The sequence below is a fragment of the Rattus norvegicus genome, chromosome 3, assembly GCF_036323735.1.
Source record: "Rattus norvegicus strain BN/NHsdMcwi chromosome 3, GRCr8, whole genome shotgun sequence".
Classification (NCBI taxonomy): Eukaryota; Metazoa; Chordata; class Mammalia; order Rodentia; family Muridae; genus Rattus; species Rattus norvegicus.
The window spans coordinates 156,677,093-156,818,900 of NC_086021.1; the positions used below are offsets into that span (position 1 = coordinate 156,677,093).

Below are 141,808 nucleotides of genomic sequence, written 5' to 3' on the forward strand. Positions count from 1 at the left end.
TCTCAATGGATTTCAAAGATAGGGATGATGCAATAGATATTCTATGACTATGGTCTACTTGAGTTAGAAGTTGGTAAGTGAAAGATGCTATGAAATCAGCTGTGATTCTAACAAGGAATTCAGTAATTAGAGCCAAAAGGTCAGAAGAGATGTCAGAGAAGACGAGAGCATGTCAGAATGGAGGGCAACTGAGAATTAACATAGGAAGCCAGGAGAACGGAGCCAGACATAACGCTGGCCAAAGAGGGTCAGGACAATGAGGAAGGTGGCATCGCATGCACACCCCTCCCCCAACTGTTGGCCTTGAACTTGGCAGGTGGTGTGTGCTGCAGGCAACCGCTGATTCCATTTCCCAGGAATGAGTTCACCCGATTTCTCAGGAGTTCCCCTGACTCTGGGGACTCTTTCTAGCATCGTGTAAGGACAAAAGGAACAAACACAGTGTCTCTAGGCTGCAACGTAAGTGGCACTTGCCTTGGCAAAGCTGGGGGGACAGCCCCAGAGATGTGCATGCAGAGGATATTTTTATGGATGTTTGTTACGCCAGGGTTTGTGTCACCACAGGTTGGGGGACGTCTCCTGTCTCCTTCTATTTGGGGGTAGTGAAAAAGGATAAGGCAGGGGAGTGGAGATAAAGGCTCAAAAGAACAAAGGACGCAGTCAGGAGCACAGGGCTGTGGTGGGCAGGGCCATGTACAGCCTTGAGTCCAAACTTTTTTTTTTTTTTTTTTTTTTTTTTTTTTTTTACTGTGACAGTACCATCCCTTTACCCTTGTGACCCCAGTCCCTAGGCTGATGCTAAAGACAGTCATGTTGTGGAAGATGCCCATGCTTGTAGGACTGATTGTGTTAGGCACCCATATGTGGACCATTGACAAAGAAGTTTTAGATGTTACTAAGGATCTAGATTATTTTGTGGCATCAGTGGAGTTTGCTGTGGCTCAGTTCAATGACAACAACTCAGAAGAGAATACATACAGGTTGCTAGAAGTTGGGAGAGCCCAGAAAAAGGTGAGTCCAGATGCAGAGCATTATCTCTTCATGAAGAGCTGTAGGCTGGGGGATGGGGGGTGGATGGGCATCAGCAGGGACTCATGAGGAGAGTACAGGGCCTGCAGAATACTTTGTAGTCGCAGACCTGGAGACACTCCCTGACCAAAGACACATTTGCCTCTTCCCTGTGTGATTCTGTCTTGGGCTCTTGTTAGACTTGGGCCCTGGGCCCTAAGAACCCTTAGTATCAAACACTTTACCACCTCTAGCTACCTCACAGCTATGGAGATGCAGGTCTTGCTCATAATGTAGGACTGGACATGGAGGTGTGAAACAGATGTGATGGAGTGAGTATATTCTTAGTATGTGCCAAGCATAAATGTGCCGGGATCCAGCCTCGACACAGGATCGGAATTGTGAACTGGAAGCAGGGATATCTGGAAGGCACATAATAAATATACACAGACTACTCTTTGGGTACAAACTGACAGGCAATTTCAAGGCTTAAAGTCTCTCTCTCTCTCGCAGTTTGAGGCTGCATACACTCTGCATTCTCTTGTTCACTCTGCTTTTTTATTGGGGTTTTCTTTTCTCCAACTCCCACACTCATTCACACCTCTGTTCATTACCTTTTCACTCTCACACCCTCTTCATACACACCTCACACATATCGCACACACACCACATGCACTCTCCTTTCACTCATACACACAGTCTTCACACACACCTCACATTCTCTCTTCACTCACTCTTCACATGCTCTTCTCATGCTCTCTCACTCGCTCTCACATTTGTTCTCAGACTTGCTCTCTCATTCGCTTCCCCATACGCTCTCTCTTCACTCTTCACATGTTCCCTCTCATTCACTCTTCACATACTCTTCTCATGCTCTCTAGCCTTTCTCTTGCCCCAGTCTTTTATTGATAACTCAAAAGTAGGTAGAAAAAAGACATTGTATAATCATTGCCAAATCAAATTCGAAGGAATAACCACATCCTACAAAGAACTAAGAATTATAATTGTTCCCAAAATTTAAAGCTTCCCCTATTCCCAGGCCTATGGCCAAAATAATAATAATAATTGTAAACTTATCATTATTTAAACTTTAACTTCTAACTTATTATATTTCAGAGCTCAAAGCTCCGAGGTCAACTACTTGCATTTTCCTGTGAAGCTCTAATGATAAGTGACACAGGCAAAACTGCCAGGTAGTGACCAGAAAGAATCAAGTTAACCCTTAACTCAGTGGTTCCGCTAGCTTTCTGTTCCTTGCACACAATGACTCTCGTAAGAGTCCCAGTATTTTGACTTAGTTTTACTAGTTTATAATTTTATATATTCTATATTTCTAACTTATTTCCTAACTTCAATAACTTTTTCCTTTCTTAGGGTCCCAATGTTGGCTCTAATTCATTTTCTAATAATTTCTTTAAAGTTTCTTCACAAGTCAAGCATTGATCTGGAACTACTATTGTGCAGTTATTACATTGTTTCCAAGATAAGAACACGCAGCATGCACCTGGGCCATTAGGGCTGTGCCATGCTGTGCCCCTATGCTTCAATTTCCAATTGTTTAAGAATCATAACATCAAGGAACATCTAGTTTCACAGAATTCACCAGAGCAAAAGGAGAAAGAAGTAGGAAAGTCAGATATAATAGAATAATTATGCACACCAAGGCCAACTGAAAGGCAGTCACGCACAAATGAAATCTATACAGCCGTTGTCCAGGGCTAAGGTTAGGAGAAATGGGAACAACCAATTTTTACAAAGAGCTGCTGTGGGCTACTGAGATGTCTTCATCCCAGCCTACTGCAGGCAGCCTCTTATTTCAGATGGACCCCTGGAGGGATGTGTCTCCTGCTTCCCAGGGTCCCAGGTGCCATCCTACTTTACAAGGAGCAGGCTTCTGCGATGTCTCCATCCCCGCCTACTGCTGTCAGTCCCTGTCATCATATGTTGTTCCCAGTATAAATATAGACAAAGACTTCTAGTGTGTTTTGTTAAGGTATGTTATATATTTGACGTGTGTTGTGCAAAGATAGGTGTACTATTACCTGTATAGATTCCTACATGCCCAGTTTAGTCAGCTTTTTTGGCAATCTCCCCATCAGTCCACCATGATGAGTATTCTTCTATGGTAGGATTTCCTGCTTAGATACCCTCTGAGTTTTCATGTGTATTTGTTTAAGGATATGACAATCATTCTCAATAACTCAATAAGGCATCTTGAGCAGATTTTAAACCTGGATGGTGAGACCATGCATTCACCACAGTGTGTCTGTAGGAGGGGCACTTGCATGCAGTCATTGCTCATGTGAAAGACAAGAGATTCCTCATACTCCAGCAAAGGTGGAGTCCTGCCTGCTTCTTGTTCTATATCAAAGGAGTGGCTTAGTGAGAGTTGTCACATCATCCTGTGTGGCTACAGTGTGTGCAGGTTCCTTTTTGTGTATTGGATTTGATTGTGATCCTGTGAATACGCCATATCCTACATGTCCATGCCCCTATAGAGGGCCAGAGTTCAGCAGGAAGTGTGAAGGAAGACTGCTGAAGGTCCGTGTCTTGTGGCTCTCAAAGGCACATTTCTGTTAGCAAACATTGATAGCCCAGTCATATAGAAGACTATTTATAAGCAAATGCATTTTCCAAGCATTTGCCCATTTTCTACTTGATCTTCTTCCTGTGTTTTTGTTTTTATAAAAAAACAATTATTTATCAACTTTTTGCATAATTGCTTTTTTACAGACATGGACGATGATTTTTTTAATGGATTTGGAGATGGGCCGCACGATTTGTAAGAAACATGATGAAAATATCCATAATTGCCCATTGCTACAAGGCTCGGGAGAAAAGAAGGTTAGAGAATCAAACTACTTCCATTTATGACTAATCTTTTGGGAATAAAAAGATAATCAGGCAAAGCCTGGGACAGGGGTTAGGGAGGGTATGAGAAAATCCAGGTAGAGTGAGGAGACATCTCAGGGCTCCCTCACTGGAAACAGAAAGGACCGTCGTTCCCCCACATTCATTAATTTACGGCTAAGATCAAAAACTCAGATGACAGCAAATGCTGGCGAGGATGTGGAGAAAGAGGAGCACTCCTCCATTGTTGGTGGGATTGCAGACTGATACAACCATTCTGGAAATCGGTCTGGAGGTTCCTCAGAAAATTGGACATTGAACTACCTGAGGACCCAACTATACTTCTCTTGGGCATATACCCAAAAGATGCCCCAACATATAACAAAGACAGATGCTCCACTACGTTCATAGCAGCCTTATTTATAATAGCCAGAAGCTGGAAAGAACCCAGATGCCCTTCAACAGAGGAATGGATACAGAAAATGTGGTACATCTACACAATGAAATATTACTCAGCTATCAAAAACAATGACTTTAAGAAATTCATAAGCAAATGGAGGGAACTGGAAAATATCATCCTGAGTGAGGTAACCCAATCACAGAAAAACACACATGGTATTCACTCATTGATAAGTGGCTATTAGCCCAAATGCTTGAATTACCCTAGATGCACAGAACACATGAAACTCAGGAAGGATGACCGAAATGCGAATGCTTCACTCCTTTAAAAGGGGAACAAGAATACCCTTGGGAGGGAATAGGGAGGGAAAGTTTAGAACAGAGGCAGAAGGAACACCCATTCAGAGCCTGCCCTACATGTGGCCCATACATATACAGCCACCAAACTAGATAAGATGGATGAAGCAAAGTAGTGCAGGCTGACAGGAACCGGATGTAGATCTCTCCTGAGAGACACAGCCAGAATACAGCAAATACGTAGGCGAATGCCAGCAGCAAACCACTGAACTGAGAACAGGAACCCCATAGAAGGAATCTTAGAAAGGACTGAAAGAGCTTGAAGGGGCTTGAGACCCCATATGAACAACAATGCCAACCAACCAGAGCTTCCAGGATTAAGCCACTACCCAAAGACTATACATGGACTGACCCTGGGCTCCAACCTCATGGGTAGCAATGAATAGCCTAGTAAGAGCACCAGTGGAAGGGGAAGCCCTTGGTTCTGCCAAGACTGAGCCCCCAGTGAATGTGATTGTTGGGGGAAGGGTGGTAATGGGGGGAGGATGGGGAGGGGAAAACCCCTACAGAAGGGGATGGGGAGGGGTTAGGGGGATGTTGACCCGGAAACCGGGAAGGGGAATAACAATTGAAATGTAAATAAGAAATACTAAAGTTAATAAAGATGGAAAAAATATTTGTATTAATTCTTTGAGAATTTTATACAATTCTTTTTCTCCTGTAACTCCATATCTATGTTCACTGCCCAACTTCATGTCCTAATTTTTTATTAATCTATTGAGTCTAGTTTGTGCTACCTATCTATTCCTGGGTATGGGTGATTAATTGGATGCACTTGACCTACCAGGAACTACATAGAAGGCAGCACTTTTCTTTCTTTTTTAAAAATTTTAATTGTTTTATTAAGTAATTTATTTATTTACATCCCAAACACTGTTCCCCCTCCAGGCCCCTCCCTCACAGAGTACCTCCCTCCACCTCCCTCCTCTTCTCCTCTGTGAGGATAGACCTCTCTTGGGTATCTACCCCCTCAGGCACATCAAGCCTCAGCCTGATTAGGCACATCCTCTCCCGCTGAGGACAGAGAAGATAGCCATGAAGGCCGAACTGCCTGACTGCTATATATATGCAGGGGCCTCATTTCCGCCTGTGTTTATCCTTCCGTTGGTGGTTCAGACTATTCAGAGTTTCTAGTGGTTGAGGTTTGTTGATTCTTTTGGTCTTTCTGTGGGGTTTCCATCTACTTCTTACCTCTTTGTTTTGAGTTGGGCTGGTTATTAGTTGGCCTTTCATTCGGTCTCTGCTCCATCCCTGCATTTATTTTTAGACAGGATAAGTTTGGGGTCAAAAGTTTTATGAGTGTGTTCGTGTCCCTATCTGTCTTCTGGGGGTCCTTCCTGGTTACAAAAGGTAGCCTCTTCAGGTTTCATGTCCTCACTGATAAGGTTAAGGTCACCTGCATTGACTCCTGGGAGTCTGTACTATCTCAGGTCTCTGAGACTTCCTAGAGACTCCCCTCCAGCACCCCAGGGAGCTACAGATTTCTGTTCATTCTCCTGGCCCTTTGTGCCTCTCTCCTATCTCTCTGCTCCTTATCCTGTTTCCCCATTGCCCTCCCCCTCTGCTCTCGCTCACCCATTTCTTTCCCTCTGCTTCCTATGATTATTTTGTTTCTCTTCCAAGTGAAATTCAAACATCCTTGTTTGGTTCTTCCTTCTTGTTTAATGTCTTAGGTCTGTGGGGGTGTACCATGGGTATTGTCTTTACGGCTACTATGCGTTTATCACTGAGTACACACCATGCATGGCCTTTCAGGTCTGGGTTACCTCACTCAAGATGATATTTTCTAGTTTCTCCCATTTATCTGCAAAATTCATGATGTCCTTGTTTTTACTAGATGAATAGTATTCCATTGTGTAAATGTACCATGTTTTCTGTATCCATTCTTCGGTAGAGGGGCATTTGTGTTGTTTCCAGTTTCTGGCTATTGGGAATAGAGCTGCTATGAACATAGTGGTATATGTGTCAGAAGGGGTCATCTTAAGCAAGCCTAAGGTACCCCTCTACTGCAGATGCCCATATGGCTTCCGTCTATGATAAACCGTGCCTGTAGCCCTCATTTGGCTACAGGCCAATTAGAGACCATCAGGATTTGGGAAGATGAAATTCTTTATGTGGTCATCAGTCCTCTTTTGCTCATGTTTTGGGATTAGGAATTATGTAATTTATTCACTTACTCTGACTTTACTGATAGATTCTGGGTTGTTTTCAGTGACATTTTTGTCCTGTCTGATACGTAATCCATGGCATCTGGGACCTTGAGGATGGCTTTCCATCGAGGGACTCTGTCAGGGTTTGTTAAACTAATGGCCTTGGAACAGATTCATTTGGGCTAGTTTGTACTACTGTTCTGTTGGGGAGTGCCTGATGCCTTCTTTCAAGTGCTCCCTTCATTCCTCAGGATCCTTTGGATGGGAAGTCCATCCATCATCATAGGTTGTAGGGTGGGGAGCTGTAAGGACAGGATGCCTCAGGGTGCTTTTTCAGTAGCCCTTTCTCTCAGGTGGAGGGATTTTGTGACTTATGTCCATTGTCCTAGTGGGGGTTTGAGCTTTATGCTCCTTGCTTCTATAAAATAGATGTTTCACCTTTATTTTTGAACAAAAAGCTTTTCTTCGTCTTGCATGCTACACTATTTCAATCATTAAAATGTTCTAACCTACGTATTATGGTTTTTTTTCAGGTGCACTGTGTTTTCCAAGTAGATGCACGACCTTGGTTTTCCCACTTCACAGTCCTGACTAGCACCTGTGTGCCGACATAAGCAGAGGGGAGGGGCTTTGGCTACGTATTGTTTTCTCCCTTCCTCTGGTGTATGACCATCTGTAGCCCAAGGTCTGTGTAGTGCTAATGCAATTAAAAGCATCTCACAGCATCTTCTGGATTCCTGAACAGTGCTTGGGGTCTTCTATGTTGTTTATTTGCTAAGGATACCATGTTCACTGATAAGCATCTTTTTTATTGCCCTGACTGCAAGTATAGATTTAGGAGTAAATCAGACTCCTTAGTTCATGTGAAGCAGCTCATGTATGGGCTGGACTGGTTGATTTGTGTTCTTTTTCATTCATTTATGTATTCACTTATTCTTTAATTTCTCTATGCCCCCTCGCCTATGCATTCATAAGGAATGCAGAAGCCAGGCATGGTGGTGCCCACCTATTGTCTAGCACTATACAGGAGGTTGAAGAAGCCCACAAACTGGAGACCAGCTTAGGCAGCATGGTGATGTGAAAACTCACAAAGAAAATGAAAGAGAAGCACATGAAAGAATACAGAACACTTTCCCCCAAGAATAGTCATTTGTCTCTTCATGCTTCTATGCCAGGACCTAGGCTCATAGTAGTGTTCATTCAGCAGTGGGACCAGGCTCAGACTCAGGGGTGGAGGGAAGGAGTAAATGATAGGCTAGAAGACCTTGCCCTCCTAAATAGCACAGGCTGCCTGATAGGGCTAGAAGTAAATGCATGGCTCTAATGGGAGAGTTTCAGGTATCTTTCTCAGTAACTGACAGATCCACAGAGTTAAAATCACCAAAGACACACAAAATGTGAGAACTTATTAAACAAATTTGATTTCATGCATATATATATATATATATATATATATATTCACCTAAGTTCAGTATATACCCTGTTTTGAACCTGTGGATAACCACATTTTGCTCCGTAATCTACATCTTAATGAACTTCAGGGAATGAGTGTCATGTAGGTTGTGTTCTCTGACCACAGTGAAATGCATCTAGAAATTAAGGAGGGAAATACTGGAACATTTAGCTTTTTATCTCTAAGTGCTAGTAGAGTGAACCCAATGTAGAATAGGATGTTTTAAAAACACATACTTAAAACATTCTTAGTTCTTTTTTAAAAGGTTTTTTTTTGTTTTTAATTATTAAAGCTACGTATGTGTTTCTGTCTGTATGCTTACGTCCATGTGTTCATGCATGTGTAAGCTGTGTGTGCGTGTTGGGGGCTGTGGGTTGGTTTGAATGTGAGTATGTACATATGAGTACATGTGCCTGCAGAGCTAACTGGCATAGGTGCTGGGAACCAAACTCAGTCCTCTGGAAGAGCAGTACACACTCTCAATCACCAAGCCATCCATCTTTCTGGGCCCCATTCTTATTTATTTAATGAAAAGAAAACATTGAATATATGGTGTGTATGTGTGTGTGTGTTCATGTGTGTAAACACTGGTTTGTGTGTGCCATGGCACATGTATGGAGGTCCAAGGACAACCTTGCGTGTTGGGGTTCACTTTGCACCTTTTTTGAGACAGGCTGTCTTTTGTTGCTTACTGGTTGGTGTGCCAGGTTAAATGGCTAGTGAGCTGCCCAGGATTGTCCTGTTTTTGCTTTCCATCCTGTCATAGGAACACTGGTATTGCTGATATAAAGTTCCACACCTTAGATTCATGTGGGCTCTGAGGATTTGAATTCAGATCCTTACGCTGGTGGGGCTAGTGCTGTACCATCTTCCCAACCCTCAATACATTCTGAAGTAACAAATCAGTGGATTCTGCTGCTATAGACCTTCAAGAGACATATTGTACATGTGGGAGTGTGCACTCCAGAGAGCAGACAAGACAGCAGATGATTATATTGGATTCTATATCAAGACTTCCCTCTTCCTAAATTCTTGTTTGAATTCAGAAAAAAAAAAACCCAGTATAGGGGTAGTGGATTGTAACAAAAATACATAAAAGAAAACAAACACTTCCTTAGGGATAAAACAGTTGCTAACCTTTGGTAAACTAATTATAAATTTGGAGAAGACAGATAACTCACAAGCTTCAGTGAGAAGGGACCACAATACAGATCTGGAGACTTCAGAGAGATGATGGTAAGATATGATGAGTCTGCTACTAGGAAGGATGGATGTAAACAGACGTAGAAGCCTACTTTGGTAGGGATGCAAAGGGCTTAGGTATGTTTTGAAGTCTGCTGGGGAAAAGGATATCGTTGTTTTTAGGACCCCTGGCCATCATCATTTTTGCTTTTGCTTGTTTGTTTTTGTCCACTGGACACAAGCTGGAGTTAGCTGAAAAGGGGAGCCTAGGTGGAGAAAACGCTTCCATTACGTTTCCTGTAGGAAGTCTGAAGGACATTTTCTTGATTAATGATTGATGTGGGAGGGCCCAGCCCTCTGTAGGTGGCACCATCCCTTTTAGGTGCTCTCTAGTTGTATAAGAAAACAGACTGAGGAAGCCATGAGGAGCAACTCAGTAAGCAGTGTTCACCAATGGCCCCTTTGTCAGTTCCTGCCTTTGAGTTCCTGCTCTGACTTGTCTGGATATTGGATTACAAACTGTAAGATAAAGGCCTTTCCTCCTCAAAATGCTCTCTGTCGTGCTGCTTTATCAAGGCAATAGAAACCTAACTAAGACAGCATTCACCCTCACGCTGTCTTGAGAGATCATTTCCTCCCACATGGAAGCTCTAGGACGGGGTTTTCAATCGTGTCCACAGTCCTGTCCCTTTCCATGGTGCCAGATCGATAGTTCTGCCTCTACACTGTCCCCAAGGCAACGGTTAGGTTCTGGGTCTTTTTTTTTCCTTTTTCTTTTTTTTTTTGAACCTTCAAAGTTTAAATGTCTTGGTCTCCCAAGGCATGGCGGACCATTTGAGCATGAGTTCTTTTTTCCATGCTGGCAATTTTCAGAGCGTTTCTAGCTTATTCATCCCCTTGCCTTATTTACTTCTCATCAGTAGTCCCAGAAGTGAGACAGAGTGTAGAGCATTTCTCCTGAGAAATCTGGCATGGGGCAAATGATAGAGGTGGGTGTGGATGCATATCTGCAGATGCCCCTTTATGAGTCCAATCAGCTTCTAGGCCCATGACTGCCATTTGTGTTCATTTCTACAGACCCATTTCATGCCATTCTGATTCTCCTAGGCACTGGGCTGCAAAGCACAGACGGGGCAGGGCCTCAGGTAGGAAGTAGAGGAGTGATGGGTTGACCACCAGATTGGTCGATATGGTAGAGAAGATGATCTCCCAGTAGTGACTCTGACCCCTCTCATTGGGGTCCTCTGAGGCTCCAAGACCATGGGCATCTGCTTTTTAATTCCAAATATGCAAGACCCTACCTTACCTCATGAGAGTTTCTGTGACCCCACCGGTTCTGAAATTCAGAGTAGTAAGGGTAAATTGGTTAGATTTATAATCCCGAACTCCACATCCGTTCATATCAGGGATGGGCAGGGTGGGGGGTGGGTGAGGGTAGGGGGAAGCAGACTGGGAGATGTACAAGCAGAGGATATGTTGCATAATACCCATGAGCCTGTGGCTTATGTCCCCAAGGTCTTGAAAATGTGGGCTCCTCTTCTGCCTTCGGCTTTTAGACAAAGAATGGGTCAAGGTGGAGGAGTAGAGATGCCATTGGCAAGACGCCCTAGTCAAAGTGAGGCTCTTAGCACTCCAGGGCCTCCGGTGGGCAGGGCCGTGTGGGATGCACTACCATTTGCGGCTGCGCCACCCCTCCACTCGAGCATCCTCAGCTCTCGGTGCGGATTCTAAGGACAGCTATGTTGTGGAAGTCGGTCCTGCCCGTGGCACTCATTGTGCTGGGGATTCATGATTGCAACTTCAAGTTTATAGAGATCGACAAGAATGATAATGATTTTGTCATGTCTATGGAGCATGTCCTGTTCCACTTCAATGAAAACCAGAATGATGATTTTGCCTACAAGTTCCTGAGAGTCCGGAGAAGTCTTCGTAAGGTGAATAGCCTGCTTCCTGCCTGGTGCAATAGCCTGCTTCCTGCCTGGTGCCTGCATTCATTCCAACACCTGGCAGGACTAGAGGACCTCTGGGTTTGTAGTAAGTTAAAACCAAGGCTTTTATTTGATAGAATTAAAAAAAACCCCTTAATTTAGTGCTAGAAAAAGCTCCAGACTTTGGACTTATTTTAAAGTGAGTGTAGCCTCTAAAAAGTAGGGGAGAAGGGAGGCACCAATGTCTCAATCTGAGTTCCGGGTGAAGGAAATCGAATCAGTACTGAGGGATGTTAGAACGGTAGAGAGCCAGGTGATGAGAGAAGGTGGCACCGGAACTAGCAGTACAAGGTTTCCCACAGCAGACAGTTGGCAGCAAATGTGACGTGATGACAGGTACCTTTGGGGAGCCAGGTGAACTGGGCATTGTTCAGTAGGGTGGGAACGTGTACTGGGTTCCTGGTGTTATGAGTATCACTGCTGGGATGACGTTTGTGTAGGCAATTGGCTGTGGAGTTAGACAGGGGCTCACTCTTTCACACTACTATGCTAGCTCCAATTCCATGAGTAAAATACGAGGCCAGGCAGAGTGAATGTGGTGAAACAGGATCATGGGAGCTGGAGAAGGTAAGAAAGTGATGACTCTTTGGGTGGGTAGAAAGTGTAGTTGTCACAGATACACTCACAGAAGAGGATGAAGCAAGCATACTCAGGAGATCCAAGTCTCCTGGAAGGAGGTACTGTGACTCTATGATTTGAGGTGAGGGGGAATACTGAGGAGTAGGTGTGCAGAAGAGGCGTGGCAGCAAGGAGGCAGGATACCAAGCTGGGAGTACTGGGATTCCACTAGGTAGTGCTCCTCTGGTGAACTCCCAAACCTTTCACTCGAGTCTTACTAAGCGTAGTGGCCCACACAGCCTCTGGACGAGAACCTTTATTTAGACCAAGACGAAGAGAGTGGTGATTTGGTCACCAGTAAGTGGGAGTTGGAGCAGATGTGTGTGCTGGCCTGGTTGAAAAGTGAGTAGGTTCAAGGAGGGACCCTATAAAGTGTTTTTCTGGGCCAAAGGGGTAGGAATACTATCAAATCAACAAGCGAACAACAACAGAAATAGAATAAGAGGATTTGAGGAAAGACTGAAGCAATCTGAATTGACATGTAACATTGTTGTAGTTCTGAAGTAGCCTCATGGGACTGACCTCAAGGAAGTGTTCATAAAGCTGTTAAAGCCTGCATAAATTCAGATGATATCATCATGTATTGATGGGAAGTGTTACCACTGAGACCAGTCTTTCTATTGGCTTCCTTCGGATAGAATGATGTTTCTTTCTCACATCATGGCCCCCACACGAAGATCCATGAGGCAGGTAGAATTGCAGAAGGTCACAGATTTGTGGCATAATTTTATAGTTGAAGGTCTGGGAATACCCCCTATTGCCCAGGGATACGATACTCTCTGGTCTTTCTTTCCTGACCTTTGATGATTCCACTTCTTAAAGCTGATTCCAATCTTGGGCTCTGAACCATAGTGTTCCTCCTTACTAGAATTCTTCCTGCTGCTTCCAGGCAGGGGTCCCAAGCCTGACTCACTGTGTGTACTATGTAGGAAAGATATATGAGACAATACCTGTATGCTGTTAGTGTGTGTCAGATATAAGTGTATGACAGTGTCGTTGGCATGAGTTGAGGCATGTGTATGAGACTGTTAATGGGTAATTGGTGTTGTTGTGTGTCTGGCTCAAGTGTGTTGTTGGTTAGTAGTGAGTATGAGAATATTGCCTTGTGCTTGACATGAGTTCATATTGCTGTCATCTGTGTAGATTCCTGAACCCCTGGACCCCAGAATTTCCAGGTCTGCTGAGTGAGACATATGTTCTACCTGCTCATGACAGATTGGCTCACCTATTCTAGGTCAAGGAGTCACTCAGCAGTTACCTCTGATACTGCTTGGGTGAACATTTGATAATTGTCATAGTGTCCTGTGTGTGGCTGCTGTGGATTTAATTGTGTGAATATGTTGTACCCCGGATAGTTGCTACTCTGTTACTAAGAACTATGGGGCATTTACCAGGGGAAAATTGACTGAAAGAAGACTCAATGTTTCCCCTATTGTACTTAATAGACATTGGGAGCTCTGGGGATCAAACTTTGTGCTTTGAGCATGCCAAGCACATACTCCCCAACTAAGCTATATCCCCAGATAAATGGACATTATCTTTTGTGTAGAATTAAAAGGAAATTTTGAAAAAAGTAGATTAAAAGACGGCTGGCTGTGGAAGAGTATGCCTGTAACCCCAGTACTTGGGAGGCTGAGGAGCAGTAAGATCGAAAGTTAGACGTCATCTTGCACTATACTGACTGTCTTAAAAAGGCAAAATGACAGCAACAAAGAAAAAAACCCTACCCCCCCCACAAATCAGAGAAACAAGATAGTAAGTGCTCTGTGCTATTTATTTTCTGTCTGTTTAACTTTTACATTTTCTGCTTGTTTTTCTATTGAGTTCTCTCACTTATTTCCAATTAAATATTTTCTAACAGTTTTGCAATTTCTTCTTGACAGAAATATACGCAGAAGTATTTAGTAGACCTGGAGATGGGCCGTACACTTTGTGGGAAATATGATGAAGACATTGACAATTGTCCATTGCAGGAAGGCCCAGGAGAGAAAAAGGTTTGGGATTAAATCAACCCCATCTATCGACAATCTTTTGGGAAAGAATGCAGAAAGGACTCTTTTAGGCAGACAGAGCCTGCCTCTCAAGGCTGGGGCAGTCTTCTGCTCCTATCCCAGCTGCCTGGCCACAGGCAACCTCCAGGCACCCACGTGGTCTCCATCGGTGATGGAATCTTCCCTGTGGTTCCAGCCCTATGCCATCAGAGACCTCTGAGGTTCAGGAAAACAAGGGGTTCATGTTCTCCTTTTAGTTACCAGTCTTCCACTGTTTGCTTTTTGGGGAGTGAGAACGCTTTAGTCTGTCTGCTTGCTCAGCCTTTCCCTTTAGCTCCTGGCTGGTAAGGGTGGTTCCTGGTGACAACCTTGTCCTATATCTGACATGTGAGTTTGTACTGCTGTTCTCTTGGGAAATTCCTAAACAATTTCTCAAGCATTTCCCTGTCTTTAAGGACCCTTGGGAAGGGATAGAAGTTCACCTATCACCCTAGGTGTCAGGGAAGCTGTGAGGACAGAATGCTTAACATGAGCGACTACCCCAGCAAGGTGCTTTTTCAGGAGATCCTGGGCTCAGGTGGGGGAGTTGTTACAAATTCTGTTATTTGTTCTTGTAGAGCTTTGAGCTTCATGAGTCTTGCTATAGGTTACTGTGTTTTAACTTTTCTTGTTTTTTTTAAACATAGTTTTTATAATCTAAATAGCTTTAATGCATTGCATTTTTCCAATTTATGCTTTGTGCCTTTTTTTTTTCAGGTACGCTGCACTTACATTGTGGAGACTAGAGTATGGGTCACTGAGTTCACCATCTTGAACAGCACCTGTGTGCAGACTTAAGTGGGGCAAGGGTCTTTCTGTGCCTGTAGCTGAAGGCTCCTTTCCTCTAGAGGGTCACTGTCTGTGTCCTTGGGTCTTTTTAGTACCAGCACAATTAAAGTCTTACAAACCATTTTGAGTCCTTAAATAGTATGTAGAGTTTTCTGTATTGACTGTTTGCCACAGAAGCCACACTCACTGACAAGCAATAGAGATTCTATAATCTATATTATCACCCTATGTGAAGGTGCAGAGTATGGAGTAGATTTTATGAAGTAGTTCACTGTTTATTTCAAATTTTCATTCATTCATTTTTCTATCATCTCATATTTGTATGTAGTTCTCTCTTTCTTTCTTTCTTTCTTTCTTTCTTTCTTTCTTTCTTTGTTTCTCTCTCCCTTTGCTTGTTTCTTTGTTTCCTCCTTTCTTTCTTTCTTTGTTTCTTTGTTTCTCTCTCCCTTTGTTTCTTTGTTTGTTTCCTCCTTTCTTTCTTTCTTTCTTTGTTTTTCTCTCTCCCTTTGCTTCTTTGTTTCTTTGTTTCCTCCTTTCTTTCTTTCTTTGTTTCTCTCTCCCTTTGTTTCTTTGTTTATTTGTTTCCTTCTTTCTTTCTTTCTTTCTTTCTTTCTCTCTCCCTTTGTTTCTTTCTTTGTTTCTTTGTTTGTTTCTTTCTTCCTTCCTTCCTTTCTTTCTTCCTTCCTTCCTCCCTCTCTCCCTCCCTCCCTTCCTTCTTTCCTTCCTTCCTTCCTTCCTTCCTTCCTTCCTTCCTTCCTTCCTTCACATCCCTCATTCACATGTTCAAAAGAAAGGCAGAGCTGACTAGGAGCAGCCAGCTGAATCACAGTGGATGATCTTTCTGCAGAGGATTGGAGACAGACTCGTGTGTGTGTGTGTGTGTGTGTGTGTGTGTGTGTGTGTGTCTGTCTGTCTGTCTGTCTCTCTCTCTCTCCCTCTGTGTGTGTGTGTGTGTGTGTGTGTTAGATTAGAATTAACAATGATAAAATTCTACCCCTGTGTACACTGGTGGCTGCTGACAAGAACATTTTCCTGATAGATTAGTCTCAGTGTTTTTACCTATTCGCTGAACTCCATGTTTCTCACCCAGGTCCCAGTATGGGCTTTTATGGTTGTCAGCACCATTCACTGCCCCAAGAGAGGCACAGTTTTGCTTTTAGGCCAAGAAATACTGCAGTCTACTTCCTCAGATTCTGGGAATGGCTTTGGAAGGACAAAAGATAGGCAAGTGGGAGGTGGAACACTACAGAGAAGGGAAGGCGATGGTAATATTATCTGGAAGAATACTCAGAACGGGAGGCCTAGTGGTCTTTTCTATCTTGGGCCTCTGGAATTTCAATTTCATTGATCTATGGAGAAGAATCAATTCTTTCTCGGCCTTCCCATTCCTGTGAGTTTGTCACAGTGCTCATGGGTCAAAGTTTTTAGAACTATCGCTGCAGCTCCTTGAATGTAGCACAGTGGCTGGCTTTGGCCCTTTGACATGTGTATAGGATTTAGAACATCTCAACATCTGGCTTCTATTACTATGTTACAGCTATGTGGTCAGCACAGCTGGAATCTTATTATAAGAGCCCTAAGACTTGAAGGGTAGAGCTCTTGTCCATGGACCCAATGGCTCTTGTTCATGGACCCAATGTCCTTCTGATCAGCATTGTTCTTAGGCAGGAACATTTCCCCAACTCCTATTTCACTTCAGGAACGTTCCTGACCTGCTTCGTTTTCATGATATGCATATTGCATTCTGCTTCAATACACAAAATCCTCCGTGGTTCATTTTACATTTCTCTGAAAGATTAACCAAAACATCTGTCTCTACTACAGTAAAAAAGCAAAACAAACAAACATCAAGTAGATTCTGTGTCCCCAGGACACAATACATTTGTTGTTTGGTTTTCACAGGTAAAGTTGCAAGATGGTTCTCCAAAGAATTCAAGAAACCAAATTAATTACAAGGAGTGTTTTGTCTGTGGTCTCCATTTGACTGATCCTAGCCTTCATAGTATGTAAAACAAGATCATCTTGTCAACTTCGTTGAGTCAGCGCTCAGGGCTCATTGCTAGGGCTTCTAATGTTATATCTGTCACCCTTGTCTTCTGATCAACTCAACTTAGCTTTGTAATGAAATCAGTTTGTTCAAAGGCTATCTGCATTCCCACAATCATGGCAGCACTGCTCCTAGTAGCCAACATGTGGGAACAACCTAAATGCTCATGACAGATGAATGCTTAAGGGATTATGTGCCATGAATACCAAAATGTTTTTTAGTCATGAAAAAAGAAAATACTGCCATTTTTGACAGGGTGGATGGATCCTGAAGAGATAGAACAGACATATAATAACAAATACAGCAAGACCTAACTCATAGATGGAATTTAATGAAAACTCAAATCCACACCGAGAGGGAGTGGTAGAGATTACAAGGCAGGATATGTTGTTCAAAAAGTACAAATTTTCAGGATGGTCATATTGTAATAATTTATTCGCTTGTGGAAATCCACTAACAGTAAATTTGAAGGTGTTTTTATTACAAGAAAAAGTAACTATTTGAGGTGATGAATACTCTATTTCACTGTTGTATATATCACCTCACATAGTTATTTCATGATGTAAGATTACAACAAAATATCTTCCCTCTAAAAGTATATTATTGCTATCAACAATATCTCAAGAGAGCTAGGAATGAAAATAAAGAACATAAACACTGCAACTATCCTCCATCACATAAAAATACAGTAATCCTCAAAGGAGTGGTAAAAATGATAGAAATTAAATATTGGAGATATGTTTTCTAAGATTAAAAGAACAAAGTCAGCCACAGCTGCATAAGAAACAGCTTCAGTTGTACAGTAGCTTTATTTTAAACATTATTAGGAACTTTGAAACTGTTTTCCACTGAAATCACTTCTCTGGATATGTGCACAAAGGAGATAAAATAACTACCTATTGAAGTTCTTGCACTTCCTTGCTCATTGAAGCATTATTCATAATAGCTGAGATGGAAATAATTGAAATGTCTGTGAATGAGTCAATAGATCAAGAAAATGTTGTACCATGTACACAAAGGAATAGTATTCAGCCTTAGAAAGAGATTGTACCATTTGCCACAACATAGATAGATGGAAGGACAGCCATGCTAAGGAAAGGTGATAAGATGGTAGTTACCCAATTGGCATTGTTGAGACAGATATTGAAAACGTGGATGATTTGAATGAGATGGCCCCCACAGGTTTCTATGAAAGCTCATCTCTCTCTCCCTTTCTCCTTCCCCTCAATCTCTCTCATTCCCTCTTATTTCCTCTCTCTGCCTCCTGTTTGTGGATCAGATGTTCTAAGCTCTCAGTTACTGCCCCAGTGTCATGTCCCCATCTTACTGCCAAATTTCTGGCTATGATGATTCCTGCACTCTATCCCTCTGGATCCCCGAGCCCCCAAATTAAATGATTTCTATAATAAATTTCCTTGGTATATGGTCTTCGTCATAGCAATAGAAAAGTAACCAAGACACATGTGCAGTAGGGGAGGAGGCAGAAAATGGAGAGTTTTGAGTCAAATATACAAAATGGATCTGTAGGATGAATATAAGTCAAAGATACAAAATGGACCTGAAAGATAAGTATATCCAGAGACCAGTGATTCTGTGCTAAACATGAACACTGGAGTAAACAACTGTATTGTGTTACAGAGTTTTGCTGAATGTACAGAATTTAAACTATAATCTAGACTCTAGATTATAACTGCTCTTGCCACAAAGGGAAATAGGTAATTTGTGTGTAGAAGTGATGGTTGCCAGGCTTCCATTGTTGGATACAAGGCTGTATTGAATGCCTTTCAAGGTAAAAAACTTTTTTTTTGCTTCATGACTTGAATTGGTATTGTTCAGACAAATATTGAAAACATGGATGATTTTAAGAGCTCTAAGTATTTTGTCAAGTTGCTTTCCAAAAACGATTGTACCACTTTACAATCTCAAAGTATATTGAGCATATAATTGATAATCTTGTTATTTAAACGTGAAAGAAATCAGTTATTGTTTTAAGTTACAAATAGTTTTAAAAATGTCACAAATGACAGAGGCTACAAAAATTGAGGTAGATAAAGTTGTCCACATAAAAATGCTGCTGCTGCTGCTGCTGCTGCTGCTGCTGCTGCTGCTGCTGCTGCTGCTGCTGCTGCTGCTGCTACTGCTGCTGCTGCTGCTGCTAATGATGATGATAAGTGGCACGAAGTTGAGAAAGAGATGAATTGGTGGGTTCCGGGGGAGTTGAAGGAGACAGTGGAGGTGGATAATATCAAAATACACCATATGCATGATAAAATATTTAAAAAGTAAGTTAAGTGTTATTTTTGAAAAATTAAAGTTCTAATGGGAAATACTGATAAAAATTGGAAAGATGGATAAATTAATAAGACAGACAGATGATGGATGACAGACCTACTCAGTATATTTAAAATGTAACATTAATTATATTATTAATTCCTCCATGGGTTCTTAATATTAAGTTATTAAAAAATAACAAAGGCTACACTTGGAAAGTGGCTAAAATGATTAAGACATTAACAGCAGAAGGCATACTGTGAAAATCATGCCTATCCTTGGAAATAATACAAATAACATCGAAGATATCAAGTCAATAACTGTTATAGACAACTGTGAAAGTTTAAGTAGGCTGAATGTAAGAGGTTGAGGATTGACACGACTCACTATCTCCCTTCTCAAAATGTGATCTGGTCTGGCTTGGGTCTGCAGGACTTTGGTCTCATATCAACACCCCTAAAATTAGATGCATATTAAATGCACTTTACCAGTTCTCAAAGTTGGCAACACATTGGCACCACTGGTGAAACATAAAAACCACTCATTTTCTGACTCTACTTCAAGGTTCTCTGATTTTACTGGTAAAATGAAACCTGGCACACCAAGGTTCCCCCAAGTTCTTCAGTGGCTTAAAGATTTATTAATTTTTTATTTTACATGTTTGAGTCTTTTACATGCATGGATGTTTCTGTACCACCTATGTGCTTGGTGCCTGAGAAAATCAGAAGATAGCATTGGATCCCCTAGGATTAGTGTTACAGTAGTGAGTTACCATGTGCATGCTGGGAATTCAACCTGGGTCTTCAAGAAGAGCAACAACTACTCAACTTTTGAGAGCTCTCCAGCCCCACATTTGCTTTTTATATGGAGTAAAATTAGAAAAACCGTGAATATATTTCCAGTGACTCAGAGATTTGGTAATGAATAGTAAATGCCCATCTCTATGCAGCTATTATAAACAATTCCCCATCTAGTTCTTTGCATGAGTTCTCACAGATACTGAGGAAGCACTTACTACTTTACTGTTGGCCACAGCAGAGAATGGAAAATCACCAAGTAACACAGTGGTAGAGTGTTTAGAGTCTGGTGTATATACTCCAGTGTTTTATAACCTACCTATATTCTATGGCCAAAATGCTATCAATCTTTGCAATTGGTGGTAAGTAATCACACCCAGGAATTTACTAGACATGAATTTTGGACATCTACAATGTCACACATGTGCAGCCTGCTTCCACCCTCTCAGGCTCAGCTCTGGTAGAACAGTGGAGGAAGAGGCTGATGGCTTAAGCACAGGAGCCCAGGGACCAGCTGTTTGTTAGAGTGAGGTAGACACAGGTAGGCACATGATTTCCCCAAGTGGAAGGTGCTTGCCTGTTGTCTCCAGCCCACTGAACAGCCTGGACCCAATGGCTATAGGCCAGAAGATGAAAAGAGCTGCTATGAGGCGGGGTCACATGTGCTATATTGCATCACAAAGCATTACCTCCCTGTAGAGCTGGGGCTTCAGGTCAGGACTTACATATCTGCCTGACTAGGGCATAAATGTGAACTGAGAGTGCTGGAGACCCAGAAGAACCACAAGCTGGGGTGGCCAGAGTGAGGAACGAGCCCAGCAGGAAGAGCAAGTTGGACAGTCACAGAAAGGTAGGGCCAGAGAACACTGGGATACACCACCTTTTATAGTTCCACTTTACAGGACAGAGTAGAGAGTAACAGGCTTGAGCCATGTGAAAACACATCAGGCTCTTCCTGAAGGGATGTTTCTCTTGATGAGTGGATTGTACCCACAATGAAGGCAAGAGGCAAAGGCAAGTGGCAGAGTCTCTTTAATCGGGGTTGCTATTGATAGGGTCATTTTTTGACAAGGAGAGAGATGGCTCATGTAGGTGTCCCAAAGAGTTATGTCTTGAACCCAGCTATGCTGATACTGGGAAGGTAGGTTCTTGTAAGATCCTTGAACTGCAAAATGTATCAGAATCAAATGGAATCATTTTGTTGTGCCTTAACGAGATTATATAAATGAAACATAAAGCCAGAGACTCTGATGCTGAGAGTGACCTTGTGCTATGTGCCGTGAGAACAAAAACAGTTCTCAAAAACTCTCCAAGGACCATAATCTTGTACAAAAGCCATTCAACCTTCCACAGAAGATAAACCTGCAAGGACAGCTACCCACTAGTGTGTATTTAACCTTGGACTGATGCTACCTTCATTACTGATTCTTGCAGCTACGGCTTCATTTCATAAAATCCTCCTCATTTTAACTTTAAACATTTATCTCAGTCTCCTTGAATGTGACCATTGTTTCTTAAGGAACACATTTTCCCCTTGTAAGGCTCTGCTGTTTCTAAGTAAATGTATTTTTTGCATATCTTCTGTATATGAGAGAGAGAGAGAGAGAGAGAGAGAGAGAGAGAGAGAGAGAGAGAGAGAGTAATGTATCACATGATGTGTCACAGCATACTTTTGGAGGTCAGAGGACAGTTTGCAGGAGCTGTTTCTCTTCTTCCAACACGTGGGTCCCGGGTATTGAATTCAAGTCTTCAGATTCAACAACACGTGTCTTAACCCTCTGAGTTATCCCCTTGGACCTACACATAATCTTCAGAAAGCTTTTCTCTAGTATTTAGTTATTTCTCTTGCTATTTAGTTTGACAGACCTACAGTGGCTGCTTCATTGCAGCTCAAGCCCCAAGGAGACGTGGAGGACATCACTTGTACCTTTTGACTGAGGGACCATGACAAAACCCTTGTTGCTCTCCTTGATCTTCTTCATCATTCCAGCGGCCCTGGCAGTTGATGTGGATCAGTCTAAGAATGAAGTGAAGGCACAGAGGTACTTTGGATCCATTAGTATCTCCAATGCCAATGTGAAGCAATGTGTTTGGTTTGCCATGAAAGAATACAACAAAGGAAGTGAGGACAAATACCTCTTCCTTCTGGACAAGACACTCCATGCCACACTTCAGGTAAGAAAGTTCCATTTGTGCAGCATGTTTACATAACGTGGCAAAGGTGGAGGACAGGTTGCAAAAGTAGACAAATGAGACAAAAGGTGACAGTACAATCCTAAACGTATGACTTGTTATGCACAAACTCACGGTGACAAAAGCAATATGTACACATGTACTTTCTACATGTGCTGTACTCCTACTGGCCTGTCCTATTTTCTTTACTTTTAGTTTTTAAATTTATTCTTAATTATGTGCATGGATGTGTGTGCTGGGGTGGGGAGTTGTGTGTTCCGTCCAGAAGAGGACATTGGATCCCCTGAATCTACAGTTATAGCAGTTGGGAGTCACCAGAATGGGTTCTGGAAGCTGAAATCGGCTCCACTTCAAGAGTGGTGTGTGCTTTTAGCTGCTGAGCTATGTGCACTAATGTTTTAATCCAATGTACATTTAGTAGAAGAAAAGATATTCTTGTTTTATCATAAAGGCATGTCTCTTTTCACAATGCCATGCACTGCCCAGCTCTAGGGAGCACTGTGCGTGTGAAATCCAATGGGCACAGTGCTTCCTGGAGTTTTCAGCACAATGTTTACTGCTCTGTTTAGTAGTAGAAAGCTTCTTCAGTGTTGACTTTCAGGAGTTAAAAATAGCAGCATCAGTTGATGATGTGACTGAGTTGAAGAAGTTTTTCAACAACCAGGTCACTGTTGTCAGAACTTATGCCCTCTCTACCTCAGAAAAATGTGTCATTAACATTGTACTTCTAGGATGTGATGCTGCTGGTGCAGCACCTTTTACTGACTGGTCATAGACCACAGCCCACTGCTTCCCTTTCATTGGTGTTTAGGCAACGCATACATTGATTAGTAGTAAGTTTCTCATTAGCTTCAAGAAGCCATTTTGTTTTAGCTACTGGAGGTGAGATGGTGAAATGGACAGCACTCATCACGGACCTTAGGGAGTCGGGAAAGGAAAACCTGTCATTCTGTGCTGTAGTACAGCACAGAGGAGCAGCACACCAGGGGAACTCCTCTTAGACAATGCTTTCCCCCCACAGAATGTGTAAATGCCCTCCTGAACACACCAAATATAATAAAATGAGAGTCTTTGAGTGGAATCCAGGAGACAGTAGGTGTTCAACTCTTCCAGATGATGTTAGTACATAGTGTTGGAAAGAGCTGTCAATTTCCAGGGTGACCCTGAAGATATGGCCTGAAGACAGAGCAAGAGTTAATGGTGTGGGGGAGGCTGTTGGGAGGTGCATCTTCCCAGAAACAGAGAACCATGGTAGGATTTGAAATCAGGTAGTATATTTTGGACGCCATCCACGAGGCACTGGAGAGGTAGAGCAGAAGGGAGACAGGGCAGTAGTAGGCGGTTGACACAAGGGTGAGTTAATGAGAGTGATAGAATTGGTCTTCCTGACCTTGGGAAGATATACAGAGTGCACTCAGAGCAGGGTCCACCTTGTGGGTGATTGGGCTATTTATCTCCCAGTTCCCTTTTGTCCATGGTTGAGAGCTGCTACAGGAGCCCTTGGTCCCTGTTTGAAACAGGAAGTCTCAGGCAATAACCACAGGAACCTGGAACAGTATTTGGGAACAATACTGATAGCATCTGCTTTGAGAGGAAAGCAGGAAGGATCAGGGATGAGAGGGTGGAAAGTGCAGCCAGGCACCCTAGACTCCTTCAGAGAGGCTTCCAGCATGGCACAGTGCCATGCCTGGCTTTAAGAGAGGATCACGATTTTTAACTTGATGTAGGAACACACACATATTAAGTTAGGAAGCCCTTAGGATCCTTGTGATTAAATTTGAGTTTCAAGGTTCTTTTTCTTTCTCTGTCATTGTTATTATTGTTGTGTTGGCGGTTGAACCAAGCATCTTCATGACGATCCACCCATATCTTTTGCTATGTCCTAAGCTCCAAAATTTGAGTTTTAAAAATAGCATCCCGGTAAACTTATTTTAAAAAGAAGTCGTGAAGATACAGCCAGGATGTCCACATGACAGCATGGTCTAGCCTCTTGGCTTAGTTCTCCTTTCTTTGTAGCCAGCAATAAGAAAGCCTTCACTATTCCAGGCTGGCTTAGCAAAGATGGCAGATGTGTGAGCCTGATGGGCGTGTCATGCAAGCCCTAATGCTGACTGTTTTCTTTCAAAAACCAGGATCAGTTACAAGATGCACACCCATTTTCTCTGTGCCTTTTTGCCCTTGGAAATAAAAAGGGAGTGACACCCTTACCGAGGACTGAGGATTCTCTGAGTTCTTCCCCCTCTGCAGAGACTTTAAAACTTGAGGCTAGCAGAGCCAGCATGCTAAGAGTTGGCAAAAAACCATTACAGATTGAGGCGCTCCTACCTCAAATGCTGGGGACAAGATGAATTTCAGGACATTTGGATTTTGTAATATTTGTCCATATGTTAGAAGATATTTTGGAAACAGGTTCCAAATTGAAAACCAAATGCCTTTATTGTCCATACACATCTCATACACATAGCATGAAGGTAACTGCACACTATTTTTACTACGCCTGCATTAATTTTTCTGTTTATTGTTTTAGAACCCCCTATGTGTGTATAATGTACTTTGATTGTATCCCCCATTATCATTTTTGCTCCTCCTTCAATGCCCTTCCTATCTTCATCCCTTTTTGTTCTTGGGTCCTACTGAATAAACAAGGATGGAGAGTTATTGGAGCAAAGACAACTTAGCAGAAGTTACACCTCCGAGGAATATGCTTCCTCTTCCATTAGCCATTAACTGCCCATAGCTCTCCAAGGAGGGGTAGGACCTTATGAGCTCTACATGACAGAATATGAATGGACCTAGCCTTGTGTTGGCTTTGTGCTGGTAGCTACGACTGCTATGAGTTCATGGGTACAATAGCTGTGACTGTCACATCCAGAAGATAACACTTCACAACACTCCTCCCTTTCCTCTGGCTCCTACTTTCTTTCTGTGTTTTCCTTGACATTCCCTAAGCTTTTGTAGGGGTGATGTAGTCGTCTTGTTTAGGGCTGAGTACTGACGAACGATTTATTCTCAGCACACTGATGGGTCTCTGTATTAGCTCTCAGTCACTGTAGACAGAAGTGTCTTGGGCCCAGGCTGTGAGCTGTGCTAATCTATGGCTATAAAATAAATGTTTAGAGGGTGTACTTGGATCATGACTGAAACCTGTGCCATAAGGTCACTTGTGAAATTTTCTACTCATGGCATCCTGTTGATTATTTAAAAGTTTCATATTTTGGAGTAAGTATGAGTTCAGATTTTCAGATAAGGATTTCATGAACAAGACTATCTGTTCCACAGTATTGTCAGCTTTCTCAAGTCCATCACTAACTCCCAAACCCAATGTGTAGCTGTGTCAGGGATGGTATCTTGTGGCCAGGTTCTTTCCTCTAACACAGGCCAGAGTCACTTTTGCTAATGTTTAGAGCACAGCAAAAATAAATTTGACCTGATAGAGGTTTGTAGAGAGACCTGATAAAGATCCAAATAACTTCTGTAGTCCTTTCAAAGCAAACACAGAGGTTTAAATGAACATCAGAAGGAACCTCTGGTGAATTCAAATACTAATGAATGAGTTGATATCCATTTCTTTCATTAAACCCACACTAAAGCCCCTGTGCTGAGCCGGAGTGAGGGATGTAGTCCAGAGAGGTTCCAAACATGGAAAATTCACAGAGCTCTGAATGGGGCATATGGGAAAAGGACTTGGGCCCTTATGCCTAGGGGCTATCTTCATTGGGACTGATTCTGGGAACTGCCTTTCCCTTTCTGCCTTGCTCTTTTTTGGGTCTAGACCAGCAGTTCTCAACCTTTCTAATGCTGTTACCCTTTAATACAGTTCCTCATTTGCTACTTTGTAACTATAATTTTGCTATTGCTATGAATTGTAATGTAAATATTGGTGTTTTGTGATGGTCTTAGGAAACCCCTGTGAAAGGGTCAGTTTACCCTCACATGGGTCATGACCCCCAGGTTGGGAACCTATGTTCTAGATTCTGGAACAGGAGATGACCTTAGAAGGACCTGCCTTCGGTGGCTTTTAACAGTGTTTCACTTCAAGTGCCATTCTATAATGCAAATCTTTGCAACGATGGAATTCAGCAATGGCACTGTCCTTTCCCTGACCACATGTCTGTGGAGAGAGAAAAGTAGAAAGGTCACTGAGAGAAGGATTTGCATATTTCTCAAAACATTTTTAACCCAAATTGCCCCATTGTTTATTGACAGATCACAGACCGCATGGAATACCACATTGATGTTCAGATCTCCCGCAGCAATTGCAGAAAACCTTTAAACAATACTGAAAACTGCATCCCTCAAAAAAATCCCAAACTGGAAAAGGTAAGTGACTTCAAATCCCATCTAGGGTTATCAAAACTTCAAGGCTGCCCTGACTTCCTAGGGGGTCTGGATTGCCTGCCATGTGGGGTTCCAGAAAGCCCACTTTGCCACCATCAGCCTAGAAGATGCAGCATATCATCAAAGTCACTCCCAACCCCAAGGCTCCCTTCAGCTCTGGACTTTTGATGCAGGAGAAACTATTGAAATATGTTTTCTGAAAGTCTGTCCTCTCAGACTGAGACTAGTCCAGCTGGTGAGGTGACTCACTCATGCTGTGCAGGTATGAAGGAAGTCTTTTGGGAGATAGCCATCCTCACTTAGAGCACAGGTACTATTTATCTGCAGCAGGCTTATTCCAAATGCTAAGGATTAGGCAATATCTAGAACAGACAGCATCTCAAGCTTTCTGTGCACACTCAAGATTTAAAGGGGCTATCACATCCAGGCAGTACTAGGTACCCGAAAGGACAAATATGTCCACCCTCAGCATGTCCTGAGGCCATGTCACCTATCTGCTTTGTCATTTATTGTTGCTTGGTAGATTGTGATTATTTTATGTTTATATCTCCTGCTTGGCTCCTAGAAGTTTTAGGACAGTTGGTAACATGTCTTGTAGCATATTCCTAGGTTGATGCCTAAGAACAGGGCAGTTCCTTTTCTCTTGACATGCTACTGATGTTCTTTGCTGCTGTCTTTTTCAGAAATTAAGTTGCAGCTTTCTGGTAGGAGCACTTCCCTGGAATGGTGAGTTCGACCTGTTGAGCAAAGAATGCAAAGATGTCTAAGGGTGTCTTGGAGTGCGCCTCCCCCTTCTGGGTCTGCTTTTCTCTGTAATAAAGAGCAACATCTGGTTCAAGTCTGTCACCAACACACTTTCCTCATGTGTGCTCCTGTCCACTTGCTTTTTTATTTCTTAGGTTTATAATATAGGGAAGGGGTAAAATACGGGCTCTGCTCAGTCGCCAAAGATAAATCCTCAGCTGCAGCCAGGTTGAAGGTCCACCAGAATGTGGACTACACTTGTTTTCCATGGCCAATGGAAGAAAGAATTTATTTTCTTTCAGTAATAATCCCTTACAGAGACCTGAACCTGGTGAGTATTGTTCAACAGATTTCTTGTAGATGCCTCACTGGACCTGAGGCTTCTTTCTATCTAAGAGTTCTAGGTGTGATATCGTGTCATGGGGAGCAGCCCATCCCTGGGGGCGGACAGTGATTTATGAATTGGAGGACATTTGTTCTTTCTTTTGATGTGAGAAATGGTCAGAAAGAGAAAGTGAGAGACAAAAGTGAACTCTGTTGTCTGAATGTGTTTGTGCATGTGTGGGGAGAAAGAATTCCGCAGAGAGTGAGGACAGAAGAAAGGGAGCGGGAAAGATAGAAGTGGGTAAGCATGGGTGATGGCAGGAGGTAGAATTCCTTGGCAGAAAGTAACATACTGAGGTTGGATAGGTGGCTCAGTGATTAAGAGCACTTGCTACTTTTTTTTTTGGAGGGCCTAAGTTGGATTGCCAGAACCCAATGGCAACTCACAAAACCATCTGAACTCCAGTACTAGAGAATTCAACACCTCAACATCCTCTTTTGGTTTCTATGGATACTATATGTGCAGTGCTGCACATTGAGCATGACCATGCATGTGCACACACACAAGTATGTAGGCAAAACACTCATAACCAGAAAATAAAAATAACTCCAAAAAACCACATTTCTAATTGGTAATACTTTCAGTTTTGTGACATAACGAAGTTAACATTATTTTGCTTGACTGGTTAAGATGATAAATTTTGTGTTATATTTTACCACCATTTAAAAAAATTAAATGTCCTTTTCATTTTTATTTCATTTCTGTAGTTATGGGGATGAAACCCACTGTTTTGAGTGACACATCTATTTCCTTCTCTCCTCCTCCCCCCCCCCTCCTCCTCCTCCTCCTCTCCCTCCTCCTCCTTCTTCTTTTTTTGGTAGTTACATACACTGTTATATGTTTTTGTATGTGTTTTTACATATTACTAAATATATAACAACGATTAATTTAGAAGGCCATAAATTTGAAAAGGTTCAAAGATGGGCATATGCAGTGAAATGGGTGTGTGTGATATGAATATTTTATAATCTCAAAAATAGTAGATAATTTTTCAAAGTTACTTATTTAATATATATATATATAAATGTATATTTTCAAATTCAGAGAGAAGGGTATGTCTACATATGATATAAAGCAAAATTAAAATAAAAAAGGAATTCAGAGCTACAGTCTGCTAGGGTCAGTCTGAGTATTTCTGTCTTCTTAAACTGCCATTGTACAATCATAAGTCAGGTAATACATTTTGCTGAGCCATGTTGGCAGTTTAAAAAGATCCAGATTCAGTTGACTAAAAGATTCAACAGTGAAAATTCCAGAAGATTGTCATTGCCACAGCAGTAATGTGGTTCATTAGCTGCTTTGTGAAACTGACCACGTCTCCATTAAATAGCATTACCATGGATGGCTGAAAACTTTCTCATCTTAAAAACCAGAGAATAAGCAAGGAAGGGCATGAGATGTTTGTGAAATAGAAATTGTATCTATAATGATAACACAATAATATAATAAAAGTGTATTTTTCTTTCCTTCTTCAAAGGAAACAGTTTTTCAGTTCTGCTTTATAAATAAATAAAAACCAAATTTACAAAACGAAATTGCCTACCTACATTTAATATAAACATGGAATCTGAAGTCTGAAATCTAAGTTATTCATAGGAACTGCTCCAATGTTGGTGAACTCAAAGAGTATGCAGCCCAAAGAACAAGGAACAAAGACATCTCTACCATAATTATTTTATAGAGATAATTGCTTATTGTTTTTATAGGATTTTGCTTTTTAGAAAAACTGTTACATGTTTTTAGATACTACAATTTGTAATGATAAAAACAGTTTCTGTTCTAATATGTCTGCAGTGGACAGATTCAAGTTCAATGCACTTCAGAATTTGGTCCATAAAAGAAGAGTAGAAATAGAATCTGTTTTAAAAGCTACTGTGATTTTTAGGGCACATGTGACACATGTACTAAGAAGTCACCTGCTGTTGGTGCTATAGGGGAATCACCATTGTGTCTCTATTCCTCAACTACTAGGGCAGCAAAATAAACAGATAGACAAGGAAGTAAAAATCAAGATGAAAAGAGAAAGAAAAGCATCTAAGTATCTTTTTTTATTCATTTACTAATTTATTTACATCCCAAATGCTGCTCCCCGTCCCAGTCCTTCACAGACTCCCCTCCACTTCTCCTCTCTTTAACATCAAATTTTACTTAGTTACACTGGTTATTAAAGAATGGCCTGTTTAAGGTATTTCTCTGAAGATTACATGGTAGCCCAGTGTCTCAAATGTACCCACATGCTATACAGAGCTAGAGGCAGTAAGCAAGGAAGAACAGGGAATTACATATAAAAAGACACGTAATTCTTCATAATTGTAATTATAAAAATAATTTGCATTGTCACCAAAGGAAAGACAATGTATTGGGAGACCTTAAAATCATGGAAATGATCTCTAGGACAACAGAGGGCAGAATTCAAAAGACCAGAACTCCAAACCTCTGCTGTTTGCTTAGTAAACATTACAGTCTGTATGGGATCTGCTGGCACCACATGGAATATTCCCAATCTCACAAGGTTTTGATTTCACCTATTAGCTTTCTCCCAGCTGCAAAATCACCAGGATACTTCAAAAATAAAGAGTGGCTATTTTGTTGAAATTGTCCATTGATGTTTAGATTTTTTTAGAACTTGCGTGAGAATCATTTTGGGGTCCTGATTTATGATTGAGAATGTGCCATATTCTGATAGTATATATCTTGCAGCTATTCTGTAAAATCTAGCAACATCCTGTCAGTTGGGTTATAATAATTGTTTAATTTCAAAATTGCTTTGTTGACTTTCTTTGTCTATATCATTAGCCAAATTTCTTTTTTTCCCTTTTTAAAAAAAGTTATTCTTGTCTCATATAATACATCCCAACTGAAGCCTTCCCTGCTTCTCTCCAAGTTCCCCTCCACCTCCCTTCTCCCCAGATCCACTGCTCCCTTCAGAAAAAAGCAGGCCTCCTAGTGAAATTAACCCAACTTTTCATGACAAGATCATGAGACTAAGCATACACCCTTATATAGAGGCTTCATGAGGCAACCCAGCAAAAGAAAAGAAAGACCAGGAACAGGAAAAGAGAGATACCCTCATTCTCATTGTTAGGAGTCTTAACAAAAATCTCCAGACTAAACAACAGCATGTATGCAGAGGGCCTAGCCCAGACCCATGCAGGCTTCATGATTATCGCTTTCTTCGCCATGTTCTCATGGTATCCACAACCTGTCTCGCCCCTACAATCTTTCCCCCCTTCTTCTGCAGGGTTCCCTGAGGTCTACCTAATGTTTGGCTGTGGGTCTCTGTTCTCATCAACTGCTAGAGGAAGCCTCTCTGATGATGATGGGCTGAGCACAGATCCCAATAGAACAGTAGCAAAGCGTTAGGAATCATTTCATTGACTTTTTCCCTTGTGTTTGGTTCAACCACAGGTCACTGAGCCTTCCAGCTTACAGATCCTGGCTATCTAGGAAGTGTCAGGCATGGACTCCCTCTCATGGCATGGGCCTCAAGTTAGACCAGTTATTGGTTGTCCATTCCCACACGTTCTGAGACACAATTGGACCAGCATATCTTACAGGCAGGTCAGGTTGTGGGTCACAGGCTTTGTGGCTGCTGGAAGACTATCCTGACTACAGAAGATGGATGATTCAGGCCAAGTGATGAGAGTTAAGACTGACCAGTGGGAAGGTTCTGTGGGAACCTCAAGCACAGGATTTTCATGTGTTCAGGTCTCAAATACCTCAAAAGCCAGGCCAAAATTAGCTCATAAGGTGTGAGATAAGGTCTCAATTCTTTTTCTAGCTTCCTGATTTTTGACCAAGTTCCTCAACACCCAGAACTTTCCGACATCTTTCAGGAGCATCATATATGCTTGGCCCAGGTAGGGAAGCTGGGGCTTGGGAAAGGGGTATAGTGAACAGCTCTAGTTCTGGGGTACTGAACAGCTTCTAGTGCCCTTCAGGTGAGGGTGGGGTTCTGAGTCTGAGTTACAGCTATCTGTGTATACTTGCATCCATGAGTTAATGATGCAATTGGGCAAGGTGATGGGGACAGATGGCAGAGTGGGCAGGAAAAAAATCTTGGTTTCTGCTACATCCTCCCATTGCAACAGGAGTCCTTGTCCTATTCAAAGTTGAAATGTTTGTTCTGTAGTCATTTTTATTCTTGAGGTGACATAGTGGTTTTTGTTTTGTTTTGTTTTTGTTTCATTTTGTTTTACAATGCACAAGTAGGGCAAGGTCAAGGGCAAAACTGAGACTTGTAAAGATTCTGGCCAAAGAACAGAAGATTCTGGCCAAAGAACAGAAGATTCTGGCTAAAGAACAGAAGATTCTGGCTGGATGATGGGAAGTGTACTGACCAATGTGTTCCACAGTTGAATATCTACAGCATATGCCCTTGTATCATTCTTACCAGGAATGCAAATCTGAGGCAGGTGTCAGAAAGGTGGTCACTGGAGGGAAATCATGCAGATACTCTTTTCTTTTCACAGCCCTCTTCTCTCCCCATACAGTGGCAGTGGCAGATACATTCCCTCCCTAGATTTTCTGACAGGTAGATTTACTTCATCATGGACAGAACCAGTACACCTTGTTTTTACAACCATGCTTGCCCTCCTGGCCAAAAACTTCAGGTCTCTCACAGAAGTCAGTGAACATAGATTACTACATACTTGCTGATGTTAAACAGGGCCCTCAGCAGACAGATTGGAGGGGCTCTACACATCCACTTGCAGCCTCATTTTGTTGGTAAAAAATGGGTGGATAGCATTTTTTTGCAGATCAGTACATTGTCCTGTAGAGCTAAGGTGAGCAAATTGACCTTATGGGGTGAGCTTCACCCTTAAGAGATGATCCAATCTGCAGGTCAGAGAATGCTCTGAAGTCCTAGAGCATGGATCCCTCCTGACCCTCTTGCCTCTTTCCAGTGAAGGAAATTCATGATAAAACGAACATTTCTAAGGATTTTTCTCAACTCAGCAATACCTGCAGCAAGATTTTGGGTCTATCTAGAAGAACAAATGAACTAGAGTTCATTCATGCACCACATACAGATGTTTATGTATACGGTAGACCCCACGTCAAATGGTCGTCTCTTTATTGACTTTAATGAAGCTGAAAATTTTCTCCTGTTTAGTGATAATAGCTTTTCAGAACCTTGTAACACCACACACTCATTGTTCTCATGTTTGTACTGATGCTGGCCCTGTTCTTGTGCATACTCAATAATGGGAGTGAATGACTGCCACTGGTTTCTGCATTTAGTAGGTTTCTGCATTTCAGAGCCTCCCATTTGTTAAAAGGAAATTTAGGTAAAATGGCCTGCGTTGTGACACTGACAGTCACCTCACACATCTGATTGCCTCATCATTGACATGTACCAAGAGGCTACATGGGTAATGGACTGACAAACCCCGGGTTTTTTAGAATGTTCACACAACAATGAGATCACCTAAAGATAGAGTTCTGAGAATTTGCCCCATTGTTAAGATGGGTTCTATGATTGTATTCTGTGTCCAGATGGGTTTATAAATCATATAATCTAGTCTGCTCTATAGAGCTGGTTGAGAAGAATGGCAGCTTGCTGATCTAGAGCCCTAGTTTCTGTCATCAGAGGGGATTGACCTATGTGGAGAGGTAGACATAAATAGCAATGACCTATGTCAGGAGCTTTAACATTTGCAAAGGAGAAAATTCCCCATAGTGCCCTGCTAAGAAGAAAAGATAGGTCTTGTTTTCATCCATCTCTTCACATTTTATATAAAAATGGAAATGTTTCAGTTGCTCATGTAAAGAAATGGAAGGGTTGGAGACAAAGAGAAATTAAGAAAAAAGAGTTAGGTGGGGTGGCACACATCCTTCAATCCCAGCATTTGGGAGGCAGAGGCAGGTGGGTTTCTAAGTTTGATGTTAGCTTAATTTACAGAGAAAGAGATTTATGGGATAACCAGAGCTACACAGAAACCCTGTTTTTAAAAATAAAAATAAAAGTACAAAAGAAGAAAGAAAGAGAAACAAAACAAAACAAAACAAAACAGAAACAGAACGATGACAAAAACATAGGAAAGACCAGGGCCCAGACTCCACCTTAGACTCCACCACACTACTGACTCACCATTTCTACATCGTTCCCCTTTGACAGGGTTTAACATTGGTGATGCTGTTTTGTCTCAGCCTATGAAGACCAGGTACTTACAGATCCCTGTTTTATATTAACTTGACACAAGATAGAGTCATAGAAATGGAAGACTCTCAATTGAGAAAATGCTTCTATGAGATCTGACTGTAGAGCACTTTCTTGATTAGTGATTGGTGGGGGAGGGGCCAGGCCATTGTGGGGGTTGCCATCCCTGGGCTGGTGGTCCTGAGTTCTATAAGAAAGTGGGCTGATACTTGGCAGGGGAGATACCATGATCACGAAGGTGGTTTTCCCAGGGCGAGGCTTATCCATTGCACTCTGAATGTGCTGACCCCTGCCATTTCCCCAAATGCGGGAAACTCGACTGCATAATTTGTGGTAGTGGGGGACTGCAAGTCATGTGAAGCAAGCCACTAAGTAGCAACCCTCTATGGCCTCTGCATCAGCTCCTGCCTCCAGGTTCTAGCCCTGCTTGAGTTCCTGTCTTGACTTGTTTCAATAATAAACAGGTTGCTTTTGGTCTTGGTGTTTCATTACAGCAGTAGAAACCCTAACTCAGGGTTTTAATTTCTCTGATGCTTTTGAAACACATCTCTCTCGGGAAGACAAAACCAATTGTCTTTCCGATTCAAAACTTTGCACTGGGTTGTATAAGACAGCATGCTTCCATGCCCCTTTTTGTTGGATGGGATGCCAATCATGGCCTGACCAACTAACCTAAAGCTTAACCCTATCCTGTTCCCTATAAAATTCACTAGGCTGTACTCTCTTCCCAGTTTGAACGCAGCTGGGAAATTTTAATAAAAGCATTCAACTGTAGAGGGATTTTAATCCAGCAACATGGCTACTCTGGCTGAAATACAGATGAGCCCTTAGTACATACCTCTAATCCCAAACAGTGAGGTAAAGTTAATTTGTAGAAGGAAGCACCTATGTTTGAAAGTAATATCTAATTGAGAGGCAGACAAAGTGATGAATCATAAAAAGATTCGACTGAATATGATATGAACAACTCTCACCAGAACAGCAAGAAAACAGAGGCTACTTAAGAGAGGAGGAGGAGGAGGAGGAGGAGGAGGAGGAAGAGGAGGAGGAGGAGGAGGAGAGAGGGAGGGAGGGAGGGAAGGAGGGAAGGAGAGAGAGAGAGAGAGAGAGAGAGAGAGAGAGAGAGAGAGAGAGAGAGAGAGAGAGAGCGCAGTTTTATCAGGATAGTTGTACAGAGACAGGTTGCAGAGAGAGAACAAGTTAGATACAGGGGAATGAGCCAGAGAATGAGAAGTCAGAAGATTAGAACACAGTGCTTAAAGTTAGTATGAGGCCAAGCAGAAGTCAGAAGCTGAAAGAAGCCAGTTTGAATCCGTCAGCATGGAGTGGAATTTTGAGCCGGAAGAGCTGAGTTGCCCAGCCAGCCAGAGTTAAAAAAGCCAGAAAGGGTGAACTTAGTCAGCAGTAAGTCTCAGATGCTGAAAACGCTGTAGACCTAAATAAGATTGTACACAGACTAGAAGCTTCCAGGGCTAGGCCTAGGTTAGCAGACAGTGGCAGTAAGCCTCCGAGATGACGATTACACCAGAGGAATAAAAGTTATATTTACAGCCACTATTTACTTTCTCCTGCTGTATTTTCTTTAACTCTTTTTGATGCATTAAGAAACATTGACTACCAATTCCTCACAGTATGTTTTGACCCTTCATCTAAACCCTATGTGGTAATTCAAACTTGCTGACTCAGCTGGTGAGGGTATTGGCTTTTACTTTGTGAACATTGCTGTTGGTTCCTGCTGCAGCCCACTCTTTTTTTTTTTTAATTCTGGGTTATGAATTTATTTATTTTTTCCTTTTTTTCTTTATTAACTTGAGTATTTCTTATTTACATTTCGAATGTTATTCCCTTTCCCGGTTTCTGGGCCAACATCCCCTTAACCCCTCCTATATGGGTGTTCCCCTCCCCATCCTCCCCCCGAACAACCTCGTTCACTGGGGGTTCAGTCTTAGCAGGACCCAGGGCTTCCCCTTCCACTGGTGCTCTTACTAGGCTATTCATTGCTACCTATGAGGTTGGAGCCCAGGGTCAGTCCATGTATAGTCTTTGGGTAGTGGCTTAGTCCCTCGAAGCTCTAGTTGGTTGGCATTGTTGTTCATATGGGGTCTCGAGGCCCTTCAAGCTCTTCCAATCCTTTCTCTGATTCCTTCAACGGGGGTCCCGTTCTCAGTTCAGTGGTTTGCTGCTGGCATTCGCCTATGTATTTGCTGTATTCTGGCTGTGTCTCTCAGGAAAGATCTACATCCAATACCTGTCGGTCTGCACTTCTTTGCTTCATCCATCTTGTCTAATTGGGTGGCTGTATATGTATGGGCCACCTGTGGGGCAGGCTCTGAATGGGTGTTCCTTCTGCCTCTGTTTTAATCTTTGCCTCCCTATTCCCTGCCAAGAGTATTCTTGTTCCCCTTTTAAAGAAGGAGTGAAGCATTCACATTTTGATCATCCGTCTTGAGTTTTATGTGTTCTAGGCATCTAGGGTAATTCAAGCATTTGGGCTAATAGCCACTTATCAGTGAGTGCATACCATGTGTGTTTTTTTGTGATTGGGTTACTCACTCAGGATGATATTTTCCAATTCCATCCATTTGCCTATGAATTTCATAAAGTCATTGTTTTTGATAGTTGAGTAATATTCCATTGTGTAGATGTACCACATTTTCTGTATCCATTCCTCTGTTGAAGGGCATCTGGGTACTTTCCAGCTTCTGGCTATTATAAGGCTGCTATGAACATAGTGGAGCATGTGTCTTTTTTATATGTTGGGGCATCTTTTGGGTATATGCCCAAGAGAGGTATAGCTGGGTCCTCAGGTAGTTCAATGTCCAATTTTCTGAGGAACCTCCAGACTGATTTCCAGAATGGTTGTACCAGTCTGCAATCCCACCAACAATGGAGGAGTGTTCCTCTTTCTCCACATCCTTGCCAGCATTTGCTGTCACCTGAGTTTTTGATCTTAGCCATTCTCACTGGTGTGAGGTGAAATCTCAGGGTTGTTTTGATTTGTATTTCCCTTATGACTAAAGATGTTGAACATTTCTTTAGGTGTTTCTCAGCCATTCGGCATTCCTCAGCTGTGAATTCTTTGTTTAGTTCTGAACCCCATTTTTAATAGGATTATTTGTCTCCCTGCGGTCTAACAGCCCATTCTTGATTTTCTTGCTAGAGACCATGCAGGAAGGCAACCCTTTACTTACAAAGTCAGCAGTGAAACACCCTGATCTCTCTGGGTTTTGTTTTCCTCTATTTATTGGTATATTTCCTCTTACTTTCTTTCATACCATTATTTTTCTCTCATAAGTACTTTTGTGTTTATACCAGACAGTCTTCCCCATTTAAAGATCTTTAAAACACAATAATTAAAGGAGTAGAAAGAACCATAATGGTGCCTGGGGTAGAGACATGATTCTGAGGTTAAGAGCATTTCCTGCTTTTCCAGTGGACCAGGGTTCAATTCCTGGCACCTGTGTGGCAGCTGACAACTGCATGTAACTCCAGTTTTAGGGAATCTGATGTTCTCTATTGGCCTTGGAGGCACCAGTCATACACATGGTATACATTCATACATGTAGGCAAGACACCCATGTGCATAAAACAAAATTAAAATTCAATAAAAACTATAATGTAGAATTTCCAGTTCATTAGAGGAGGGAAATGATCAATTCTAAGAACACCACTCCTGGAACAGAAAGTACAAAGGAACAATTATAATTAGCTCTGAATTAATTAAAAGAACAGTGATCACAAAGATATGAATGGGATAAATTTCCCTATGAAAAAACAGGAACCAAGGTCCAATAATATAAATTTGATAAAAGATAACTTAGAAACAAAATGACCAAGGGATATGTGTGAAGAGTTGGGCAAAAATAAGTCCTATTCTGGAATGGGTCAGAAAATATAACCACACAAGAAAGATGTGGAATAATTCTTAAAAAAAGAGATATTAAAGTATTTTTAGGTGTGTTGTCGATGATCTGGAAAAGCCAAGAGATTCCTGTGGAAAGGGTTAGTTAGGGAGTTTCCTGTAAGTCACCAGAACTGTAAGTGCCACCACCTTCCCTCCCCTGGCTAGTCCCTGACATTGTATTTAGAACAGGGCCATAGAGACAGAAAACTCCAGCAAACACATATACTACTGCATAAGCTGCTGTTTAATGTATAAAACATGGTTCATTTAGGACATGTAAGAATTATGTTCCTGAATGCATTTCAAAGTATATTAGTGCCTTAAAATAGTAAACGTTGGCAGAACTGCCAGATGACAAGGACACATCTCAAGGATTTCAGTATTATCTCACACAACTGTCATTGCTTAGTGACAACTTGAGCACCCGAGTCAGAACGAATGAGAGGAGGAAATGGTTCACAGTGGCATACTCTCCTTAGGGTCACTTGCGGAGACCTCAGTAGATTTCAAATTCAGAGACCAATTCCTTAGAGCCCATAACTGGAAAATGATGGTTCCTGGAAAATGCTACTTGGCAGGGGGAGATGAAAGGAAATGCAGGTAGAATAATGCTCAGCCACCAGAGTGCATCCGGAAAAGAGAACATTCAGAGCCTCAGAAGTACAGGTGTGGGAGGCATAGGTAGAGGTCCCAGCAGGCAGGTCCCTTTGTTCTTCTCCTCAGGGAACGTGTGGGTCCCACCTGGCACCTTGTCACAGCTCAAAGCTAGCCTTTGATCCTACCACCTACCCACTTATATTTGTCTTCCTTTTTCTTCACCTGTTTTCCTTCCTTCCTTCTAAAAGTTTTCTTATCTGCATCTTTCCCACCTTCCTTGGTTAGCTCTCATGTGATAATGAGATATATGCCAATCACTTTGTGTGTGTACAGTGACTTCACTTACTAAGTCAGAAGTTGAATTCATAGAAACTAGTCATGCTTTCACTTGTCTCTTTGGTTCACTCAGCCTTTGTTTCTCTTTTTATATCTGTTTCTCTCTCCCCATTCCTACCATGTACAAACTCTTTTTAAAAAGGTTTTATAGACAAAATTTATTAGCTTTGTAATATTAATCAAATATTGACCAAATGAACTCTTTATCATGCTTGGAAATGACACTTGCAAAATTCATATGCTTAATGATTGATTTTTTTTGGAATTTCTTCTGGATGAGAAATTAAGCATGTATGAGGACATGTGTACAAAAATGGTTATTGCATGTTAATAATGCAGGTGCCAGTGTTCAATTCTGGGGCATTACTCAGCCATCAGATATAGCCAAGCTTAAATGATGGGGAAGGGCAAATAATACACTGATGAGAAATTACATAATAACTTCTGATATTCCTATGTGTTGATGGGATGTACAGTGGGACAGCAGGCTAGATGTTGATTGGTGAGATTAGTAGGATGAGGACAGTCTCAAGACAGATATCTTCATGGTGTCTAACACTTCACTTGCTCCATATCCAGTCCTTTATATTTTTAGCTCAAACCTGCTTCTCCTCCATTTCCCACTTCACCATAACCTTATGATTTCCTGGGGAATCACCTCTGACTCCAGACAAATAACTTTAGGAATGACTTCCTTTTATCTGTTTACACCCTCGCTAAGGTCACCTTCTCCCCCAAAATACAATATTCCCAAGGCCCAGCTCCAATCATTCTTGCCAAATTCAAAACATCACACATGGCTAAAAATTGGAAATCCTACCATGCCTCCAGCCCACTTATAATTACACATATTATTTTGGTTTTTAATATTTAGGCCACATGATTGGCAAAGTCTGATTGATCTTGGAGAAGGAAGACACAAGGACAATAGACAAGATGGTGGCAAAGACTGAGTTGCCTTTCATCTTTATCCTGAAAAAAAAAGTGCCACATGGGGCTATTGATAGCTGATGAACCAAAGGGGAGGTTTAATTCCAATTTCAGAACTGGATGTTGTAGATCACACTTGTAGCTCCCACACTTGGGGGGCTGAGGCAGGAGGGTCATGAGGTCAAGGTCTGCCTGGGCTACATAATGTGTGTGTCTGTCTGTCCATCTATCCATCCACCAAAACAGTCAAAAGAAGTGAGAAGAATGAAGAACTACTGTGTTGACTGAACCCTTGTCATTGGCACTCAGGATCACATCCTATATGCATCCTGGGAAATGGAGCACCACAAAGTTGGGAGTGGAATTGGGAGTATTGGCTTATTATCACCATTAGGCGACTCTGCATTAGAATTCTACTGTGTAGTTCTGGGCCTTTCAGTAAAGCGATTCTTTTCCGGAAGAAATCCAATGTGATGTGAATAATGAGCTTTGAAACTGCAATTCCCACGCACTCTGTCCCTGATTCACCCTTCTCTCCAACTTTTCTGACCTGTTGTCTTTTTTATTCCCACACCCAGAGCTGCCTTGATAGCCAGTTTGTAATGCTCACATGTAGCACACCTGTTTCCTTTCAGTCCAAACACATATTTTACTTTATTCTTTTAGATTCTATTTCGTAAACATTACACATTTTCTTTGATTGTGACTGATTTGAGTTATACTTTCTCCTTTTTGCTATTGCACTGTGTTGCAGCATTTTTTTCTGACTGTGTATACATACAAATACTTCTGTGGGATACAGTAGTAGGTGCTAATGAATAAGTAATGTTTAAATGCTCAACCGAGATGGTGACATCACTGATTATTCACAAAGATGGCTGGAATTCCTCTTCTTCCAAGAGGCCTGAAGCTGATTTGTGAATCTAGCCTTGGATCATCTGGTGCTATCAAGGATGCTTTGTTTCAATGTATCAGAAATTGTAACATTTTGTAGTTAGGGAATTTAAACTTTCACTGTTCTGAGGCTTACAACATTTTTTACCTATGTAGCATAGATATTTATGTATCTTTTCTATAAATTGTGTTTCTGATATTTGTCCAGATTTAAAAAAAGATGTATGTATGTATATATTCATGTATGTATGTATGTATGTATGTATGTATGTATGTATGTATGAATGTATGAGTACTCTAACTGGCTTCAGACTTACCAGAAGAGGGCACCAGATACTATTACGGATGGTTGTGAGCCACCATGTGGTTTCTGGGAATTGAACTCAGGACCTCTGGAAGAGCAGTCAGTGCTCTTAACTTCTGAGCCAACATATCTCTAGCCCCTTGTCTAGTTTTCTACCAAATAATTTATCTTTTTAAAAATGCCTGTAAAAATTTGTTTCAATTTGTTTGAGGACTTTATAATCCACACAATGTAGTTTGGCTAAATATACCCTTCTATTCCTTCCCCTATAACTTCTCTCCTATTCCCTCTACCACATTTCCCTCCCAACTTCAACTTCATGTGCTCTCTCTCTCTCTCTTCTCCGTGTCTCTCTTTCTCCCCCCTCCTCCACCCAATACAGTGAGTCTACTTGCTGCTAACTATATGTGTATGGATACAAGGTCATGTACTGTAGTATGGTAGTCTTTAAGGGTCCATGTTTCTGAAGAAAATTGTCCTTCAGCAGCCATCAATTGCCAATATCTCTCTTAGAAGGAGTCTGGCTTTGTGAACCCTCCACAACACATGCTGGGAGTTTGGCCAGCTTGACCTTGTGTGTGTCTTGTCACAGTCTCTGTGAAACAGTGTCATCATGACTCGAAATTACCATACTTATTTACTTCCTCTTTCCAGTCACTCCTAAGCTTTTGGAGTAGGGGTATAAATCAGATGTTTCATCTAGTCTGCGTACTCTACATTTTTTTATTTTCTGCATTTTCATCAGTTGTAGGTCTCTATTAGCCACTGGATGTGCTGGATGGCTTTAAACCTGACACAAGCTAAAGTCATCTGAGAGGAGGGAACCTCAATTAAGAAAATGTTTCTATAAGATGGAGCTGTAGACAGACCTATAAGGTATTTTCTTAATTAGTGATGGATGGAGAAGGGCCCAACCCATTGTGGGTGGTGCCATCCCTGGGTTGGTGATCCTGAGTTCTATAAGAAAGCAGGTTGAACAAGACATGGGGAGCAAGCCAGTAAGCACCACACCTCAGTGGCTTCTACATCAGCTCCTGTCCCCATGTTTCTGCCCAACTTGAGTTCCAGTATTGATTTCCTTTGGTGATAAACAGTGATATGGAAGCCAAGTAAATTCTTTCCTCTTTCTCTTGCTTTTAGGCATGGTGTTTCATCACAGTAATAGAATCCCTAACTAAGACAATTACCATCTACCAATAAATGGAGCATCTATGATGAGGGTTGAGAAATGCATTAATTTGTGTGTATAAAGATAAGCAATTGGGGAGCAGTTTAATGCTATGACCATTTAGCAGAATAGGTCTATAACCTAGCCAGCCATGAGTCTTTGGCTGGTACCAATTAATGGTACCAGGCATAGGTTCAGTCTTGTAGAGGGTTTTTAAAGTCAATCGGAAAGTGCTTATTTCCTCCTTACCATTTATGCCACTATTGCACCAGAGGAATATCTTGCCAGGCCAGTCATTATCTCAGCGTGCAAGGTTCACAAGTGAATAAGGCTAGTGATTACTTTTCTCTTCTGGAAGAGTGCATAGAAACTTCCAACACTATGAAAACCAGTCAATAGGGATATAGCTTTTAGGTCAGTCAATAATAGCTCTTTGATATACAGATTAAAAAGCCCTGTCATATATTTATCACATCCTTATCATTTGCTTCATGTCCAACTGTTAGGATTGTGTCTTAGTTAGGGTTTCCATTGCGGTGAAGAGACACCATCACCAAGGCAACTCTTATAAAGAACAACTTTTAACTGGAATTGGCTTACAGTTTCAGAGACTCAGTCCATTCATTATCATCATAGCAGGGAGCATGGCAAAGGGCAGGAAGACGTTGTGCTAAAGGAGTGAGCAGAGAGTTCTACATCTTGATACAAAGGCAGCCAGGAGGAGGGTCTTTTCCTGAACTGGATGGAGCTTGAGTATAGGAACTCAAAGCCCACCCCCACAGTGATGCACTTTCTCCAACAAGGACACACCTATTCAAACAAAAGTCACACCTCCTAATAGTGCCCCTTTAAATGACCAAGCATATTCAAACCACCACAGATAGCTATCAACAAAAAGAACAATAAAAACTGATGCAACTTTGGGTCATTTGTACTCCTGTGAGTAAGCCCTCACCTATATTTCTAAAAGTAGACCCAGTAAAATTCACTGCCTCACCAAGTTGTCCTTTGGCAGTGATATTTAGTTTGCTTTTGGTTTCCTATCTGGGATGATATACTTTTTTTTCACATAACCGTGAGATAGTGTCACATAATACAAGGGCAGCGAGGAAAAGGCTGATAGGACCTGTTTGTCTGAGGTTTCCAGACTAGAGCAGCATCAGAGTGCCTAGCTTACCTCACAAAGGGGATGCAGGTATGACCACCTGGTAGGAGAGTGAAGTCGGAGGCCAGATGTATCTGGGGCTTAAACCCCAACAGGTGCCTATCCAGAAGCAGGAGCATGACCTGAGTCTGCTGGTAGCTGAGAGCAATATGGGGCTAGAGGCCATTTAATCTTAGTCTTCACTGCTGATAAAGGTATGTCCTGTGGGATAGATTAGTCACTTTAAGGCCCAGAGACCAACAACAAGTCTGAGAGCCTGGTTTAAACATGGTACAGAGTAGTGTTCAGGATGGTCTTCAAGGACCAGGAAAGTAATCCATAGATTAGAAAACAGAATCACGTACTGAAGACTTGGTTCAGAATCTCCTTTAACACACCAAATAAGAAGCAAGGTGCTTGATGGGGCTTGTTAACATGTTTAAGAAACAGGGCAAGTGAAGGGAGGTGGAGAGGCCATGTTGCCTGGAACATGGGCTCACATTTTGTGTCTCCTGCTGCATCACCTTCATTCTGATGGTAGGTTAATGGGATTACAGTGAAGATTTGAGCAAGTGATGTGCCAGTAAACCAGTTTTGCTTACTCATGAGGAATATTCAAAGATGACCAGTCAGTGCTGTGCAAGATGAGGTAGACAAGAGCAATGGATGTTAGTAAAAAGCTTACCAAGGACACAAACAGGAAGAAAACTTAGTGAAATATGTTACAAGTGGGTAGCAGATAAGACCAAAAAGAGAAAGTTGTGTGGCTGATAGGATATAAAAGTGTTATGGCAGTTGGGGGCAATTACTTGGTCTTATTGACCATTTGTGTGGGGTACAAATCCAGATAGGTGGGTGTCTCACTATCTTATTAAATAATACATTTTACAACACAACTTGTCTTTCTCGAGATTATCTATGTCAGATGCTATACGTCACTAGGAATTATGCTTCAGATGCTTGTATAAGACATCTTAAGTCACAAGCAGAGTCAAAGTAGTTGTGGCTTGGTTGCTAAAATATGGGAGTTTTGTTTTTGTTTTTGACCTTTTTCTCTACAGTGGATGCTTGCACTGTAAGTAGTATCAATGTCAGATATACTGTTCCTTTTACTATATAGATATAACATGATAAAGTTTGATTCATAAATTATCTGCAAGGATGAATAAGAGCTACCAATAAAATAGAGCATATTAGAGTGTTATACAATAAAATGATTTTGAATTCATGAGTTGCTTATTTCTGGAATTTTCCATTAATATCTTTGTACTCAGTTCTTTGTGTACAACTCAAACCAGAGTGATGTAGAATGCTACACTTGATTATTCCCTTATAGATTTGATTCAAGTGCACCTACCTGGCTTAGTTGTCCACTTGAGAGAGCCTACAGCAGGAGTTGATTGGCATTACCTATGGAGAGGATACATGGGGCCATAATGATGTTATCAGAGAATCACTGAACGAAGACCTCAGAAATAATACCTGATGGATGTTGGTTGTCTTTTAGTTTTTTCGTCAATTCTATACCCAACCTAAATATAGTCTCTCAACTTCTTAAAAATTCTGAAGTGTCTCTCAAGGTATTTGTTTGTTCATTGTCTATATTCTACATGCTTTAACCAGTGTGTCCAGATCTTAGAAATTTTAACTTAGTTTATTTTCTCTGGTAAAATTGGATATTCTCCAAAACTAATGTGTATTCCAGACTAAGACTTAATGTGTTCATGTCTCTTAAAGTAGGTTAACAAGGTGGGGCCAGTAGTGGTTAGTCCTGGAAGCCACTATCAAGTAGTCTTACACATTTTCTTGGCTTCTTAATAAGTCTCATTTTTCTTCTTTGTAAGGGGGCTACTCAGTATACTGTCTGCAGGGAAGATGGCAGTGAGTAAGTGACATAAGAGGCTCAGGGCCTGATGAGCCTCAGGATAGTGAGATGGTCTGAGTTCTAATGAGCCATCCAGGTAATGAAGGAGGTTCTATAGATGCAGCTGTTGAGGCTGTGTGAAATCTCAGATGGGGGTTACCACATCGGTACATGAAAATTAAAAACTTTGAAACCACATTCTTGCTGAGAAAGGGTGTTTCATGATGTCAGTGCTTAAGGATCAGACATTCATTGTGATCTTGAGAACAAGGAGATGGTATCACTCAGCACAAATGAACAAACAAACAAACAAACAAACAAACAAACAAGAGGGGATGGGGGTTGGGGGTGCCAGAATATAGAGGTAAGTATAAATTTTCCCTGGAAACAACTGGCGTGGGGAAAATGGGCTGAATTATAATAGTGAAGGTTTTATTAACTTTCTTTGGTGAAGGGGAGAGAGAGAGAAATTGTGAGATCATTGTTGCAGTGTGTACTTTTGCATTATTTTTTATTCACATTACATCCCAACTTCAGACCCCTATCTCTTCTCCTAGTCTTGCTCTTACAAAACCCTCCCCTTTTCCTCATAGAAGGGGAATCTCTCCTTAGTTACCACTCCACCCTGGGACATCTGGTCCCAGCAGAACTAAGCACCTCCCCTCCCACTGAGGCCCAAACATGAAATACAGGTAGGGAAAGGGGATCCATGGCAGGCAACAAAGCACAGATAGCCCCCACTCCAAACTGTTAGGGGGACCCACATGAAGACCAAATTGTACATCTGCAACAAATGTATGAAGGACCTATCCATACCCCCTGCATGCTTTTTGGTTAGTGGTTCAGTCTCTGTGAGCCCTCATGGGCCTAGGTTAGTTGACACTGTAGGTCTTCTTGTGGTGCCCTTGACCCCTCCAGCTTTCTCAATGCTATCACTCATCTTCCTGATGTTTGGCTATGGGTCTCTACAGCTGTTTCCATCAGCTGCAGGATGAAGCCTTTCAGGAGACAGTTATGCTAGGTTCCCATTTGCAAGCATAGCAGAATGTCGTTAATAGAGTCAGGGGTTATCTCTCTCCCACATGCTCAGTCCAAGTTGGGCCAGTCATAGGTTGGCCATTCTCTGAATCTCTGCTTCATCTTTATCCTTACACATCTTATAGACAGGACAGATTTTGGGTTGAAGGTTTTGTGGGTGGGCTGATGTCCTGTTCTTTCCTCTGGAAGTCCTGCCTGGCTACAGGAGGTGGCCACTTCAGTCTCTATGTACCCCACTTGTAGGAATCTCAGCTAAGGTCATTCTCATAGACTCCTTGAAGCTTCCCATCCCAGGTCTCCAGGGAAATTGGTGGGGATGCATCTCTGGGACTAGCCGGACACTTTTGTTTGATTCACTAAGTACCCCTAGAACCCCATGTGTGAGATCTCCAAGAAATGTTTTAATTCTTTCTAGCATCAAATGGACAAACAGTGATTCAGTTAAATTGCAACATTACCTGGTACTGGCCTAAGACAACAGAAGTTTGACTTGCTTTCATAAAACCTCTCACTTTAGATGTCAGTCACCAGTGGAAGGTTCCTGGGGTAGCTCAAACTTCCTTTGAACTTGGCTATGAAAGGAGTAACCCCACAACCTCTGCCATTTTTGGTATCTTATTCCAGCTTTTGTTATGACCAAATATCATAAATTGAAAACAATAAAGGTGGATCTGAGGTGTGTGATTTGAAGTACACATTTGAGGGACTATGTCTGCTGAGGGTGTTTGCACTGTGTCACAGCATGGCAGAGGAGTAAGTGACAAAACAGCACAAAGTCACCCCTGAAGAAACTAACCTGCCTTTGCAATAAAGGGCACTGATCCACTCAATGATGGTGAGGGAATCATGACCCATCTACAGGTAAAGATTCCACACCATAATTCTAGTTGCAATCAAATTTCCCCCTGTGCCTTGGCATGGATAAGCAGATGAGCAGCTCGATGCAAGAAAGGATGTTACTTGGGGTTTCTTTCATCTACATCTCTGCCCCATGTCTTAATCAACCTGGAAGCTCTCATAATGCTTTGAGACAGGCACAACTGATAAAATCATTAACCACTGCTGATTAACTCAGTCTTCACCCCCTCAAGGTCAAAGGTGAACTGTAAGGTCCAGCTTACTTGGTTCTTCTGACAATGAACTCCATCTTTTTGTTGCCACGGGGCTCACCTAGAGCTGACTTACGCATGCTATAAAAGGGCTTGCCGTGGAATGTGTAGATGCTCTTTTCTCATGTTATCACTCGGGAATACCTAGGGTTCTAATCACAGAAATGGGGATGAAAATCAAATATGCATTTCTCACTATAGTACAGTATCATAGTGATGACTACAGACATTCCTTCCTTGTAACCCACAACAGTGTCAGGAGTTGAAGAGAAAGGATCCGTTGACCTGCAGAGGAAGCAGGTGCCTTGCTGGCTACATCTACACCAGCTCTGAAAAGAAAACAAGAACCAGATACATTCCTTGAATGAAGCACCATGGCCAGATTTTTACAGACCCTGATGTTCTTGGTGATCACAGTGGAATTTGTATCTAGAAGAGTCGAAGCCTGGGGCTCACCAACGATTGTAAGGCCATTTGAAGACATCCCCAAATCCTATGTCTATGTCCAGCATGCACTCTGGTATGCCATGAAAGAATACAACAAGGCCAGCAATGATCAATACAACTTCAAGGTGGTGGATATCCTAAAATCTCAGGAGCAGGTGAGTATGCTGTCTGCTCCTTGCTTCTTTATTGTCTAGTCTTCTGCTGGGGGCAGAGACAAGTGTCAAGTGATAGTTACTATATAGGAATGGAAACAAGGCCATTGGATGCCTTTATCTACAACATATCATTTCATTTTAGAAGTGAAGATGAATTAAATTTTTCTATGTATTTACTTATTTATTATGCAAAAGAAACATAAAGTATCAATTAAAATTGGTTGTAGCAACACTGAAACTGTAGGTCAGGGGCTAGCCCAGTGGTTAAGATCACTTTCTTCTCTTGCAGATAACCCAGATTTAGTTACCATCATCCATATGGCGGCTCACAACTCTTTGTAACTCAAGTTCTTGGGGCTCTGATGCCTCTTTCTGGGTTTTGAGATCCCCAGGCATGTACATGGTATACATATATGTATATAGGCTAAACACTCATACACAGAAAATAAAGATAAATAAAAAGTTTAAAGGGTAGGCCAGAGCTCAGAAGGGACCTCTGTGGTTTTGTGCAGTGTTGAGGGTCAGTCCATATGAGCTTGTACAGCAGCCTGGAACTACTTGGGTTCAACTAGAACATTTCCTCTATGTTAGTTGGCCTTTTTTCATGACTCGCTCATTCAGCTTGTATAGTTCCTAATCAGGGGCTATTCTTCTGTGCTAAAGAGAGGAAACCGAGTCATGGAAAGTGTACAGTGCTGTAGAGCTAGTAAGGGAGTCAAGACATAAACCCAGATCCTTGTGATTGTACTCAGGGTATGACTCTGAGTGACTGGATAGAGTGAGCAACTTTTGATTCATGCTCCATAGCAGGGAAGAGTCCAGCAAAAGGGAAAAACAAGGTACCTGAAAGGTCCAAAGTCAGAGGAGTCTGGAAAAGCAGGGAAGGGCTGCCTTGGCATGCAAGAACTCCCTTGTCTCTTGTTTGCTGAACAATTGGGAATGTACATTAGGCCCATGACTAGTTGGTGGCTGAGTGAATTGTCACTGCTTGCAATTATTTTAACTTAGAAACACAGAGGTTCTATAAATTATCATAATTTATGGTGGCATGAAAGCGATATACATTCAGAAAACTTGCTTTGGAATTTCAAATTTAGATATTTTCTTGAGCTACCAGTACATAGTATCATACCCACACTTATACACACACACACACACACACACACACACACACACACACACACACACAGATACATGCACACCTAATAAAAAAAGAGAAAATTGTTTTTTGCATTTCTAATCTGTCTGGCTACTTCATAGAATACCATCCACTAAAATAGTTTGCTCTCTCTTTCCAGATATTTTCTATGTACATAGATTATGGAAAGATTCAAAATTTCCTCGCCCTCTCCCTCTCTCCCTCTCTCCTTCTCTCTTCCCCTCCCTCTCCTTCTCCCTCTCTCCCTCCCATCCCCCTCCCTTTATCTCTCTCCTCCCCTCTCTGTATGTGAGATAGAAAGGAAGATATGAGGAGGGAGGGGTGTGGGAGTTGGAGGAAGAAAACAATGTCAGAGTCAGTCCTTGTCTTCTACCATGTAGATTCTGGGAATCAAACTCAGGTTTTCAAGTTTGGTGGTAGGTAGTTTTACCTGTGGAGCCATCTCACTGGTCCAATTGAGTGTATTTTATATTCATGAAATCATACTGTATTTTGTTTATTTTGCCACTCAAAATGTCACAGGAATTCACACACACATTCTGTACTTTCTGTGAATATCTATATCTCTATATATATGTATGTATGAAAACTAAATTACCATGATTATTTTTGCTTATATCCTAGCAGATCAGTAGGTTTGTTACTAGAAAACATAGTACAATGGACATGCCATTGCATTCAACATAGTCAACACTCTGAATTCTTTGGTTAGAGAATATATTTGTGAGATAAAGGCAAATTGCTCCTGGATACTGCTACTCAGCCTATCTTTTTAGAGTTGTATTTGTCATGTTGTACACTGAACACAGGGCCTCAGTTAGGTTCTGGACGAAATAGATTCAGGCTCCCGCCAGTGCTGCTGGTATATGTCTCTCGCTATTCATCATATCAATATTGGAACTCTCTTGACTTTTAGATGCTCATCTGTTTGATGGATAAGAAAATATATCCTTTTGTATTTTTCAGTACCGTGAAAAATGTGTCACATACACACATAGACATGTATGTATATGGCTGTACTTATACTGTTTGCAGTTTAATTTTGCTTATGCACTCTGTAGACTTTTGAAAACACACAGCACTTAGCTTTCTCTTTGTGTGTTGTTTGGATTTTGTGTCTTGCTTGAGAAACCTTCCTCCACCTACCATGAATTTATTGACCAACTGAGCATTAGGTATGTGTACACTTTTAAAAGTAAGAGTAAATTACCAGAACTCTCATCACAAAAGTGCCTCTAGGTTTCTGAAAGATGGATATAACAGAGGCTAAAGCTTTCAGTTGTTTGAGAGGGTTCCTGCAGGTATCCAGACAGGGAAGTGAACCCTCAAAGAGATAAGAATGAAAACTGTGTGCAGATTTATTTTATCAACCAGGAACAGACTTTGGGGAATCTAATGCCAGGAAGTTCATTATCAGTATATTCAAAACCCAGTAAAATAAGGAAAAAGGTTTCCAGGCAACAATCAGTTCAATTACAGGTGCACAATAAAGCTTAAGGTGCATATAAACTTTTTTTTTTTACAAAGTACTTGTGACCACCAGGGTGGGTTTTGTGTTAAAAGGCCTAGAATCTAGGGTGGTTTTTGTATGATAGCATAGAGGTCAGCAGGCCATAAAGTACAAGTGACATCTCTTCTAAGGGAGGGGAGAGTTTAGAATAATCATTCTGGGGAATTTGGATGAGGTCTTCCTATGAAATAAAATGTGGGTGAGGTCTGCCTCCACAGATAGCACAAAGAACACTGGGTCATTAACAAAATCCACTCTCAGTTTTCTGAAGGAAACGCAGGCATTTGATTTTTATCTCCTTCATTGAGGGGACACCCCTGTAAGATTAATATTCCTGGGTCTTGGAGTGCTTCTCTGTCAGTGCAGGGCTCTCTGTGCCCCCCCAAAATTGTAGAATTCTTTATTCTTTCCCCTGGTCTGTCAGCTCCTGGGCTCTCTCATAGTTGCCTCTGAGAAAGACATGTGCTGTCATTTGAATGTGTCCTCCTACAAACATGTTTTGGAAAGTTAATCCCTTATGCAAGGGTATGAAGATGTGGCCCTAAGAAGAGGATTTTATGTTACAAAGAGAATTCTTACCTTTGGCATCTGACTGACTTCTCTCTCTGACAACGTGGGTGCCTGTGTGAGTGCTTACTGGTTAACATTGCTGTTTTCATTGCTCACTTTCCCCAAACATGAAACTCACTGATTTATTGATTTTGCTAAACTAGTTGGCAATTTTCCTTGGACACCAATTTGTTCTTAAGGGTCTTGAGGCTGGCTGCAAACTCAATCTCCTGCCTTATTATTTTTTTTTTTGGTGTGTGTGTGTGTGTGTGTGTGTGTGGTATGCTCCCTCCTGTCCTTCTGTTCTCTGCTATGGTTAGATACAGTAAAAAGAATTCTGCTAAGCTCCCTGATCTGTGAATGTGGAGCCTTTAAAAACCTCAAAAATTAAATACCAGTTCTTTCCAGGTGACCTAATCTCAAATTCCAATAAATAAATGGTTAATTTTCCCTGGAGAATGCGCTTTGCTTATAATTTCTTTGTTTTACTCTGGGGATATTACTATTATTATAAAATTAAAAACCCAGGCATTAGGGAGATGACTCAGTCAGTAAAACGGAGGCTGCAAATTCATGAGGGCCTGAGTCTGAGCTACAGCATCTACTCAAATGTTAGGCATTGTAGTGCACGTCTGCAACCCCAGCACTTGGCACAAGCAGATCCCTGAGCTTCTCTTGACAGACAGCTTAGCAAAATCAATCAATCAATCAATCAATCAAACAATCAATCAATGAGAGTGATCCAAGAAGACATCAACATTGATTGACCTGTGGCCTTTCAGTGCATGCTCATATGTACATATGCACCAACCCACATGAACACATACATACAGCATATGTATATGTATATGCACGATAATAATGATGATGTCAGTCAATAAAAGTAAAACAAGATAGACAGATGTCAAGGTAAGAATTATCTCAAATAATTTCAAAACTTCTGCCAGGAGACGTAGCACGGAGGAAGAGTAGGAATATCTTCTAGCCCTAAGTAGCCAGTGGCATATTGGCTCATCAGAAGGGATACTTGGTGCTGTTTTCTTCTGTGAGATTTAATTTACACGACTCGTTGACAGATCACAGACAGCTTGGAGTATTATCTTGAAGTAAACATTGCCCGAACAATGTGCAAGAAAATTGCAGGAGACAATGAAAACTGCTTGATTCAAAATGATCCTAAAATGAAAAAGGTATGTGGTTGACATAAGAGGAAATTGCCCCGGTCCCACCTGTGTGATAGTGAACATTGAGAGGACAGTTAAGACATATTTGCTAATTTCTTATTTAAGCTTTCTTCATTTGAGACTGTGATAGCCAGACTGCAGTCCTAAGATGTTTCTATTATCTATCATTGACATCATCCTACCCCATTCTATAAGACATATACATACGTATGTACTTGTATCCAGGGAGACACAGACATGAGCACACATAGAGATACATATAGATGACACATAAAAGGCTTAAAGCAAAGCCAATTCATTATCTATTGCTATCTTGCATTCTGGTCAGAGTTCTTCTGGGTAACCAACCGTTCTGCTCCAATGGTATGTACTGGCAGGAATGTTCTAGACAAGTGAGTCACCACAGTCACACACAGTACTTCACAGAGGATTAGCTGATAAAGCTGGAGCTGCTCGAAGTTCATTCCTCCTGTTTGGGGCTTCTCTGGCACAAAGACATAGAGCAAAAATCTGTCCTGTTCTTTTCTAGGACTAAAGGGTGTGCTGGCATATGAATCTGTCCTTGCTAAAACCAGAACTATGTCTACCTTCTTTTTACATGGGTGCTGGGGATCCAATTTTAGGCACTTTGCAATACCTTCTCCAAAGTTCCCTAAGTAACTGTTCTTTATGTCTCTTTTAGATGGTGTTTTGCATTTTTATTGTTAGCTCGAAACCATGGAAGTTCGAACTTAAAATGCTGAAGAAACAATGTAAAGATATCTAATCAGCATCCAGTACACCTTGCCACTCTTTTCTTTTAAATGAATAAAGATGCTTGCAAGAGAATGGACCACCACAACTGACCTGTTGACTTTAGTGTGTGTGTGTGTGTGTGTGTGTGTGTGTGTGTGTGTGTGTGTGTGTGTTCTCATGTTCTTTGGAACTAGTGCTGAGAGTGTGTGGTACTATTTTCTGGGGTTGGATAGCCTTCCCTAGGTGGTTCCATCATTGCCAAGGAAAGGGAATCTGTGGCTAGTAAATGGATACTACTTATAGTCTAACGAATCTCCAAGCACAAATAACTTCCACTGTCTACAGTGGCTCCATGGGGTTCCTTCTTCACCCATGAAGTTCACATAGCATGCATGGCATTAGCAAAGCACTAACAGCACCTGCCAGTTGCATTATCACCTTTGCTGTCATTCATGGCCTCATTTCAGTTTCTGGTTGTTCCCTGAGAAAATCAGTTCCTACTTAGTTCACAGCAGGCTGAGGAATCCTCTGGAGTAGGCTTTATCTATCTTAAGTGAGGGTTTGGGAAGATGGAACGAGACAGTTGTTAGGTCTTGAGTGACTCAAGTCTCAATCTGGTGAGGTTCACCAAGAATTCTCTAATGGTTTTCTGGTTGAGTGGTGTATTCTCTACTTATGAATAAATATGGGGAAGATGGCTTTATTGAGATCAACCAGAAGACCAGTTATACTTGTACATCATTTGTGACGAAGGCTGGTTTAGACCTACAGGTGCAGATAATCTATGTTGCCTCCAATGTCTTTCTGGAGCTAGATGTCTGGAGAGAAAACTAAGGTGACACATTTCTCCTGGAGAGCAGTATCTACTAACACTGCCTGCTTTCTGTGGGTGGTGGGTGAGGTTACTACTCATGGAATCCTGCTATGGGGTCAGACAGCAGACAATTCACCTTTGCCTCCTTTAACCTGGTGCCTGGCTGTGCTAAAGGGTTAAGTGAAATGGCACTTTTCCTGGTCCTAGCTCTGTGGCGGTTGGGAACAGGGTGTGGAACTCTAGGAGAGGAACTCTTGTAGAATTCGACTCCCTGCCCTGAGATCAGGCTGTCTTTACTATGCCTTATTGCTTCTTCATAGTCTCACCCCCTTCTTACTGCTGTGCACATTTCCTTCTTCTTTGCTTTTCTTCCCCCACTACACACATTACATTGGTTCTTTGTGAATTTCACATCATGCACCTTAATCCCACTCATCTCCCCATCCCTTTGCAACCACCCTTCAACCATGCCCTTGTAACTTCTCCCTAAAAAGAAAAAAACACCCATTGTGGAAGTTGTAGTGTGTGACCATACGTCCCGCAGTCTATCCTTTGTCCATACTTTTTTTTTTATCTTTATTAACTTGAGTATTTCTTATTTACATTTCGATTGCTATTCCCTTTCCTGGTTTCTGGGCCAACATTCCCCTAACCCCTCCCCCTCCCCTCTATATTGGTGTTCCCCTCCCCATCCTCCCCCCATTACTGCCCTCCCCCAACAATCACATTCACTGGAGGTTCTGTCTTGGCAGGACCAAGGGCTTCCCCTTCCACTGGTGCCCTTACTAGGCTATTCATTGCTACCTATGCGGTTGGAGCCCAGGGTCAGTCCATGTATAGTCTCTGGGTAGTGGCTTAGTCTCTGGAAGCTCTGGTTGGTTGGCATTGTTGATCATATGGGGTCTTGAACCCCTTCAAACTCTTTCAGTCCTTTCTCTGATTCCTTCAACAGGGGTCCCATTCTCAGTTCAGTGGTTTGCTGCTCGAGCTTTTAGGTGTGTTGTCAAGCTCCTGACATATGCTCTCTCCTGTTTCTTTCTGCAGGCACTCAGAGCTATGAGTTTTCTTCTTAGCACAGCTTTCATTGTGTCCCATAAGTTTGGGTATGTTGTACCTTCATTTTCATTAAATTCTAAAAAGTCTTTAATTTCTTTCTTTATTTCTTCTTGACCAGGTTATCATTGAGTAGAGCATTGTTAAACTTCCATGTATATGTGGGCGTTCTTCCCTTACTGTTATTGAAGACTAGCTTTAGCCTGTGGTGGTCTGATAGGACGCATGGGATTATATCTGTTGAGGCCTGTTTTATGACCAATTATATGGTCAATTTTGGAGAAAGTACCATGAGGTGGTGAGAAGAATGCTTTAGGATAGAATGTTCTATAAGTATCTATAAGTCCATTTGGTTCATGACTTCTCTTAGTCTGTCTATATCTCTGTTTAATTTCTGTTTCCATGACCTGTCCATTGATGAGAGTGGGGTGTTGAAATCTCCTTCTATTATTGTGTGAGGTGCAATGTGTGTTTTGAGTTTTGGTAAAGTTTCTTTTATGTATGTAGGTGCCCTTGTATTTGGAGCACAGATATTTAGGATTGAGAGTTCATCTTGGTGGATTTTTCCTTTGATGAATATGAAGTGTTCTTTCTTATCTTTTTTGATGACTTTTAGTTGAAAATTGATTTTATTCGATATTAGAATGGCTACTCCATTGTGCTTCTTCCAACTATTTGCTTGAAAAGTTGTTTTCTAGCCTTTCACTCTGAGGTAGTGTCTGTCTTTGTCTCTGAGGTGTGTTTCCTGTAGGTAGCAGAATGCAGGGTCCTCACTGCGTATCCAGTTTGTTAATCTATGTCTTTTATTGGGGAGTTGAGACCATTGATGTTGAGAGATATTAAGGAATAGTGATTATTGCTTCCTGTTATATTCATATTTGGATGTGAGGCTATGTTTGTGTACTTTTCTTCTCTTTGTTTTGTTGCCAAGACGATTAGTTTCTTGCTTTTTCTAGGGTGTAGCTTGCCTCCTTATGTTGGGCTTTACCATTTATTATCCTTTGTAGTGCTGGATTTGTAGAAAGATATTGTGTAAATTTGGTTTTGTCATGGAATATCTTGGTTTCACATTTGTGTTCTCTTAGGGTCTGTGTGACATCTGTCCAGGAGCTTCTGGCTTTCATAGTCTCTGGCGAGAAGTCTGGTGTGATTCTGATAGGTCTGCCTTTATATGTTACTTGACATTTTCCCTTGCTGCTTTTAATATCCTTTCTTTATTTTGTGCATTTGGTGTTTTGACTATTATGTGATGGGAGAAGTTTCTTTTCTGGTCCAATCTATTTGGAGTTCTGTAGGCTTCTTGTATGTTTATGGGCATCTCTTTCTTTAGGTTAGGGAAGTTTTCTTCTATGATTTTGTTGAAGATATTTACTGGTCCTTTGAGCCAGGAGTCTTCACTCTCTTCTATACCTATTATCCTTAGGTTTGATCTTCTCATTGAGTCCTGGATTTCCTGTATGTTTTGGATCAGTAGGTTTTTCCGTTTTACATTATCTTTGACAGTTGTGTTGATGATGTCTATGGAATCCTCTGCTCCTGAGATTCTCTCTTCTATCTCTTGTATTCTGTTGGCGATGGTTGTATCTGTGGCTCCTTGTCTCTTCCTTTGGTTTTCTATATCCAGGGTTGTTTCCCTGTGTTTTTTCTTGATTGCTTCTATTTCCATTTTTAATTCCTTCAACTGTTTGATTGTGTTTTCCTTGAATTCTTTCAGGGATTTTTGTGATTCCTCTCTATAGGCTTCTACTTGTTTATGTTTTCCTGCGTTTCTCTAAGAGAGTTCTTCATGTCTTTCTTGAAGTCCTCCAGCATCATGATCAAATATGATTTTAAATCTAGATCTTGCTTTTCTGGTGTGTTTGGATGTTCAGTGTTTGCTTTGGTGGGAGAATTGGGCTCCGATGATGCCATGTAATCTTGGTTTCTGTTGCTTGGGTTCCTGTGCTTGCCTCTCACCATCAGATTATCTCTGGTGTTACTTTGTTCTGCTATTTCTGACAGTGGCTAGACCGTCCTATAGGCCTGTGTGTCAGGAGTGCTGTAGACCTGTTTTCCTATTTTCTTTCAGCTAGTTATGGGAACAAAGTGTTCAGCTTTCGGGCTTGTAGTCTTTCTTGTGTACTGGTCTTCAGCTGTTCCTGTGGGTCTGTGTCCTGAGTCAACCAGGCAGGTCGCTTGGAGCAGAAAAGTTGGTCTTACCTGTCGTCCCGCGGCTCAAGTTGCTCATGGGGGACTGCTTTTGAGCTCTCCATGAGGGCAGCAACCAGGAGGACCCGCACCACCTTTTCCGGGAGCCCCTGTGCACCGGGGTCCCAGATGGCGTTAGGTGGCGTTAGTCAGAAATGTGGGCAGAGTGTAGTCTCTTCTGGCTTCCCAGGCATGTCTGCCCCTCTGAAGCTTTAGCTCTTCCTCCCATGAGATTTGGGTGTAGAGAACTGTTGATTGGTCCCTTCAGGTCTGGGTGGTATCTGGAGCTCGGGGGACCTGCAGCTCCAGTGCCCCTATCTTCCAGTTCCCAGAGGCCGTATACAGTTTCCTCTTGGGCCAGGGATGTGGGCATGGGTGGGCAGTATTGGTGGTCTCTCCTGCTCTGCAGTCTCAGGAGTGCCCACCTGTTCGGGCGGTGAGCTCTCTCTCCCAAGGGGTTTGGGAGCAGTGAGCTGCGGGCTGGGACCAGTGAGCTGTCCATACTTGTTTTAAAAAAATTTTGTTGATTTATTGTGAATCATGCACCCCACTCCCACTCATCTCATCCTCTCATATTCACCCTTCACCCTTGCAACCTGCCCCTCCAAATAAACACATAGAAAGAAATAAACAGAAACAAAGCATAGAAATCATCTCATCATGGAAACTGTAGTATGTCACAGTGTGTATACTGGGACACATCCCAGTATCTTCATTTGCAAATGTTCATTGCATGAGCCATTGTTCTGGTTCTAGATTTTTGGCTTCTTTGACACTGTCAGTATAAGATCCTCACTAGAACCCCTTTAGGTTATCCTGTTATTGTCCTTTATCATGAAGATCCTGCATTTTTGGATCAGCAGGACTGGCCCTTTCACACGGCCCAACCGTTCTCAGATGATATTGATTTTGGGGTGGGTCAGTTCAGAGCTTTTGATCCTGAGCTGGGAGCATGCTGGCTTTTCCTTATCTGAACCATCTGTTTTCCACCTCCCATGCAGTGCAGTAGGGTGGGCTCTCCAGTACTGCTCTGGCTAGGCCAACCAATGCTATCATTGGCAGAAGGCAGGGTCAGTACGCCTGCACTCCTGCTCTCAGGGACAGCTCACCCATACCAATTGCCTCCAGAGCCAGCTCCACTGTGCTGCCCACTCAAGGCTTGGGTCCCACTTTCTCAAGTGCTGGAGCCTTCCAGTGGCTGGGACAGTTCTCCCTACCCTCATACCCTTGGCAGTAGCTCATTGATGCCTTCATCTTGGTCCAGCTTCACTGTGTTGCCCAATTGAGGTGCAGGGCACACTCTAGTGAGTGTTATCATTGGTGAGAGGTGGGGCCAGCTTTCCATAGCACCAAAGCCATTTTTGCACAGGCCCTGGACATCCATGTGGTCCCCCATGGATGCCTGGACCAGGTATATCCTCGAGTTCCCTAGTGATAATATGAGCTACAGACATAGACACAGACCCCTGCTGCTGCACAGCCAAGGACCCAGATGTAGCCCTCAGCAGCATCTTGGACTGGGACCTCAGCAAGGCCTCAGGTGTCAGAGCTGAGCACTCACAATAGGCTGCTCCTCTCTGTCCTTGATTCTCCAGTTCCATCTCTCTTGAGAAGGCTCAAGCTGCTCCATTTCTCTTTCATTTCTTCATCTGTTCACCACATAGTGACTCATTGTGGCTCTTGCTGCAGGCTGGTCACATGGGCTGACAGGCTGGTTGACCCCTGGGTGACAATCTTTTCTGACAAGGAGGGCAGTCTGTGGGTGGCATGGAGGTCCACAGGTCTCTGTCTGTTTTCCACCTTGCACGCAGTGCTGAGTGGTGGTAGGCAAGGCTCTGTGCATCCATGGCCTGTCCTTCCTCCCCCTGACTTGATTTGGTTTTTAAGGATCCTAGGCATAAAACAGCTTTGGTAACCAAGCCATGCAGGTATCAAGCTAGGATCGACAAAGGACAGCCATATGTTCTGTCCCTGAATGATATAAGAACAACACCATCAATAAGGTGTCACTTTGCCTATTGTCAGAGGTTTGTGTACATTTTTAATGTCTGTGAGCATATACACAGACATTTGGTGGATTTCCCCACTGAGCAAGGAGCACAGGCCTTGGGATGCCAAATCTTCGAATGTTTGTCAGGAGGTCTTAACTTCTGGTTGGTCCTAGATAAAGGTAGGTTGATGTTCCTGCTCATATTATCAAGGGTACATGTAATGGTAAGATAGAGCATGGATTGAGATCAGGGTTAAGGTCCCTTCATAGACCCAGTCATCAGCCTTTGAAAGAATCACTGCAGTATTATGCACAATTCTCAGTGGGGAAAGTTCAGTCTGTTGAGCCCAACCTTCAGGACCCACAGAGTTGTGATGCTTCTCCCCAAGCTGTATTCATGGGCTCATGAAAATGGTGCTGGAAGAGGAATGAGCTTTGACCCTCACAGAGGGGAAACACATACACTTGACAGTCTTCAATGTACTACTTGGTTTTGCACAGTAGTGACCTCAGTCCCAGAAAATGGAGCATGGTCTCTCAGTTCAATTTTTCTCTCATCTATTCTCTTCCCCTGAGCTATAACACAGTATCTCCATCTGACCATACACTGTATTTGGGTTAGCCAAATTTGGTGCTTATATAGTTGCATTATCCACTTGCGTTCTAATTTGACATAATTTTTTGCATATATGAAGGATGATATGTTATTTATGCACATGTATATGTTGTCATGTGACACACATATATGTATGTATGCCTGCCTATGGAAGCCAGAGGTTGTTGTGGGTTTTCTTCTATTATGTTCCACCTTATCTTTTGAGACAAGGTTTCTTACTGAACCCAGAGAACACTGATTTGCTAACACATTGCTGGCTAGTGAACTCCAGAAATCTTCCTGTCTCTGTCTTCCCACGACTAGGATCACAGGCATGTGCCACCATGCCTGGCTGGGGATACAAACATGGATCCTCATCCTTTCAAGGCAAGCCACTTACCAACTGAAAAATGTCCCAGGCTCTTAATGCCCATTCTTATTCAACATAAATGGCTTATTTTGAAAAAATGAGTTGTTTTCAGAGAACTGATTTCAAATTAATCAATTAATGTCAAATATGAGCAGGTAAAATGTCTCACTCTGAGTGTGTTCAAGAGATAATTTGGCTTGTAATCATAAAGATCATGGGACTATGGAGGTTTCATGTTTCATATCATTGGGACTAAAACATATTGTCCCTAGTAGAGTACCATTTAAATATCTCTTTAAATTTGACCTAGGTGTTGTTCTAAGTCTTGGGTAAATATGTATTGTGGTTGTGGGAGAATGAAGATAGAGAGAATGGTTGTGAATCTGAAAAGGACAGTTCTGTGTCAGGGGGACTATGAGGAGATGAGCAAACCCTCTAGGCTACATGCTTTCACTTGATTTTAAAAGTTAATCATTCTGAAGGCTATTCAGCTGTATAATATATTGTTGGTTTCCAGCAGGCTTTATTGGAAAAGATACATTCGACTGGGGCTACCCAAGAACTGAAAACTATTTTTCAGAGAATGTCTCTCCTTATCTCCTTGGGAAAGTTGCTTCTATCTTCCTGTCCACCTTGGAAAAGTAGCTTTTCACTATCTATCTCCTGGGAAAGTAGCCCTTTGCTATCTTCCCCCTTCTCCATTGAAAAGAGGCCTTTTCTTTCCTAATAATTAACCACAGAATCAACCATTCTTGGGAAAGAAACTGAAAAGATTTGAGTCCCTGAGATGTTCTAATCAGCCTTTTTTCTTCAGGTTCACAGAACTCAGAACATCCTAGAGATAGCAGCTTTGCCTTGGTATCAGAAAGTAGATATGAATTCCAGAAGTTTCTAGCCACCCTGCTGCCAGGCATTCTCTATGATTCAACTTTTAGACTCCCTATATAATAGTCTGGGCTCCTTGTCTGTCTGTTTGTTTGTCTATTTGCCATGTCTGTGAAAACACATGCATGAGCATGCCCACTTTGACATGCCTTAGAGGATGACTTGGAGGAAATCCGTTTGTCTTTCTACCAAAGGGTTCGGGGAATTGAACTTGGGTCCTTATGGTTGGCAGCAAGAGTGCTTACTTGTTGAGCCATCTTGCTGGTTTCTATGCAAATCTTGTACCCACAACTTCCAGACAAGTGGTCTTTGTTGGTTGCAGGTTCTATCTTTTCAGTTTGCCTGCTCTCTAAAAAGCCTTTCTCCTTGTCTTAATACTTTTTCCAGGTTGGCCAGGGAATGTTCTGCCTTAGCCTCAGAACTTGGAACTCTGTCTTTCTTGCATGTTTCCCACTACAGGACTGGGGGAATTACTGGTTTTGGCCATATTGTTTTCTTATCATAGTGTCTGCTGAGATGCCAGAGAAAAAAGATCATGGTTCTTATTCTGAACAATGGAGCACTACTCTTTTCTGGGTGAAGGTGTTCTCAGGTCTGCTTTCTGTGGAGACCAAGGTTCATGAAAGAGCCTGCATGCTCATGCTCACAGGTCACTAGAGGATGCAGCTACTGTGAATCACTGTGGTGCTCTGACACATCAGAGGTGACAAAGACCATAACTGGGTATTTTGAATTAGTATTTAAGACATTATTTCCAAAGGAAAATAAAAAAGATAACTATTTGGGTATTTGGGGCGGGAGTACAGGATCTCTTTTCCAATAACTCAGTGTTCTGAAAGCAGCTATCAGCAAAGTGTAAACAAAGAAGGATGATTGTGGTCCAATAAACCACACTCACACCACAGATGGTGGCTGAAAATGGCTCTTGGCACATAGTTGACAGTATCTGACAGTAAAAAAAAATGAAGGTGGGCATAAAAAATAGCCATGGCAAAGCAGAGAAAAAATAGGTTCCAACTCCAGGAAGGAGATAGGCTATGGTTGTATGTGACCATAGCATGGGATGGTCATACCTAAAGGCATATGAAGACAGTAGAGTTTATATTAAGCAGGATGTTATCAAGGCATACATAAGTTCACTAGTGGAGAAATCATCACTGAGGAGACTGGAAATAAAAAAGGAGGAAAAAAATGGAGGGCGGAGTAAAGTTCAAGGGACAGAAAGCAAAGTGACAGAGGAAAAAAGTGCAGACCAGGGATCAGAGCAGCAATGCTGGGAAATGAGAGGATGCACATAAAGATGAGAGGCCCTTCCGGGAGGGTCCAGGGTGCTCAGCTGAGCCTCCGCCAATGGAGAGAAGACATAGCATGATAGCATGTAGTACTGTGATATCAGCAGGTGCTTGGGTCCTGGGTCTGAGTGACTCATACCAAATAAGAACATAAAAGCAGAGACAGAATGGGCTGGTGCATTCAGTCTATTGGGGTGGGGGATACCCACCCACCAACTCCCTCCCACCTCCCTACCCTGTCATTTCCCCTACACTGGGGCATTGAGACTTCACAGGACCAAGGGCCTCTCCTCCCAACAAGGCCATCCTCTGCTACATATGCAGCTGGAGTCATGGGTCGCTCTGTGTGTACTCTTTTGTTGGTGGTTTAGTCCCTGGGAGCTCTGGGGAATGTGTCATTAAAGGTATAGGCTTAAGCCAGACTTCTCCTGTTTGCCTTCAAAACAAGATGTAGAACTCTCAGCTCTTTCTACACCATGCCTGCCTGGATGCCACCCTGCTCCTGCCTTGATGATTATGGACTGAACCTCTGAACTTGTAAGCCAGCCCCAATTAAATGTTGTCCTTATATGAAAAAAAAAAGACTGACACAATGAAGGGACCTAATTGATCAATTGCTATCGGACTCAATCTTAGATATTAAGTTTGGAACTGAAGCTGAAGAATGTTAACCTCTGACCTCATATGTATGAAGGACATTTAGGGAAGCAGAGCTAAAATTTTGGCAGTGTTGTATATGCAATTTGAGCTCCATGAATGAGGAGGGACTTCGTGGGCAATCAAGAACCAAGGATCTGGGATGAGTCACAATCCCAGAGGATATTTCCAGGGTCACCCCAAAGGGTCCTGCATTTGCTCTCAGATCTTAGCCCTAGGCCTAAGCACAGCCACAGTGCAGTACAGGCACCTTGACTCCAATGAGTTTCATCCTGTTTTGGTTCTGAGGCCTATATCATCTTGTTCTTCTAGGCTTGGGGGTCCAGGGTTGGTAGTGGTTGGATTCTGTGTGATCCCCTTCCTTCCTGCTGGGTTTAGGATAAGCTTTTCTATTTCTGACAGATGCTTGTTAGTCTGGGCCAGTGAGTAGCCTCCTATCCTTGTCCTTTGTCTTAGCCTAAGAAATTCACACAGGTTCATGTGCATGAAGAGGGTAGTTTTCTACTTTTTGGACTAGTGGCCTACTTAAGTTAGAGTTCCCTCAGGATTACATAGATTATGCTGGAATAAGAAATAAACCCTCCCACCTCAGTTGAGTATAGAAAGGTTTCCTTGGACTCATGTACATACAGCCCAACTCAGGTAGCCTTTCTTGGTGGTCTGTTCAGAGCTGCTTTGTGGACAACTATGAGGCTTTCTTCCTCTACGTCCTGCCTTAAAACAGGAGAGAGTGAGAGATGCGATGTGGAGAGCATGAAGCTTGTAAGTTTATATTATTTTGAAAAAGGTAGAAAGTACTTTGTACTTGTGTTGGGTGAAGTAATTTAGTCTGTAAAACCACTTAAACAGGTTGGCTGACTGCGTCTGCCTGGTCTCTCTGGCTTCTGTCCTACCTGGTCTTCTGGTCTTCTAACTCTTTGTGAAACAAAGGGTGTATTAGAGTCTCCTAACATGGCCAAGGCTTGGTATGTTCTCGTACCACAGTTACAGGTTCTGATTTATATGCTGACTGAGTGGCACATAGACGTGGGATAATGACTATGGTAACTTTTCTTTCTGTTTGCATCTGTGATTTGGTTGATTTTGGTTTTGTTTTGAGAACAGAGTCTCAGGACATAGTTCAGGGCAGTCGTGAACTCAGAATTCTTATGTCTCTTCTTCCCCAATTCTGGGATTATAGGCATGCAGTATACTTACTGTACATTATTATAACTTCATGAGTATTTCTCATAATTTCAGTCTCCATCTGTCTTACTCAGATGCTTTCCCCACTAGAATTAGTATAATTAGGCACCATTTCTATGGTTGAAGATGTTGATTTCATTTGGAGGATGCTTGGGCAGCAAAAGATTGTGTGTGTGTGTGTGTGTGTGTGTGTGTGTGTGTGCGCGTGCGTGCGTGTGTGTGTGTGTGTGTGTGTGTGCGTGTGCGCATGTGCATGATTATGACAACTGAGAAGGAGGAGTCTGTGTCCACGCTGATGAGATTATGGGTTGGAGTTGTGCCTGATAGACTCCCTGGGCCTGACGGGCTAAGGCAGACAAAGCAGTGGCGGTGCAGTTCTGGCACCATGTCCTGTCCACTGGGAAAGAAAGCCCTGCCTCAGGCCATGCTGCTACTTCTGCTTAGCTTTCAGGTTCTCATCACTCCTGTCACAAAGGCCAATGAAGAAACAGACAAATCTGTTAATTTCATTCCCACAGTGGAATTTGCCGTGAACACGTTCAACCAGAAAAGTCAGGATGAATATGCCTATAGAATGGAACATATCATGAGTTCCTGGAGGGAGGAGGTAAGTGACCACATCCTTACTTGTCTGGTCCCCGCTAGTCAGTGAAAAATGGGAGAGGGCAAGCCACCCTTTGCAAGCTACTCATAACCTAATTCAGTCAGTTTCAATGTTTATCATACTCCTCACACACTTTTTATTAAAGATTTATTTATTTATGTATATGAGTACACTGTAGCTGTCTTCAGACACACAGAAGAGGGCATCAGATCCCATGACAGATGGTTGTGAGCCACCGTGTGGTTGCTGGGAATTGAACTCAGGACCTCTGGAAGAGCAGTCGGTGCTCTTAATCGCTGAGCAATCTCTCCAGCCCCCTTACACACTTTTAAAATTTTAGATAATTTTTTTATTATTGCTTTGACACACTGTTTAAATGAGAATTTTAGAGTGGGCATGTCTTTCTAAATATTTTTAAATTATATTTTTATTTATTCGTGCGTGCGTGCGTGCGTGCGTGCGTGCGTGTGTGTGTGTGTGTGTGTGTGTGTGTGTGTGTGTGTTGGCATACACACATGGATAAATAAATATGTCAGAGAACAAACTGGGGAATCAGTAATCTCTTTCCATCATGTATATATTGAATATTGAGCTCAGGCTGTCATGCTTGGTGGCAAGCACCTTTATCTGATGAACCCATTTCACTGGCCCCAGAACAGACACTTCTATGCAAATAAAACCAAAGAAAAAGATTCACACAAAAAGTGCTGATAGATAAAGCTAATATATATGTAAATGGAGAAACAGAAAAGTTGGGTGCTGAGGATTCATGGAACACAGAGAAACTCACTAAGGCTCCTGAGAGCTCCAGACAGTTCTTCCTCTCAATTCCCTTTTGTTCTGGAATCCTGGCTGACCTTGTCTATTATTCTGTAATGCTTCAACAGAATGTAGTCAGGATGGCACTACTCATCTCCAACTTTGCACATTTGGCTGTGGAGGAGGGGCATTCTATTCCCTCTCCCCTGGCAAGAGAAAGGTAGAGGGCTCTGGCCCTGCCCAGTGCTAAGGTCTCTGAGATCTCTGCACAGACCCTAACAGGTTTTCTAAAGCACACACAAGGCTTCTCCTGAAACACTGCTCTGGGGTGTGCTTATACTGCAGGTGTTTGACTTGTAGCTCAGTTGAGTGCATGAGGAAAGCTGGCTCCATGTATTAGGGCTGACTATCCAGCAAACACTGGTTGAGCAACTATGTTCCCAAAACATGTCCTGTGACTCTGAGAATAGAGATATAGTGTCAGATGTCTGCAGAGAGTCTATGGAGGATACAGAGTCTGGAGATAGTAGTATGGACTCATCTTGACTTCTCTGCTTTCTAACAGGTCCCTGCTCTTGAATCTCAACTCTGATCTAGAGACTACTACCCTGGCTTCTGTTTTCATAGAGTTGATTCCAGGCTTGGAGGAACTCCAAACAGAGAAGATTCTGGGTCTCTTCACATACTCAGTGCAGTCACACAGCCTCTTAAGTGGCAAATTGGTTTGTTAATTTTAATCTTTTTCTGTTTACAGGTAGATCATCCAATTGTGTTTTCCATGAGGCTTCGGCTGCGTAGAACCATATGCAAGAAATTTGAGGAGAGCCTTGACATTTGCCCCTTTCAGGAGAGTCATGATCGGAATAATGTAAGGCAGGACACCATCCCTCTTGATTTTCACAGCTGTGGGTGCTGCAGGGGAACAGGGTGGGGTGCAAGAGCAAGTGACACAGCCACACCTAGAGACCCACTCTAATACAGTTCAGGTTCAAAACCCAGGGAATGGTGTCACCATTGAAGGCTGGGTCTTTCTATAATTAATATAACCAAGATAACTCCTCACTGACAATCTCACTGGCCAACCTGATCTAGGTCATCTCTCACTGAGATGCTCTTCCCAGATGATTCTCAATTGTGTTAGGTTGGCAATTAAAACTAATTAGCTATCACAGCAGGTATTCTTGACAGGATGCTTTCTACAATTACTGTTAGGTATGTGAATTACACAAGAACATCCTAAATATTCCTCTAGATGTCCCTGTTTGCTTAGAGGGAGTTGCAACAAGTAGCCTTTGGGTTTCCATGGTGCTTCGGATCATGACACAAGTCATGATTTGCCCAGGGTTCACTGGGCAGTCTGAAGATACTTGCTTCCTCTATTACCTATTGGTCTATGGAAAGGGAAGGGTGAAATATATGCTGTTTGGAAAACAAGCCACAAACTTCCTTCACCTTTTTTTCACTGTCTTTTCTTATTATTTTCCCTCAGACCTTCACCTGCCTATTCACTGTTGGTACCTTGCCCTGGATAACAGAATTCCAGCTCTTCAAGAATGTGTGTTCATAGTTCCTCTGACTGGAGTCATCCACGGTCTGGCCATGTACTTCTCTGCATCCATGAAGTGGTTAATCTTGGGAGAACCTCTGTGCTCATGTTCCTTGTTTTGCAACATTGTATGGTATGAAGACTGGGTATGTGAATAATAACTAGGGAAATGCATATCACTGTTGTTTCATCATTTATAATAGTTCATTAAATATTGCGTTTCTGAACATGTTCTGTGTGTGTTTTTAGAGGAAGTACCATGAGCCAGTGGTGGGCACAATTTGAGTTTCTACAATGTTCCCCACACTTTGAAGCTCCTGAGGGGGGTCACAGGAGACATAAGTAAGCAAGCTGTGTAAGAACTCTTGTCACAGAAGTCCAGAAATACAATGACTGTGGTCTCCTAGGGCACTTAATATCCAAGATAGGGCCCAGGTTTCTGACACTCTTATCCCAGCACATGTATTCAGTCTTTGATTTCCAGAAAGAAGCTTGCATGCTTCCTCGACGAAAAGAGTAACAAGTTGGGTTGATATTTACTAAATAATTGTTCATTCTTTGATTTTTCAACCAGTCAAGATGTTCATAAAGTAGTTAGGATTTTAGAATTTGAAAATCTCAATTCCCTAGACTAGTAGCAGAGGTCATTTTAATGTTTACTAAAACTCACTGAGGGGCCAGAGAGGTGGTTCAGCGGTTAAGAACACTGACTGTTCCTCTAGAGGTCCTGAGTTTAAATCTCAGCAATCACATGGTGGTTCACAACCATCTGTAATGAGATCTGATGTCCTCCTCTGGTATGTCTGAGAACTACAGTGTACTCCTATATAAACATAAATCTTAAAACAAAACAACAATAACAACAACAACAACAACAACAACAACAACAAAACCAACTCATTGGGTTGTGAGCTAGAGAGATGGCTCAGCAGTTAAAAGCATGAACTGCTCTCGGAGAGAACCTGAATTCAAATCCCAGAGCCCTCTTCTGGACTCTGTGTGTGTACATGTATCCACATACTTACATACTCCCCCCATCCCACACATATTTCTTAAAATAATCACTGGACATGACATCAGCTATGTGGTGGGAGAAGACTTACCTTGTGCCTCAAGTTCAGCTAGGAGATATTCCACAACCATGCTCTTTACCAAGATGGCCCACAATCTGGGATTCTAGTCCCTCCCTGAGTAAGGATGGCTTTATTGGCCATAGTGATCTGGGATACAAACTTTCCCCAATTTTTAGGCTTTTACCAGTGATCTAAGCTCTACCATGGCCCCAACAGGGCTAGAGTTCTGGGGCTGTCATGTTCCAGCAGATAGAGACTAAGTGTATCCTGTTAGAACTCTTTGACTAATCATGGCAGCAAGTTTAACTCAAGGGTGACCTTATGAACATGAACTAGACCCAGTTCTTTAGGTCAATATTCAGACTAGCACCTGTTCTGCCTTGCTTGTTTCAGGCTTAGATCAGGAGGTGGTAGAACCCTGAAGAGGTGGATCATGGGGATAATTATAAAAATATTTAAAAATACTTATAAAAGATACTTGAACATTAGCCATGGTGCAATTAAAGAAGCACATGTACTTGGAACATCATTAAATACTATCATGGTGGGAACTAGAGTGTCTTGAAAATCAGGAAGGGCTTTGAGTTGAATGGGTCATTTTCTGTATTCAGTCATGCTTCTTGTTGAGGGTATGAATGGGAAACTCCAAGCATAGCTGCTTTACAGAGACATAAGCAGAAGCTAAGAAGAGATGGGGCAAGGGTTTCATGAGGGCCCTGGGAAGAACTTTTCTTCTAAAATCTTGAGAAGTGGTTCAGGTCTAGGATATTCTCTGCTTTTAAGGAAAAATAAAATATTGCTTCAATATTACCTTGAGGTCTTCAATGAATGTCAATACTGAGCATCTTCTGGGGCCTCTTAAGTGGAGAGATGCGAGCCAAGAGTCCTGAAGTTTTGCTTTAGTGCGAGTGGTAAAAAGAGCTCAATGTAGCCCATTCAAGTGGTTTGATTTTATTTTGTTGTGATTCTGGGCCTCAATACCAGAGCATTATGCATGCTAAGCAGGCATCAGGCCACACCCATAGCTCTTTTACAGTGGTTTTTCACATCACCTTTTCCAGTGTGTTCTTTTATGTGTAGTCCCCAGGTTCTAGATCATCAAAGGTCTGGTTTAACAGCAATGAAAACACAGAAAAGCTCCTTTTATTGGATGAATATATTGTCTAGCAAATGTATTAAAGCTTGTAGTTTGCAAGGCCTCGTCACGGGGCACAGTCCATTTATGTATTGGATGCAACCTAATTTTAAATGGGACATGTCTAAGGAGATGCTTCATAAAGGTAAGGGAACTCAGCATGTAAGTCAATGGAACCTGCTATGGGAAGGAGCTCACTCATGACTTCCAACTGCATCAAGAAAGCATTGAGCGCAATGGGCCTTGTGGGAGCACCACCTGCTCAGTAGATGCTTATTATGTTGCTGGATCACATATGTGCCACAAACTAAGCAAAGAGAACTTTTAGACAAAAATAAAATTTACAGTCCTCATTTAGGTAAGGAAGAATATATGCATCAGGTAATATTCAAGAAGTAAGCTGTGTTCCAGCGTTGTCTTTATTAGACTTACTATTGCCATGATGACACATTATGACCAAAAGCAACTTGGAGAGAAAATGGTTTATCCCAAGTCACAGTCCATTAATGGAGGCCAAGATAGAATTCAAACAGGACAGGAACCTGAGACAAGCGATGGCTCAGATGTTTTGGAGGAATGCTGCTCACTGGCTTCTTCCTCATGACTTGCTCAGTCTACTTTCTTATGGAACCTAGGGCCACCAGCCCGCTAGTTTTAAAAATACCCTACAGTCAGATCTGATGAAAGAATTTTCTCAATTGAGGTTACCTTCTTTTCTTTTCTTTTCTTTTTTTTTTTATTAACTTGAGTACTTCTTATATACATTTTGAGTGTTATTCCCTTTCCCGGTTTCCGGGCAAACATCCCCCTCCCCCCTCCCCTTCCTTATGGGTGTTCCCCTCCCAACCCTCCCCCCATTGCTGCCCTCCCCGCAACAGTCTAGTTCACTGGGGGTTCAGTCTTAGCAGGACCCAGGGCTTCCCCTTCCACTGGTGGTCTTACTAGTATATTCATTGCTACCTATGAGGTCAGAGTCCAGGGTCAGTCCATGTATAGTCTTTAGGTAGTGGCTTAGTCCCTGGAAGCTCTGGTTGCTTGGCATTGTTGTTCATATGGGGTCTCGAGCCCTTTCAAGCTCTTCCAGTTCTTTCTCTGATTCCTTCAACGGGGGTCCTATTCTCAGTTCAGTGGTTTGCTGCTGGCATTCGCCTCTGTATTTGCTGTATTCTGGCTGTGTCTCTCAGGAGTGATCTACATCCGGCTCCTGTCGGTCTGCACTTCTTTGCTTCATCCATCTTGTCTAATTGGGTGGCTGTATATGTATGGGCCACATGTGGGGCAGGCTCTGAATGGGTGTTCCTTCAGTCTCTGTTTTAATCTTTGCCTCTCTATTCCCTGCCAAGGGTATTCTTGTTCCCCTTTTAAAGAAGTGAAGCATTCACATTTTGATCATCCGTCTTGAGTTTCACTTGTTCTAGGGATCTAGGGTAATTCAAGCATTTGGGCTAATAGCCACTTATCAATGAGTGCATACCATGTATGTCTTTCTGTGATTGGGTTAGCTCACTCAGGATGATATTTTCCAGTTCCAACCATTTGCCTACGAATTTCATAAAGTCATTGTTTTTGATAGCTGAGTAATATTCCATTGTGTAGATGTACCACATTTTCTGTATCCATTCCTCTGTTGAAGGGCATCTGGGTTCTTTCCAGCTTCTGGCTATTATAAATAAGGCTGCGATGAACATAGTGGAGCACGTGTCTTTTTTATATGTTGGGGCATCTTTTGGGTATATGCCCAAGAGAGGTATAGCTGGATCCTCAGGCAGTTCAATGTCCAATTTTCTGAGGAACCTCCAGACTGATTTCCAGAATGGTTGTACCAGTCTGCAACCCCACCAACAATGGAGGAGTGTTCCTCTTTCTCCGCATCCTCGCCAGCATTTGCTGTCACCTGAGTTTTTAATCTTAGCCATTCTCACTGGTGTGAGGTGAAATCTCAGGGTTGTTTTGATTTGCATTTCCCTTATGACTAAAGATGTTGAACATTTCTTTAGGTGTTTCTCAGCCATTCGGCATTCCTCAGCTGTGAATTGTTTGTTTAGCTCTGAACCCCATTTTTTAATAGGGTTATTTGTCTCCCTGCGGTCTAACTTCTTGAGTTCTTTGTATATTTTGGATATAAGGCCTCTATCTGTTGTAGGATTGGTAAAGATCTTTTCCCAATCTGTTGGTTGCCGTTTTGTCCTAACCACAGTGTCCTTTGCCTTACAGAAGCTTTGCAGTTTTATGAGATCCCATTTGTTGATTCTTGATCTTAGAGCATAAGCCATTGGTGTTTTGTTCAGGAAATTTTTTCCAGTGCCCATGTGTTCCAGATGCTTCCCTAGTTTTTCTTCTATTAGTTTGAGTGTGTCTGGTTTGATGTGGAGGTCCTTGATCCACTTGGACTTAAGCTTTGTACAGGGTGATAAGCATGGATCGATCTGCATTCTTCTACATGTTGACCTCCAGTTGAACCAGCACCATTTGCTGAAAATGCTATCTTTTTTCCATTGGATGGTTTTGGCTCCTTTGGCAAAAATCAAGTGACCATAGGTGTGTGGGTTCATTTCTGGGTCTTCAATTCTATTCCATTGGTCTATCTGTCTGTCTCTGTACCAATACCTTGCAGTTTTATCACTATTGCTCTGTAAAACTGCTTGAGTTCAGGGATAGTGATTCCCCCTGAAGTCCTTTTATTGTTGAGGATAGTTTTAGCTATCCTGGGTTTTTTGTTATTCCAGATGAATTTGCAAATTGTTCTGTCTAACTCTTTGAAGAATTGGATTGGTATTTTGATGGGGATTGCATTGAATCTGTAGATTGCTTTTGGCAAAATGGCCATTTTTACTATATTGATCCTGCCAATCCATGAGCATGGGAGATCTTTCCATCTTCTGAGGTCTTCTTCAATTTCCTTCTTCAGTGTCTTGAAGTCTTATTGTACAGATATTTTACTTGCTTTGTTAAAGTCACACCGAGGTACTTTATATTATTTGGGTCTATTATGAAGGGTTTCGTTTCCCTAATTTCTTTCTCGGCTTGTTTCTCTTTTGTATAGAGGAAGGCAACTGATTTATTTGAGTTAATTTTATACCCAGCCACTTTGCTGAAGTTGTTTATCAGCTTTAGTAGTTCTCTGGTGGAACTTTTGGGATCACTTAAATATACTATCATATCATCTGCAAATAGTGATACTTTGACTTCTTCTTTTCCGATCTGTATCCCCTTGACCTCCTTTTGTTGTCTGATTGCTCTGGCTAGAACTTCAAGAACTATATTGAATAAGTAGGGAGAGAGTGGGCAGCCTTGTCTAGTCCCTGATTTTAGTGGGATTGCTTCAAGTTTCTCTCCATTTAGTTTAATGTTAGCAACTGCTTTGCTCTATATGGCTTTTACTATGTTTAGGTATGGGCCTTGAATTCCTATTCTTTCCAGGACTTTTATCATGAAGGGATGTTGAATTTTGTCAAATGCTTTCTCAGCATCTAATGAAATGATCATGTGGTTTTGTTCTTTCAGTTTGTTTATATAATGGATCACGTTGATGGTTTTCTGTATATTAAACCATCCCTGCATGCCTGGGATGAAGCCTACTTGATCATGGTGGATGATTGTTTTGATGTGCTCTTGGATTCGGTTTGCCAGAATTTTATTGAGTATTTTTGCATCGATATTCATAAGGGAAATTGGTCTGAAGTTCTCTTTCTTTGTTGGGTCTTTGTGTGGTTTAGGTATAAGAGTAATTGTGGCTTCATAGAAGGAATTCGGTAGTGCTCCATCTGTTTCAATTTTGTGGAATAGTTTGGATAATATTGGTATGAGGTCTTCTATGAAGGTCTGATAGAATTCTGCACCAAACCCGTCTGGACCTGGGCTCTTTTTGGTTGGGAGACCTTTAATGACTGCTTCTATTTCCTTAGGAGTTATGGGGTTGTTTAACTGGTTTATCTGTTCCAGATTTAACTTCGGTACCTGGTATCTGTCTAGGAAATTGTCCATTTCCTGCAGATTTTCAAGTTTTGTTGAATATAGGCTTTTATAGTAAGATCTGATGATTTTTTGAATTTCCTCTGAATCTGTCATTATGTCTCCCTTTTCATTTCTGATTTTGTTAATTTGGACACACTCTCTGTGTCCTCTCGTTAGTCTGGCTAAGGGTTTATCTATCTTGTTGATTTTCTCAAAGAACCAACTTTTGGTTCTGTTGATTCTTTCTATGGTCCTTTTTGTTTCTACTTGGTTGATTTCAGCTCTGAGTTTGATTATTTCCTGCCTTCTATTCCTCCTGGATGTATTTGCTTCTTTTTGTTCTAGAGCTTTTAGGTGTGCTGTCAAGCTGCTGACATATGCTCTCTCCTGTTTCTTTCTTCAGGCACTCAGCGCTATGAGTTTTCCTCTTAGCACAGCTTTCATTGTGTCCCATAAGTTTGGGTATGTTTTCATTAAATTCTAAAAAGTTTTTAATTTCTTTCTTTATTTCTTCCTTGACCAGGTTATCATTGAGTAGAGCATTGTTCAATTTCCATGTATATGTGGGCATTCTTCCCTTATTGTTGTTAAAGACCAGTTTTAGGCCGTGGTGGTCCGATAGCACGCATGGGATTATTTCTAACTTTCTGTACCTGTTGAGGCCCGTTTTTTGACCAATTATATGGTCAATTTTGGAGAAAGTACCATGAGGAGCTGAGAAGAAGGTATATCCTTTTGCTTTAGGATAGAATGTTCTATAAATATCTGTTAAGTCCATTTGGCTCATGACTTCTCTTTGTCTACGTCTCTGTTTAATTTCTGTTTCCATGATCTGTCCATTGATGAGAGTGGGGTGTTGAAATCTCCTACTATTATTGTGTGAGGTGCAATGTGTGTTTTGAGCTTTAGTAAGGTTTCTTTTACGTATGTAGGTGCCCTTATATTTGAGGCATAGATATTTAGGATTGAGAGTTCATCTTGGTGGATTTTTCCTTTGATGAATATGAAGTGTCCTTCCTTATCTTTTTTGATGACTCTTAGTTGAAAATTGATTTTATTTGATATTAGAATGGCTACTCCAGCTTGCTTCTTCCGACCATTTGCTTGGAAAGTTGTTTTCCAGCCTTTCACTCTGAGGTAGTGTCTGTCTTTGTCTCTGAGGTGTGTTTCCTGTAGGCAGCAGAATGCAGGGTCCTTGTTGCGTATCCAGTTTCTTAATCTATGTCTTTTTATTGGGGAGTTGAGGCCATTGATGTTGAGAGATATTAAGGAATAGTGATTATTGCTTCCTGTTATATTCATATTTGGATGTGAGGTTATGTTTGTGTGCTTTTCTTTTCATTGTTTTGTTGCCAAGACGATTAGTTTCTTGTTTTTTCTAGGGTATAGCTTGCCTCCTTATGTTGGGCTTTACCATTTATTATCCTTTGTAGTGCTGGATTTGTAGAAAGATATTGTGTAAATTTGTTTTTGTCATGGAATATCTTGGTTTCTCCATCTATGTTAATTGAGAGTTTTGCTGGATACAGTAACCTGGGCTGGCATTTGTGTTCTCTTAGGGTCTGTAAGACATCAGTCCAGGATCTTCTGGCCTTCATAGTTTCTGGCGAAAAGTCTGGTGTGATTCTGATAAGTCTGCCTTTATATTTTACTTGACCTTTTCCCTTACTGCTTTTAATATTCTTTCTTTATTTTGTGCATTTGGTGTTTTGACTATTATGTGATGGGAGGTGTTTCTTTTCTGGTCCAATCTATTTGGAGTTCTGTAGGCTTCTTGTATGCCTATGGGTATCTCTTTTTTTAGGTTAGGGAAGTTTTCTTCTATGATTTTGTTGAAGATATTTACTGGTCCTTTGAGCTGGGAGTCTTCACTCTCTTCTATACCTGTTATCCTTAGGTTTGATCTTCTCATTGAGTCCTGGATTTCCTGTATGTTTTGGACCAGTAGCTTTTTCCGCTTTACATTATCTTTGACAGTTGAGTCAATGATTTCTATGGAATCTTCTGCTCCTGAGATTCTCTCTTCCATCTCTTGTATTCTGTTGGTGAAGCTCGTATCTACAGCTCCTTGTCTCTTCTTTTGGTTTTCTATATCCAGGGTTGTTTCCATGTGTTCTTTCTTGATTGCTTCTATTTCCATTTTTAATTCCTTCAACTGTTTGATTGTGTTTTCCTGGAATTCTTTCAGGGATTTTTGTGACTCCTCTCTATGGGCTTCTACTTGTTTATTTATGATTTCCTGGAATTCTATTAGGGATTTTTGCGATTCCTCTCCGTAGGCTTCTACTTGTTCTCTAAGGGAGTTCTTCACATCTTTCTTGAAGTCCTCCAGCATCATGATCAAATATGATTTTGAAACTAGATCTTGCTTTTCTGGTGTGTTTGGATATTCCATGTTTGTTTTGATGGGAGAATTGGGCTCCGATGGTGCCATGTAGTCTTGGTTTCTGTTGCTTGGGTTCCTGCCCTTGCCTCTGGCCATCAGATTATCTCTAGTGTTACTTTGTTCTGCTATTTCTGACAGTGGCTAGACTGTCCTATAAGCCTGTGTGTCAGGAGTGCTGTAGATCTGTTTTCCTGTTTTCTTTCAGCCTGTTATGGGGACAGAGTGTTCTGCTTTCGGGCGTGTAGTTTTTCCTCTGTACAGGTCTTCAGCTGTTCCTGTGGGCCTGTGTCTTGAGTTCACCAGGCAGGTCACTTGCAGCAGAAAAGTTGGTCTTACCTGTGGTCCCAAGGCTCAAGTTTGCTCGCGGGGTGCTGCCCACGAGCTCTCTGTGGTGGCAGCAACCAGGAAGATCTGCACCGCCGTTTCCTGGGAGCTTCAGTGCACCAGGGTTCCAGATGGTGTTTGGTGTTTTCCTCTGGAATCAGTAATGTGTGCAGAGTGCAGTCTCTTCTGGTTTCCCAGGTGTGTGTGCCTCTCTGAAGGTTTAGCTCTCCCTCCCACGGGATTTGGGTGCAGAGAACTGTTTATTCGGTCTGTTCCTTCAGGTTCCGGCGGTGTCTCAGGCGCAGGGGTCCTGCCGCTCCTGGGCCCTCCCCCACGGGAACCCAGAGGCCTTATACAGTTTCCTCTTGGGCCAGGGATGTGGGCAGGGGTGGGCATTGCGGTGGTCTCTTCTGCTCTGCAGCCTCAGGAGTGCCCACCTGACCAGGCGGTGAGGTCTCTCTCCCACGGGGTTTGGGAGCAGAGAGCTGCTGCGGGCCGGGATCCGCGGGTGTGGGACTCCCGGTAAACACAGGGAGTGCCCGGTCCTAGAGGAATTCTGCCTCTGTGTGTCCCGAGTTCACCAGGCAGGTCACTTGAAGCAGAAAAGTTGGTCTTACCTGTGGTCCCAAGGCTCAAGTTTGCTCGCGGGGTGCTGCCCACGAGCTCTCTGCGGCGGCAGCAACCAGGAAGCAACATTTATACTTCTATCATCTCAAGATGTCTGCCAAAATCGGTTTCCTTCTTTTCAAATGCGTCTAGCTTGTGTCACATTGGCATAAAACTAGCTGGTACAAGCATCATGCCCAGTAAGAGTCTCAAGACTGAAGAGAGGACGCAAGCTGAAAAACATCATATCAGCTATGACCTATTTGATTATTTGTACACTATGTGATAGGTGGGTCCCAAATGTTTGCCTTCTGGGGACAGGGTGTAATAGAAGGTCGTAGGAAATTTGTAGTATTTAGACCAGGCATGCCATGATGTGCTAGGTATTTGAATTTTTTTAATCTCTGAAAAGTTTTACTATCAACATATAGTTTTATCATTTTTTCATTGAACATGTTGAGGTTGAGGTAATTTCTGTCTTTTTCTTTTTGTTAATAGAATACATGACATTTTTTCTTTGTATCGAGTTTGTTATTTGAAAACTGTATACATGTGTTCTGCTTACTCTCTTACTTTCTCCTTATTTTTCTTTCATCCCTGTCAAGCCCCACCCACACCCCCTTTTCCACCATCCCCATCTTTTCCCCAGAATCATGACTTCTGGTTTTGTTTTTTGACCCATCTAGTTTAACCAGGGGACATTTGTATGACAATTGAATTCAAATGATCTCTTGGAGCCTGATGGATACACAACCGCAGGCACTGATTCTTCATCCTCCCAAATCTATCTGTAATGAATAGTTTATCAGAGAGGAGTAGTCACCCTGAGTCCTTCTTCTGACCATGCCTGACTAATAGTAATAGTAATAGTAATAGTAATAATAATAATAATAATGATAATAATAATAGGCTTATACCTGTACAGGGTAGGCATCTACAGCTACTGCATTTATTGTTGGAGTGATTGTGTCTGCCCTGAGTCTTAGAGAATCCTTTTACAATCATCATCATTACTATTACTTATGCGTGTATATTTGTGTGTGGTTTATGTACCTGTGGAGGTCAGAGGCATCTTCTGGAGCTCGGGATACAGCTAGTTAGGAGCTGCCAATCGTGGGTGCTGGGAATCAAACTCAGGTCTTCTGCAAGAACAAATCACGTTCTTGAATCTTGAGTCCAAGATTTCTATTTTTTCTTCTTCTTTTTTTCTTATTTTTTCTCGGAGCTGGAGACCGAACCCAGGGCCTTCCGCTTGCTAGGCAAGCGCTCTACCACTGAGCTAAATCCCCAACCCCCTCTATTTTTTATTCTTAGTGACAGACCATATTTGGTCATGTTATTTCCCTTGATTTATATATTGCTGAATTTTTCTTGTTAATATTTTTCTGGTGATTTTTCATTTATTTCTTTGAATATCATTGAATTCTTATTGTTCTTTATTTAGAATATGCCCACTGTATTTTCTGTCAAATTTCTAATGTAGTCTATAGATATGAAAATGCTGTACTTTTTTTCATTTTCCTTGAAATCAAAGGAAATTTGATTTCAAGACTGTGTGAAATTGAGATTATTTTTTCCTTTAGTGTTTGATGGACCTAGGAAACTTATTTTTTTGACTGTTTTGAGGAAATTTATTTTTATTATTCATTTATTCTAATAGCTTTTTGTCTGTTCAGAAGTATCATATTTCCAGAATCACTTAATCTGTATTATTCAAATGTTTGTTAATTGAACTATAATTTAAAATATATTATCTTAAAGTGTCGCAACTTTTCTCATTATTTATTACCATGACAATTTACACATATAAAAAGTGCAAATGAAATATAAACACATGCACAAAGAGCCTTGAGTCATCTTTTTAAAATGTTGCCTTATTTTTTCAAATTCAGGAACACCTTGAGTGAATTTTTGTTGGTAGTGCAAAGCCTAGTTTTCCTGAAAACTAACTATGGGCAGGCAGTTACCTATGATCTACAATGGTATGGGTAGCACAAATCTAAGGTTTCATGCACACATGCATCAGTGGGGCCACATCAACTGCACATTCTCGCTCATTTTCCAGTCACTCTTCCTCTGCTTGGGCATGTGAGTTTTATAAAAATCTAATATTTATTTGTTTTCCTATACATGCACACAAGTGTTTTTTTAATTCTGTTGAATATAGAGACTTATTTTGGGAAAATGGGTGTTTTTAGAACCTAGAGTCTTCAAGTGCACTGGCTCAAACTATTTCTTTTTTTATTTATTCAGGACATGGGGAGGGGAGTTAAGATGGTAGTGGGGGCAGAGAAAGGCAGAGAGAGAGAGAGAGAGAGAGAGAGAGAGAGAGAGAGAGAGAGAGGAGTAGAGAAGTAGAGGCTGGCCGTGAGTATGTGGAGGGGGGGAAGTGAATGGGGAGGGAAGAGGGAATAGACAAAGGGGGGAGAGGGTAAGAGAACAAGAGAGAAAGAGAGAGCAAGAGAGAACATGAACTATTTCTTCATTGAATTGTCTCCCTTTCACTCTCAGTAACATTTGATTACCTCCTACTTAAAGACAACATGCCTAATTTTATTGATTTCTTATTAAGTCCATGTTTTCTGTTTTGTTTTTTGTTTGTTTGAGACAGGGTTTCTCTAAAGAGTACTGGTTGTTAAGGAACTCACTATGTAGACTAGATCTTCCTGCCTCATCTTCCTAAGTGCTGGAATTAATTACCACCACACCCAGTCTGTAAGTTCATGTTTTAATTTGAGATTATGCTGTTTTTGTTGGTTATAATTATTTAAAAAACATATTATCTTAAAACCATACATTCCATTTCTTATGTTTAAAATCATTATTGCTATTTCTTTGTCAATTTTATACATATTTATAAGGCACTTTGATTACTTTCTTCCTACACTCTATCTTATTTCCTTCCCACTCATTTCAGCCCCTCTTATTCCTACCCATCTTTTTCCCAGATCCATGATTCTTGGTTTTGCTGCGAGACCATTTAGTTAAACCATCTGCGTAACTACTGGGAGAAACTATGCAAAAACTAAAAAAGACCCAAGCAATGTGTTTGGGGGCACTGATCTGAGAACGGCGACTCTGGAGCTCTTCCAGTTGTAAGACGCCACTGAGAAACCAGGGTGTTTGAGTTTAGACAGCATAACTCCTGTCTAGAGGCACCACTCTGCAAACTGATAGCTGGTGGATGAGAAGACTTCCGTTCTCTTTATCATTAAGTACATCGTTCTTATTCTTACTCATCTAGAACTTAGTGAATCCCTGCTCAATGACTTCAGACCAGTGAGTCCTACTTGTGTGCTCAGCATCTACCTCAGGGTGTCTCTTGAACCTGAGTTACTCTAAGCATGGCCCATAGAGTGGAAAGATGACTGTTTTCAGTGGCTAATGAGAAATGAAAAATTTTGGACTCTTGTTATGCTACTAGGTCAGTAGTCTTGGTGTTGGGGAGGGATAAACATTGGATTATAATAAGCATCTAGGGTATTATAGTCTTTCTAAAGTTCATTGGTAAGGCATCTTAGTCACAGTTCTATTGTTATGAAGATATACCACAATCACAGCCATTCTTATAGGAGGAAGCATTTAATTGGGGGATTGCTTAGAGTTTCAGAAGCTTAATCTACTTTCATCATGCTAGGGAGCACAGCAAGAGACATGTAAGGAATGATGCTGGAGAAGTAGTTGAAAGCTACATCCTGAAGATTCACAGGCAGTGAAAGTGGGGGAGAGGGAGAGAGTAAGGCATAGCTACTTCAAAAAAGTCATTACCTTCTAGTCTTTCTAATTCTATCAAACAGTTGCACTCTTTGGTGAGTAAGCATTCAAATATGTGAACCCTATAGGGGCCGCTCTTATTCAAACCACCACAGCAGGTACAGACAAATAGTGAAGACATATCCATGGAAAGGAATCTTACACTCTTGGTTGTGAATGTATCCTTTAATGGCTAAGCCATCTCTCCAGTCCCATGGAAAGGAATCTTAAGTATTATCTGAAGAGTATATTATTTAATGTAGAGAGTATGGAGTCCAGAATACAGCTCATCGAACTCTTTAGCCTCCTAGAAAACTTGGTGATTAATATGATATTTTCAGTGGAATTGGGTGGCCTGAAGTTGGCAGCCTGATATTTGCTTCCTTCTCCATGGTAGTATGTGGCTCTCAGACTTAATCTTTCTACACCTGCATTGTATAAATGGCCTGCTGATGGGATTCTTTTCTGCCATGCCCTGACACAGATCGGGGAAGTGCTGATGCTTTAGATGGAATCAGCACTTGCAAACACCAGGCACCAGGTGCACAGTAAGGGTCTCTTAGTGTCAGAGATGGGCAACTATGGTCAAAGGCTAAAGTGGTCACTACTTACTTTTTAACAGTCTTATTGAAACCCTGCCACTCATCAGTTTCCACATAGTCTGTGACTGACAAGAAACAAAGGCAAACTGGAAATGGTTGACATAGATATCCAAATACTCCAAAATGTCAGAATAGTTATTCTCTAGCTTCTTTGGAGCATGTGCTGGACCCTGGTACAGACATCTCAGATGGGACTTAGTGATCTTCTGGTTTATCAGTGTTTCTCAAATAAGATTATTAGATTTGGTTCCCTTTCTGAGGGCAGAAGTTTCTAGTGTTTTCCATTACTAATTGGTGCCAAACAGATGCCGCTGCTGTTCTTTGTTGGGGAACCACTCCCTGAAGAGTGAGGCTACAGTCCAACCTCCACGTACCAACTTCAGAGACCTGGGAAGAGATACGTGAGGAATGTCCTCAAGAGCAAAGACAATGTACATGTGATGCCCTGGTAGGGGGGACAGGTAACAATCATTCATATCTCTGACCATATGTGTCATGAGACCAGAGCTCAGATGGACCTTAATGGTAGTATCTGGGACAGCTCTTGGTCTGCAAGGATGGCCACTAAGGTACCTTGCTGAGATTACTCCACCAAGTGCTCGGCGTCCAGACTCATGCCCAGAGCCCACAAATCTTATTGCGTGCTGGTGTCTAAAGATCTAATCTATGTGATGAATCTGTGTAGCGGAACATTTCTAAAATGCCAGGACATGAAAGCACAGACACTTGCAGAGCTTCTTAAGCCTGTAATTGCTGATTCCTGTAAATGGCAGGTATCTTTAGAAAAAGGAGCAGGCCTGGATCAGTGCTGTATGTAGATCCTTGTGGTGGATCTCAGTCAGAGAAGTCCCTCAGAACAAGTCATCTTCAACAGATTGAACTGTTTTGAGCCTGGGCTGCTGATGCTGAAGGAACAGATGAGAACCTAAGGAAACAATGAAAATGAGACAGGGTGGGGGAGGCTCAGGAAGCTTGTGGTTTATTGTCAGGAACACTCTCTACTCAACCATATCCCATTGTTAGTTAGCAGTTGGAAGAAGAAGGCTCTGGTCTACAGGTGTAACCACCAACTCAAACTCTGCTCGAGGGTGAGCTGTCTGCATCTGGGCTTTCCTTTGATCCAGCAGTATTTTTCTTATTGTTTTCACCCCATAAGTGCCCCAAAGAACCTTTTGGACTATTGCTTTGTGATGCAAGATCCTAGGAACAGTAGAGGATGTTCTGTCCCAGAAGGTGTTGATTGCTATCAGATTTAAGTCAATAGTTAAGCTATTAATTATTCTTGATAAGGGGTCTACTACCCCTGAATGGGAGCTGCTCCCAGAATTAGGCTGCCCCATACAAGTGCTGGAGCTTCTTCAAGGCCTGGAGAGAAAACAGTGGGGCCCCTTCTCTCACTCCCTCTCCATGCTGTGTGTCAGTGAAGGTTCCATAATATAACATCAGAATTCAGTAGGTTCTTTCCCCTGAATTCAAGGGAGGAGAATGAAGACCAGACAAAGAGCATTTGTTACTCAGGCTCAACATGCAGAACCAAAGACGACACAAGTATCCTGAAACCATGATGCCTAAGGCAGCTACTATTGTGAGTGGCCAGAGTCGGGGAAACAGGTTGGCCAGGTCTCTGTAGCTTGCATCCTTTTGGAACTCTTTTGCCCTTAAAACTTAAGAAGGAATTTGGGCAATTTGCCACTGGCCCCTCCTCAGGTCTCTAAGCATGGCTCTGTCACCACTCTTGTATCCCACCTCTGACTCTGCAGCCCTCACAACTGTGGAAAGGTGGACATAAGTTCTGTCTTACATATTCCAGTTCAGGTAAGGGACAGGTGTCTAGGCTTTTCTCGAATTTCTTACAGATGGTTCTTGTCAGCCTCAGCTTCATGAAGAAAGTTTGTGGTGGTTCTTCCTAAAGACAGAAAAATATTGAAGTGAGCAGACCCTTATTGGTGCCCATTCATAGACTTGTCTCAGCATTGGAAGAGACCTGGGCTCTCTCCTGGAGTTTTTCCAAGGCCTACTATCCCTTTCTTACAGGTGAAAGTCCTGGAGGGGATGGTCTAGTTTAGAGGTTAATAGGAGGAGGCAGTCTGGTATAGGCTAGGGGAAATCAGAGGCTGAGTCACATACCATTAGTATATCACCTACCTCAAATTCTCATATTCTATTCTACCAAAGGAAACCCAAGTTTCACTCTCAAAGTCGCCTGAACTAACCTACAAGGCTCTGGTTGGGTATTAGCTCTGCTGATAATTCAGCCCAAAGTGATGAAGCCAGATCTGCAGGGTGCTGTCACTTGACCTACATTTAAAAAAATTCTCATATTACAGTCACTATGCACTAGCACACCAGATTGGAATGATGGCTTATCCGGCGAGTTTCTATATAGTATGAGCTCTAAAATCTTCCTCCCGCTTCCTTCCACTGTATCCCTTTCCTTCTTTGCCTAGTCTCACACTCTTCCCATCCTTTTTTCCCACAAGACCAACTCTTCGTCTAGCAATGACATAGCCCTAACTCACAGGTAAGGTTCCAGCCTAAGAGACCTAACAGGACCAGCTAGGTGCTCTACAGAGATTTCCAGAGGTATCAGCTCTGTGCAAACCCTCTGCCTTTCCTCTGCTGAGGAAGGAGAATCCTCCCCCATGACCATAAGTGTGGCATTAGAAGATGAGCATTGCCAAACTAAGAGTATTCTGCGGGGATCCATCACCATTTTAGGATGGTTGTCCTATGTGGGCTATGTGAGTCTGTCAAGGACCCAGAGTAGGAAGGAATTAACTGAGAGAAGGAGCTGAGCTGGCAAGTGCTTCTCAGGACAGTTAGCTTGTCCTGACAGTCCTACCCTTTCTTTCTCTTCCTTTCACTTTCTCAATTTTCCCAATTACTTGTTTGTGCATGCATGTGCATGCACATGTATGTGCATGAAGCCTGGAGGGGCAGCAAGAGTGTTCCTCAGCAGCTCCCCATGTTACTTTTTAACACAGGATATGTCACTGAAGCTGAGGCTGAACTATACTAGGCTGGTCAACAACATGCCCTCTCCAGACTTTCCTGTCTCTGCCTTCCCTACACTAGTGTTACAGGGGTGCATCCCTGCGTCAGGCTTTTTTATGTGGGTGGTGAGGACCCAAACTCCAGCCCTTGTGTTTGTGTGGCAAGCACTTTACTGACAGATCCCTCTACATCTCTCCAACTCTTTTAATTCTTTAATATGCTTGTAAGTTGCCTATACACCTCTAATTATCACGTGAGCATGTTTCTGTAAGAAACTCCAATTAAACTCATTTGATTATCAATAAGAACAACAAAGTACAAACAAAGACAAGTACAAAAAGTATGAGAAAAGAACTAAGGAAGGATGGGAGAAGGACACTAGAGAGTAATGGGAGGCAAATATGTTGAAAATACATTATGTGAAGAAAAAGAAGAAAAAGAAAAAGAAAAAGAAAAAAGAAGAAAAAAAAACAAAAAGAAAAAAAGGGGGGTTGGGGATTTAGCTCAGTGATAGAGCACTTGCCTAGCAACACAAGGCCCTGGGTTCAGTCCCCAGCTCCGGGAAAAAAAACAAAAAGAAAGAAAAAGAAAAAAAAAACAAAAAGAAAATACATTATGTACATTTATGAAATGTCATGATGAAACTTGTTACTGTGCATAGTAAATACATGGTAGCAAAAAGGTGCTTTTGGCATATTTTCAGGCTTTGCCTATGGAATCTCTGTTTAAATATTTTCTTTGTTCAATAGAAAGATCTTCCTAGAAGTGAATATCCTGCAAAGTATTATTATTATTATTACTATTATTATTATTATTATTATTATTATTATTGAATCCAGTTCCTCCTGTATCAGCTTTCAAAACTGCTGAAACTACATTTGTATGCCACCATGCCTGATCTAAAATGTATTCTTTAATTATGTAAGTACTATCATAAAACATGATAATATTGCACAGTAATTTTTTTATGTGTGTAGACTTAATTTAAAAGAATGTGTAAGTTAAAAAAAAAAGCATCCAAACCACTGAGCCATGTAGCTCAGCCATGGACTAAAAACGTCTAACGAAGACAAAGTGTCCTGCCTGCTTCATCGGGAAACAGCAAGTAGAGTGGACAAGATCACCCACCTGTACTTTAAAGAAACTCATGATGTGTATCAGCCTGTAGGCATATTCATCCTTGCTCTGCTTGTTGAATTCACTCAAAGCAAACTTCACTGTGTCAGGGTCACTGACTGCTTGATCAATGTAGAGTTTATCCGTTTCCGAACACCATGTGTGAGCTCCTTGGATGTAGATACCCAAGAGAGTCAGTAATATTGTCCAGAGCAGAGCCATCTTCCCCCCTGAAAAGAGGATGATGTGAGTTCTGTCTTCTGTCTTGGCTCTTACAGTCTTGCTCATTTAAGTCTACTCCTTAAGTTAATTTCCTGGGCCCTTGACTCCTCCCTCTGGGCCTCCTCTTGGTCATCACTCCATCCCCCTTGGTACCACCTCCCTCAGTCATTGCTGTTCATTCTCCTGTCCTGCCCAGGCAGAGTGGTTTGGATAGAACAAGTAAGATGAGAGGTTGAGGTGCCCCTGATCTGAGTCCCACCACACTAACTTCCTGTGACTCACCGGATAGAAGAGCCTTTAAGAGGACGCCCCATTGTCAGGAGCTGAAAGATTGAGAATTGGCCATAGTTATTAGTGAAAGGTAATTTCTGAATAGGCCACTAGAGGAAGACAGCGACTCAGGAAAAGACAGGTTAAAGCTCTGGGAAGAATGAGAGCAACTTGAAATGATGTCTATGCTAGAGCTGCAGCGCAGGCACAGGGGAGGCAGTTGTCTCCTGTCTTGGGTTGATGTTCCTAAGGAATGTTTCTCTGTGCCTCTGTGATAGGGAACTATCCCCTATCCCTGCGTAGCCCGAACGAACATTCTGATGTAGGCTTGTAGAAGATGGCACCAACACAGAGGTGTTTAGAGTTCAGAAATTCAAGGTAGGTACAGTGCACTCCTGTGAATTTTCATCTAAGATCAGCCAGCTTTTTGGCTTCAGGGGTGAGTGGCCTCACCGAACTGTGCTGACTTTCTGCTTGATTATGTCAGTGCAATCTCTTCTTGGGGTTCTGCAGAGAGGTGAGCATTTGTGCCTCCGAGAACTTGCAAACGTGAAAAGGAGAGGGAGAAGAGGAGACGCCTCAGTGTGGTTAGGGGTGTCCCTGTTCTGTGGCCACTGGTGCCCTCTTGTGGCCATAATTATCAAAGCTCAGGGAATACAGTCACAGCCTTCAACCCTGGCACCAAATTGGACTGGCATATCTGAACCCCACACTCTCTTTTGAACAAGACTGAGACCTTGTCTTCATGGTGAAGTGTGCCTTCAGCCTATATCAGCATCTACATGTAATGTTTGGGGACTGTGAGTGCTGACTCTACACCGGTGTGTCCATATTGTGCTGGGGGCCTGCCACAGCCTTCTGAGGTGGTAGCTGAGGTGGCACACAGAGTTGAACAAAAGCCAAAAGACTGATAATCTCCGGCCTTGTAACTCTTTCTAGCTGCGCTGGTGCTAGAAGCTGATAGATTCCTTTTTTTTTCCCTTTTCTTTTTTTCGGAGCTTGTAACCGAACTCAGGGCTTTGCGCTTGCTAGGCAAACGCTCTACCCCTGATAGCTTCTTTTAACTTTCGTTAATTCTCTGTGCTTTATTAAACACTGGGAACTTAACTCTATTACTGTTCTGTGCTAATAACTATTACTGATCTGTGCTTCAGTAAGTGCTGAAAACCTAACTCTTAATGCTTAAATAAGCGCTGGGGAAACTTAGCTTTTTATTTCTCTTATTATCTGTGTTTATATAAGCGTTAATATTTGGCTATTAACACATGCTGTTTAGCTGTGGGGGAATTAAGTAAAAAGTTTTATTGCTAGATCTCTTTTCTCTCATGAGTTAACCTCACTGGTCAGGTAAGAGGCTTGGAGCTCATTAACTCCTTTTGAAAAGGAAAATAGGAAGTCACTCATACAGAAAACACACACGTCCTGGGTGAAGTAGAAAAAAGTTGCACAACTACTACTACTACTACTACTACTACTACTACTACTACTACTACTACTACTACTATTATTGCTTTCAGCTTCATTTTTTATTGGATGTTTTTATTTATATTTCAAATGTTATTCCCTTTCCGGATTTCCCAGACATAAGCTCCCTATTCCATCTCCCTCCCTTTCTTCTGTAAGGGTATTCTCCTCCCCATCAAACTCCCCTTGAGCAGCCCCTCAAATTCCCATACACTGAGGATCCAACCTTGGCAGGACCAAGAGCTTCTCCTTCCATTGGTGTCCAACAAGGCCATCCTCTTCGACATATGCAGCTGAGGCATGGGTCAGTCCATGGGTAGTCTTTCAGTAGTAGTCTAGTCCATGGGAGCTCTGGTTGGTTGGCATTTTTGTTCTTGTGGGGTTGAAACCCTTCAGATCCTTCAATCCTTTCTCTAATTCCTCCAATGGGGGTCCTATTCTGAGTTCAGTGGTTTGCTGCTAGCATTCGCCTCTGTATTTGACATGCTCTGGCTGTGTCTCTCAGGAGACATCTATATGCAGTTCCTGTCAGTGTGCACTTCTTAGCTTCATCAACCTAATCTAGTCTAGGTGGCTGTTTATAGATAGGGCACATGTGAGGCAGGTTATGAATGGCTTTTCCTTCAGTCTCTGCTCCAAACTTTGCCTCTGTATCCCTCCCAGTGAATATTTTTGTTCCCCCATTTAAGAAGGAGTGAAGCATTTGCATTTTGGTCATCCTTCTTCTTGAGCTTCATGTGGTCTGTGGATTGTATCTTGGGTAATTCATGCTTTTGGGCTAATATCTACTTATCGGCAAGTGCATACCATGTGTGTTTTTCTGTCATTGGGTTACCTCACTCAGGATGATATTTTCTAGTTCCATCCATTTGCCTATGAATTTCATAAAGTCATTGTTTTTGATAGCTGAGTAATATTCCATTGTGTAGATGTACCACATTTTCTGTATCCATTCCTCTGTTGAAGGGCATCTTGGTTCTTTCCAGCTTCTGGCTATTATGAATAAGGCTGCTATGAACATAGTGGAACATGTGTCTTTGTTGTATGTTAGAACATCTTTTGGTTATATGCCCAGGAGAGGTATAGCTGGGTTCACAGGTAGTGAAATACCCAATTTTCTGAGGAGCCCTCCAATTGAATTCCAGAGTAGTTGTACCAGTTTGTAATCCCACAAACAATGGAGGAGTGTTCCTCTTTCTTCACATCTCGCCAACATATGTTATCACCTGAGTTTTTTATCTTACCCATTCTGACTGGTGTAGGCTGGAATCTCAGGGTTGTTTTGATTTGCACTTCCCTGATGACTAAGGATGTTGGGCATTTCTTTAGGTACCTCTCAGAAATTTGGTATTCCTTAGCTGAGAATTCTTTGTTTTGCACTGTACCCTATTTTTTAATAGGGTTATTTGTCTCTCTGGAGTCTAACTTGAGTTCTTTGTATCTTTTTGATATGAGCCCTCTATCAGTTGTAGGATTGGTAAAGCTCTTTTCCCACTCTGTTGGTTGTCGTCTTGTCCTAACAATAGTGTCCTTTGCCTTACAGAAGCTTTGCAGTTTTATGAAATCCCATTTGTCGATTCTTGATCTTAGAGCATAAGCCATTGGTATTTTGTTCAGGAAATTTTCTCCAGTGCCCATGTGTTCGAGATGCTTCCCCACTTTTTCTTCTATTAGTTTGAGTGTATCTGGTTTGATGTGGAGGTCCTTGATCCACTTGGACTTAAGCTTTGTACAGGGTGATAAGCATGGATCGATCTGCATTCTTCTACATGTTGCCCTCCAGTTGAACCAGCACCATTTGCTGAAAATGCTATCTTTTTTCCATTGGATGGTTTTGGCTCCTTTGTCAAAAATCAAGTGACCATAGGTGTGTGGGTTCATTTCTGGGTCTTCAAGTCTATTCCACTGGTCTATCTGTCTCTCTCTGTACCAATACCATGCAGTTTTTATCACTATTGCTCTGTAGTACTGCTTGAGTTCAGGGATAGTGATTTCCCCTGGAAGTCTTTTTATTGTTGAGGATAGTTTTAGCTATCCTGGGTTTTTTGTTATGCCAGATGAATTTGCAAATTGTTCTGTCTAACTCTCTGAAGAATTGGATTGGTATTTTGATGGGGATTGCATTCAACCTGTAGATTGCTTTTGGCAAAATGGCCATTTTTTACTATATTAATCCTGCCAATACATGAGCATGGGAGATCTTTTCATCTTCTGAGATCTTGTTCAATTTCTTTCTTCAGAGACTTGAAGTTCTTGTCATACAGATCTTTCACTTGCTTGGTTGAAGTCACACCGAGGTATTTTATATTATTTAGGACTATTGTGAAGGATGGCTTTTCCCTAATTTCTTTTTCAGCCTGTTTATCCTTTGGGTAGATGAAGGCTACTGATTTCCTTGAGTTAATTTTATACCCCAACACTTTACTGAAGTTGTTTATCAGGTTAAGTAGTTCTCTGGTGGAACTTTTGGGGTCACTTAAGTACACTACAATATCATCTACAAATAGTGATATTTTGATTTACCTTCCAATTTCTATACCTTTGACCTTCTTTTGCTGTCTGATTGCTCTGGCTAGGACTTCGAATACTATATTGAATAAGTAGCAAAAGAGTGGGCAGCCTTGTCTAGTCCCTGAGTTTAGTGGGATTGCTCCAAGTTTCTCTCCATTTAGTTTAATGTTAGCTACTGGTTTGCTGTATTTTGCTTTTGCTATGTTTAGGTATGGGTCTTGAATTCCTGATCTTTCCTGGACTCCTATCATGAAGGGGTGTTGAATTTTGTCAAATGCTTTCTCAGCATCTAATGAAATGATCATGTGTTTTTTCCCCTCTGAGTTTGCTTATATAGTGGATTACATTGATGGATTTCTGTATATTGGACCATCCCTGCATCCTTGGGATGAAGCCTATTTGATCATAATGGATGATCATTTTCATGTGTTCTTGGATTCGGTTTGCGAGAATTTTATTGAGTATGTGTTGCTATTCATAACAGAAATTGGTCTGAAGTTCTCTTTCTTTATTAGGTCTTTGCATGGTTTAGGTATAAGCAAAATTGTGGCTTCATAGAAGGAATTGGGTAGTGTTTCATCTACTTCTATTTTGTGAAATAGTTTGGTCAGTATTGATATAAGGTCTTCTAAGAAGGATTGATAGAATTCTGCACTAAACCCATCTGGCCTTGGTCTCTTTTTGTTTGGGAGACTTTTAATATTTGATTCTATTTCTTTAGGAGGTATGGAGTTGTTTAGATGGTTTATCTGTTCCTCATTTAACTTTGCTACCTGGTATTTGTCTAGAAAATTGTCCATTTCCTACAGATTTTCAGTTTTGTTGAATACAGGCTTTTGTAGTAGGATCTGATGATTTTTTAAAAATTTTCCTCAGATTCTATTGTTTGTCTCCCGTTTCATTTCTGATTTTGTTAATTTGGTTACACTTTCTGTGCCCTCTGTTTAGTCTGGCTAAGGGTTTATCTATCTTGTTGATTTTCTCAAAGAACCAGTTCCTGGTTTTGTTGATTCTTTGTATAGTTTGTTTTACTTGATTGATTTCAGCCCTGAGTTTGATCATTTCCTGCCTTCTACTCTTTTTGGGTGTATTTGCTTCTTTTTGTTCTAGAGCTCTTAGGTGGGCTGTCAAGATGCTGATGTATTCTCTCTCCTGTTTATTTTTTGCAGGCACTTAGAGCTATGAGTTTTCCTCTTAGTACTGCTTTCATTGTGTCTCAGAAGTTTGGGTATGTTGTGCCTTCATTTTTATTACATTCTAAAAAGTCCTTTTAATTTCTTTATTTCTTCCTTGACCAAGTTATCATTGATTAGAGCACTGTTCAACTTCCATGTATATGTGGGCTTTGTGTTGTTTTATTTTGTTGTTGTCGTTATCAAAGACCAGGCTTAGTCCATGCTGATCTGGTAGGGTGCATGGGATTATTTCTATCTCCCTGTATGTGTTGAGGCCTGTTTTTTGGCTGATTATATGGTGGATTTTGGAGAAGTTACCATGAGCTGCTGAAAAGAAGGTATATCCTTTTGTTTTAGGATGGAATATAAATATCTGTTAAATCCATTTGGTTCATAACTTCTGTTAGTTTCTCTATGTCTCTGTTTAATTTCTGTTTCCATGATCTGTCCATTGATGAGAGTGATATGTTGAAATCTTCCACTATTATTGTGTGAGGTGGAATGTGTGATTTGAGCTTTAGTAAGGTTTTCTTTATGAATGTAGGTGCCCTTGCATTTGGAGCATAGATATTTAGGATTAAGAGTTTAATCTTGGTGAATTTTTCCTTTGATGAACAGGAAGTGTCCTTCCTTATCTTTTTTGATGACTTTCGGTTGAAAGTTGATTTTATTCGGTATTAGAATGGCTACTCCAGTTTTTTCTTCAGACCATTTGCTTGGAAAGTTGTTTTCCAGCCTTTTACTCTGAAGTAGTGTCTGTCTTTGTCTCTGACGTGTATTTCCTGTATGCAGCAAAATCCTGGGTCCTCTTTATGTATCCAGTCTGTTAGTCTATATCTTTTTATTGGGGAATTGAGTTCATTGATGTTAAGAGATATTAAGGAATAGTGATTGTTGCTTCCTGTTATTTTCATTGTGAGAGGTGGAATTATGTTTGTGTGCCTCTCTTCTTTTGGTTTTTGCAAGGAGATTACTTTCTTGCTTTTTCTAGGGTGTAGTTTCCCTCCTTGTGTTGGAGTTTTACATCTATTATCCTTTGTAGGGCTGGATTTGTAGAAAGGTATTGTATAAATTTGGTTTTGTCATGGAATATCTTGGTTTCTCCATCTATGTTAATTGAGAGTTTGGCCAGATATAGTAGTCTGGGCTGTCATTTGTGTTCTCTTAAGGTCTGTATGACATCTGCCCAGGATCATCTGGCTTTTATTGCCTCTTGTGAGAAGTCTGGTGTAATTCTTACAGGCATGCTTTTTTATATGTTACTTGACCCTTTCCCCTTACTGCTTTTAATATTCCCTCTTTGTTTTGTGCATTTGGTGTTTCGACAATTATGTGACAGGAGGAATTTCTTTTCTGGCCCAATCTATTTGGAATTCTGCATGCTTCTTGTATGTTTATGGGTATCTCTTTCTTTAGGTTAGGGAAGTTTTCTTCTACAATTTTGTTGAAGATATTTACTGGCCCTTAAAGTTGGGAGTCTTCACTCTCTTCTATACCTATTATCCTTAGGTTTGCTCTTCTCAATGTGTCCTGGATTTCCTGGATGTTTTGGGCTAGGAGCTTTTGCGTTTTACATTATCTCTGATGGTTCTGCCCCTGAGAATCTCTCTTCTATCTCTTATATTCTGTTGGTGATGCTTGCATCTATGACTCCTGATTTCTTCCCTAGGTTTTCTATCTCTGGGGTTGTCTCCCTTTGTGCTTTCTTTATTGTTCATATTTCCATTTTTACATCCTGGACGGTTTTGTTCAATTTCTTCACCTGTTTGGATGTATTTTTTTGTAATTCTTTAAGGGATATTTGCGTTTCCTCTTTAAGGGCTTCTACATGTTTACTTGTGTTGTCCTGTATTTCTTTAAGGTACTTATTTACCTTCTTAAAGTCCCCCAACATATCATGAGATTTGATTTTTAAATCTAAATCTTGCTTTTTCCGGTATGTTTGGATATCCAGTATTTGCTTTGGTGGGAGAGCTGGGCTCTGATGATGCCATGTAGTCTTGTTTTCCATTGCTTAGGTTCCTGTGCTTGCATCTCATCATCAGGTTGTTTCTGGTGTTAGCTTGTCTTGCTCTCTCTGACAGTGGCTTGATCCTCCTATAGCCCTGTGTGTTAGCACTCCTCTAGACCTGTTTTCTTTCCGCTGATCCTGGGAACAGAGAGCTCTGCTCTCAGGTGTGTAGGCAACCTGGCAACTGGCTTTCAGCTGTCAGCGCAAGCAAGAAACCTGAAGGGTGCTGCCCCCGACTGTTCCTCGGTACCTGTGCCCAAGGGACATAGATGGCACTAGGCGGTTTCCTCTTGGGTCCGGAATGTGGGCAGAGAATAGTCTTCTCTGAGTTCTTAGGAGTGTCTGCCACTTTTAGCTTCTTATATGGCTTTTTGACAAAAAGTTCTCTGTGTAAGAAAGAGTACCTCATAGCTAAAATGTTACAAAAAAAGTGGAGCGACAGAAAGGTATTAATAACGAGTTCAAAGCAGTGTTGCACACTGTAAGCTCATTATAATTCAAAGTAACAATTTTTACATGGCCTTGCCTCTTCATAGTGCACAGCTATGGCTTCTCCTTGGACCTGAACGTTTTTCCTTGATCACAAATTTGTTCCTCACCTATTTCTTTTTTTAGTGTAATTATGAAAACTCATTGTATTTCTTATCATGCATTCCTTACCTACTATTAGGAGGAGTGTATACATTCTATTCTTGATTTTAACACTACTACATCTTCTTAGCAAAACAACTAAAACCATCTCTTAAAGCACGCTTCCTAAAATTAATTGAATCACATCAGGAATGCTAAAAATTATTAATTTGTCTAAACAACATTAATTCATGAAAGTTCAGGTTCATGTTTTTCTGAAGGAACCTTGCCCAATAGGGTGCGCTAATGTTCAAGAATTGTTAGACCATGTAGTGATAGAAGAGGCAGATCAGTAGCAAGAAGCAATGCTGGGATGAAGTCTCTAGGGACCTTGCCTCTCAGAGCTCACCCATTGCAGACCATGCAAAAAAGTGGTGGGCCATTTTCACGAAAGCCATCCACTAACCTTTAGCCTTTCCCAAGTGACTCCTGATAATATTCGATAATATTCATGCTGTATCTGTAAAGGGCTGAGATAACCTCCCTTCTTCAACTGAGAATCTAGTATCTAAAGACCTAATTCAAGTATCTTAGTCAAGGTTTCTATTCCTGCACAAAACTTCATGATCAAGGAACAGGTTGGGGAGCAAAAGGTTTATTCAGCTTACACTTCCACATTGTTGTTCACCAAGGAAGGAAGTCAGGACAGGAACTTACCCAGGACAGTAACTTGGAGGCAGGAGCTGATGCAGAGGCCTTGGAGGGATGCTGCTTACTGGCTTGCTTCCCTGGCTTTCTTATGAAATCCAGGCACCACCCGCAATGGGTCCTCCCACTCGATCACTAACTGAGAAAGTGTCTTACAGCTGGATCTCATGGAGGCGTTTCTGCAGAGGAGGCTCCTTTCTCTGTGATAACTCCAGCTTGTGTCAAGTTGACATGCAAAACCAGCCAGTACATCAAGTAAAGAGAGAATGTCACCTTTTTTCCAAAAACTCTTATGACCTTGTAAGAACTCTGGCTCACTAAGCTATATCTCGGTAGGTGTTTCTTTTCATTCTGGGGCAGGCAGAATTTCTGAGGTGCCTATCTGTTTCCTGGCACTGGACCTGTCATATGGGTCTTATAGGAAAGTTTTAGTAGTTTCTCAGGACTTTCATAACCAAAGATACAAGTAAACATCAATAACAAAAGGATCATCGATGAGTAAAAACAAATTGCCAGGTCCTCTCTGTGAAATAGTGACACTAGGAAGCATCTTCAAGATGTGCTATGTGTGCCTTAGTGGCCTGCAGCTAGGTCTATTTTCTGGGGCATTTTAACCATCATATGTAGCTGCATACAACATCTAAGGTGATCAGAATATCTTAAATGAATGCAAGTTCTGCATCCCAGGAGGGCTATCTTGGGAAGGAATATGCTCTTCTCATGAGTTCCATTATGCCTGGCTCCTGGACCACATTTCAGGAGGTTCAGAGAATAGTCCTGACCCTGTCCTACCTGTCTGGGTCATGTTGCTTCATCTTCTTACTATTTCACTCCATCTTTTCCAATCCCGATCCTCATTCTCTGGGTTCCTCTAGGTCTTAGGATCAACTGTGTAGTTTCTAAGCCACTTGCCCAGGGCCCTGTACTGTCTGCTTTGCATTCCTTTAGAGGACTCTCAAATAGACCTTTCATCCCTTGTGTCTCCCATATGCTGAAACACAAGCTGGAGTTCACAATCCATAAAGGTAAAATAGGAAAAGAGAATAAAATAAGTATGGTGCATAGAGGTCCCTGACAGAGGTTGAAGTGAAAGAATAAAAAATGCAGCTAAGAAGTCAGAAGTTTAAAAAAGCCCTAAAAACCTGAAATTCCAGACCCTGCCCTCTACCTGTAAGTAAAAGGTCACATTTCTTGAGCCTGCTCTCCCAGGAACTAAAAAAAGGACTTAAGATAAGGCCCTTAGAGAACAATCTTGAGAAACAGGAAGCTCCTCCTTGTGATATTTCACTGGTATTCTCTACACTTTCCAATGACGCCATCCCTGCCCCCTTGTGTTGTGGTTTCTCCCTTTAAATACCCTTTCTCCCAGCCTCTCGGGGTCGAACTCCACTGCCTCTGCGTGGGATATGAGTCTCGACCCCAGTGCACTGGTTCCTATCAATAAACCTCATGTTTATTACAGCAAGGATGGTCTCACACGAGTTCTTGGGGGGTCGCATCATCCCGAGACTTGAGTGAGGGTCTCCCTGCTCCGGGGGGTCTTTCAGAAGACACATTGTAGGATTCTGTGTTTTGTGTTTTATTTATGTTCGTGGGTGGAGGGGAGTATGTGTGGGAGATAGAGAGCAACTTTGAAGAGTTGGTTATTCAGGTTCCAGTGACTGAGCTCAGGTCGTGTGGTTTGTGCAGCGGGCACATTTACCTGTTGAGATCTCTCTGGCCCAGATTCCAGGATTCGGGAGCACTTAGCACCCATATCCTTGGCCAAGCTCTTCCATTTTTGGCTTCTTTGACTCAGTCTTCAGGTGGCTTTGAGTGTTGACAATTGAAAAATGAACCCCACAGAGACTTCCAGCAAATTTGAACTAAAAAGAGGGTAATGGTTGTGTGTAATGATGGTAAAATGGCGTTGAACTACAAACACAAGGTTATGTGAAACCCCATCTGGGGACCACTTGCCATATATACAAGTCAAAAGCTCTAGAGGTTTCATTTCTACCCACCTAATGTTGCCCTCACTTCTGACTTGTAAATGGGGTATCCTCTGCCTTAACTCTGTTCTGAGTGGAAGACTGATGCATTTTGGAGATACTGTTCTTTTCTGTCCAAGGGCTCAGAAGCCAGGGTTTCTAGTTAACTTTGGCTCGATGTGGACAAATAGATTTGAGGAAGGTTAGAAGGAGGAGAGAGGAAAAAATGTTTTCTAATATAAATATGTTCCTCTTTTGAATGTGTTTGTTGCTGCTTATAGATTTCTATTAAAATGGCATTTTCCAAGTGGTGGTACACGTTTTAATTCTAGCATTCAGGAGGATGAGGCAACAAGGTGGGGAGTTCAAAGCAATCCTGAGCTGCATAGGAAGACTCTGTTTCAAAGAACTAAGGGCTGAGGGAGTAGCTCAGTGGTTGCTGTTGGCGTCAGATCAAGGCCCTGAATTCAATCTCAGTAATGTACAAAAGGATTAAAAAGTTTTTTCCTCCCTTCCAGGAGCCAAAAGTCCTGAGGCCTTTCTGTACACAGGCCAATGTTTACTGTGTGGATCAGGAAGCACTACCAGAGAGTTTCTCTCTTCCTGCCAAGTATGATTTTCTTTCCTGAGAAGTTGGGTGCTAAATAACAACAGTGCCAAACCTTTATTTTAAACACACACTTCCAAAGTGCTTTGGTACCACATTTGCTAGGTAAAATATAGGTTTCATTAAAATAGAAAATCCACATTACATAGGCTTCAGCCAGCCAGGAAATTGTATCATATTCTCAGGGTAAAACCATTTCCTGTTTAGCTTTATGAGAGACCACTATGCTTATGATGTTTCTATGCAGGCATCAGCAAGAACCATCTCTCTTAGGCTTCACTTTATAACCATATGCTCCCCCAAGCCTTGTCTGGAAACTATCAACTGAAACTTTAGATAGATAGCAACCATTATCTGAAAATCAAAAGTCTGAAATTCCTCAAAACCTGAGACTTTTAGTGTCAGATTTCCACAGTAGGAAATTCCAGCTCTGACTCATGTCATGGCCATAGTCAAAATGCAGGGTCACTAATATTTGATATTAAGTTATCCTTATGGTATGATTATTAGGGATGCATGAAGTATAAGAGAGTTTCATTTTTAGACTTAGTTTCTGTTAGGTGAAGGAACGTTCCCCCCACCCCACCCCCGCCCCAAGCATTCCAAAAGGATAGGCCTGCTGACTACATCTAAGTTGACAGCATGAGCTCAGCTTGGGCTGAATACTGTCAGGAAAAACAGAAGCATCCCTCAGGAACCTATGAAAGGTTTGTGTTTTCCAGGAAGAGCCACTTCCTCTCCTCTGTTGGATGAAGCATCTGGCTTCCTATTGCATGTATACCAAAGCCAATGTTACCCTCTGGACTCCTTTGGTCCCTATTTACATGCACTTATTACACATCCTAAAGCCACAAGGGGTCCCCTTCTCCACTCCTGCTCTAGGCTAGCTCCCAGGCTGTTTCAATTTCCATCTCATTTCCTGTTCCCTTATTATGAAAAGTATTTTCCCCTGCTCCTCTCTATTCTGTCTCTTACAATTCTCTGCTACTATTCTCCCTTCTCCCGCAGATAGCTCTAGCCATGTCCAGTCTGTTTTTTTCTCTTTCCTGTGGCCTCTTCCCTCTGCCTCTGGATGTTCTTTCTCTCTTTCTTATTTACAACAAAAAAAAAAACCTTCCACTTGAATCGTGGAGTAGCCATTTTAGTGGCTTCCTACAGTATTCTAATATACAATTTCCATATCTAAGTTTTCTTCTTGATAATAAATTTTCCAAAATCCATAACAATCTCAAATCCAAGCATTGGAGATAAGTAATACTTAAGCTGTTTCTAATTAAGTGTTATGCCTTTAACATTTGCATAATTAGGCATGCTGCATTTCTTACAGCTTGGATGCTTTACTCAACTCACGATAATGAGTCACCATGTTGGCATTTGTAGACAGATCTCCTTCATTTTCCTTGCCTCACCCTAGCAGGCTAGCCATTTATATCATTCCCTATTGCCTGGATTCTACTCCTTTCTTCTTAGAGCTGAATGCAGAGCGCCCACGCCCACTTCCCATGTGCCTGCATTTGGTTTTTCAGGTTAGGCTCTAGGAGAGCTTTCAGGTAGATGGTTCTCTTTTTAGTTTTATTAGGGATCACTGTGCTAGTAACAGATCAAATACATTTCAACATGTAATAAATTTGTTTATAGCTTTAAAAAAATCCCATTAAAAATCCTTTCCTGGGCTGGAGAGATGGCTTAGTGGTTAAGAGACCATTATGTGGTCTTCCAGAGGCTGGGTTTAATTCCAAGCACCCACATCACAGTTCACAACTGTCTGTAACTTCAGTTCCAGGGACTACAAAACTCTCACACTGACATACATGCAGACAAAACACCAATACAGATATAATTAAAAATAAGTAAATAATTTAAAACCCCTTTCCTTTGGTCTATATTTTGTCTACATACTATCTTTTTATTTACTTTTTTTAAAAGTTTCATACAATATATTTTGATTATTTCTATCCCCAGACTCCTCACAGATTCTCCCTGCCTCCCTACCCACATAACTTCATGCTCTTTCTCTCTCTTTAAAATACCTACTAACAGGCACACACACACACACACACACACACACACACACACACACACACACACACACACACACACACATACCCCACGGAGTGTGTTTGAGGTTGTTTAACTATTCTTAAGTACAAGGTCTGCTTAGAATGTGGTTGATATACCTAGTGCCATTACATTGAACAAAAGTTATTTTCCTTCTTCCAGCCATCATCAATTGAAAGTAGCTTCTCAGCTGGGATCAAGATTTTTGTGCCCAATTCTTCTCCATGCTAGAATATGTTCTGGCTTGAACTTATGCAGGTCCCGTGCATGTTGTCATAGTCTGTGAGTTCCTAAGTGTATCATCAGTCCAATTGTGTCTGGAAAACTTTGTTTTTCTTGTAGTCATCTTTCACCTCTAGTTCTTAGAATCTTTTTGTTTCTACTTCTGCATAGATCTGGTAGCCATGAGGGGAGAGGTGAGATAAAGACACACTGTTTTGGAATGAGTCCAGTTGGGAGTTTCTGTGTTAATTACCATATACTGCAAGAAGAAGTTTATCTGGTGAGCCATGCATTAATCTCTGTATATAACAATGTCATTAGGAGTTGTTTTATTGCTGTGGTGTGTGTGTGTGTGCATGTGTGTGTGTGTGTTTGTTTCACCTGAAGTTTGAATGTATGTGTTGTGAAGGTAGCATCTGTCAACGATGAATGCCAACCACCAGATGCACAACTTACTTTTCTGGTACTACTATTTGTAGAGTAATTCATTTTTGTTATTTTCTGTTGCAGTTTGAATATGGCTTGTCCCTGCCAAAGCACATGCTGAAACTTAGTCTCCACTCTGAGATATTAAGAGGTAGAACTTAGGCAAGCAGTGTAGGTCAGTGGTAGACGATTTGACTAGCTTAGGAAAAGTCCCAGATAAAGTATGATTTATATATATATATATATATATATATATATATATATATATATATATATGGAGGGAGGGAAGGAGGAAGGGAGAGAGGGGGAGAAGAGAAAAAGCACATTAAGTAGGACTAAGCATTCATGTGATTGATAGGTCAGTGGATCACCTCGAGATTGATCTGTTGTGCAAGACACTTTGTTTGCCTGGTCTCTGGAGCCCACCTGTTTCTCCATGTGTACTGCTTTAGGCCTCTGCCATCAGTAGATGCTATCCACTTGACCTTGAACCAGAACTGCAGAGTGAAATAAACCTTGGTTTTACAACACATTCTGTCTGTGGTGCTGTTACTATCAAAAGAAATTGAAAAGGCCAAATTCCACCAGGGTTTCTGATGAATTCCAGCTTTCTAAAAGCATGTTGGCTGCTTCACTGGTGGGATGAAGGAACTTACATTTTGATCTTGGCTCAGAAAGAGAAATGCCAGAATATATTCAGGCCTGGGGTGGCTTGTCAGCAGAGCCTCCAATCCTTGACTCTCAGCCATAGACTTTCATAGATGGATCTCTGAGCTATGTTCTCTCTTTAAGGTTTGAGTTTGGATATAAGCTTTTAGGAAGTGTGCCATGTATTTGTCATTGGAATTGATGCTGATGGAATTATCAGGTTCCCGAATTGGCAAGTTTGGGCCTCAGTCTTTCATTATTTGGAAACACAACTTTGCGTGAGTTCATTTTCTGATGCTACAACAAAATATACAGGGGTAGGAAACACAGCTTTGGTGGCTGAAGAGCATGGCATCAGCTTTCTGTTCACTTCTAGAAGGAATTTTACACAGCCACACGCTGAACATTCATCTAAGTGGTTTCATGAAGGGAGGGAGTCAGAATGGTGGGTGGGTTGGTCTCCTTTATAACAGCCTCCTTTGTGGTACCCAACCCATTGGAGTTTTTCTTAGTAGAACTTCATTTCTCTGCGATAGTTGAGCCTCGTGAACTTATCCCATAAAAGTGCCACTACTATCCAATATTTGTAAACTGAGTCTCAAGGTGAGTCTCAGTGGGGACAGACTATATCCACCTTATAGCACATGACTTTTAGTCATTTGCCCCCTTTGAGCCTTGGCTTTATTTTTTTCAAGGCATTTGTCTCCCTGGGCAGTTGAAATTACAGCCAATCATGTACTCTGGAGAGTGGAGTGAGATACTGGGATGACTCTTACTGAGCCGGTAGGAGTGTGGACGTGGGGACTGGTGAGAGGGATTTGTGTTGACTGTGAAGAAAACTATTTTATCACTGGACAGGTCTGTAAAGGCTGGAGTTTTTAGGTTACACTTCTGGTCAATATATTGCAATTTGTAGAGGCCATAGCAGGAGGCAAGGGAGACAATGGACTCATTGGAGTTAGATGCACTGGAGTTGAAGCCTCACTCCTATCTCTTAATCTTTTATGTTATGTTAACCAGTTTCCACTGCCACAAAAGTGGTATTTCTTGGCATTCCCCCTGAGGGAATTGTTTTAAAACTAGAGGTGATTTGGTGAGCATGATACTAACAGAAGAACCATCAAGACAGATGCCCCATAAACGTTTCTGCGGTGTGTAGTGTGAAATATAAAAATGACAATCCCACACTACTGCCAGCAAGCTACCTCAGCCTATCAGACTCTTTGACCCGGAGCTCCGAAATCTCTCCACCTGGCTTGCTAAGTTCCCATGGTGGGTCAGTGCCACATGCTTCCAAATTCCCACAGCCTTTTGAGGTGGGCTTCTTGAAAATCCACGCTTTGCTGCAGTACCTTTCTCTCCGGAACCCAGTTGAGTCACTGCGTGAAGGGAAACACCACACAAACTTAGTTTAGAGTCAACAGGTAACACAATTGCTGTCGTAGGAACTAGCACCCTATTTGTAAGCCCTTCTAACTTAAATCCTCCGATAGCAGATCCCAACGGATCCACCACCTGAGCTGGGGACCTCCACTACCTACATTTTGGCCTCCATGCTCGTCTCCCACCCCGAAAACCCTATCTTTTCTCCTGCTTTACCTCTTCCCCTCTCCACCCTGAAGTCCTGCCTACTTCCTCAGTGATTGGTTCCTTGAAATCTTAATTCATTAGGGGAAGGTTTCTGCCACAATGGTGCTATCGCTGATTAGCGGGAAATTGTCTCTAGTGTATCAAGCCCGGTTATGATAATGATCATCAAGTTGGTGGCCAATGAGATGATCATGGCTCCAAAATATCTTAGCTGCAAGATGGATGTGCAGAAATGAGCAGGAGTCAGAGAGTTTTATGATTCAGGCACCATTGGTTTCCCAGGATGCTGTGAGTGCCGCAGGTTCAGAAATAGACTCACACATTGTCATGTGGCTTTGAGTTCAGATTCTTGGTCTAGTTCAGGTTGAGGTTAGAGCTCAAGAAAACAACTTCTGGGTAACTAAACCTGAATGGTCTCTTTGGAAGGGTCTGTGTTGCTCACCTCTCTGCTGTGAAAAAAAAAACACACACACACATGCCTTAGAAAGAGGGAAGACTCATTTGACCCACAGTTTTAGAATTTTTAGTCACTGGCTGCTTGGTTCTGCGGCTTTCAATGATCAGGCAGATTTTTTTTTTTATTTTTTATTTATTTTTTTTTTTTGGTCTGGGGATGCCTGGACTAAATCTGAAGAAAAAGCAAAAGAGACTGATGGTGTAGGGTGGGGTTATTTATTGAAAAGTTTGCCTATTGAAAAGTTCTTAGCCTTTGCTTAGACCTTGTTCCTCTCCTGTGACATGGGTTGATGCCGAATTTAAACACTGTGTAATCTTTCACAGCACCTTGTAACTGTTGGCTAATAAAACATGCCCACCCTCCTGTCTCCTCTCCAGTGTCAGAATGTGTTCTGAGCTCTTTCTTTATTAGAAACAAATCTAGTTTCACTTGAAATAAGGCACAAGCAAAGCTGAGACCCTAAAAGCTTTCTTTCCCAGTCATTCCCAATGCTGCTCTGTCCTGAAAGCTTTATTTGCAGAGTTGTTTTTGGGATATTCATTCCAGCCTCAAACCACAGTATGTCCACAGTACACAATGTTCTCAGAATTTTCTCTCTGTTTTCGGGCAGTGTTTACTGCTTCTGGTTCTAAAACATTCTATTTAAACTTGGCCAATGTAGCCATTGTGGTCTTTTCCTCTTTTTTAATGGCTCTACAGGCCTAGACAATGGCTCCCTTCTCCTGGAAATGATTCCATTCAGAGCCCTTTTTGGATCTGTTGAAGCAGTTTCCATTAACACAGCCAATTTCCATTTCTTTGGCTTGTGTTATTTAGAGACTGACCCCAAGTGTCCAGCAGTGGCACTTGTTTTGGAAATGTCCACAGGAAACCCATGATGGGGCTCACACTTCCTTTTGAGGGACCAGACACAGATACTGTCTGTTTTCTGCCTTCTTTACTATTCTAGGTACATCAGCTATTCTCTTTTATTTTTAGTTAGTTAATTGATTGATTGATTTATTTAAAATTTGTTTTATTTATTTACATTTCAAATGTTGCCACCTTCCTGGTTCCATCTCTCATAGTTCTTATCCCTTCCTCCCTTTTGCCTCTGAGATGGTGCTCCCCCATCTCCTATTCCCCCTCACACAATCACCCACACCCCACATCCCCTCCCACATTCCCCTTTCCTGGGGCATCAAGTCTCTACAGGATTAGGCACATCCTCTCTCAATGAGGCCAGACAAAGCAGTCCTCAGCTCCACATGTGCCAGAGGCCATGGACCAGCTCTTTTATGCTCTTTTGTTGATAGCTCAGTCTCTGGGAGCTCTGGGGACCTGGGTTGTAGAAAGCTCAGGTCCCAGTGGATCAAGGACCTCTACATAAAACCAGATAAACTGAATTTAAAAGAAAAGAAAGGGGGGAGAGTCTCAAATCCATTGGCACAGGGGGAATGACTCAGGTTCTAAGATCATCAATTGACAAATGAAACCTGATGAAACTGAAGTTTCTGTAAGGCAAAGGACACTGTCAGTAGGACAAAACAGCAACTACAGATGGGGAAAAGATCTTCACATTGGCTCTTCTTAACCAAGCTAAGTTCTTTCTCAAGTGCCATCACAGAACAGATGAATTCTGGCCAAAAGTTTAGGTTGAAACCTATTTTCCCAATGCCACAGGCAGTGGATTCAGTGAAGAGATAACTATGAGATTTATTAAAATAGAAGTATAATATGTCTGGGTGGGTTTGTGCCTGGACTGGTCATTCATTGTTTTTAATGCTACAGTTGGACACACTTGGTCTCAAATTAGCAGGCATATTTGTGGTGAGTTAAGGCCAATGATCTAGATAAGGTGTCCCAAAGGTCGTAAAGAAATGACAAGGCAACCTGACTCTTGGTGCTTGTGTCAGCATCTTAGAGCAGGTAAAGAATTTTCCTTTTATCTTAATCTTGCCTGCATTTTCTAACTTACAGAGTCATTACTTTATCAAAAATAAAATAATACTTCGCTGCTTTTTTGGATTCAAAGAGTAGCTCTTTGGTCCCAGATAGGGTGATTTAAGTTGAGGGTTAGGAGAGGAGAATGGGTGGGTATTAGAGTTTTCTTGGAGATGCTTCACTTTGGACATTCAGTTTGGGAGCAGATGTAGGGAAAGAAAAGCTCGTAGTGAGTCCAGTGAAGAACAGTCTGTGGCTAAATGACCTGAGATAACTACAGCAAATGTTTCATTCATTACAGTGCACTTCAAGTTAAAGACCTGAGTCTTCACAGTCTGTCAGGAGGCAACAAGCTAATAACTAGCAGGTGATCTTCCTGAGATGACTTTACCTTAGATTAAGGATCTATAACAGAGCTCTGGTAGGCAAGGTCCATCAGAAAATCATTTTCAGAAAGATTTCTACTATTAATATGCTTTTCCTGTTATTATTACATATATAACAATCACTAGTTTTTAGCCCCCTCCCAACATTTTGAGAAGATCTAAGCAGAACTACAAAGATGTTCTGTCTTGTAGTGTTACATTGTAGAAAAGTAGATGATTTCTTTATCCTTAATGATGACCTTGTAAGAATTCCTAAACTTATAGTAATTACTAAGCTCTTTTAATAATACTATTAAATTTTTTCTGATAGTCAAAACTGCAATGAGAATTTTGCCAGTCACTTAGTCAGAACACTTAGTGTCACTTCTGAGATAGACATTCTACTATGCAGAGCACATTCCAAAAGGTTGTAAAACTATTAACCAAAGGTCATAAAAAGGGAACTAATGATTTTTTTATAGGTGCTAGGACAAAATAAAATATTAACTGGGTTTACCTATACAAAATTTCATTAATAATTTAGTTACATTTTTAACTCTCCATGAGGCTGTGACAGTTGATGAATGTTTAGCCAGATAATTACTACTAATGGATACGAATGTAAACATTCACCGTTATAAACTTCCTATTTAATTTATGATTTGAATTTATGTGTAAACTTGTGATGAATTTTTTACCATGTGATCAAGTATTTGAAAGATGCAGGGGTTGGGGATTTGGCTCAGTGGTAGAGCGTTTGCCTAGGAACCGCAAGGTCCTGGGTTCCATCCCCAGCCCCACCCCCCAAAAAAAGAAAAAAAAGATGCAGGCATGCTGAAACCAAAGAGAGGAAGGCAATTTTCCTTGTCTTATTTAGGATCTTTTGCCTTTTCTCTGGTTTCTCAGAGAGCTTTCATAGGAAACTTTTTATAAATTAGAAATAAACACTAAATTCACTTTACTTTTCCTTTGTTTTCTTCTTTCTTTAAAAAAAACAACAGACTTTTATTAAATGTTGCCCCAGCTGTCCCAGCCTCTGGCTCCTATTTTCTTCTTCTTCTTTTTTTTTATTCTTTTTTTTTTTTTTTTGGTTCTTTTTTTCGGAGCTGGGGACCGAACCCAGGGCCTTGCGCTTCCTAGGTAAGCGCTCTACCACTGAGCTAAATCCCCAGCCCCCTTTTTTTTTATTCTTTAATTTTTTTCACATTCCAGTCCTTATCCTATACCACCCTGTCTGCCCTCTGTTCCACATCCCACACCTCCTCCTGCCACCCCTGTCTCCAACAGGCTGTCCCCACTCCCACCCCACTCCACCATACCTTCCCACTCCCTGGGGCCTCAAGTCTCTTCAGGGTTAGGTGCATCTCTCACTGAGTCCTCTGCTGTATTTTGTGTTGGGGGACTCATATTATCTGGTGTATCCTGCCTGGTTCGTGACTAAGCATCTGAGAGATCTCACAGATCCAGGTTAGTTTGAGAGTGCTGGTCTCCCTAAAGGGTCACTTTCTTCCTCAGCTTCTTCTAGCTTTTCTCTAACTCAACCACAGGGATCACCAGCTGCTGTCCATTGGTTGGGTGTAAATATCTGCATTTGAGTCTTTCAGCTACTTGTTGGGCTTTTCAGAGGGCATTTATGCTAGGCACCTGTTTGTAAGCACAGCATAGTGTCAGTAATAGTGTCAGGTCTAGGGACTTCCCCTTGAGCTGGATCCTACTTTGGGCCTGTTGCTGGACCTCTTTTCCCTCAGGCTCTTCTCCAGTTCCATCCCTGCAGTTCTTTCAGACAGGAACAATTGTGGGTCAAAGTTTTTGACTATGGGATGGCAACCCCATTGCTTCACTTGATGCCCTGTCTCTCTACTGGAGGTGGACTTTACAAGTTCCCTCTTTCCACTGCAGGGCATTTCATCTAAGGTCCCTCCCTTTGAGTCTGGACAGCCTCTCACTTCCCAGTTCCCTGGTACATTGTAGAGGGTCCCCACACCTCCCACCCCTGAGGTTGCTAGTGTCAATTCATTCTGCTGGCCCTGGGCTTCAGTACTGTCCACCCCCCCAATATCTGATCATGTTCCTGTTTTCCCCTCCCTGTCCCCTTTTCCACTCAGGTCACCCCCTACCCCCAACCTGTGATTGCTTTCTTCTCCCTCCAAAGTGAGATTGAGGCATCCTCACTTGGGCCCTTCAGCTTGTTAACCTTCTTGAGCTCTGTGAATTGTATCCTGGGTATTCTGTACTTTTTTGGTTAATATCCACTTATTAAGAGTACATACCATGCATATCATTTTGGGTCTGGGTTACCTCACACAGGATGATATTCTCTAGTTCTATACATTTGCCTGCAAAACTCATGATATCCTTGTTCTTAATAGCTGAGAAGTATTCCATTATGAAAATGAACCACATTTTCTGTATCCATTCTTCCATTGTGAGACATCTGAAATATTTTCAGCTTCTGGCTATCACAAATAAGGCTGCTATGAACATAGTGGAACATGTGTCCCTGTGGCATGGTGGTACATCATTTGGATATATGCCCAAGAGTGGTATAGCTGGGTCTTCAGGTAGATATATATCCAATTTTCTGAGGAACCTCCAGATTGATTTCCAGAGTGGTTGTAATACTACCAGTAATGGAGTAGTGTTCCTCTTTCTCCACAACCTGGCCAACATGTGCTGTCACCTGAGGGTTTGATCTTAGCCATTCTGATTGGTGTAAGGTGGAATCTCAGGGTTGTTTTGATTTGCATTTCCCTGATCACTAAGGACTTTGAACATTTCTTTGGGTGCTTATCAGCCACTGGAGATTCCTCTGTTGTGAATTCTCGGTTTAGTTCTATACCCCAGTTTTTGATTGGTTTGTTTGGTTTCCTGGTGGTTAGTTTCTTGAGTTCTTTATATATTTTGGATATTAGCCCTCTATAGGATATGGGGTTAGTGAAGGTTTTTTTTTTTTTTTTCCTAATTTGTAGGTTGCCGGACTGTCCTATTGACTATGTCCTTTGCCTTACAGAAGCTTTCCAGTTTCATGAAATCCCATTTATTGATTCTTGATCTTAGAGCCTGAGCCATTGGAGTTCTGTTTAGGAAATTTACCCCTCTGCCAATGAGATAAAGGCTCTTTAGTAAAAGTTTAGAGTTCTCACATTTAACCAAACACTGTCCCCTGAAGTCATTACTTCTCTTCGCAGGTCAGAATGGGTAGCCTTGTAATGGAAGACAGCAATGTTCAGAGCATGATACCTCCCCCATAAGCCATTCTCTCTCTTCCTCTTGGGCTCAGTAGGTTGGATCCTACAGTATGCTGAGAGGGATAGGACCATGTTCCAAAGTTTGAGCACTGCTGCTTGTCTTTAAAAGAAATTTCAACTTGGGAGATAAAATCTGCAGGCAGGATATGCCTCTGGATGGCTGAGTGTCCAGTAAATGATCCAGATAGGCTGTACAGTGCAGGCAGCCTGTAAATGACCTTCAAGGCTCCTGGTGGATCATTGGTCTACACTAAGCATATGCTCATTGAATCAAAGGATCACAAACCAGGAGTTTTCAGAGGGACCATCAACATAGTGATCACCAAAGGCCAGCTTGGAGATCATGCCTAGCTTGCTGCACCACAACCAAAGGAATCCAGGTTAAGACTCAGTATCTAACATTTCTGTTATGGTTCTCAGGGGGGGTAATATTTTTTTAAAGGTATGTATTATGCATACATATATATGAGTATGCTGTAGCCATCCTCAGACCTATCAGAAGAGGGCACCAGATACCATTACAGATGGTTGTGAGCCACAATATGGTTGCTGAGAATTGAACTCAGGACTTCTGGAGAGCAGTCAGTGCTCTTAACTGCTGAGTCATTTCTCCAGCCCCCAGGAGGGTAATATGAAGAGTTGGAGCACACTCCTTGGCTAGGATATGCATAAACCTCTAAAATTGAGTAGATCAAAGAGCCAGACAAGGAGTCTATTTGATCTAAATAATCTATTGGTTACTTTTGTCAAAGAAGCTCCATTCATACCTGATGAATTTATCTGTGGGAAATAAATTTTTAAGTGTGGGAATCAGAAGAATGCAAAATGAGACTCCGAGTTCCATATCGCACAACCTGCTTCATAAAAAATAAAGGACTTGCACATATATGAGAGGGAATTTTAATCCTTTGCAACTTTCAAAATCATTCTGCAGACAAGTGCCATTTAATATACAGAACTGTGTGTGTGTGTGTGTGTGTGTGTGTGTGTGTATACATGACATGTATGTATATGATCCCACAGGTGTTTGTATGTATGTAGTGCATGGGTACTTGTGTGAACGGCAGACGACAGAATTAGAGGTTGGCATTAAATGTCTTCCTTCACTGCTTTCCATCCTATTCTTTGGGGATGGAGCTTTCAGTGAACCTGGAGTGTACCAATTTAGCCAGATTCATTGGTCAACGAGCTCTAGGGATCCTGTTGACTTTCCTTTACCCCCAGCATTGGGGTTATACCCATGAACTGCCAATTCTGCCTTTTACATTGGTGCCAGGGAGCAAAACTCACGCCTTCATGTTTATTCAATAGGCACTTTGCTAACTGAGCCATCTCCCAGTCCAGTTTTTCCATATTCATCAACACACAGACCCTAATATATTTGCTTTTTTTATACCATAAAAAGATATCCAAGTATATTGACTTCAACTTATGCTTATTAATTGATGTTTCAACAGGCCAGAAGGCAGTATTAATAAGACTTAATGAGTTACAAAAAAGGAAAGGGCATGGAGGAGGTATAGGGACAAGTTTAGATGTAGAGGGACAAGTTTAGGGTGTCTAAGAATAGTGAGGGGAGGCTAGGGGTCTATACAGCCAAGATATGTTGGTGACATGTGGAATTATCAAAGGATAGATAAGATGTTCTACTAAAACCTGATATCTTTCCTTTCTTCTTCATTTAGAAATGATCAAGACAGATAATAAATATTTATGAACTTTAGCACAATATAACATTAAGATTTTATATTACTGAATACAATTTTTTTGATATATTGTCTCTCTACAAAGCTCTGGCTAGACTAGAAATTGCTATATAGACCAGGCTGGCCTTGAATTCACAAAGATCCATCTGCCTCGGTTGTTAGGATCAAAGGCATATGCCACCATACCTGCTCCCCCAAAAGATGCTGAAACAATGAACAGTTCATTTATAAATGTTTTTCCACATATATATACACCAACTTTACTTGTTATTAACAATTACACCTAAATTGCTCATGAAAATTTTACATTAATGGTGTTTGAGCTCAAGATAAAGAATTTGGGTTCATCTGAAAACACAGAAGGCAAAAAGCAACGTCATTGCCACCACTGCTCCCCTTCCCCCAACACACACACACACACACACACACACACACACACACACACACACGCACACACACGCGCGCGGCCAAAGACATTTGGAAAAGGAAAAGGAAAGAATGGGGGAAAGATAATTAGAGATTGTCCATTGTGCAAGACTACAAATCCCAAGGAAAGTGACCCAGGGCAGTAAGAGTCTTATGCAAGCACCTATGAGATGTTCTCTCACAGAGAACCCACCCTTGATTCTCAGGTTGCAGCTTGCATTCACGAGAGCATTGTCCTGTTTAATTCTGTGGGTGGTAAGTTACAGCTTAAAATCTGAGAAGCAAAGATTCTCCCATGTAATACTTGGCCCATTCACTTGTTTTGCTTCTTCTAAAAATAGAGCTGCTGTGCTCTGACTTGCCCCCAGCACCACTAAGGGAAGCGTGGTGAGGCTCTACTCCTCAGCAGCTGGGTGAGGGCCCAGTGAGGAATATTTTTCCTGAGAGATGTGAGCAGAGCAAGTGGGTCGGGGAGGCTCTCAGCACCTACTACTTGCCAGGGAGAGAATTTGTTCTCTTCTCAAGAGCCACTGCACAGCTCGCAGCTAGGAGGGCAACTGGAAGGGCTCATGTTTAGAACATGCTGTTCCTAAGAATCCTGTTTCTTTGGAAAATGAAGCAGAAGCAGCAGTGTTTTGGAATATGTCCAGATTAGCTTAAAAAAAGTTAAGGAGGAAAAATACAAACAGAAAGGAAATAGTGCTGCTCTGAGTTTAACTTTCATGTTTCAGCTTGATTCAGCTGTGGTGCCTGGGCTTCCCTTCCCTAGGAGTTGCTGTGGAGGACATGAAGGATGTAGCTAAGAGGCACACTCTGTAGTTTTAAATAAGTAGAGTGGCCTTGATAAACTACATGACCATGTCCAATTAACCAACAGCCTTAAGAGCAAACACTGGGATTCCCAAGAGAAGAAGGCCTTTGGCCTTAAGCTGTAACATACAAATCCCATTCCCTGAGAGGCCTCCCATCACATGATCTGACTCTTGGAAACCGGAATTTCTCTTTCTCAAAGCAAGTGCTGGAAGCCCCATTCTTCCTTTACCTGTTGTCTTATAATAGATGTAAAACTCTGTTGGGCATCGTGATGGATTTCATAACTGTGGCCTTCAGGATGCTAAGGCAGGAAAGTCATGGGTTTGAGGACAGGAAACTTAGTGAGACCCCCAAAGAAAAGTTCTCTGGCTTACCTCATTTAACATTCATCACAGGACTCCCATTGTAGAAAGTGTCCTGCCGTATGAATTCAGAGCAGGGCAGATGAAGAGAGAGGCCAAGAGTCTAGACAAACCTTTCTCTTGTTGGGTTCTTTACTTGGTCTATTAGCATATTAGCACTAAATCAGATTCCTCTTTCCCAGTTGCACTTCTCCACATGTGGTGGCTAGTTTTTATGCCAACTCAACAACAGGCTAGAATCACTTTGGAAGAGGGAACTTCAATGGAAAAAACATCTCCAGAGGCTTTTTCTCTTCCTGTTGCCTATGAATCTGGGTATAGATGCTCAGCTTCTCCAGTACCATGTCTACCTATGAGCTGCTATGACGATAATGGACTTAATCTCTGAAAGTGTAAGCAAGCCCAATTAAATGTTTTAGATACGTGTGTGTGTGTGTGTGTGTGTGTGTGTGTGTGTGTGTGTGTGTGTGTTTATGTGTGTATGTATATGTATATGGGTGGTCCTGGATGGTATAAGAAAGTAAGCTGAGCAAATCATGAGTAGCAAGCCCATAAACAGAACTCCTCCATGGCGTCTGCCATCAGTCCTTGTCTGTAGGTTCCTGCGTTGAGTTGCTGCTCTGACTTCCTTTGGATGACGGAGTACAAACTGTTAGCTGAAATAAAACCTTTCATCCTTAAGCTTCTATGGTCATGATGCTTTGTCACAGAAACAGAAACCTTAACTATGGGTGACTGTGCATGTGCAATGACTCTTCAAAAGTGTTCTCCAAAAGAGGGCCCTAGTGTTCCCAGATGTGGGACGTAGGGATGGAGATGGGAGAATGGAAAGGGCATGGGAGCTCATGTTCTTTTCCCAGACCCACTGCACATTTTACCCGTCTACTTTGTATAAGCATAAATGACTTTTTATTGTCTTTTGCTTTATTACCTTTCACAAATACTGCTTTCTTTTTTTTCAAAGCTTTGAGGTATTCATGGATTGAGCAAATCTACAGGTGTCTCTTTTACAGTGTGATCACTTCCTGGCTTTGTGTCACATTCTTAAATTTTCATAGTATTTCTAACTCTTGCATTAGTAATGGTGCTCTGTGATCTAAGGTTATAACCTTAGATGGTACTGCTGTAATTGTTTTGATGTTTAGTTTTTATTATCAATTTGATGTGACGAAGAATCACCTGGGTAGGGAATCTCAGTGATTGTCCAAATCAGCTTGTGTCATATTTTATCACAACTGAAATGAGACTGTTACAGTACCATGTGATATTGGGGTTGAACTTGGGCCATGTACATGCTGTACAAGAATTCTACCACTCAGATGCATTTCCAGCCATCTCTAAGTTTTTATTTTGAAGGAGGTTCTCACTGAATTGTCTAGGCTAGCCTTGAATTTAGACTCCTCCAACTTAAACTTTCCAAAACGCTGAAACTACAGTGTAGTGTCAGCAATGTCAGCACAGCTCCTCAGGTTGACTCCTTCCCAGTCTTGCTAGATCTCCTCATTTCTCTGTATCTCTTTGGGACATGATATTGAAAACAGACCAATGAGTCATCCCACAATGGATTCTAAGTTTCAAGAGGGAAAGCAGCCTTAATTAACCACTTTTAAACACTGAGCCGTCACTCAAGCCCTAGGTTGTTTCCCTTTCTGTTCTTATGAATAGCATAGCTAGAAAGAAGCATGGACACGCTTGAGAGTACAGTTATTTTATGCCATTTATCTTGGATATATAAACAGGTGAAGAATTGTTAGACTTATGGGATGCTTTCAGGATATGCTAAGCAGTTTTCCAAATCATTTTCACCAATCTCATCAGCTGAGTTGGGGTTCCAGTTGGTTAATTTCTCTTTTTTCGATGATAGCATTAAGAATGAAGTGGGAACAGATGCTTTTAACTTACCTTATCCTCAGATTTATGATAAGCATTCATGCATGTGTTAATATCAGTTTTGCATCTCCTTTATAGATGACTATACATGTCTATAAATACGAGACTTTTTACAATTTTTAATTAGGTTGTGGTTTTTTAAAAATTAACTTACTTAACTTAAAAATGAAATTGTCTTAATTTTATGGTAACATCTTTTTTACATTTTTTTTTTCCCCCGGAGCTGAGGACCGAACCCAGGGCCTTGTGCTTGCTAGGCAAGTGCTCTACCACTGAGCTAAATCCCCAACCCCGGTAACATCTTTTTTAAAGGAAGTTTGCTTAGGTGGTTTTATTTGTTTTCAGTAGCTCTTTATGAGCAGAATATACTGTGTAAAAAGTTTTTTTTTTTGGTTCTTTTTTTCGGAGCTGGGGACCGAACCCAGGGCCTTGCGCTTCCTAGGCAAGCGCTCTACCACTGAGCTAAATCCCCAACCCCCGTAAAAAGTTTTTAAAATAAAAATAAACAAAAAATATTAAAAATATTTTGAAAAACTAGGGTCATTGAAGCAAATTTTATGAACATTTTAGCTGGATTAATATGTACTTATATAATAAAGCTCCTGTTTTCTGGCTTTTCTTGATGCAGACAAAAACAACTCAGACAGAGCCAAAGGATCATTTTTTAAATTTTTTAATTGAGCAAGAGCAAGGTATGACAGGTACTGCAAGGAGAAGAGAACCAGGGGACAGCTGTTCTGACGTGCAGAACCTGCCTGCAGCAGCTTCTTTACTGTCTCCTGGTGGGAACACCCCGGAGATGCCCTCCAGAGCTGGAGCACCCTTCTCAGGGATAAAACACTACAGGGTAGGGGAACAAGTAAGGGACCATTGGCATGGTCCTATGAGACTCAGCTCTTAGGCATTTTTGCAGCTGGATTTTGTCAGGGTGTGTGTGCCTTTCCAGGGCACGCTGTAGATCTGGAAGGAGCAGAGTGCCTTCTGCAAAAGGGAACAAAGAAGAACAATCAGCGAGATGCTATAGCTAAGACAAGTACCTATGCCAGGACAGTGGGACAGGTGTACGCAATGACGAAAACGAAACACCTTCCCCCTTCTGAGTCCCAGGTGTGTTCATGTCTATTACTGGATGGCATGTGTCCCCTTTCCTGGCTCCACAAGACCATAGTCTTCACCCCCAGCACAGCTTGTGAAGGTGTCGGAGCCCTAGAGATCAAAGCAGTGGAAAAGGCTCAGGGCCCATGAGCCCTCTACCTAAGTAGTAAGAGGGGCACCAGGAAAGAAGCACAGGCATGGGACACACCTCTAAAAGTGGCAAGGTAGAGGGAAGGGTGATAAGGGAAATGGAGCTATCACCACAACCATGGTGTCACAGGAATCAGTTACACCACAGAAAGCCTGCAGTCAAGGCAGAAGAGACATGGAAGATGTCAACCATTAAATAGGTTCTGTTCCCTTTCATGTGGTCTCGGCAGGTGGCCCCAGTTAGGATTAAACAGAGCCTTTCTCCCCAGCAAGAGTACTTGTAGTTGCCTCTAGTTCAGTAGGGATAACTGTACATCAATACCCCAATTCCCAGGATAAATTCATTTGGCAATTAAATTAATCATGTGTACATAAACCCTTCCCCTACATGGGCACACACATTGCATTGGCATGAACATACATGTGCCCAACATTCACCTGTATCCATTCATGAACCACCATTCCCTACTCATGCACTTCCCCCACACAATGTAATACTTATCAAAACCGTTGCCCGTATGATTGCCCTTAGGACAATAACAAGTACATACCCTCATCAGATGGGGCTGGTCGTGGAAAGGACAGTTAGTCAAATTTGTCTGGGACTTGGTACATGTAGTTCGGCCCATCTCCACATCCAAATAATAGTTTATTCCAGCCACAAGCTACAGTGAAAAAGAGTAGGATTCAACAGTCCAGTCAAATCATTTACACACAGCTAGCTGCCTTCCATCGCAGACCTGAAGTGTTTACCTAGGACTTATGCCTGGATTCACAAGCAGCCAGAAATCTCACCCACAGAGAATACAAGCCAAATCTTCCAGACACGTGGCCTCAGGCTGTTAGTAATTCTTTTATTTTGAGCAACTCTGACAAGGGTATCACATGTAGTTGAGTAAGAGGAGAAACAGAGCACAAAAGGCAAAAGCTCAGACTGACAAACCTTTCAGAGAGTCAGAAAGGAAAGCATCAGGGGAAAGACAGCCAGGGCGTTCTAGGAGCCTAGGATTGTTCTGAGCATAAGCAAAGGCTTTGGGGGCAGCACGGGATTAACTCAGTCCTGCTGACTGTCATTCCTCAGGCTTAGACACTGCCACTGGAGGAGAGCCAGACCTTCTCCATTTATTGTGCAACCTGGAGAGAACACATTTATTTACCCAAGACTCCCTCCTTCCAGGGACAAGAGGACATGGGATGCTTCACACACAGGGATGTTTCAAGTCAGAGGAAAGACAGCCCTTAAATGTCTTGTCCTTCAGTAAGATTCTCCAGAATTTCCTCAAGCATATCATTCACCTGTAGGTCTTCCACTTGCAATTTAAGAATAGCACTTGTCCCTCTCCCCAGAATGGGGCATGCTAGACCAACTTGTCAGAAATGTAAGGACAGACTGCAGACTGAGGGACCTAGGTGGGAGGTATGGGCAGGGCTCTGTGTATTGCCCTGTGGGACCAGAAACATAGCTCTTGATTTGGGGAATGTCCTGATTTTCCTACCAGTCAAACGAGACCCACAGACCCAATAACCTATAACTCCCTACACTTTGCTCCATCTGTTGCCACAATTAAGAGGTGCACTGGCCATTGAGGTCCAAGGCAGCTGGGAAGTAGATGACTTTTCTGAAGGTTGATCACAGCAGCAGCAGAAATAGAGCAGGATTTAACTTCTTTGTATTTTTAAGGGAAGGTAGAAATGAATTTTATCCACTGGGATACAACCCTTTGTGGTCTAAAATCTGGCCCTCTCTTGGGTCAACTTTGAGACCTATGAGCTCTGGCTGCTAGTTCCTCTGTCAGAGTCTAGATCTAAGGTAGTCTCCTTCTACTCAGTGGGAGGAGGGTGATTTGTGCTTATCTTGGGGGCAATTAGCAAAGCCCCTGAGGCTGCTCCCAAGGACTTTCCAGGGTCACAACTAGCGGGAAGCTAGACAGAACCTCAGAGAAGACTCAAGAGGGGACCTGCTTGGTGACCTGCACCAACATTAGAGTCAAGAGACTCAGTGCCAGTCTACAATCACGTGTCTCTTAAGGATAGGGGCCCCTTCTGAGAAATGTGCCCTGGGAACACTGTGGAGAATCAAAAAGCACAGGTAGAAGCCAATATGGCTGCAGTATCCATCACAGGGTCATTTACCTTTGAGGACCACCCTGTCACAAACCGAGTCATGACTAAAAGGAACCTCAGCAAGTGGCAGAGGACTGATCACCACAGCTGTCTGGACCATTCCACATTGCTAAGAACAGCAAGGCAGCGCAGGCAGTGCTCAGAAAAAACATAACAAAACAAAACAACCAGGCTGCCAGACCGCATAGAAATAGCTCTTGCTAGGAGAGTCCACAATGGTGACCAGCAAACTAAGTGAGGCTTTGAGTTTAGGAACTGAGTATCTGTGGATTCCCAATTTTCCAAATGGAATCTTTGGTATGTAGAGAATGCCCTTGTTTTCGGGAAGTGTTTACTCTGAAAGTATTCACAAGAATGAGTGACTCTAAACACCCACCCAGGTACATATGCTCCTGAGTAGAGCAAAGAGGTGGGAACAAACAGGGCCAAGTATTTACTGGAAGGATGGGACGAAATCTGCCTGTCTGTCAGAAAGTTTCAAGTAGGGCGCTTATTCAATGAGAATTATTTATCCTTCTCCCAGGTCATTAGCAGTTGACATTGACCCCAGGTGGATAATGGTGGCGAACTGAACCCAGGCAGCCTCTGACCTACATCTTTTAGTACCCCGCTCGCTCAGTGGTCTTTTGGAAATAGAGCTAGGAGGACAGGTACCCACACGTTGTGCTCTTCTGGGTTCCAATATAAACAAAAGAGGAATGACCCTGTTAACACATTGAGGAGGGTTGAGAAGAAGGGAAGGACCACGCTCCCAAGAGAAGCAAAGCAGTTGACTAAGTCCCTGCAGTTGCAAACCGCGCCCTAGCCAGGGGAGCCTGGGTGGAAGCGGTTTGGAGACTTCTGGAGAGCAGGGAACAGCGGGGACACGTACCTGCTTACGAGCTCTCACCACCTGTATGGCGCGGCTGTGGTACGCATCGTTGCTGCCCTTGTTGTACTCGCTTACGGCGAAGTCCAACGCTCGCTGCACGCCCTCCTCGCTGGCATCTGCCTCCTGCGGAGCTCCCAACAATCGCGGGGGTGGCCTGGAGGTTCCGGCCCAGGCCACGGCCAGGACGGCCAGCAGTAGCATCAAGGAGCGCAGCGGGCTGGCCATGGTTCCGCAGGACAGAGTCGGTGCAGAGGAGAGGACAGCGCGGCTTTTACCCAATTGTGAGAGATAGAGACCAGCCCTCCTCTCTTGGCTCCTCCTTTTCCGGCGGCCACCCTCCCTTTTCCGTCTGCCCTCTAGCCCTACTCCTGGCCCCGCCTCCTCCTCCGAACTGCCCCGCCCTCTGTCTTCTGTCAGCTTCTAGTCTGCTTTTGCCCAAGTCAGATAGCTCCCATTACCACTCCCTCGCCCATCTCCCGCTGAGCCTCCCCCCTTCCTGGCTTTTCCTTCCTTCTTCACTTTTAGCTTTCTGTTCTTCCCAGTTCCTTTTCTTCAGGCCGTTCTTCCACAGCTTCCCCTTTCACTCTTCAGTTCCCTGTTTCTTGCAGTCTGGTTTCAACAGAGAAGTCATTGCTCTCCGGACCCTAAAATGTCCATGACATCCGAACTCTGTTTCTCCAGAAAGGAAAAGGGCAGCCAGTCTTTGATTTCCCAGATCTTCAGAGTTCAGCTTTGATCACTTGATAGAGAGCAGGATCACTCTGAGCAGGGCTGTTATTTCAGTTTCCTGCAGGCCTGGTCCTAAGATACTTATTAAAGGAAAATGAATTGATCTTGGGGAGCGGGGAGGTGTGTGGCATTCTGTGTAACTACTCCTTATCCTTAAAGAAACCATCCTAGGCTTCTTTCTGAACCAGCCCACCGTAGGCACTGGAGACACCACAGGTGGCCAAGCCCTGAATGGATATTACAATAGGCTGCCCAGTATAATGATGTAAGGCGAACCCATGTGTTTTTTAATGCTTTCTAATAGGTTTAAAACTACAATATGAGGCTGGGTGTGGTGGCTCATGGCTTGAATTCCAGCACTTGGGAGGCAGAAACAGGTAGATCTGTGTTAGTTCAAGCCCGGCTTGGTCTACATCTGGAGTTCCATGCCAGCAAGGGCTACACAGTGAGACCCTGTTCAGGGAAGGGAGGAGGGAAGGGGTGGGTGGTTGGGTGGGAGAACACCCTCATACAAGACGGGGGAGGAGGGATGGTATCGTGGGTTTACGGACAGGAAACCGGGAATGGGGGTCACATTTGAAATGTAAATAAAATCATCCAATAAAATAAAGAAATAAAAAGGCACTTGACACCAAAACAAACAAACAAACAAACAAACAAACCAGTTACACCAAAATCCAAGCATTGAATACTTTAATAAGTTTTATTTAACCTATTGTAGTAGCTATTCCTGGTTGTCAACTTGACTATCCTTGATCCTCTAGGAAAATTTTTGCTTCTTGTCCCCACAACTCTAGGTTCTGCTGGCCTAGAAGTTTTGGTTCTAGAGCGGGGAGTGCTCCTACCAGGAGCCACAACAAACATTCCATTGAACTGGAAGCTCAGACTCCCCCCTGGTCATTTCTTAGCCAACAGGCTAAGAAAGGAATAGCAGTGTTAGGAGGGGTGATAAATCTGGATTACCATGGGGAAATTGGATTGCCTCTCCACAATGGAGGTGAGAAGGATTATTTCTGGAGTGAAGGAGATCCCTTAGGCCATCTCTTGGTACTACCATGTCCTATGATTAAAGTCAATGGGAAACTGCAACAGGCTAATCCAAGCAGGATGGCAAAGGATGCAGACCCATCAGGAATGAAGGTATGGGCCACTCCTCCAGGAAAAGAGCCAAGTCCTGCTGAGGTGCTTACAGAGAGTGGAGGAGATACAGAATGTGTAGTAGAGGAAGGGAGTTATAAATACCAGCTAAGGCCACATAACCGGTTGCAGAAATGAGGATTATAAAGTAATATGAATGCTTCTTCTGTTTTATTTTATTAAGAACACATTTGTCTTTCCCCCAATTTCTTTAACATCAAGTTTTGATACTAAAAGAATGTTCTCAAGGGACATTGAGCCATTGTAAATTTACAAATGCATTTGCGATTGTATGAGGAATAGTTACATCATGTTAGGTGTATTTATGATCTTGTAATTATTTCATGTGGACATGAGATATTTGTGTCAAGTTGACAAGGGGTGGATTGTAGTGGCTATTCCTGGTTGTCAACTTGACTAGATCTGGAATGAATTATAATCCAGAATTGGAAGGCTCACTTTTGATCCTGATCTTGAGGCTGGGAGATACAAGTTTCTGACCTGGATCTTGGTATGGAGATCTTGAGGCAAAGTGGCTATGAATCCCAGGAGCTTAAGGCAAAGAGATCTCTGAGTTCCAGGTCACCTGGGACAAAACAAGTCCCAGACCTAGGCGTGGTGGTACATACTTTTAATCTGGGCCACCCCTTCTGCTGGAGACCTACATGAGGACGTTGGAAGATGGAAGAGGTTCTCTTTCTTGCCCACCTGCCTGCCTCGTGGAACAGAGCCTCTGCGAGATCCTCGGGCTTCCATTCACAGCTGCTGCTGATCGTTGCTGGGGAGTTGGACTACAGACTGTAAGTCATCAACCAATTCTCCTACTATATAGAGACTACCCATAAGTTCTGTGACTCTAGAGAACCCTGACTAAGACACCTATCAAATGTAATTTCAACATATAATAATGACTCTTAAGGAAATAGCTTATATTCCTTAATGTGTATAGTAATCTTTTAGAGTCTGTGTGTATTTGTAACATTTAGGACCAATGTTTACTCGGTCTGACCCCACTTCCCACATCTGTTAACTGCCATGCTGATGGTACTATAGAAAGTTTAAAGTTTAAGCTTTAAGTTTTGTGCTGGTGGTAGTATGGGAGGTGATCAGTAGTTAAGATCAGATGGTCATAATGCTCTGTAGAAGGTGAGATAAGGGGAGGGAGGGATGGGTGCCACTAGACATTAGTTGAGAGATCCCTTTGGGATTTACACAGACAAGGATTTCCACCTAGAGCTGGAAGACAGCACCAGGCAGAGGGAATGACCCCTGCTCGGGTGATGAGATCCAACAGGGCTTTTCTGTTTAGAAACAGGGAACACTGGGAAGGGGGTCAGTTTACATAAACAGGGCCAGGATTCCCACTCTGGCAGCTGTGTGGATGCTGTGGGGTGGGGGTGGGGGACTATGGGTCAAGCTTTTGAGAGGGCAGGCAGTTGAGGATGAACATCCAAGCACAAGATGTGTTCTGGCAGCTCCCCCCAAGGAGCCCCAATGTGGCTCTGGTATTTTCCCCCCTGATTGGAAGATTACATAGTTTCCACCAATTTATCAGGAGTGAGGAGGTATTGTTAACATATGATAAAAGACTTACTTTATGTGTATAAAGTAATTGCAATGCATGTACACAAATCTAGGACATGAGTCTGGCCTCAGAAAGTTCCCTGGTGCTTCTGTGGTCCCTGTTGGTGTTGACTGGACCCTTGCCAGCCCATCTGTCCCTGGAGACTCATTCTCCTGTCTATTCTTGGGTTTCCTGTAAACATGCAGTGTGGACCATGTCTGGCCCTTTGGGACAGTAGCACCATGAGATTCCTCTGCTCTGTTTCCTTAACCAGATTCTTAGTTCTCTTTCTCTTCAGGCAAAATGTATGTTCAAGTGGATACTGTGTAGGCTGACACATCCTCCAGCTCAGGATCAAGCGAGGCCATACACCCTATGGAGCACAGAAGTGGATAGGGTAGAGTTAAGTTCTAGGCAGATAGCTGACATTATTTCTTCTTTCAACCTCACTCTCTAACTCACTATACTAAGTAACGACCCTGTGACCAATGAGTTGTTAGTGAAGGTACCTGGGTTTGAGAGGAACACTGGAAGGCCCTGGACCCTCAGAGAATACCAAGAAGGATTATGTTGGGGGTGGCAGGTACTGGTAATTTAGTGTCATTCCTGCTCTGACTTTGGGTCTGGACTCTGGATTGGACCCTATCAGCAGGAAACTAACAGGTACTAGCAATATTACTAATGAATGTTTATTTTCAGGGTTAGAATAGGGGACCCTGAGGCATAGCTACAACCTAACCCCACTATGAGTACCAGAGTAATAGTGTTCATGTCACCCTATTAGGTAAAGCACCTGTGGTAAGAATAGCAATTGTCATTTGCAAAGCAGAAATCATCAAGCACTTATATGTTTCCTAGATAAATAGGAAAGGGGAGACAACCAGACAGTTAGCCAGGAAAGAAGGCTTCATCTGGCCAGGTCTCTCTGAGCAGAATGCTGGGCAGACATTGGATTTTTCTGGGTCTCCACTCTCAGGAACATTGTTTTACCTAGAGTGAGTTAAAACAGGGGGAACCCTCCTTATCCCGTTATTTCTCACTAGAAAAAAGGTCCACAGTAGACTACTGTGGAAGGGAGCAGGTTGGAGAGACGTATGCATGTTGACATCTGTGACCACACTGCCTGTTTTATCTCTATTATAAGTTGGTTCAGATTCATTTGGGAGAGTAGGTGACCTGTGAGTGGCACCTCTGATCCCCAACGGTTAGACACTACTTCAGTGTACTTTCAAGAACTGTAAGGACTGCTTCCAGCCAGGTGAAGTAAGAGGTGGAAGGCGAGACAACTCTTGGGCAAAAAGGCTGCTTATTCTTTGTCTAACTCATCTGGAGGCAGGGCTCTAAGTGAAGGAGAGGTGACAAGCTTCAGTTGTCACAGCTCAGCAGGAAAGCGAAGTTTGTGTCCAGGGGCCTGTAGCTTCAAGATAAGCTACAGACATCTTGAGAAAAACAGGAAGCCAAGAGCTGACCCACAGGTCTGCATGCAATATAAAGGAGTCCACCTATCCAGGAGAGAAACATGACTCCCTCTGAGAGAGGAGATGCTGCTTGTGTGGCTACTGATTTCTTGATCTGAATTAGAGAGACGACGAAGGGGTGATAGGAAGTCTCTCTAATCATAAGAATATTCCCTGGATTTGGTGGGGCAGGCCTATAATTCCAGCTACTGAGGAGGCTGAAGCAGGAGCTACATAGCGAGAACCTATCTCAAAACATAAAGTAAAAAGAGGGCCGGAGATGTAGCTCAGTGGTAGAGGGCTTACTTACCACGTGTGAGGCCCTAGGTTTAATCCCAAGTGTCACACATAAACAAACAAATAAATAGTGGATTGAAATAATGCAATTTTCAGATCAGTGTCTAGACAGATAAAACACAACCTAGTGTTGCAAGAGACAAGATCAAATAGGTTGTGAGTTGAGATCCTGAATATTCAAGGCTTGAACTTTTAGGAGTACAGCATCTATGGTTGGTGCTTAGAATGATCAAGTCATGGGTTTGCTGGTCTCCCTCCTAGGAAGCTTCCCTCATGGGTACCTGGTGTTCTTTGAGGTTGAGCTCTAAAATCCCCTGTGCGCAGACTTTTGTATTCTCTCCCTTTTCTCCTCTTCCTGTCACCAGCTAATGGTGAGATGGGTGCTGCCAGGCAGTGTGCTCACTTCAGTGCAATGTTAGGACTTGGGGGGGGGGGGGTTGATACCTCATCACTGGAAACTGCGATGATGCATTCTGTGTAGAGAGATGTGGGTGAGCAGTGCCTAGTGCTTTCATCTGTTTTACAACTCACAGGACGGTAGATGTAGATACTTCGTACCCTGCTAGTCTTGAATTCAGGATGCTTCTTATTCTCAGACTGTTTACAAGAATAGAGGCAGTGATGGGTGTGCTACAGTCTAGTGGAGAGGCACAGGAAAAGGACTTCTGAGGACAGAGGCAGCTGGCTGGAGCTGCTCCACCCATCTTCCTGGGCTCAGGCTCCCACCACAAGGAAAACAGGCTGGCTGGCTTGGGTTGAGAAATCCCCTTTCAGGATTGATTCCCAGGTGGTCAGAAGTTCTGTCTAACCCATAGGACAGACTGGTGGTCTGCTTCTCCGTGTTGTGCAACTGAACTCTAGCTCCTTTTACAGGGTGTCAGAGAAAATAGCTTCTGCCCTACCTCAGACCTGCTCAGTGAGTTCCTGAACGTTGGAGCTAGAGTTCTGAGATCACCAGGGCAGCCCTGTCCTCTCCTCAATGCCTTGCCTCCTTTCTTAAGTTAACTAGATGGCTGGATCCTGTGTTACAGCCAGGAATCAAGTCCTTCTGAAGTTTAACCAAAACTACTTCCTCTGCCAACTCTAGTCTTGTGGAGCCCATGGTTGAAATACTATTCCCACTTGGAGAATAGGGGAAGGCAGAAGGCAGATTAGGAGGGAGGGAGGGGCAGGCTGTTGTGGGAGGCAGTATCTGGGGGCAGGCAGTTTTCCTTCATTTTATTATGAAATAGTTCAAAATTACAACAAGATTGTAAGAAATATAAATGTCTATATTCATCATTCATCATTCATTCATTCATTCATTCATTCATTCATTCATATTAGATTGAATTTACTTTTCTGCTTGTCTGTCCACCTATCCTTCTCTTTCTATTCTGAAATGTATTTTTCACCAGATACACTTTGCAGCTGCAGACCCCAGTATATCCTACTCATAAACCCTTGAGTCCACAAGTCCCTAACTACAGCAGGGTATTTATTTACAGTGTTTTCATTTGTTGTAAACCTGCCTCAAAATATTCAGATTTTAAATGCACTTGCACTGAATTTTGCAGATGTACTGTACCCTGTTGTCAGCCGACTCCCACGGGATGCAGGAAGGCCCTTTCCCACCTCTCCAGCCAGTTTGGATCTTCACCTGCCATTCCAACAACTGATTCCATTTCCATCATAGTTGATTTTGCCTCATGTTTTCGTAACTGGAATTATATAGTAGGTTGGCATGTATGTCTGGCCCTTTTCACTTCAGTGTGATGTTTTTTAGAAGTGCCAATGTTGATGAGTTATATATACCTTTATCTTTGATTCATCATGAGCTTCCTTTCCCAAGACTCTTGGGGTGCTCTGGCCTCGGGTTCCTAGAAAGTGTGGGCATAGCTGAGGATATCTCTTAGCTCTTCTGTCTTCTCCTCTACTTCTTCTTATTTCTATTTCACTTGGAATAACTTTCTCTCATCTTCTACCTTTTTTTATCATGATACAAATTAAATCTAGAAACACTAAAACTGGAGCAAAACTTAATTTTATGCGATACTGAACAGTCTTTTCCCCACTCCTCCCCCACATTTGAAAATAAAAATACATTTTAAAAAAATTTAAAGTATCTTCATTATAAAAACAAATAAAAACAAAAGCATATGGGAAGTAAGTTACAAACATGCGTGTGATATTTTTATGTGGGTATGTGTACTCATGTGCCTTCATGCTCACACATTTGTCTGTGTTTTAACCACGTTGAGATCATGTGGTGGTTATATTTTATTTATTTTATTCTTTTGTCACATTTTACATCCTAATCATGTATCCCCTTGCTCTGCTCACTCCCCCTACAGTCCTCTCCTCCAGATATCCTCTATCCACACCCCCCCCCTTTAGAAAAGAGCAGGCCTCCCAGGGACATCAAATAAACAGCAGAGCAAGTTACAATAAGGACAAGCACACACCATCACATCAAGATAGATCAGGCAACCCAATAGGAGGAAAAGGGATCCACATGTAGTCAAGAGAATCAGGGGCAGTCCTTGTTCCTACTGCTAGCATTTCCATAAGAACACAAAACTACTAAGCTATAACATATATGTAGAAGGTTTAGGTTAGACCTCTTCATATTCCCTAATCATGCAAGTTCCGATTAGTCAGGTGATTCTGTAGACCTTGTTCTCCTGGTGTGTCCCTGATCTCTTGGGTTTCTGTAACACTACCTCCCCTTCCTCAACAGGACTACTCAAGCTTCTCCTAATGTTTAACTATGGAACTCTGAATCTACTCTCATTAGGTTCTGGATGAAGTCTCTCTGGTCTTTTCGATGATGATTCTGCTAGGCTCCCATCCCAGCACACTCTGCAGTCAGAACAAAGTGTAGGTGGAAAGTTTTGTGGTTGGTTTGGTGCCCCACTCCCTCTACTCGAGGCCTTGTCAATGGCTAATTCAGGCCCCATGTCCCCCATTCCCAGGAGTCTTTGCTAGGGTTACTCTCCTAGTTTCCATGGAGTTTCTATTGCACTAGGTTTCTCCATCCCTTCCTTTCACCAGATGCTTACTATCCCCAATCTCGAACTTCTCCTGTCTACCTGAGAAATATATTCTATTTCGACTTCCTGGGGAGATTCTTGATTGCTCCCTTAAGCCTAGCCTCTCTGGGTTTGTGGATTGTAGCACGATAGTCTTTTGCTATGCAGCTAATATCCACTTAATGAATGAATACATACTGTGTCTTTCTGGGCTTAGGCTAACTCACTCAGGATGACATTTTTCTAGTTCTATTCATTTGGCTGCACATTTCATAATGTCATTGTTTTTAACATCTGAGTAATACTCCATGGTGTAAATGTACCACATTTTCTTTAGCTGTTCTTGCTAAAGGGACATCTAGGTTGTTTTCAGTTTCTGGACATCATAAATGAGGCTACTGTGAACATAGCTTAGCAAGTGTCCTTGTGATAGGATCTAGTATCCTTTTTGTGCATGCTCAGGAGTGGACTAGCTTGGTCTTGAGGTAGATTCATTTTTACTTTTCTGAGAAATGGCCATATTGACTTGCAAAGTGCCACATGCAGCTTGCACTCCCACCAGCAGCGGAGGGGTGTTTTCTTTGTTTTACATCCCCACCAGCATGAGCTGTCTGTTTCTTGTCGTTTTTGATTTTAGCCATTCAGACAGGTGGAAGGCGGAATCTCAAAGTAGTTTTGATTTGCATTTTCCCTGATGACTAAAGATATTGAATTTTTCTTTGTTTCTTGGCTATTTGAGATCTCTCTCTCTCTCTTGAATTTCCTGTTTAGGTCTGTACTCATTTTTTTTAATTGGATTATTTGGTTTGTTGATATCTAGTTTCTGGAGCTCATTATATATTTTGGATATATATCCTCTGTTGAATGTGGGATTGGTGACGATCTTTTCCCATTTCTTTGCTTCACCATTTTGTTCTATTGATGGTGTCCTTTGCTTTACAGAAAAGTTTTAGTTTCATGAGATTCCACTTATTAATTGTTGATCTTAGAGCCTGAGCTCTTGGTGTTCTTTCCTGTGCAATGTATTCAAGGATCTTCCCAACTTTCTCTTTATCAGGTTCAGTGTATATGGTTTTATGTTGAAGTCTTTGGTCCACTTGGACTTGAGTTTTGTGGCAGGTTGCAAGGTGTGTGTTTGTATTTTACATACTGACATATTGTCAGGAGACAGTTGCCTGAGTCCATTCATCACAAGAAAACCTCAAACTTGCTGACAGGGTAAAACCCGAGTTCATGTTCCCAGGCGTTGGAATCAACTTCTATCTTGCTTCTTCTGGTGTTTCATGTTTGTTTGTTAAGCAGTAAGGGATGTAAAGAGGAAAGTTGCTGTTATCTCATTGACTGAACTAAGGTACAGAAGTCATAAATATATTGCATGTGGTAACTTAATTTATTGCATGCAGCTTGCTTGCAATAACCCTTTAACCCTTATCATTCAAAATTCTAGACCAGAGTCCAGGAAGAGATTGCAAAAGCTAAATCAAGGACCCTGAAACCAGGTGACCTGGATAAGGCCTAGTAACCCCTTGTGTCAAAACGTGATTGACCATTGTAACAGCCTACTCCCCTCTCCCTTGCTTTGTGTTCCTATCCCATAAAGCTGTTGAATGATCTCCCTTTGGGGATGTGGTTCAGATCTTGAACTGGCTGCCTCCTGGCATGTATAAAATAAAGCTTTTATTTTTTGAAGCTTTGTCTCTGAAGTGAATTTTCTATCTTGAAGACCAGCACCATTTGTTGAAGATACTTTTTTTCCCCATTATATATTTCTGGTTTCTTTATTAAAAAAGAGCCCCACCCCCCCCTTCGCAAAAACAAAAAAAAAAAAAAAAAACAAACAAACAAAAAAAAAAAACAACCCAAGAAAACAAAAAGCTCATCTATCCATAAGTGTGTGAATTTATGTCAAGGTCTTCGATTCCACTGATCAACATGTCTACTTTTATGCCAATGCCATGTGGCGGTTTTTGCTACCTCAGCTCTGTAGTACACCTTGAAATCAGGGATGGTGATACCTCATGAAGTTCTGTTAATGTATAGAGTTGCTTTAGATAGATTTTTTTTGTTTTTTCTTTTTGTTTTTTTTTTTTTTTTTTGCCTTGAATTACGTTGAGTATTGTTCTTTTAGGATCTTTTAAAGACTTATGTTGGTATTTTGAAGGTGTTTGCATTGAATCTGGTAGGATGGCCATTTTTACTATGTTAATCCTGCTGATTAATGAGTATGGGAGATCTTTCCTTCTTCTGATATCTTCTTCAATTTCTTTTTTCGAAGACTTGATGTTTTTATCATACAGGTCTTTCGCTTGCTCGGTTAGAGTTACCCCAAGATATTTTATATTATTCATGCTTACTATCAACCCATTTGCCATTTGTATGTAGGAGTGCCGCTGATTTTTTTTTTTTGAGTGAATCTTGTATTCAGCCACTTCACTGAAGTAGTTTATCAGCTGTAGGAGTTCCCTAGTAGAGCTTTTGGGGGTCACTTATATATAATATAACATATCATCTGAAAATAGAGATACTTTGACTCCTTCTTCCAATTTGTATCTCCTTGATCTCCTTTTGCTGTCTTATTGTTCTAGCAAAAACTTCAAGTACTATACAGAAGAGATATGGAGAGAGTGAACAGCATTGTCTTCCTCCTGACTTCATAAGAATTGCTTTGAAATTCTCTCCATGTCATTTGATGCTGGCTATTGGCCTGTTGCATGTTGCTTTTATATATGTCTAAGTACATCCCTTGTATTCATGATTTTTTCCAAGACTTTTATCATGAAGGGGTGTTGGAATTTATCAAAAGCTTTTTCATCATCTAATGAGATGACAGTGTACTTTTTATTTCAGCTTCTTCATATGATGATTAGACTGACAGATTTCAGATGTTATCCATGCATTTCTGAAAAGAAGCCTACTTGATCATGTTGATGACCTTTATGTGTTCTTGGATTTGGTTTGTATTTTAACATCACTGTTCATGAGGGAAAATGGTATGTAGTTCTCTTTCATTCTTGAACTTCATGTGGTTTGTATATTTGACTATCCTGAAATATCTTGTTTTCTCCATCTATGGTAATAGTAAATTTTGTTCAGTGTAGAAATCTGGGGTGGCATCTGTGGTCTCTTAGAGTCTGTAACATATCTTTCAGGTCCTTCTGGTTCACTTGAAATTTCTAATTCTAGTAGGTCTGCCTTTATATGTTACTTGGCCTTTTTCCCTTACAGCTTTTAATAGTCTCTCTTTGTTATGTATGCTTAGTGTTTAGGTTATTATGTGGCATAGGGACCTTTCTTTTTTTTCCCTGATCCAATCTATTTGGTATTCCGTAAGTTTCTTGTACCTTTTTTTTTAAAAGGAAATCCTTCTTTACATTAGGAAATTTTTCTTCTATGATTTTGTTAAATATATTTTTTTTCAGTTTTTGAGTGCGGAATCTTTTCCTTCTGTTCTGTTATTCGTAAGTTTGGTCTGTTTATGGTGTCTGAGACTTTCTGGATGTTTTGTGTTAGGAATTTTTTAGAAATACATGGAAACTAATAGAAGAGAAAGGGGGGAAGAGACTCAAACACATAGGCACAGGGGAAAATTTCCTGACCAGAACATCAATGGTTTATGCTCTAAGATCAAGAATCAACAAATGCGACCTCATAAAATTGAAAAGCTTCTGTAAGGCAAAGGACACTGTCAATAGGACAAAATGGCAAACAACAGATTGAGAAAAGATGTTTACTAATACTACATCTGATAGAGGGATAATATCTAATATATACAAAGAACTCAAGAAGTTAGACTCCAGAGAACCAAATAATTCTATTAAAAATGGGGTATAGAGCTAAACTAAGAATTCTCAACTGAGGAATACCAAATGGCCATGAAGCGCCTAAAGAAATGTTCAACATCCTTAGTCATCAGGGAAATGCAAATCAAAACAACTCTGAGTTTCTACCTCACACCAATCAGAATGGCTAAGTTCAAAAATTCAGGTGACAGCAGATACTGGGGAAAATGTGGAGAAAGAGGAACATGCCTCCATTTTTGGTGGGATTGCAAGCTGGTACAACCACTCTGGAAATCAGTCTGGAGGTTTCTTAGAAAATTGGACATAGTACTACCTGAGGACACAGCTATATCACCACTGGTCATATACCCAAAAGATGTTCCAAAATATAACAAAGACACATGCTCTACTATATTCATAGCAGCCTTATTTATAATGTCCAGAAGCTGGCAAAACCCAGATGTCCTTCAACAGAGAAATGGATACAGAAAATATAATACATTTACCCAATGGAGTAGTACTCAGCTATTAAAAACAATGACCACATGAAATTCTTAGGCAGATGGATGGAACTAGAAAATATCATTCTGAGTGAGGTAACCCAGTCACAAAAGAACACACATGGTATGCACCCACTGTTAAGTGGCTATTAGCCCAAAAGTTCAGAATACTCAAGATACAATTCACAGACCATATGAAGCTCAAGAAGAAGGAAGACCAAAATGTGGATGTTTAAGTCCTACTTAGAAGTAAATACAGGGGGAGTCCCAAACCCTCGGATCCTAGCCCGCAGCAGCTCTCTGCTCCCAGACCCCGTGGGAGAGAGACCTCACTGCCTGGTCAGGTGGGCACTCCTGAGGCTGCAGAGTGGAAGAGACCACCAACACTGCCCACCTCTGCCCACATCCCTGGCCCAAGAGGAAACTGTATACGGCCTCTGGGTTCCCGTGGGGGAGGGCCCAGGAGCCGCAGGACCCTTGTACCTGAGACACTGCCGGAACCTGAAGGGACAGACCAGATAAACAGTTCTCTGGACCCAAATCCCATGGGAGGGAGAGCTAAACCTTCAGAGAGGCAGACATGCCTGGGAAACCAGAAGAGACTGCACTCTGCACACATCTCTGACGCCAGAGGAAAACACCAAACGCCATCTGTAACCCTGGTGCACGGAGGCTCCCGGAAAGGGCGGCACAGATCTTCCTGGTTGCTGCCGCCTCGGAGAGCTCGTAGGCAGAACCCCACGAGCAAACTTGAGCCTCAGGACCACAGGTAAGACCAACTTTTCTGCTGCAAGAAAGCTGCCTGGTGAACTCAAGACACAGGCCCACAGGAACAGCTGAAGACCTGTAGAGAGGAAAAACTACACGCCCGAAAGCAGAACACTCTGTCCCCATAACTGGCTGAAAGAAAACAGGAAAACAGGTCTACAGCACTCCTGACACACAGGCCTATAGGACAGTCTAGCCACTGTCAGAAATAGCAGAACAAAGTAACACTAGAGATAATCTGATGGCGAGAGGCAAGCGCAGGAACCCAAGCAACAGAAACCAAGACTACATGGCATCATCGGAGCCCAATTCTCCCACCAAAGCAAACACGGAATATCCAAACACATCAGAAAAGCAAGATCTAGTTTCAAAATCATATTTGATCATGATGCTGGAGGACTTCAAGAAAGACGTGAAGAACTCCCTTAGAGAACAAGTAGAAGCCTACAGGGAGGAATCACAAAAATCCCTGAAAGAATTCCAGGAAATCATATAATAAACAAGTAGAAGCCCATAGAGAGGAGTCACAAAAATCCCTGAAAGAATTCCAGGAAAACACAATCAAACAGTTGAAGGAATTAAAAATGGAAATAGAAGCAATCAAGAAAGAACACATGGAAACAACCCTGGATATAGAAAACCAAAAGAAGAGACAAGGAGCTGTAGATACAAGCTTCACCAACAGAATACAAGAGATGGAAGAGAGAATCTCAGGAGCAGAAGATTCCATAGAAATCATTGATTCAACTGTCAAAGACAATGTAAAGCCGAACAAGCTACTGGTCCAAAACATACAGGAAATCCAGGACTCAATGAGAAGATCAAACCTAAGAATAATGGGTATAGAAGAGAGTGAAGACTCCCAGCTCAAAGGACCAGTAAATATCTTCAACAAAATCATAGAAGAAAACTTCCCTAACCTAAAGAAAGAGATGCCCATAAGCATACAAGAAGCGTACAGAACTCAAAATAGATTGATTGGACCAGAAAAGAAACTCCTCCTGTCACATAATAGTCAAAACACCAAACACACAAAATAAAGAAAGAATATTAAAAGCAGTAAGGGAAAAAGGTCAAGTAACATAAAAAGGCAGACCTATCAGAATTACACCAGACTTTTTGCCAGAAACTATGAAAGCCAGAAGATCCTGGACAGATGTCATACAGACCCTAAGAGAACACAAATGCCAGCCCAGGTTACTGTATCCTGCAAAACTCTCAATTAACATAGATGGAGAAACCAAGATATTCCATGACAAAACCAAATTTACACAATATCTTTCTACAAATCCAGCACTACAAAGGATAATAAATGGTAAAGCCCAACATAAGGAGGCAAGCTATACCCTAGAAGAAGCAAGAAACTAATCATCTTGGCAACAAAACAAAGAGAAGAAAAGCACACAAACATAACCTCACATCCAAATATGAATATAACAGGAAGCAATAATCACTATTCCTTAATATCTCTCAACATCAATGGCCTCAACTCCCCAATAAAAAAACATAGATTAACAAACTGGATACGCAACAAGGACCCTGCATTCTGCTGCCTACAGGAAACACACCTCAGAGACAAAGACAGACGCTACCTCAGAGTGAAAGGCTGGAAAACAATTTTCCAAGCAAATGGTCAGAAGAAGCAAGCTGGAGTAGCCATTCTAATATCAAATAAAATCAATTTTCAACTAAAATTCATCAAAAAAGATAAGGAAGGACACTTCATATTCATCAAAGGAAAAATCCACCAAGATGAACTCTCAATCTTAAATATCTATGCCTCAAATACAAGGGCACCTACATATGTAAAAGAAACCTTACTAAAGCTCAAAACACACATTGCACCTCACACAATAATAGTAGGAGACTTCAACACCCCACTCTCATCAATGGACAGATCATGGAAACAGAAATTAAACAGAGATGTAGACAGACTAAGAGAAGTCATGAGCCAAATGGACTTAACAGATATTTATAGAACATTCTATCCTAAAGCAAAAGGATATACCTTCTTCTCAGCTCCTCATGGTATGTTCTCCACAATTGACCATATAATTGGTCAAAAAACGGGCCTCAACAGGTACAGAAAGATAGAAATAATCCCATGCGTGCTATCGGACCACCACGGCCTAAAACTGGTCTTCAATAACAATAAGGGAAGAATGCCCACATATACATGGAAATTGAACAATGCTCTACTCAATGATAACCTGGTCAAGGAAGAAATAAAGAAAGAAATTAAAGACTTTTTAGAATTTAATGAAAATGAAGGTACAACATACCCAAACTTATGGGACACAATGAAAGCTGTGCTAAGAGGAAAACTCATAGTGCTGAGTGCCTGCAGAAAGAAACAGGAAAGAGCATATGTCAGCAGCTTGACAGCACAGCTAAAATCTCTAGAACAAAAAGAAGCAAATACACCCAGGAGGAGTAGAAGGCAGGAAATAATCAAACTCAGAGCTGAAATCAACCAAGTAGAAACAAAAAGGACCATAGAAAGAATCAACAGAACCAAAAGTTGGTTCTTTGAGAAAAATCAACAAGACAGATAAACCCTTAGCCAGACTAATGAGAGGACACAGAGAGTGTATACAAATTAACAAAATCAGAAATGAAAAGGGAGACATAACTACAGATTCAGAGGAAATTCAAAAAATCATCAGATCTTACTATAAAAGCCTATATTCAACAAAACTTGAAAATCTGCAGGAAATGGACAATTTCCTAGACAGATACCAGGTACCGAAGTTAAATCAGGAACAAATAAACCAGTTAAACAACCCCATAACTCCTAAGGAAATAGAAGCAGTCATTAAAGTTCTCCCAACCAAAAAGAGCCCAGGTACAGATGGGTTTAGTGCAGAATTCTATCAGACCTTCATAGAAGACCTCATACTAATATTATCCAAACTATTCCACAAAATTGAAACAGATGGAGCCCTACCGAATTCCTTCTATGAAGCCACAATTACTCTTATACCTAAACCACACAAAGACCCAACAAAGAAAGAGAACTTCAGACCAATTTCCCTTATGAATATCGACGCAAAAATACTCAATAAAATTCTGGCAAACCGAATCCAAGAGCACATCAAAACAATCATCCACCATGATCAAGTAGGCTTCATCCCAGGCATGCAGGGATAGTTTAATATATGGGAAACCATCAACGTGATCCATTATATAAACAAACTGAAAGAACAAAACCACATGATCATTTCATTAGATGCTGAGAAAGCATTTGACAAAATTCAACACCCCTTCATGATAAAAGTCCTGGAAAGAATAGGAATTCAAGGCCCATACCTGAACATAGTAAAAGCCATATAGAGCAAACCAGTTGCTAACATTAAACTAAATGGAGAGAAACTTGAAGCAATCCCACTAAAATCAGGGACTAGACAAGGCTGCCCACTCTCTCCCTACTTATTCAATATAGTTCTTGAAGTTCTAGCCAGAGCAATCAGACAACAAAAGGAGGTCAAGGGGATACAGATCGGAAAAGAAGAAGTCAAAATATCACTATTTGCAGATGATATGATAGTATATTTAAGTGATCCCAAAAGTTTCATCAGAGAACTACTAAAGCTGATAAACAACTTCAGCAAAGTGGCTGGGTATAAAATTAACTCAAATAAATCAGTAGCCTCCCTCTACACAAAAGAGAAACAAGCTGAGAAAGAAATTAGGGAAATGACACCCTTCATAATAGACCCAAATAATATAAAGTACCTCGGTGTGACTTTATCCAAGCAAGTAAAAGATCTGTACAATAAGAACTTCAAGACTCTGAAGAAAGAAATTGAAGAAGTCCTCAGAAGATGGAAAGATCTCCCATGCTCATGGATTGGCAGGATTAATATAGTAAAAATGGCCATTTTACCAAAAGCGATCTACAGATTCAATGCCATCCCCATCAAAATACTAATCCAATTCTTCAAAAAGTTAGACAGAACAATTTGCAAATTCATCTGGAATAACAAAAAACCCAGGATAACTAAAACTATCCTCAACAATAAAAGGACTTCAGTGGGAATCACTATTCCTGAACTCAAGCAGTATTACAGAGCAATAGTGATAAAAACTGCATGGTATTGGTACAGAGACAGACAGATAGACCAATGGAACAGAATTGAAGACCCAGAAATGAACCCACACACCTATGGGCACTTGATTTTTGACAAAGGAGCCAAAACCATCACATGGAAAAAAGATAGCATTTTTAGCAAATGGTGCTGGTTTAACTGGAGGTCAACATGTAGAAGAATGCAGATCGATCCATGCTTATCACCCTGTACAAAGTTTAAGTCCAAGTGGATCAAGGATCTCCATATCAAACCAGACACACTCAAACTAATAGAAGAAAAACTAGGGAAGCATCTGGAACACATGGGAACTGGAAAAAATTTCCTGAACAAAACACCAATGGCTCATGCTCTAAGATCAAGAATCGACAAATGGGATCTCATAAAACTGCAAAGCTTCTGTAAGGCAAAGGACATTGTGGTTAGGACAAATCGGCAACCAACAGATTGGGAAAAGATCTTTACCAATCCTACACCAGATAGAGGCCCTATATCCAAAATATACAAAGAACTCAAGAAGTTAGACTGCAGGGAGACAAATAACCCTATTAAAAATGGGGTTCAGAGCTAAACAAAGAATTCACAGCTGAGGAATGCCGAATGGCTGAGAAACACCTAAAGAAAGTTCAACATCTTTAGTCATAAGGGAAATGCAAATCAAAACAACCCTGAGATTTCACCTCACACCAGTGAGAATGGCTAAGATCAAAAACTCAGGCAGATGCTGGCGAGGATGCGGAGAAAGAGGAACATTCCTTCATTGTTGGTGGGATTGCAGACTGGTACAACCATTCTGGAAATCAGTCTGGAGGTTCCTCAGAAAATTGGACATTGAACTGCCTGAGGATCCAGCTATACCTCTCTTGGGCATATACCCAAAAGATGCCCCAACATATAAAAAAGACACGTGCTCCACTATGTTCATCGCAGCCTTATTTATAATAGCCAGAAGCTGGAAAGAACCCAGATGCCCTTCAACAGAGGAATGGATATAGAAAATGTGGTACATCTATACAATGGAATATTACTCAGCTATGAAAAACAATGACTTTACGAAATTCGTAGGCAAATGGTTGGAACTGGAAAATATCATCCTGAGTGAGGTAACCCAATCACAGAAAAACACCCATGGTATGCACTCATTGATAAGTGGCTATTAGCCCAAATGCTTGAATTACCCTAGATGCCTAGAACAAATGAAACTCAAGACAGATGTTCAAAATGTGAATGCTTCACTCCTTCTTTAAAAGGGGAACAAGAATACCCTTGGCAGGGAAGAGAGAGGCAAAGATTAAAACAGACACAGAAGGAACATTCATTCAGAGCCTGCCCCACATGTGGCCCATGTATATACAGCCATCCAATTAGACAAGATGGATGAAGCAAAGAAGTGCAGGCCGATAGGAGCCGGATGTAGATCTCTCCCGAGAGACACAGCCAGAATACAGCAAATACAGAGGCGTATGCCAGCAGCAAACCACTGAATTGAGAATAGGACCCCCGTTGAAGGAATCAGAGAAAGGACTGGAAGAGCTTGAAGGGGCTCGAGACCCCATATGTACAACAATGCCAAGCAACCAGAGCTTCTAGGGACTAAGCCACTACCTAAAGACTATACATGGAGTGACCCTGTACTCTGACCTCATAGGTAGCAATGAATATCCTAGTAAGAGCACCAGTGGAAGGGGAAGTCCTTGGTCCTGCTAAGACTGAACCCCCAGTGAACTAGATTGTTTGGGGGAGGGCGGCAAGGGGGGGAGGATGGGGAGGGGAACACCCATAAAAAAGGGGAGGGGGGAGGGGGATGTTTGCCCGGAAACCGGGAAACGGAATAACACTTGAAATGTATATAAGAAATACTCAAGTTAATAAAAAAAAGAAGTAAATACAGGGACAAAGAGTAGAACAGAGACTGAAGGAAAGGCCATCCAGAGACTGCCCCACCTAGAGATCCATCCATAAGCAGCCATCAAACCCAGACATTATTGTTGATGCCAAGAAGTGCTTGTTGACAGGAGCCTGATATTGATGTCTCCTGAGAAGTTCTACCAGAGCCTAACTGATACAGAGGAGGATGTTTGCAGCTAATCATCAGACTGAGCACAGGGTCCCCAATGGAGGAGTTCGAGAAAGGACTGAAGGAGCTGAAGGGGTTTGCAACCTCATAGGAAGAATAACAATATCAACCAAGCAGACCCCACCAGAGTTCCCAGGGACTAAACCTCCAACCAGTGAGTACACATGGAGGGACCCATGTCTCCAGCTGCATTTGTAGCAGAGGGTGGCATTGTCTGACATCAATAGGAGGAGAAGCCCTTGTTCCTGTGAAGGCTTGTTTCCCCAGTATATGTTGAATGCTAGGGTGGTGAGGTGGGAATGGGTGGGTAGAAGGGAGAGCATCCTCATAGAAGCAGGGGAAGGGGGCATGGGAAAGGGGAAAACTGTGAAAGGAGATAATATTTGAAATGTAAATATATAAATATCCAATAAAATGCAAAAATAAAGACAAGTAATGCCAAAATCAAAATAAAAAAGGAAAATTTTAGTGTTAACATTTTCATTGATGCGTGAATCTATTTCTTCTATTGTGTCTTCAACTCCTAAGATTCTTCCATCTCTCATATTCTGTTGGTAATGTTTTCATATACAGTTCCTTTTCACTTATCTGGATTTTCTATTTGTACAGTTCCCTCAGTTTTAGGTTTCCTTTATTATGTTTATTTCCATTTTCAAGTCTTGAACAGTTTCCTTTACCTGTATATTTTTTTCTTGATTTTCGTAAAAGGATTTATTGATTTCCTCCACTTTTTTTGTTTGTCTTTTCCTTAATCTTTAAAAGGACTTTTTCATTTCTTCTTTAAGGACTTCTTTTTTTTATCTTTGTTAAGTGTTTAAGGTTGAATTCTTGTGCTTTAGCTTCACTGAAATATTCCAGTCCTGCTGTCTTACGATAGCTTAGGTCTAGTGCTGCTATATTCACTTGACTGTTGTGTTCTTACCCTGGAATTTACGCATCTGGGTTTGGGATAATTATAGATTTGGATGCTGATTTCTGAGTTCCTCTATCATGATCTTCAACTTCTGTGGTTCCCTTTTCTACCTCTTGTATTCTGTTAGTGATACTTTCACTAGTAGTTCCTGTTCCTGTTTTGGATCTGTGTTCCTTGATTTCTGATTCCTCTTCAATCTTCTCTTGTCTTTGTGGACTGAATATTTGGCAGCTGGCTTGGCCTGTGATCCAGTAAAGAGTCTCTGATCAGGTTGGGGATTGGACTTCTGTTGACTAGGTTGGCCGTTTTGTGAAGCAGGGGGGTCTCTGTTCTTCTGACTGATATGCCTGTACGTGATCAGCAGGAGCATGTCAGAATCAGGCACAGAGGCCAGGTTGAGGGTTAGGAGGTGATGGTGGGGGGACTGTTGTCAAATGTGTCTTTGGAAACCTAGTCTAGGTAGTGGGGTATTTCAGCTGTCAGGAGGATGATTTACCCGTTGGCTATAATTTGATATGGCTTATTTTTCACTGTCTATGTCCTGAACTTTTTAAATGTCAAATGGTCTGTTTTATCCTTTTGTGGGGTTCTTCACACTGTGTAGTCTTCTGCAGTGTTAGGCTTTTAGATTGTTTTTAGTTTGAGAATCTGTAAGGAATCATGCCATGACATTAATTTAAAAATTCCACTTTGAAAACTTCATACATATATGTAATTTATCTTAACCATATCCATCCTGACTCTCTTTCTATTTTTCCCATTCTCTGACATATCTCCCTTTCAACTTCATATTCTTTTTCTTTTAAACAATATAGCCCACTGAGTTCACTTAGTGCTGCCCATGTGCACATGGGCACAAAGCACAAAGACTGCTTTGCCATGAGCAATCTACAGTGGTCACTCCCAACAAAAAATGATGTTCCCTTACCCATGACTCATCAGCGAATACTCACAATAGGGATGGCACCAACTACAATGGGCCCTCCTACCCTTGATCTCTAATTGAGAAAATGTTTTACAGCTGGATCTCATGGAAGCATTTTCTCAAGGGAGGCTCCTTTCTCTGTGATAACTCCAGCTTGTGTCAAGTTGATACACAAAACCAGCCAGTACGGTATCTTTAACTCTGTTAAAACCGTTCATGTCCACCTTTGTGTCTGATTGAACATCTTGCGACTAGCATGCGAGACATTTTGGGATGTATTAACAGGCTGTTAGCTTTTTCTGTTCAAGAAGCTAAGAATGGAATTAGACAGCAGCTGAAACTGTAAGAGAGACAACTTCACCCAATGTTCCCACCAGTGTATTTGATGTCTTTTGTTCCATAAGGGTCACAAGTTCAAAACATCATATTTGAGGAAAGCTCAATCTGGGTTCCCAGAACATGGTCATTCATATTTGACTCCAGAAATAATGTTCTTTGAGGTGTAACTGTTTTATGTCCACAAACTAGTATATTTCAGTTTGTTGTTTCTGTTTCTGAAAGAATGCTTGCCCAGGTAGCCTTGAACTCTTTCTTCTACTTACAGCCTCCCAAATGATAGTTATTGTTTGTTTCTTTGTGTGTTTATTTATTCTTGAGGTAAAAATTACCCTATGTAGGGTTGGATGGCCTGGAACTCATTATAGAGATCAGGCGGGCGTGAAATTTGGAAAGAGGATTCCACCTGCTTCTGTCTTCTGCCTCCTGGCTGCTAGGATTAAAGGTATGCAACACAATGCTTGGCTATGTGCACTTGTTTTTAATGTCACCAAAATTAAGGCAGAAAACCAGTGTGTGTGTGTGAGGGGGGTGGTAGTGGTGGTGTGACATACACACACACACACACACACACACACACACACAGACAGACAGACACACACACACGCCCCCCAAATCAACTCCATGAAAAGACTAAACAACCCAAACCAAAATGTGCTCCCCCAAATAACCAATAGTGATATCAAAACAGACCAAGAAAACTAAAGAGAGTAAATTTATATTAATGAAACTAAAGAGCCTGGCATGGCGCCAAATGCTCATAATCCAAGAGCTCTAAACAGGAAGACAAGAGAACAAAGAATTTGAAGCTAGCCTGGACTACATAGTAAGAGCCTGTCTCAAAATCCACAGACTGGGGATAGACTCCAGCAGTAATTGCTAAGCACGCACAAAGCCATGATTCAATTTCATCACTAGAATGAAAAAGGGAAAAGGAGTTAGACTAGTTTCCCAGGTGAGTCCACGTCTGTGTACACAATTTGGAAATAGCTGATAATTAAGGCGCCAGCAATTAAGAGATGAACTCCCATTCTTCTTTACTTCTTGTCCTCCCCCACGAGCATTCTCTCTTCAAGGATTTCACCAAAACAAAGCTGGTTCACCATGAGCTTAGTCTTGTACAGGGTAAACTGCAAAGGTTAGAAGGCTCTAGGCAAGAGACAGTAAGGAAAGAGATGGACAAGAATAGGACAATGTAGTCCCAGAGGAAGTACCAGTCATTTACAGTTGTGGGGGAGTGACTATTGATAGATATCTAATTTATCCCCCAAAGAAAGGGTTTTTGCAAAGAAGAATGGGTGTTACACTGATCCTTTACCAGACAGAATCTACTTTGTTCAGGGTGGTGTGACAAGTAAAACTAAGTGACTTTTGGCATAGGAGCACAACACCTGGATACTCACAACAGCCAGTGTGTCTACCTGCTAGAGTACAAAACACAATGTGTTTTTTAGGGTGAAGGACAGATACAGTGAAAAAATTATTTGTGCAGACCAGGTGCTGGGTCAAAGAAAGATATGAAATTAAAACACTGAGTGCTTTTATTTGGGATATAAGAATATATCATACTTACATGGTGCTTCTAGTTAGCTTGAGGAAACTAAAAGCAAAATAAAAAAGATTAATATTTTACCTCAGTTTTTTGTTCCCATGTTCTCTTGCTTTTTTTTAATGTGGATATAGCTTTGTGGCTCCCTTGTTTATTAGTGCTTGAGAAACAGTGTGTCCTGTGACTGAGGCATGGAAACTGGGGGTGGTCAAGAAAATTAGGTATGGCCCTTATAGGGGATAATGTATTTCCAGCTTCCTGCTTTGCATAGCATTGCACCATGTGGTCATACATGTGTCACTGTGTGTGTTTAAGGTCAGACTACAGCTTCTTTTTTTAAAAAAAATTATTGGATTTTTTAAATTTACATTTCAAATGTTATCCCCTTTCCCGGTTTCCTGTCCAGAAAATCCTATCCCCTATCCCCCTTCTTCTATGAGGGTGTTCCACAATCCATCCATCCACCCCTTTCCGCCTCCTCACCCTGACATTCCCTTACTCAGCGGATGAAGGAGTGGGGTCTGAGCCTTGGCAGGACCAAGGGCTTCTCCTCCCATTGGTGCTCAACGGACTACAACTTCTAAGGTTTGAATATCTCTGTCAGATTTTCAAAGAGGAGCTAATACCAACACTCCTCAAACTATTCCACAAAGTAGAACCAGATTGAACACTACCTAATTCCTTCGATAAAGCCACAATTACCCTGACACCTAAACCACACAAAGACTCAATGAAGGAAGAGAACTTCAGACCAACTTAGCTTATGAACATCAATGCAAAATTCCTCAATAAAATTCTCACAAACCAAATCCAAGAACACTACAACAAGTGAAACAAACAAACAAACAAACAAACAAACAAATAAAACAAAAAGCCACACTCAGGTAGTTTTATCCCAGTGATGCAAGGATGATTCAATATATGAAAATTCACTATATAGATAAACTGAAAGAAAAAAAATCACTCTGATAATCTCTTTAGATGCTGAAAAAGCCTTGAACAAAATCTAACACTCCTCATGCTAAAAATCTTGGAGATAACAGAGATTCAAGGCATGTACCTAAACATAATAAAAGCAATATACAGTAAGACAATAGACAACATCAAATTAAATGGAGAGAAACATGAACCAATGACACTAAAATCAGGGACAAGACAAGGCTGCCCCCCCTCCCTAGCTATTCAATATATTACTTAAAGTTCTAGCTAGATCAACCGGAGGAGATCAAGGGAATACAAATTGGAAAGGAGGAAGTCAAGGTATCACTATTCATGGAGGGTATGATAATATACACAAGAAACCCCCAAAATTCTACCAGAGAACTCCTACAGCTGACAAACAATTTCAGCAAAGTGGCTGGATAAAAAATTAACTCGAACAAATCAGAGCCTGCCTCTACAAAAAGGATAAATGGACTGAGAAAGAAAATTGGGAAATACCACCCTTCACAATAGTCACAAATAATATAAAATATATTGGGATGACTCTAACCAAGCAAGTAAAAGATCTGTATGACAAGAACTTCACATTACTGAAGAAAGAAATTAAAGAAGACCTTATAAGATGGAAAAATCTTCCACACTCATGGATGGGAAGAATTAACACAGTAAAAATGGCCATCTTACCAAAAACCTACAGATTCGATTCAATTCCCATCAAAATTCCAACATAATTCTTCAAAGAGGTAGAAAGAGTAATTCTCAACTTCACATGGAATAACAAAATATCCAGGATAGCAAAAACAATTCTCAACAATAAAAGAATTTCTGGGGGAAATCACCATCCCTGACTTTCATCTGTACTACAGAGCAATAGTGATAAAAACTACATTGTATTGGTAAAGAGACAGACAGCTCAATCAATGTAATAGAATTGAATACTCAGAAATAAACCCACAAACCATGGACACTTGATTTTTGATGAAGAAGTCAAAAGCATACAGTGGAAAAAAGAAAGCATCTTTAACAAATGATGCTGGCACAAATGGATGTCTGCATGTAGGAGAATGCTAATAGATCTGTATTTATCAGCTTGCACAAAACTCAATTGGATCAAAGACCTCAATATAAATATGAATACAGTTAATCTCACAGACGAAAATGTGGGAAATAGCCTTAAATACATTG

General features: G+C 41.7%; 7 protein-coding genes and 2 non-coding genes across 18 annotated transcripts; 6 read left to right on the plus strand and 3 right to left on the minus strand.

Annotated features, from left to right (window-relative positions):
- The first annotated feature begins 768 nt into the window (after window positions 1–768).
- On the plus strand, window positions 769–7,489 carry Cstdc1 (cystatin domain containing 1). Its single transcript, NM_147137.3, has 3 exons — window positions 769–1,011; window positions 3,742–3,852; window positions 7,298–7,489. Exons 1-3 carry the CDS (start codon window positions 796–798, stop codon window positions 7,376–7,378), a joined length of 408 nt encoding a protein of 135 aa, NP_671478.2. The 5' UTR covers window positions 769–795; the 3' UTR covers window positions 7,379–7,489.
- Window positions 7,490–11,062: 3,573 nt separating this feature from the next.
- Window positions 11,063–14,960, plus strand: Cst12 (cystatin 12). 2 transcript variants are annotated; one of them, NM_153734.2, is made up of 3 exons: window positions 11,100–11,333; window positions 13,889–13,999; window positions 14,753–14,960. In NM_153734.2, the coding sequence occupies exons 1-3, from the start codon at window positions 11,139–11,141 to the stop codon at window positions 14,831–14,833; spliced, it is 387 nt and encodes a 128-aa protein (NP_714956.2). In that variant the 5' UTR covers window positions 11,100–11,138; the 3' UTR covers window positions 14,834–14,960. The 2 variants fall into 2 exon arrangements, with proteins under 2 accessions (XP_063139246.1, NP_714956.2); XM_063283176.1 differs by lacking the exon at window positions 14,753–14,960 and having other exon boundaries at window positions 11,063–11,433; window positions 13,889–13,998.
- Window positions 14,961–20,683: 5,723 nt separating this feature from the next.
- Cst8 (cystatin 8) lies at window positions 20,684–27,321 on the plus strand. 2 transcript variants are annotated; one of them, NM_019258.1, is given in 4 exon segments: window positions 20,684–20,789; window positions 21,796–22,114; window positions 26,339–26,452; window positions 27,154–27,321. In NM_019258.1, coding segments are annotated over 3 exon segments (429 nt in total). In that variant the 5' UTR covers window positions 20,684–20,789; window positions 21,796–21,883; the 3' UTR covers window positions 27,238–27,321.
- A 6,646-nt stretch (window positions 27,322–33,967) lies between these two features.
- Window positions 33,968–34,133, plus strand: Rnu1-39 (RNA, U1 small nuclear 39). Its single transcript, XR_005503055.1, has one exon. It is a non-coding gene; the product is annotated as a U1 spliceosomal RNA (small nuclear RNA).
- Window positions 34,134–43,098: 8,965 nt separating this feature from the next.
- Cst13 (cystatin 13) lies at window positions 43,099–52,894 on the plus strand. 2 transcript variants are annotated; one of them, XM_006235162.5, is made up of 5 exons: window positions 43,099–43,254; window positions 44,376–44,619; window positions 47,304–47,652; window positions 51,947–52,060; window positions 52,737–52,892. In XM_006235162.5, exons 3-5 carry the CDS (start codon window positions 47,425–47,427, stop codon window positions 52,818–52,820), a joined length of 426 nt encoding a protein of 141 aa, XP_006235224.1. In that variant the 5' UTR covers window positions 43,099–43,254; window positions 44,376–44,619; window positions 47,304–47,424; the 3' UTR covers window positions 52,821–52,892. The 2 variants fall into 2 exon arrangements, with proteins under 2 accessions (XP_006235224.1, NP_001102813.1); NM_001109343.1 differs by lacking the exon at window positions 44,376–44,619 and having other exon boundaries at window positions 43,142–43,254; window positions 52,737–52,894.
- A 5,831-nt stretch (window positions 52,895–58,725) lies between these two features.
- On the minus strand, window positions 58,726–58,873 carry LOC120102029 (small nucleolar RNA SNORA48). The gene has a single exon (XR_005503071.1). It is a non-coding gene; the product is annotated as a small nucleolar RNA SNORA48 (small nucleolar RNA).
- Window positions 58,874–64,139: 5,266 nt separating this feature from the next.
- On the plus strand, window positions 64,140–66,953 carry Cst9l (cystatin 9-like). Its single transcript, NM_001108597.1, has 3 exons — window positions 64,140–64,424; window positions 65,935–66,048; window positions 66,670–66,953. The coding sequence occupies exons 1-3, from the start codon at window positions 64,203–64,205 to the stop codon at window positions 66,745–66,747; spliced, it is 414 nt and encodes a 137-aa protein (NP_001102067.1). The 5' UTR covers window positions 64,140–64,202; the 3' UTR covers window positions 66,748–66,953.
- Window positions 66,954–79,770: 12,817 nt separating this feature from the next.
- Window positions 79,771–112,698, minus strand: Cstdc2 (cystatin domain containing 2). Of its 6 annotated transcripts, none has more exons than XM_039105874.2 (5): window positions 110,434–112,698; window positions 100,783–100,910; window positions 84,682–84,899; window positions 82,361–82,465; window positions 79,771–81,484 (listed from the first exon to the last, which is right to left on the minus strand). In XM_039105874.2, the coding sequence occupies exons 1-5, from the start codon at window positions 110,436–110,438 to the stop codon at window positions 81,398–81,400; spliced, it is 543 nt and encodes a 180-aa protein (XP_038961802.1). In that variant the 5' UTR covers window positions 110,439–112,698; the 3' UTR covers window positions 79,771–81,397. The 6 variants fall into 6 exon arrangements, with proteins under 6 accessions (XP_038961802.1, XP_038961803.1, XP_006235226.1 ...); XM_039105875.2 differs by having other exon boundaries at window positions 100,737–100,910; window positions 110,434–110,450; XM_006235164.5 differs by lacking the exon at window positions 100,783–100,910.
- A 270-nt stretch (window positions 112,699–112,968) lies between these two features.
- Window positions 112,969–117,024, minus strand: Cst3 (cystatin C). Of its 2 annotated transcripts, NM_012837.1 has the most exons (3): window positions 116,552–116,845; window positions 114,108–114,221; window positions 112,972–113,292 (listed from the first exon to the last, which is right to left on the minus strand). In NM_012837.1, exons 1-3 carry the CDS (start codon window positions 116,774–116,776, stop codon window positions 113,209–113,211), a joined length of 423 nt encoding a protein of 140 aa, NP_036969.1. In that variant the 5' UTR covers window positions 116,777–116,845; the 3' UTR covers window positions 112,972–113,208. The 2 variants fall into 2 exon arrangements, with proteins under 2 accessions (XP_063139219.1, NP_036969.1); XM_063283149.1 differs by having other exon boundaries at window positions 112,969–114,221; window positions 116,552–117,024.
- Between the last annotated feature and the right edge of the window lie 24,784 nt (window positions 117,025–141,808).

Excerpts from the sequence above, each read along its gene's own strand:
- Cstdc1 (NM_147137.3), top strand. The coding sequence starts at position 796 with ATGCTAAAGACAGTCATGTTGTGGAAGATGCCCATGCTTGTAGGACTG. Across the intron at positions 1,012-3,741 it reads TTGGGAGAGCCCAGAAAAAG|ACATGGACGATGATTTTTTT; the intron begins GTGAGTCCAGAT and ends GCTTTTTTACAG. Across the intron at positions 3,853-7,297 it reads AAGGCTCGGGAGAAAAGAAG|GTGCACTGTGTTTTCCAAGT; the intron begins GTTAGAGAATCA and ends GTTTTTTTTCAG.
- Cst13 (XM_006235162.5), top strand. The coding sequence starts at position 47,425 with ATGGCCAGATTTTTACAGACCCTGATGTTCTTGGTGATCACAGTGGAA. Across the intron at positions 47,653-51,946 it reads TCCTAAAATCTCAGGAGCAG|ATCACAGACAGCTTGGAGTA; the intron begins GTGAGTATGCTG and ends ACTCGTTGACAG. Across the intron at positions 52,061-52,736 it reads ATGATCCTAAAATGAAAAAG|ATGGTGTTTTGCATTTTTAT; the intron begins GTATGTGGTTGA and ends TGTCTCTTTTAG.
- Cst12 (NM_153734.2), top strand. The coding sequence starts at position 11,139 with ATGTTGTGGAAGTCGGTCCTGCCCGTGGCACTCATTGTGCTGGGGATT. Across the intron at positions 11,334-13,888 it reads TCCGGAGAAGTCTTCGTAAG|AAATATACGCAGAAGTATTT; the intron begins GTGAATAGCCTG and ends TCTTCTTGACAG. Across the intron at positions 14,000-14,752 it reads AAGGCCCAGGAGAGAAAAAG|GTACGCTGCACTTACATTGT; the intron begins GTTTGGGATTAA and ends TTTTTTTTTCAG.
- Cst9l (NM_001108597.1), top strand. The coding sequence starts at position 64,203 with ATGTCCTGTCCACTGGGAAAGAAAGCCCTGCCTCAGGCCATGCTGCTA. Across the intron at positions 64,425-65,934 it reads TGAGTTCCTGGAGGGAGGAG|GTAGATCATCCAATTGTGTT; the intron begins GTAAGTGACCAC and ends TTCTGTTTACAG. Across the intron at positions 66,049-66,669 it reads AGAGTCATGATCGGAATAAT|ACCTTCACCTGCCTATTCAC; the intron begins GTAAGGCAGGAC and ends ATTTTCCCTCAG.
- Cstdc2 (XM_039105874.2), bottom strand. Across the intron at positions 82,466-84,681 it reads TGAGTTTCTTTAAAGTACAG|GAAGAACCACCACAAACTTT; the intron begins GTGGGTGATCTT and ends TTCTGTCTTTAG. Across the intron at positions 81,485-82,360 it reads CCTTACCTGAACTGGAATAT|GTTCTCATCTGTTCCTTCAG; the intron begins GTAAGACAGAAC and ends TTGTTTCCTTAG.
- Cst8 (XM_063283533.1), top strand. The coding sequence starts at position 21,884 with ATGACAAAACCCTTGTTGCTCTCCTTGATCTTCTTCATCATTCCAGCG. Across the intron at positions 22,115-26,338 it reads CACTCCATGCCACACTTCAG|ATCACAGACCGCATGGAATA; the intron begins GTAAGAAAGTTC and ends GTTTATTGACAG. Across the intron at positions 26,453-27,153 it reads AAAATCCCAAACTGGAAAAG|AAATTAAGTTGCAGCTTTCT; the intron begins GTAAGTGACTTC and ends TGTCTTTTTCAG.
- Cst3 (XM_063283149.1), bottom strand. The coding sequence starts at position 116,776 with ATGGCCAGCCCGCTGCGCTCCTTGATGCTACTGCTGGCCGTCCTGGCC. Across the intron at positions 114,222-116,551 it reads TGGTGAGAGCTCGTAAGCAG|CTTGTGGCTGGAATAAACTA; the intron begins GTACGTGTCCCC and ends TTTTCACTGTAG.